This window comes from Cibotium barometz, chromosome 30, assembly GCF_041138505.1.
Source record: "Cibotium barometz isolate CiBa-2024 chromosome 30, ASM4113850v1, whole genome shotgun sequence".
NCBI lineage: Eukaryota > Viridiplantae > Streptophyta > Polypodiopsida > Cyatheales > Cibotiaceae > Cibotium > Cibotium barometz.
The window spans coordinates 34,155,323-34,299,501 of NC_141075.1; the positions used below are offsets into that span (position 1 = coordinate 34,155,323).

The following is a 144,179-nucleotide window of genomic DNA, read 5'->3' on the forward strand; positions in this document are numbered from 1 at the left end:
ATTAACGCTTATAATTTCAAGTCTTAGATTTACTCGTATATACTGTCAATAAAGAGCTGCAGTATACTCTCGGTATATACGGGTAGTCACGGCCCTTGGAATTATAAGGTAAATACTATCATGTCTAGGCCTCAAGCAAGTCAGGGATTCTATATAATTGCGGTACTTCCATCTAAAGACCCAATTACCAAATTACGAATTTCAGTTTGAATATCAAATTGAATGAATTATATCACACAATTATAACCTTTTTGTGTTTCTTGAAAATTTTTTGACATATTTGTCTTCTCAGTTGATCTTTATTAACCTGGCTGTGATACCAACTATAAGATCCCTGTTCCCACCAAGCAACGGATTCAGGATACCGGCAGCGGGAGTAGCACTTCTCGCGCGGGACACAGGTCCCACATTCGGGGCCTCACCCACGGATATCCGGATAACAGACTAATCCGTCGGTTGTTCCAAAACCGAACCCGGAAAAACTTCCTTTACCGGAAAGCACGAGCGATTCCACCAGGATAACTTTCTACTCCAACGCAGTCAAAATCATTTCTGATCGAGATGATCCAATTACATCTATAAGATACTTGGTCAGATCAAGGAAGAACTTGCACTTGGATCATTGGGATCAACGCTTTTTTCCCCATTCAAGAGGCACAGCCGTTGATTCCTATCCATAGAACAGTTACTGTCTGGGATTTATTTTATCTATCGTAAAAACAAAAGTTGAGTCTCGATTTACGGATCCATCAGTCTAGCCTAACCCCATCCGATCCCATGGGTTAGCCAACCGCCCCAACCACTGTAGTGATGGGATCCAATTAAGAATTTGGTTAGGTTTTATCCCGGGTACCAAGGAAAAGAGTTCCTAGGCCCCCTAGCAGGATGTTCATGCAAAAATAAAACTAGTCACACCACTCACACACCCAATATGAAATTGCCTTTTCACAGATTCAACCAGTTTAAAACAATCCTTTAATAAAACCATAGTATCATTGATCACCATCTTCCAATTTATCCGGTTGATTCTTAATTACTGTGAGATCCCTGTTCCCACCGAGCAACACATTCCGGATACTAGCAACGGAAGTAGCACTTCTCGTGCAGGACAGGGGTCCCACATTCGGGGCCTCGTCCCACGGATATCCGAACAAAAGACTAATCCGCCGGTTTTTCCAAAACCGAACCCGGAAAAACTTCCCTTGTCCGGAAAGCACGGGCGATTCTACCAGGATAACTCTTTACTCTAACTAGTCAAGACCATTACTGATCAAGTTAATCCTATTGTACCTATAAAGATACTCGGTGTCAGATCAAGGAAGAAACTTGCACTTGGATCATTGGGATCAGCGCTTTTTTTCCTATCAAAGAGGCACAGCCGTTGATTCTTATCCATAGAACAATTACTATCCGGGATTTATTTTATCTATCCTAAAAACAAAAGTTGAGTCTCGATTTACGGATCCATCAGTCCAGCCTAACCCCATCCAGTCCCATGAGCCAACCACCCAACCACTGTAGTAATGGGATCCAATTAAGAATTTGGTTAGGTTTTATCCCGGGTACCAAGGAAAAGAGTTCCTAGGCCCCCTAGCCAGATGTTCATGCAAAAATAAAACTAGTCACACCACTCACACACCCAATATGAAATTGCCTTTTCACAGATTCAACCAGTTTAAAACAATCCTTTAATAAAACCATAATATCACTGATCACCATCTTCCAATTCATCCGGTTGATTCTTAATTTTCCCATCATTCCTTCATCAGAGTATCTATGGCATCATTGGCAACTAGGACGCTCACCACCTATCCCCGTTTCCTAGTTCCTAGCCCATAATACTCGGTAATATAATCACTTATCAAGATGGACTCTCGTTGAAGATCAGCAAGATCAACCAACAGATCCATATAAAGAGCCATGGACTCATCCATTGAAGAGCAGCAAGGTCAATCAACCAGATCCATGCCCGATTTCAGAAAACAACTCTTACTCCTTGTTCCAATATCTTCCTCGACACACGCGTGGGTATCCTGGGCAGAGCCCGAGCATCGTATGGTCAGCACCCCTTTAGGATCCTTCTCAGGTGACCTAGCGCTTCACTCATAGGCCGCTTCCTTGGCCCCTCATCCACTGTACCAGAAGCTCACCATTTTAATCGCACCGAGGCTGGTCAAGACCTCGGCCGACCTTACTAGGCGAGACGTCCTCCATTGACTCTCCGTCAGCAGTTGCAACTTTATCAGTTAGGTCTCCACGACCTTAATCACAAGACGGTCGAAATGCTTTCCCAGCATTCTTGACAGAGTCATTTACAAACAGCATTTACAAACAGTTTACAAATACAGTTTCTATATTAACTCTCATTTTTCCACCTTATCCCTCATCAATCCACATTACTTATTCCACATTCCATTTATATGTGTACTCATCCCATCACATCATTTTCCATCTCATCACTTCAGATTCCTTCACATCACATATCATATATTCACATCCATACATATATCCACATCCACATGCACATTCACATCCATACATCCACATCTACATGCGTACATTCACATCTACATGCATACATCCACATCTCATCCATGCATCTACATCCACATCCTCATTTACATCAATACATCCACATTCACACTCACATCTACATGCATGTACATCCATACATATATCCACATCCACATGCACATTCACATCCATACATCCACATTTATATGCGTACATTCACATCTACATGCATACATCCACATCCCATCCATGCATCTACATCCACATCCTCATTTACATCCATACATCCACATTCACACTCACATCTACATACATCCATACATACACATCCAAATTTACATCCATGCATCCACATCCACATCCATACATCCACATTCATGCATCCACATCTACATGCATACATCCATACATACCCATCCACATTCACATCCATATTCTCACCCTATCACAACCCATATACATCTTATCCCATCACATACACTTCTTACCTCATCCCATACACATCCTATCACTTCTTAACTCATCTTATCACATCCTAACTCATCTCATATGCATCTTATCACATCTTATCACTTCCCATATCTTTTATGCATACCTCTATGCATGAAATTCTTAAAGTAACACTTTTATAATAAAATAATTATCTTCTATGCATACCTTTATGCATGAAATTCAATTATGCTAAAAGTAACTCTTTTATAATAAAATATTCATCTCTTATGCATACCTCTATGCATGAAATTCAATTATGCTAAAAGTAACACTTTTATAATAAAATATTCATCTCTTTTACATACCTCTATGCATGAAATTCAATTACGATAAAAGTAACTCTTTTATAATAAAATATTCATCTCTTATGCATACCTCTATGCATGAAATTCAATTATGCTAAAAGTAACTCTTTTATAATAAAATATTCATCTCTTATGCATACCTCTATGCATGAAATTCAATTATGCTAAAAGTAACTCTTTTATAATAAAATATTCATCTCTTATGCATACCTCTATGCATGAAATTCAATTATGCTAAAAGTAACACTTTTATAATAAAATATTCATCTTTTATGCATAATATAAAAATCCAATTTTTCCATGATTACTATGAAATTCTTTCAATTAATCTAGGATGATAATTCCTAGAATATAGTAGGAAGTCCTCTTTTCATGATTTGAATGAAATTATTTTATGCGTAATTTTTATAAAAATTTTGCCATAGCTCCGCTGCTATGACTGATAAATCTCAAATTTTCTAAGGGATAAAGCTTATCATTAAAGAAATAATTAGAATGATCTCTAATTGGATCATTAATCCATAATGGATTGAATCATCAATATTCATGAAATACATAAACTAAAAGCATAGGGAAAGCCATTAATTTGGTCTTAAGCATAGAATAATCTTGGATTAAGGAAAAACTTTATGAAAAGATTCATTTGGATTGAGAAAGGGTCATGAGTATGACCATTTCTTGAGTGAGAGAGAGAAATTACATAAAAACCATTTGAATTAAACATAAATGGAAATTTATGTAACTCTTAACTATCATTAATCAATTAACTTCAATAGCATTCATCAAATTATGTAACTATTCACTACCATTCATCAATTAACTTCAATAGCATTCAAAAACCATTGCAATTAAGCTTCTCAAGCATGAGAGGGGTTGAGAAGAGAGAAACATTGAGAAATTATAGAAAAGATCAAAATTCACCACTTACCTTACAAATTGCTTGATTCTTTGTTCACGGTAGAGGCCCCCAACCAATCAATTGGTTTAGTATGTTGATGGAGCCACCAATGGGAATTGAAGAAAGAGAGGTGTCAAAAACTAGTGAATTATTAAAGAATTCACAGTTCTTGGCTTAGGTGGAGTAGAGTAACAATGTGTAAACACTATATTTTTTTCAACAAGGGGAGGCTTCTATTTATAGGAAAAATTGAGCTCCTAACCAAACAAACTGATTCTAGAATTTTCCAAGTCAGTTTGGTTGAATTTGGACTAGATTTGGACCTAGTTTGGTTACTTTTTGATTCGGTTTGGTTCCATTTTGATTTGGTTTGGTTCAAGAGAGATGAGAGATAAAAATATCACATTATTTTTGAGTTTCAAACTCATTCAAGCATGTGAAATATGCACCTCCTTTAAAGAACTCCCCTTCCTTACATATGTGTCAAAATGGAATGATTATACCTAAAATATCTCATATTTTTAATATTGCTCATAGTTTTATACTAATAAACCTTGTACATTTTCAACTCTTCATCTTATGTGAGCATTTAATCATTTTTGGATACTCAATTTATCTCATTTTTTTGATATTACTCATAGTTTTTTACTAATAAACCTTGTACATTTTCAACTCTTCATCTTATGTGAGCATTTACTCATTTTTGGATACTCAATTTATCTAATTTTTTTTATATTACTCATAGTTTTTTACTAATAAACCTTGTACATTTTCAACTCTTCATCTTATGTGAGCATTTACTCATTTTTGGGTACCTTCTTTTACAAATAGGATTTATCTCCTCTCTACACATGGATTGATGCTATTGGCCCATAGAAACCTTAATTGGACCATAATCCAAAAATTTCTGAAAATCTAGACCCTTAGAATAAGGTTCTTTATACCTATTTCCAATTAATTCCAATTGCACATTGAAAAATTCTTTCTGAATTTCTGTTTCAAAGGAATTCATTTTAATAAGGTGAGATATTTTTCTGAATATTCTCTCTCTAGAATATTTTCTCTCTCTAGGTTAAAACAGTTAGAAACAAGGTCTTTATATTTCTAAAGAGGGATTGATTACAGGGGAAGATACTAGACATCAAAAAGGGGTTGGGGGAGGAATCTTACATTCTACCCCACTTAAAAAATGTGAGATGTCCTCATCTCGCAAACTGGGATAATTTCACAAGATGCAGGAATATGAGACTTAGAGAAAAATTTTAATCAAGATTAACCACCAAGAAAAGTCTTATAGAAAGCAAGATAAGAACAAGATTTAAACTTTATTCATTCTCGGAACTTATACAGTAAAGATAGAAGAACTCTTTACACTTCCATAAGCCCGTCCATCATATGGTCACAAAAGTAGCACTCACAAGCTGCACAAGTATAGGGTAACTCATCTATGGGAATGATTCTACTGGTTATTACCGCACCTATCTCAGTGGTATGAGGTGATCTAACAAAAGGACCTTTGAGAGGCAAGCCAAAAACGGGGTAAAGGCATATCTTCTCATCATGAGGAAGAAAACACGCCAGTAAGAAGACCCGCTCAGAAAACCCAAGATGTCTTGATCTCATGATGCAGTAGTATTGGGGACCCAAACCTAAAGCTTCAATAACCATGGCCAAGCGGACATTGTTACGAAAGTGCTGCTGACCCCAGGGTGTTACCCTAGTTATGTTTTGATAGGTCCGCCATTTGGTCTGAGCTACAGAAGTTCCTAGGTGAGGAAAAAGTGAGCGCTCATACTGTTCTATAAAGTCTTTCTTCACAGACTCTCTTGTGTCTTGAAGGTGAGAAATCATCAGGGATAAAACTAATTCCTGTTGCCAAGCCATGAAGGAGATTAAGAAAGAAAGGAGATTGATGGGAGTAAGATTACTGTGAGCGACAAGTAAAAGTTACGACTTATATAAAGGAAGGAGCTAGCGTAACCTAGAAGCCAACGGTAACTTACCACTGAAGTTTTACCGTCTTTCCATGATTTGGGTTTGAAACATTTTTTTATAGAAGCATTAAGAATTTTGAGATGAGGAGATAAAAGAAGCTTGTAGGCTAAGTCACCTACTTTCATTGAATTCAGATATAAGGGTCACAATATCTGGGGGATAACTTCTTATACTCCCCCAAGAGATGAAGAACTCCTTTTGGGCCGTACTCGAATGAAAACGAAAACCTTGGTATCCAAACACCGATTTTCACTTCTGAACTCATTGTTCTGAATCCTTAAAACAGGCGTGACTCCTGAGAAGTATTCTAGGGAAAGGGTCTTCCTTTTTTAAACAGAATCTTTCTTTTATTTTAGAGAGGGAATAATTATAAGATCAAAAAGGGAGATTCTTACTCCTGTATACCTCGAAGGCTGAGGAAAAATCTTACATTCTATCCCACTTAAAAAAATGTGAGATGTCCTCATCTCGCCAAGTAGAGGACAACTCTTTTTCTTAAGATCCAATCTATTCTAGGGTTCCTTGTATTCTGGTCAACCGAACAGAATACGGGGATAATTATCCCTTAAATAGAACTCATCATTAAATAACAATTTATTCAAATCATATCATTCATATCTTTAACACGATAATGGTCCATTAATCATCATTTTTCAATCAAAATTTTCAATCAGAATCCAAATCAATTCATCAATTCTCAAACAGAATTAAAAATCATATCAACCACATTCGAAATCATTATCTGGATAGCATTAACGCTTATAATTTCAAGTCTTAGAATTACTCGTATATACTGTCAGTAAAGAGCTGTACAGTATACTCTCGGTATATACAGGTAGTCACGGCCCTTGGAATTATAAGGTAAATACCATCATGTTTAGGCCTCAAGCAAGTGAGGGTTCTATATAATTGCGGTACTTCCATTTGAAGACCCAATTACCAAATTACGAATTTCAGTTTGAATATCAAATTGTATGAATTATATCACACAATTATAACCTTTTTGTGTTTCTTGATAAATTTTTAACATATTTATCTTCTCAGTTGATCTTTATTAACTAAAGGCTCTGATACCAACTGTGAGATCCCTGTTCCCACCGAGCAACAGATTTGGGATACTAGCAGCGGAAGTAGCACTTCTCGCACGGGACAGGGGTCCCACATTCGGGGCCTCGCCCACGGATATCCGGACAAAAGACTAATCCGTCGGTTTTTCCAAAACCGAACCCGGAAAAACTTCCCTTGTCTGGAAAGCACGGGCGATTCCACCAGGATAAATCTTTACTCTAACGTAGTCATGACCATTACTGATCAAGTTAATCCGATTGTACCTATAAAGATACTCGGTCAGATCAAGGAAGAAACTTGCACTTGGATCATTGGGATCAACTCTTTTTTCCCCATCAAAGAGGCACAGCCGTTGATTCTTATCCATAGAACAATTACTATCCGGGATTTATTTTATCTATCGTAAAAACAAAAGTTGAGTCTCGATTTACGGATCCATCAGTCCAGCCTAACCCCATCCAATCCCATGGGTTAGCCAACCGCCCAACCACTGTAGTGATGGGATCCAATTAAAAATTTGGTTAGGTTTTATCCCGGGTACCAAGAAAAAGAGTTCCTAGGCCCCCTAGCCGGATGTTCATGCAAAAATAAAACTAGTCACACCACTCACACACAATATGAAATTGCCTTTTCACAGATTCAACCAGTTTAAAACAATCCTTTAATAAAACCATAGTATCTAGAAACTGTATTTGTAAACTGTTTGTAAATGCTATTTGTGAATGATTGTTTTATGTCAAGAATGCTGGGGAAGCATTTTGGCCGTCTTGTGATTAAGGTCGTGATGATAAAGTTGCAACTGCTGACGGAGAGTCAATGAAGGACGTCTCGCGTAGCAAGTTCGGTCGAGGTCTTGACCAGCCTCGGTGCGATTAAAATGGTGAGCTTTCGGTACGCTGGATGAGGGGCCAAGGAAGCGGCCTATGAGTGAAGCGCTAGGTCACCTGCGAAGGATCCTAGAGGGTGCTGACCATACGGTGCTCGGGCTCTGGGTCGCCTAGGATACCCACGCGTGCGTCGAGGAAGATATTGGAACAAGAGTAGGAGTTGTTTTCTGAAATCGGGCATGGATCTGGTTAATTGACCTTGCTGGTCTTCAATGGATGCGTCCATGGCTCTTTATATGGATCTGCTGGTTGATCTTGCTGATCTTCAACGAGAGTCCATCTTGATAAGTGATTATATTGCCGAGTATTATGGGCTAGGAACTAGGAGACGGCCCTTGAGTGGATAGGTGGTGAGCATCCTAGTTGCCAATGATGCCATAGATACTCTGATGAAGGAATGATGGAAAAATTAAGAATCAACTGGATAAATTGGAAGATGTTGATCATCGATACTATGGTTTTATTAAAGGATTGTTTTAAACTGGTTGAATCTGTGAAAAGGTAATTTCATATTGGGTGTGTGAGTGGTGTGACTAGTTTTATTTTTGCATGAACATCCGGCTAGGGGGCCTTGGAACTCTTTTCCTTGGTACCCGGGACAAAACCTAACCAAATTCTTAATTGGATCCCATCACTACAGTGGTTGGGCGGTTGGCTAACCCATGGGACCGGATGGGGTTAGGCTGGACTGATGGATCCGTAAATCGAGACTCAAACTTTTGTTTTTACGATAGATAAAATAAATCCCGGACAGTAACTGTTCTATGGATAGGAATCAACAGCTCTGCCTCTTGAATGGGGAAAAAAGCGTTGATCCCAATGATCCAAGTGCAAGTTTCTTCCTTGATCTGACCAAGTATCTTATAGATGTAATTGGATCAGCTCGATCAGAAATTATCTTGACTATGTTAGAGTAAAAAGTTATCCTGGTGGAATCGCCCGTGCTTTTCGGTAAAGGAAGTTTTTTCGGGTTTGGTTTTGGAACAACCGATGGATTAGTCTCTTATCCGGATATCCGTGGGTGAGGCCTCGAATGTGGGACCCCTGTCCCGCGCGAGAAGTGCTACTTCCGCTGCTAGTATCCCGAATCTGTTGCTCAGTGGGAACAGGGATCTTACAGTTGGTATCAGAGCATTTGGTTAATAAAGATCAACTGAGAAGACAAATATATCAAAAATTTATCAAGAAACACAAAAAGGTTATAATTGTGTGAGATAATTCATACAATTTGATATTCAAACTGAAATTCGTAATTTGGTAATTGGGTCTTCAGATGGAAGTACCGCAATTATATAGAATCCTTGACTTGCTTGAGGCCTAGACATGATAGTATTTACCTTATAATTCCAAGGGCCGTGACTACCCGTATATACCGAGAGTATACTGCAGCTCTTTACTGACAGTATATACGAGTAAATCTAAGACTTGAAATTATAAGCGTTAATGCTATCCAGATGATGATTTCGAATGTGATTGATATGATTTTTAATTCTGTTTGAGAATTGATGAATTGATTTGGATTCTGATAGAAAACTTTGATTGAAAAATGATGATTTTTAAAAATTAGTTGAAATATAATGAAACCACAATGAGGGGGAGTGGGACGATTCCCTGTGATGATATTCATAACTAGAATGATGATAATGAATTCAGCAAATCACTATGAGATTAGTGGGTTGTACTGTCAGATTGCTACTATTAATACTTGACCGGTAGATCAAGTTAAGGGATGTCAAATTGAGAATTTGCTTGACTGAAATTTCCGTGGAGGAATGTTCGGAAGGAAACTTTTTGGTCTAATGGACCATTATCATGTTAAAGATATGAATGATATGATCTGAATGAATTATTATTTAATGATGAGTTCTATATAAGGGATATTTATCCCAGTGTTCTGTTGGGTTGACCAGAATATAAGGAACCTCAGAATAAAATTGGATCTTAAGAAAAAGAGCTGTCCTCTACCTTGCGAGATGAGGACATCTCGCACTTTTTAAGTGGGGTAGAATGTAAGATTCCTCCCCAGCCTTCGAGGTATACAGGAGTAAGAATCTCCCTTTCTCATCTTATAATTATTCCCTCTCTAAAATAAAAGAAAGTTTCTTTTAAAAAAGGAAGACTCCTTCCCTAGAATACTTCTCAGGAGTCCCACCTGTTTTAAGGATTTAGAACAATGAGTTCAGAAGTGAGAATCGGTGTTTTGGATACCAAGGTTTTGGTTTTCATTCGCGTACGGCCCAAAAGAAGTTCTTTATCTCTTGGGGAGTATAAGAAGTTATCCCCCAGATATTGTGACCCTTATATCTGAATTCAATGAAGGTAGGTGACTTAGCCTACAAGCTTCTTTTATCTCCTCATCTCAAAATTCTTAATGCCTTCTATAGAAAAATGTGTCAAACACAAATCATGGAAAGACGGTAAAACTTCAGTTTGGCAAGTTACCGTTGGCTTCTAGGTTACGCTAGCTCCTTCCTTTATATAAGTCATAACTTTTACTTCTCGCTCACAGTAATCTTACTCCCATCAATCTCCTTTCTTTCTTAATCTCCTTCATGGCTTGGCAACAGGAATTAGTTTTATCCCTGATGATTTCTCACCTTCAAGACGCAAGAGAGTCTGTGAAGAAAGACTTTATAGAACAGTATGAGCACTCACTTTTTCCTCACCTAGGAACTTCTGTAGCTCAGACCAAATGGCGGACCTATCAAAACATAACTAGGGTAACACCCTGGGGTCAGCAGCACTTTCGTAACAATGTCCGCTTGGCCATGGTTATTGAAGCTTTGGGTTTGGGTCCCCGATACTACTGCGTCATGAGATCAAGGCATCTTGGGTTTTCTGAGCGGGTCTTCTTACTGGCGTGTTTTCTTCCTCATGAGAAGATTTGCCTTTACCCCGTTTTTGGCTTGCCTCTCAGAGGTCCTTTTGTTAGATCACCTCATACCACTGAGATAGGTGCGGCAATAACCAGCAGAATCATTCCCATAGATGAGTTACCCTATACTTGTGCAGCTTGTGAGTGCTGCTTTTGTGACCATATGATGGACGGGCTTATGGAAGTGTAAAGAGTTATTTTATCTTTATTGTATAAGTTTCGAGAATGAATAAAGTTTAAATCTTGTTCTTATCTTGCTTTCTTTAAGACTTTTCTTGGTGGTTAATCTTGATTAAAATTTTTCTCTAAGTCTCATATTCGTGCATCTTGCGAAATTATCCCAATTTGCGAGATGAGGACATCTCACATTTTTTAAGTGGGGTAGAATGTAAGATTCCTCCCCCAACCCCTTTTTGATGTCTAGCATATTCCCCTGTAATCAATCCCTTTTCTGAAATATAAGAGATCTTGTTTGTGGCTGTTTTAACCTAGAGAGAGAAAATATTCCAGAGATAGAATATTTAGATTTTGAATATTTTTGGATAGGAAAATATCTCACCTTATTAAAATGAATCCCCCTGAAACAGAAATTCAAAAAGAATTTTCCAATGTGCAATCGAAATTAATTGGAAATAGGTATAAAGAACCTTAGTCTAAGGGTCTAGATTTTCAGAAATTTTTGGATTATGGTCCAATTAAGGTTCCTATGGGCCAATAGCATCAATCCATGTGTAGGGAGGAGATAAATCCAATTTGTAAAAGAAGATACCCAAAGATGAGTAAAAGCTCACATAAGATGAAGAGTTGAAAATGTACAAGGTTTATTAGTAAAAAACTATGAGCAATAAAATTTTGACACATATGTAAGGAAGGGGAGTTCTTTAAAGAAGGTGCATATTTCACATAAGATGAAGAGTTGAAAATGTACAAGGTTTATTAGTAAAAAACTATGAGCAATAAAATTTTGACACATATGTAAGGAAGGGGAGTTCTTGAAAGAAGGTGCATATTTCACATAAGATGAAGAGTTGAAAATGTACAAGGTTTATTAGTAAAAAACTATGAGCAATAAAATTTTGACACATATGTAAGGAAGGGGAGTTCTTTAAAGAAGGTGCATATTTCACATAAGATGAAGAGTTGAAAATGTACAAGGTTTATTAGTAAAAAAAACTATGAGCAATAAAATTTTGACACATATATAAGGAAGGGGAGTTCTTTAAAGGAGGTGCATATTTCACATGCTTGAATGAGTTTTAAACTCAAAAATAATGTGATATTTTTATCTCTCATCTCTCTTGAACCAAACCAAGTCAAAATGGAACCAAATCGAATCAAAAAGTAACCAAACTAGGTCCAAATCTAGTCCAAATTCAACCAAACTGACTTCGAAAATTCTAGAATCAGTTTGTTTGGTTAGGAGCTCAATTTTTCCTATAAATAGAAGCCTTCCCTTGTTGAAAAAAATATAGTGTCTTATGCATTGTTACTCTACTCCACCTAAGCCAAGAACTGTGAATGCTTTAATAATTCACTAGTTTTTGACACTTCTCTCTTTCTTAAATCCCCATTGGTGGCTCCATCAACATACTAAACCAATTGATTGGTTGGGGGACTCTACCGTGAACAAAGAATCAAGCAAATTATAAGATAAGTATAGTGAATTTTGATCTTTTCTATAATTTCTCAATGATTCTCTCTTCTCAACCCCTCTCAAGCTTGAGAAGCTTAATTGGTATGGTTTTTGAAATGCTATTGAAGCTAATTAATTAATGATAGTAAAGAATTACATAAATTTCCATTTATGTTTAATTCTAATGGTTTTTCTCTCTCTCTCACTTAAGAAATGGTCATACTCATGACCCGTTCTCAATCCAAATGAAGCTTTTCATAAAGCTTTTTCTTAATCCAAGATTAATCTATGCTTGAGAATAAATTAATAGTTTTTTTTATCTATGCTTTTAGTTTATGATTATTTTTATTTAATCCATTAAGGGTTAATGATCCAATTAGGGATCATTCTAATCATTCCCTTAAAGATAAGCCTTATCTTTAAAATAATTGAGATTTATCAGTTATAGTAGCGAAGCTATGGCAAAATTTTATAAAAATTTACACATAAAATAATTTCATTCAAAGCATGAAAAGAGGACTTCCTACCATATTCTAGGAATTATCATCCTAGATTAATTAAAAGAATTTTATTATAATCATGGAGGTGTGGAGGTATGCATGTAGATGTAGATGTATAGATATGAATGTGAATGGAGATGTGGATGTATGCATGCAGATGTAGAGGTATAGATGGGGATGTGAATGGAGATGTGGATGTATGCATGTAGGTGTATAGATGGGGATGTGAATGGAGATGTGGATGTATGCATGCAGATGTATAGATGTGGAGGTGAATGGAGATGTGGATGTATGCATGTAGATGTAGATGTATAGATGTGAATGTGAATGGAGATGTGGATGTATGCATGTAGATGTATAGATGTGGATGTGAATGGAGATGTGGATGTATGCATGTAGATGTATAGATGGGGATGTGAATGGAGATGTGAATGTATGGATGTAGATGTATAGATGTGGATGTGAATGGAGTTGTGGATGTATGGATGTGAATGGAGATGTGGATGTATAGATGTAGATGTATAGATGTGGATGTGAATGGAGTTGTGGATGTATGCATGTAGATGTAGATGTATAGATGTGGATGTGAATGTGGAGATGGATGTATGCATGTAGATGTAAATGTATGGATGTGAATGTGAATGTGGATGTGGATGTATGCATGGAGTTGTGGATGTATGCATGTAGATATGAATGTATGCATGTAGATGTGGATGTATGGATGTGAATGTGGATGTGGATGTGAATATATGATATGTGATGTGAAGGAATCTGAAGTGATGAGATGGAAAATGATGTGATGGGATGAGTACACATATAAATGGAATGTGGAATAAGTAAGGTGGGTTGATGAGGGATAATGTGGAAAAATGAGAGTTAATATAGAAACTGTATTTGTAAACTATTTGTAAATGATTGTTTTATGTCAAGAATGCTGGGGAAGCATTTTGGTCGTCTTGTGATTAAGGTCGTGATGATAAAGTTGCAACTACTGACGGAGAGTCAATGAAGGACGTCTCGCATAGCAAGGTCGGCCTTGTCCAGCCTCGGTGCGATTAAAATGGTGAGCTTCCGGTACGGTGGATGACGGGCCAAGGAAGCGGCCTATGAGTGAAGTGCTAGGTCACTTGCGAAGGATCCTAGAGGGTGCTGACCATACGGTGCTCGGGCTCTGGGTCGCCTAGGATACCCACGCATGCGTCGAGGAAGATATTGGAACAAGAGTAGGAGTTGTTTTCTGAAATCGGGCATGGATCTGGTTGATTGACCTTGCTAGTCTTCAATGGATGAGTCCATGGCTCTTTATATGGATCTGTTGGTTGATCTTGCTGATCTTCAACGAGAGTCCATCTTGATAAGTGATTATATTGCCGAGTATTATGGGCTAGGAACTAGGAAACGGCCGTGAGTGGACAAGTGGTAAGCATCCTAGTTGCCAATGATGCCATAGATACTCTGATGAAGGAATGATGGAAAAATTAAGAATCAACTGGATAAATTGGAAGATGGTGATCAGTGATACTATGGTTTTATTAAAGGATTGTTTTAAACTGGTTGAATCTGTGAAAAGGCAATTTCATATTGGGTGTGTGAGTGGTGTGACTAGTTTTATTTTTGCATGAACATCCAGCTAGGGGGCCTTGGAACTCTTTTCCTTGGTACCCGGGACAAAACCTAACCAAATTCTTAATTGGATCCCATCACTACAGTGGTTGGGCGGTTGGCTAACCCATGGGACCAGATGGGGTTAGGCTGGACTGATGGATCTGTAAATCGAGACTCAAACTTTTATTTTTACGATAGATAAAATAAATCCCAGACAGTAACTGTTCTATGGATAGGAATCAACGGCTGTGCCTCTTGAATGGGAAAAAAAGCGTTGATCCCAATGATCCAAGTGTAAGTTTCTTCCTTGATCTGACCAAGTATCTTATAAATGTAATTGGATCAGCTGGATCAGAAATGATCTTGACTACGTTAGAGTAAAAAGTTATCCTGGTGGAATCGCCCGTGCTTTCCGGTAAAGGAAGTTTTTTCGGGTTTGGTTTTGGAACAACCGACGGATTAGTCTCTTATCTGGATATCCGTGGGTGAGGCCCCGAATGTGGGACCCCTGTCCCGCGCGAGAAGTGCTACTTCCGCTGCTAGTATCCCGAATCTGTTGCTCGGTGGGAACAAGGATCTTACATTGGCGGTTTGCTATGCCGATCTGCTTGGCTGGAGCACAAGTGAAATAGCTATGCATGCCTAGAAGGGCTTGAGCTAATGTTGCTTCTAGAGGGAAATCAACCCCCTCCAGTGGCTGGGGGTATAGTGGGATACTTGAAAATAGCTAAAAAAGTGATTATTTCCTAATCATCTACTAATCCTAATTAGTTAGATAATGGTCTCATAAACTTGATGGATTCTAGGCTAAGCTCTGATACCAAGTTAAAATTACAACAATGTGATGTGCTATAGTGGATCAAATGCTAGAATCAACATCATTAACAAAGAGATTAGATGATAATTAAGACATGATTAGTGAGCAACTAACTGATAGCTTAATGTAGGCATGGATAATCAAAAACCAGCAAATTATCATAATTTAGGCCAATGACTCAATTTATAGAGTTTACATCCAAGTATCCAATTCCACTGATTTCTCCTTGATTCACTCCACCTCTTTTGCTTGATTCTCTCCACCTCTCCCAGAATATCTCCACACCTCCTAAATGTTCTCATGCTACCCTTTATTCTCACCGAGTAGATTCTTCTCACCTTTTCACAAGTTCTCTCACATTTACAGATTCTCTTTTATAGCCTCTAGAGCCAAGGGCTTGTTCCCGCACACATCCTATTCACTTGTATATTTCAACAGTAACCACTTTGGCATTTGGAACACATCCTCATAATCCAACAATTTCTTCATACCTTTATGCATAACTTCACCCTTTTTTTCATTGCCTTTATCTTTGCAAAGTTGTAAAACATATATGCATCTCATCTTCTTTAGCTCTCTCTTGAGTTGTGTGGCATTGATCATCTTGATACTAGGCACATGAGTTCCAATCAATGTAACCTCATGGTTTCTATGCATAAAACTCATATACCCTTGCTGTAAATTCTTGTGAAACAACCCAAGAGTTGCCAACCAATCGTATCTCAAAACAATGTCAATGGGACCCATATCCAATACACTACAAGCAGGGATTTCACTGACGTAAACGAGAACATGTGAACATGTTAATAACATATGTTAATAACACAAAAAATCTTGTGATCACATGTTATATTCACAAAGCTTTCACAAGGGTCTTAAAAATTTATCTTTGTCGGGCATAAAAAATCTTCTTAGGTGGCCACTGACCTGCTATTATGTGAAGATGGTAACATGAGAACATGTGAATAGCTTATTCCCATGTGTAGCCAAGCTTTTAAGGGGTTCCCAAATGGCAGTGACCTGTTATTTTGTGAATGGTAACATGAGAACATGTGAATAACTTGTTCACATGTGTTATTATCACAAAAAATCTTGTGATCACGTGAATATTAAATCCCTGACTACAAGCCATTGGGGGGTCTAGCGAGGGGGTTTAAATTATCTAGCGTCGCTTATACGATGACGAATACGTCGCTTAAGCGACTTCTAAAATTTTTTTTAAAAAAACTCGTCGTCTATATGACATTTTTGGAGCCGTCGTTCAAGCGAACATCTAAAAACGACTGTTTTAGCGACGTTTGCATACTGATATGCGTTGCTTAAGAGATGGCTAAAAAATTTATATCCCCGGCCTAGCCACGGGAGAGAGATTTGTTTATTCGGCCTACCAAAATAGTTATGGCCAAGGATGCGTCCAAGCTTCACAGCCCCCAAAACCAACAAAAAGCGTGTCATCATCTACATCAAGGCAGGTATCTATAGGTGAGTGAATTATATACAATGCATTTGTATATGTGTGATGTGTACGCTCTATATAATACATCCATAGGTGCGTGCAGACAGAGGGTCTCTTGGACTAACATATAGGAGGGGAGCTACTACAAGGCAGCTAGACTTGACAAGGTTTATGTAAATTTCTCTCTGTCTAATTTGTCTTTTGTTTTTGATTGCTCTCTTGACAAGTCTATTCTCATTTCTGATCACTTCCCTCTTGTTGTCAAATTTAACATACTCCTCACTCTCCAGATTTTATTACAATAAATTACATACTCCTCACCAGGGATTTAATATTCACGTGATCACAAGAGTTTTTGTGATAATAACACATGTGAACAAGTTATTCACATGTTCTCATGTTACCGTTCACAAAATAACAGGTCACTTGCCATTTGGGAACCCCTTAAAAGCTTGGCTTCACATGGAAATAAGCTATTCACATGTTCTCATGTTACCATCTTCACATAATAGCAAGTCAGTGGCCACCTAAGAAGATTTTTTATGCCCGACAAAGATAATTTTTTTAGGCCCTTGTGAAAGCTTTGTGAATATAACATGTGATCACAAGATTTTTTGTGTTATTAACATATGTTATTAGCATGTTCACATCTTTTCGTTTACGTCAGTGAAATCCTTGCTCCTCACTCTTTCTCAATGCTTTATATAGAGTCTTAGTTGATCCACTATCCAGTTTAGTCCCATTAAACCATGCCCAGTCCTTTATCCAATAAGACCGATCAACAACTGTAGAGATCCATCCCTTTTACACTTCATCCCCAGTACATGTATAACAAGTCATCCCTCCATGCAAGACAAACCAAGTTCCAGTTCTAGTTTCTCAGGCTCCTTCCACCCAACTGAAACCCCATTCCAACAATCAAAAAACCTTCTCAAGCCTTTGTTGTTTAGGATTTTGGCTATTCTAGCATCTTCCAAAGCTAAAGGGGGATTAAATTTATGAGTCCACCATATCCCTAGACACAACAGATAATTTCCTGAGGCCCTACCAGACCCATCCCAAACCATTAATTCCAAAACCTCTATCCATTTGGTGCAAAGCATTTTGGAAAATAAATACCCTATAGCAGAAGGAAGCCGCAAAGAAGCAAATGTAGAGCATAGGAAGCTCCCCTCTTAGAAGAAGTGGTATTTTTTCTTTCCATCCTAGGCCTTGCCAATTATCTTCAAAATAAATAGTTGAACAATCCACTAACTCTTTTAGTATCCTTGTCCAAATCTCCTTCTACTAAAGTCACTTGGGTAAAAGAAGTGCCAACCTGGCAACTATGTGAGAGGTAGAGATGAGGAATGCCAAGGCCTCCTTCACATCTAGGAAGGCTAAGTCTATCTCAGGAAAGCCAGGCTAAGGCCTTTTTGTTAGAGCCAGCATTTCTCCATACAAAGTCTCTTCCAGGCCTTACAATCCTCTGCTAATGAATTTTTCCTAAATCTAACACTAGGCAAATATATCCCCAACATAATAGCATATATATTGTCATATATATACCTTCCCTTGATAAAGCCATGTTGTTTCTTAGATATGATGACTTGAAGTGCAGGAGTGAACCTGATGGCAATGGTTTTGGCCATAATTTTGTATATAACAGTTATCCTCTAGCGATTAAATCTATCACAAACATTTTGTTTGGGAATGATTTTCACCAACCTTTCCTTCAAGTCCTTATCCAAATTGCTTGTCCTATAGATTTTCAAAACAAATTCCTTTAAGGATGGTCAGAAGGCAATGAAGGATTCTATAGATAAACCATCCCACCCAGATGATTTCTCTCTTCCCATCTTTAAAAGGGCATCCCAACATTCCTCTATCTTAATATTTCTCTCCATCCATCTAGCCCTATCCAATCTATTGCTAATTTGTTGTAGAAATTTGGCTTCATTTTTGAGTAATCCTCTTTGAGACTAAGGGTTATTAACTCAAAAACTCTACCCATTTTTTGGCTATTAACCTAATCCCCGCTATCTCTTAATCATTTTCATCCAAAACCCTCCCCATAATATCCTTACCCCTCTTCCCCTCAGTCAACTTAAATAGATACCCATCTGACTTCCTTTTGTTATTAAAGGTTTTCCACTTGTTTCTAATTTCCTCCCTGCTACTACATTTCTCATCTTCACTCTTCAACCCAGCTTGACATTTGAAATGCCAAGTAGCTTCCTCATCTCAGTAAATTTCCCAATCTCCGTCTTTTTCTATAGAGTTTCTACAAGATCACCCCATCTCCTTCTTTCTTGTCTTTTTTCCTCAACTCTCAATTTCCCAACCCCACTAATTATATCCTGCATTGCATTGGAAAAAATCTTCCATGATTCTTGTATAGTGCCTCTCCTCTTGAGTCTCTCAATTGCGTCTTCAGTTTGTCTAATAAATAGTTCATCCTTGAGTAATAAATTGTTTACCCTTAGTTTCCTAGTAGGAAACTTGTTTAACTCAGCTTCTTCACAACCCATTACGTGTTATCCCCATTTCAGAGGCATATGGTCATACAGTGCAGTACTGGAATCCACATTCAATTTGAGAGTGTGAGGAACCCACACATCTTGTTGACTGAAAAATACCCTATCTAATCTTGAAGATGACCCAAAATATTCAAGACTAAAATAAGTATGCCCAAGATCCGATCCCCATTCACCCATATCCCACCCATCCCTTAAACCCATTCTCCCTCTCAAACCCTCCCACTTGATCTTCTCCTATCCCATCAAAACAATTCTACCCCCACACCTATCAATATGTTTCTCAACCATGTTAAAATACCCCATAAGGATGCAATGACCCTGAATATTTGGGTTAACTATCCATTCCCACATCCCACTTCTAACTTTATGATTATGAGCCCCATAAGCATTTATTACCCAAACTCTCTCCCCTTCTAGAAGTATTTCTACAACCAAAATTCTACCATTAGGATGATTAGCTATGATGTTAGGTTTCAAACTGCTTTTAACAATAGTCATAACTCCACTATACCCTCCATTCACACCCCCATACAACATCACTACCCAATCCTTAAATTTATCTTTCCTCAAAAATTTAGACCCCTATAAATTGTGCACTTGAATAGCCAAAATGGATAGACCCCACTCTTTGACTAAGCCCCAAAAAGCAGTATTTTTCTTTTCATCTTTGATTCCCTTGACGTTCCTCGTGCACCGATTAATTTTTAATGCCTCACTCATGTTAAAGCAGTTTCAAGCACCATTTCTACCTCCTTCCCACTCCACCCATGATCCCCCTCCTTCTGAATTTCTTTCCAAGCTTCATCCCCTTGCCAATTAAATTTTTGAACAGAAGAAGTCCCGTTGTCCTCCTCTCCTAATAGGTTAAAAGGATTCAAATACACCAGAGGACATAAACTGATATGCGTCACTTAAGAGACGGCTAAAAAATTTATATCCCCAGCCCAGCCCGTGGGAGAGAGATTTGTTTATTCGAGGTGCGCGCGGACAGAGGGTCTCTTGGACTAACAAATAGGAGGGGAGCTACTACAAGGCAGCTAGACTTGACAAGGTTTATCTAAATTTATGCATCAATTTGAATGCCTATCAATGGACCTATAGATTCAAATCTATTTGGGTCTTTTCTAGTAGCTCCAAACATGCTTGTTTTCTTAGGCTTATTCTGCACAAAGTAGTTTGTCTGGCTAGAGAGCTACAAGAGTGGGGGTTTATAATGGCATTTGCTCTAGGTGTGGCAAAGGTGTAGAATATTTAATGCATCTGTCGATGAATTGTGAAAGCAATAAGAAATTTCTTAACATCTTGCATGATTGCTATCCCCTTCTCATGGAAAGAGATACTTCTTGGTGAATGTAGGCATATGGATCCTATTCTATGGAATAACATTGGGAGTAGTCTTCTCTACCATATTTGGAAAGATAGGAATTCTACTATCTTTAGGAAAGGGTGTACTAGTCACATTTATGCCTTTGTGACTAACCTAGAGCTATTGGCTCTATAGGCTAAAATGGCTATTAAAGAAGCTCATGATGAAGATTCCAACATCCACTCGATGAAGAAATACAAATGGTAGGAGTGGTAGGTTAAGCTGTCAAAAATTTATGCCTCCACAAGGCTCATTTGTAACACGCGGAAGCTATGGGAGTCTTCTTTCAGCCCTAAACACTCTTGGAAACCATCTGATGAAAAATGCAGATATAGAGAGAGAGAGTACAGAAAGAGAGAAGTGCTGGAAATTCAGTATATTCTATGGTACAAAAAGGTACCTAAATCTGTAGCCATGGACTGCCTTACATAAAAGGTGGTAACACACCAAAAATCTGTCCCCTATGGGACCCCTAAAGATCCAAACCCCCAAAGGGAGTGAATGAGTTCAATGATGAGCACACTAGCTTTTTATATGTCTTAGACACTTGGTATGCTGGCCGATTGCTGGTCAGCCAGCCATAAATGCAATAAATGTGTTTTAATACAGCCGATTGGTTTTTCCTTCTAGCCGACTAGTCGTCCTTTTTGCGCTTGCTGCCCCTGTCCTCCTCTAGTTCAGCCGATCACCTCAGTAGTGTGAGCAGTCGACAGCTTTGTGTGCAGCCAGCAACCCTTTTCCTGTAGCTGATAGCCATCTGACCTTCAGCTTGCTCTCCATGCCTGTCTCCAGTCTACACTGCCTAAAGTGCTCTGTGCTCCATCATCCTGGTTCTACGTGGTTCATACTCTGTATCTGGCTGCCTCTTCTGGATTTAGCCCTGAGAATGTCCATGGCATCTTTGATGCACATGACATCCCCCTCTACTAAACTTGATGACAGGATTTCAACATGCTCTTGGATGACTGTCATCATCCCAATCCTGTCTCGAATTCTGTCCATAAGCCCACATGTTGGTATACATTCGAGCCTAGACCAATAAATAAATTATTAAAAAAAATGAGATTCATTTGTTTAGTTCAGAGTTTTCAAAACCCAACAAGTTACCTGTCTTTCACACTCGATCATACACTCTCTTTGTTCCATTGAGATTGGCTCATGATCACTAACCGCCCGTTGTATACGGGTGTATAACCAATCCATGAAAGTAGGTACGTCCCCGTTGTTATTTACATTGGTTTGACGTTGTGTGAAGTTTTTGGAGAACCTCAAACTCAACTTGTACATGTGTACATGAGTGTTGTTCGTGTTGTGGTAAAGTCATGGGAGCACCCATTGACTCAGTGTGGGCGTCCTGGATGCGGCAATCAAGCATAGGACTTTGATGGAAGTGTATGTGCAAGAAAAAATGATGAAATTCTGGAAGCACAGCTTGTCCGGAACGAGGTCTGCTGGAGATGGTTTTAGCTGTTTGGTCGCCTTGAATTGTGTGCACGTCCAAGAAATAAATGGGCACTAAGTTGCGTTTGAAGATGTGGAAAGCATGGGAAGCAACTATTGATGTGGCCAAGAAATAAATGGGCACTAAGTTGCGTTTGAAGATGTGGAAAGCGTGGGAAGCAACTATTGATGTGGCCAAGATAGCAAAGGACATGAGTGTGAAAGCATTGAGGGTGGCCATCCATTGGATTTTAAGCAAAATGAAAATATAATATAATATAAATATAGCCAACTAAAGCAATGGCCACGTAGCAGCCAACCTTGCTGCCAGCGCAGGCTATAGAAGGTTGGCAAAGCAAGAGAGTCAGCGCGGCTATAGAAAAAAGAAGCCATCGCTTTGTGTGAGAGAGAGCTCTCTGGCGTAGCTGGAGGACAGAGCAAAAGAAGAGCTGGGGCGCAGCTGCAAGAAGGAGACAAGGGAAGCGTTAATGTTCGTGTGTTTGTGGCTACGGGCGACTAGAGGGCCGATGTGAAAGGAAGGCGGCTGTTGGTGTAGCGACGTGAAGTGGGTGGGGCGACTGACAACGTCGACGCCAGGCTAGATGGAGTGGCTAGTCGACTTGGTGATGGGCTGACAGTGTAAGAAGAGAAGCCTGGTAAGCTTGAGTGTTGGCAGCTAGTGAGCGAAGGCAAGACAAGGACTGGTAGCCGCCTTGTAGGAGCCGCCTTGGGCTGATGATAGCAGAGCAGCAGAAGGGCTGGATGCCCGTGTGAAGAGAAGAGTGTCAACGTGTGGGTTTGAAGTAGCTGAAGCACAAGAAGAGAAACGGGTTTGTGGTGAAGCTAAGGGTCGACGGACTCGCAATAGGCGTGGCTGACCAGCACGAGGAGAAAATTGAAGACTGGCGGTTCTTGAGATGGTGGCCGCCTTGTAAAAGGAAAGCAGTGGTTGGCGCAGAGCTACTGGCCACCTTTGAGGTGTTGGCACAACAGCGGGTAGCAGCTGGCGACTTGCAGAGAAGCCGCCTATGGAAACTGGTAGGGCTGGTGGACTGCTGGACGTGAGTGATGTGCTGCAACAGAGAAGAGGCTATGGCTGCGGGTATGGTTTTTGGCTGATGGTGACCGAAGTGCGAGAGGGGGCTGCTTGGAAGAGAAGAACAACTGACGGGCTGGTGAACGTGGAGGGCATGCGTAAGAAGAGGAGCAGAGGGTTGGATGCACGGCAACAAGTGGCGGCTAGCAGTGGCTTCGAAAGCAGAGGGACTGGAGGGTCGATGCTGTGAGGCAGTGTGGCCGCCTTGTATGAAGGCGGAGAGCTTGGTCAGTCTGCGGAGTAAGTGAAGCCAAAAGTGGACAGAGCAGGGTGTCGACTGGAAGAGAGAGACAGGTGTTGCTGCTTGGTGGTGGGCTGATAGCATTGCAGAGCTTGGGTTTGAAGTGTAGCTGACAGAGGATCAGCACAGAGGGCCAGAGGGAGAAGGTGTATGTGTGGTTTTTTGTGGATTTCTATCTTCTGGAGACTCAAGCCGCCAGAGTTGTAAATTCTCTTGATTAGCTGTGGCTGGTGTTTGGTGGTGCTAGAGAGTTCTTTTTGTTTCTTTGTTTGTTTGGGTACAAGTTGTGACAGCCAGATCTGAAATATAAGTCTTGTTCATGCTCTTGGGTCTGGTGTTCTGGTGTGTTTGCATGTGTGTGTGGAAGTGTGGCACCCTATAAAGGCGTAGACAGCTTTACCGCTTCCGTGCCATCAACGTCTATCCAATTTATCTTGGATCTTAAGTCGAAAAGGGACTCCTATACCAGACAATACCTCGTCTGAAATGGTAGAAGACGACTCATTTGTCCATACACGTGGAGCTTCAGAATCGGTTTTCTCAAGGTATTCACGAACGTAATACATGCATTCTTCAAGCATCCACCATCCCTCCGCCATAGAACCCTCTTGCTTTTTGACATACATAACCTTTCAATACTCCCATAAATCTCTCGACCCAAAACATCCATCGAGTGCTCACAACACCAGCGAGCTCTATCTTGTCCACTAGATGGATTAGAAGATGAACCTGGATATCAAAAAAGGAGGTTGGAAATTCCTTTTTCATTAAACAAAGAAGCTCTATACATTCACGCTTCTTTTGTGGAATTGACCCTTTGGCAATCTCTTTAGATGTAATCCATCTATCAGTAAAAGAAAGAAGATATTAGAGATGTTTTTGAATTAAGAAGATATCAAATAAAATTTTATATTAAAAAATAATGACCGATAAATACCTTGCAAGCGATCCAAGGCGATATATTACATCTCGGACTCCTCTTGTAGTACATCCATCAATAACAAGGGGTAGAACATGCTGCATACATGATTAATCCGATCAACAAAACATGCAAGAAAATAAATACTTACAAAGATCTGGATAGATTTACCTTCACAAAATTGTGCCAATCATGTGTTTTTAGACCAGACAAGCTCTTGTCATCTAGAGTGAACATGTTTTGACAAGATGCTCCATATTCTGTAGGCGTATGAATCGACTGAATCTTCCTGTTTGATAGTCTCCAGCTCTTCTGTCTTGAGCACCCATGGGGCAGGCTCGTAGGTTGTCTCACGTCGAGTTTCATCATAAAGTGGCCATAGATTGGGCTTTGAGTTTTGATCCTTTAAGTCATTTCTTGCTGCCCCACTGTGTCTTTCAAGCCAACGAGGTGTTGCCATGACGAATGACCAACGTTCTTGAATATGTGCATAGGATCAAGAAGATGACATATCCTCAAATCCTTCCAATATTCCAAAGTATACCATATTGAAGGACTTGGAGCTAGAGCACGTTTTCCTCTCGCTCGCTTCTTTACAGTGTCATCATCATCGCCGCTTATGATCTCCAACAGTCCACTTTAGATACCAATCCTTTGGTGTCATTGGTATTGGACATCTCCCTTCTTCTAACTTTCCATTAAAATGTATGGCTTGCCTTCTGTCGTCTCTCGTAGATAATGATCTTCAGATAAAAATCGTATATGTCGAAGATATATATTTTTGTTGAGGTTTTTGCTATAAGTCGATCTCAACCAATCACCACAAATTGGACAAGCTTTACCATTTACCTGAGAAAAACCCATAGCCTGGAAAGTCATGGATAGTCCATGCTAAAATTCCACGAACAATGAACTGTCTTTGACCGATGCTTCTAGACATATCCATGACATCAATCCCTCTCCACAAATCTTGAAGATCGTCGATGAGATGGGCCAGATAAACATTTAGATCTTTAACTTGTCGTTTTCCCGGAATTAAGAGTAAGAGCATTAAATGCTCTTTCTTAATGCTGAGATACGGGGGTAGATTATAGTTAATAACTACCACTGGCCATGTAGACTATTTACTTGATCTCATTAAAAATGGATTCACGCCATCTAATGCTACACCCATCTTTAAATTGTGTGGTTCTTTTGCAAAATCTGGCCATCGCAAATCAATATGCTCAAATGCAGGACTATCTGATGGAATTCACATTACTCCATCTTTGCTCTTGTGCTCAGTTCCCCATGTCATAAGCTTAGCTAATTCGGGACTTTGGAACATATGTTTTATACATGGAGCCAGGGGAAAATGTCTCAACTATACCTTTGTAGGGACCTTACCTTCCTCCTCTTTATAACGAGGCGTTTGACATTTTGGACACATCACACCGTCCTCGTACTGACCTCTATATAAAATACAATCGTTGGGACATGCATGTATAGAAGAATAGTCAAGTCCAAGACTACTTATCATCTTCTTCACCTCTGACATGGAAGCGGTATGGCTATATATGCCTTTATAGGGTGTCACACTTCCACACACTGATACAACACACCCAGAACACCAGACCTAAGAGTATGTACAAAACTTTATTTCAATTCAAGTCTTCATCTTTACAGAGTTGTACATCCATCACATCCTCAGAACCATCATCATCTAACACCCATTCATAATCAGCCCACTCCCCCTCAGCGATATGGACTATGACTGACCAATACCCTGCATCACTCTCAGAATAAACAACCTCAAACATAGCACCATCTTCAAAGTACAGTTCTTCGATAGCCGGTCCAAACTCCAGTACAAGATACATATCAGAGGTGGGCTATCCTCGAAGCTTTTCTTCAAATTTACAAAACTGTATTTTCAGGACAGCAAACTATTACAACACAAACAGCCCTGAAAAAGCCCTTACAAACACTGAGAACAACTACTCAGATGTCTACTGGAAAGATCCTTCACATTCTTCGTCAGACATTGTCTCAAGACAAGTACTCCAACTGAGAGCATGTGAGCAAGAAACATTTGGAAGTTCATCCATTGCTCATCTCTGCTATGCAAAATCACAGAGCAAATATGACCATGCACTTCTGAATACACTACTATTGGATTGATTTCATCTCCAAGGTCTATGGAATTAACCCGTGGTCCCAACTCCAAGATCAAATACATTCCTCAGATGTAGATCATTTTCAGCATTAAAGCCTCCACCAAGAAAACTTAGTAAACACTGTGTCTCCTTTGCTACAACTGGGCCAGGCAATTCAGCTCTATATAGTTCACAAAACCTCTTCTGTTCTGGACCTGAAACACCACAAAAACACCTTCCCAACACCGTAGCACTTCCAAATACCCAAAACAGTCCTGAATTTTGCTGTTTTCAACAAGTATATTCACTGAAAACTCTCCCACAGGTCTCCCAAATCAGAAATACAGCATCAACCTTCAAATACTGACAAGAGACAATCCTCAGGCTCAATTCCAGCCCTTAAACCTTCCCAAAATAGTTCGCCCAGCTTTAGCCTCTTTCTCTGGCTCCAAAACACAGTAAAACAGGCCGCTCCTCTTCCTGGCCTCTCCTGGCAGCAGATGCAGTACAAACGCACAGCACACTTACCTTTTTTTCCTATTCCCGAAAACCTCTAGCCTGGCCCCAAAGGTAGTCACCCTACTTCTCCTGGTCTCTTGCCTCTCTGGAATCTTCAAAAATCACCCGTTCCTCGCAATGGAAATGCAGTTCCTGGCTCTCTCTTGCTTCCCGCGACCTCCTCTCAGCAAATTTAGCAACTCTTGCTCACAATCTACTCTCCGGCATCTGTAGCAAACTCCACAGCCAGTCTCCTCTGTATCCACAGCTTCACAGCTCCTCTGGTAGCTCCTCCAAGGTCTTTATCTCCACGCAAAACTGCCAAATGAGCTCTCGCAGGCTCCAAAACTGGGCGAGTTCTTCAGGAGGCTTCTTGAGCCTTCCTGTGCTGACATTTGGCATCCTACATGTCCTCCACGTGTGTGGAACTGACACACACAGGCCTGCATGCTTGCCACCTACACCAAATGAAGCTCCTACTAACACACAAGTGTCCAGTCACACAGCCCACCATCCATGTCATAGGGTACCTTAATTCCTCTTCAAAAACCTTGGGAAATTGTGCCAAAACCTTCTCATTTTCTCCCTTTACTTTCTCTCTCCTGTACATTGAATTTTATCTCAACCAAAACTCAAAATTGACTCAAACTGATTACATATTCCTAAAGCTCTTAGTATTGTGCACAGTATATACACATCATCGGTCTCTGTTTTTGTCCACCACACATATTTAGCAACCCCCTATTTCTGCTGAGACATTCATATCCAACAGTTGTACAAACAAAGATGTGATATTCAGATCTTCCTTTGTACTCTCCACAACCTCTTGACATGCATCATAAGCTTCTCGATCTTTTTCCTTCAAGGCTAACATCAACCGAGCAAAATATTTCTTTAATCGCAGACCATTCACTCTTCTTTTATGCTTCTTTCCATTTAAATCAGTAAGTTGATAGCTTCCATTATCAAACTTTTTCTCAACTTTGTATGGACCTTCCCACTTTGTTCGGAATGCAGTATGAAATGTACTATCCAGCTTGCTATTACACCTAAGAACCAGATCACCTTCTTCGATTTCTTTTTGCTTCACCTCCTTATTCTCTTTCTCTTGTCTTTTCAATTGCATAGTGGCATAATGATCAAAAGCTAGTTCTCTATCTAATTGGACTGTTTGCAAAGCCAACAATCTTTCTGTGTAACAATTGATAGGTTCATATCCATTCTTCTTCAACCAGAAACTTCAAAGCTGGAATTTCTACATCAATAGGAATGAGTGATTTTTTCCCATGAGAATTGTGTGCCAGATTTCACCGCAACTCTGTATGCCCATAATACTCGATTCATCTCTACATCCCAATTTTTGACATGACTTTCTGTCATTTTAGTCATCATCAACTTAAATTCACCATTGAATTTTTCATTCAAACCATTGCATTGAGGGTGATAAGGAGTGACATATTTGTGGTTGATGTTTAGTCTTTTGCATAAGTGGTCAACTACCTCTCCAAATTCAGAACCGTTGTCTGACAATAACTCCAGAGGAATACCAAATCTGCAGCATATATGTTCATACACAGAATCAGCCACTTCCTTACTATCTACTCTCTTCACCGCCTTTACTTCTTCCCATTTTGATAGGTAATCCACCGCAGTAAGCATATAACACTTCCCTCTAGCCGTCCTGGGAAATGGTCCAATTGCATCCACCCCCCACCTCTCAAAAATGTCATATACCAGCATGATATTTCTCGGCTCCATTTTTTAGATTCTTTTCCCCATTCTCTCGCACTCATGACAAGACCTGCACCAGTGTTGAATATCCTTCTGGATGGAAGGCCATACATAACCCTCCAGTAATATCTTCTGCAAAGTGATTTTAAATGCATAATGACCTCCACAAGCTCCCTCATGATTTGAAGATAGAATATGATATATTTCTTCCCTCCATGGAATTCTTCTCAATACTTGATCAGCTCCTAGGAGAGAGATTTGTTTATTCGAGGTGCGCGCGGACAGAGGGACTCTTGGACTAACAAATAGGAGGGGAGCTACTACAAGGCAGCTAGACTTGACAAGGTTTATGTAAATTTATGCATCAATTTGAATGCCTATCGATGGACTTATAGATTCAAATCTATTTGGGTCTTTTCTAGTAGCTCCAAACATGCTTGTTTTCTCGGGCTTATTCTACACAAAGTAGTTTGGTCTGGCTGGCTAGAGAGCTACAAGAGTGGGGGTTTTTAATGGCATTTGCTCTAGGTGTGGCAAAGGTGTAGAATATTTAATGCATCTGTCCATGAATTGTGAAAGCAAAAAGAAATTTCTTAACATCTTGCATGATTGCTATCCCCTTCTCATGGAAAGAGATACTTCTTGCTGAATGTAGGCATATGGATCGTATTCTATGCAATAACATTGGGAGTAGTCTTCTCTACCATATTTGGAAAGAAAGGAATTCTACTGTCTTTGGGAAAGGGTGTACTAGTCACATTTATGCCTTCGTGACTAACCTAGAGCTATTGGCTCTATAGGTTAAAATGGCTATTAAAGAAGCTCGTGGTGAAGATTCCAACATCCACTCGATGATAAAGAAATACAAATGGTAGGAGTGGTAGGTTAAGCTGTCAAAAATTTATGCCTCCACAAGGCTTATTTGTAACACGCGGAAGCTCTGGGAGTCTTCTTTCAGCCCTAAACACTCTTGGAAACCATCTGATGCAAAACGCAAATATAGAGAGAGAGTAGAGAAAGAGAGAAGTGCTGGAAATTCAGTATATTCTATGGTACAAAAAGGTACCTAAATCTGCAGCCATGGGCTGCCTTACATAAAAGGTGGTAACACACCAAAAATCTTTCCCCTAGGGGACCCCTAAAGATCCAAACCCCTAGAGGGAGTGAATGAGTTCAATGATGAGCACACTAGCTTTTTATATGTGTCTTAGACACTTGGTATGCTAGTCGGCCAGCCATAAATGCAATAAATGTGTTTTAATACAGCCGACTGGTTTTTCCTTCTTGTCGATTGGTCCTCCTTTTTGCGCTTGCTATTGCCCCTGTCCTCTTGTTCAGCCGACCACCTCAGTGAGCAGGCGACAGCCTTGTGTGCAGCCAGCAACCCTTTTCCTGTAGAGCAGTCGACATTGAGTTTGCTCTCCACGCCTGTCTCCTTTCTACACTGCCTAAAGTGCTCTGTGCTCCATCATCCTGGTTCATACTCTTTATCTGGCTGCCTCTTTTGGCTTTAGCCCCTGAGAATGTCCATGGCATCTTTGATGCACATGACATCCCCCTCTGCTAAACTTGATGACACGATTCCAACCTGCTCTTGGATGACTGTCATCATCCCAATCCTGTCCCGAAGTCCCTCTGTCATCATCCATCCTTGGCAACCTTTTTTCTCTGAAAACCCAGCCTGTTCTCCAAACCACTTTGTCTCTGACGAAGATCTATGCATCTGTTTTCCTCTAGTCCACAATCCGTTCCTGCCCTGACTCTGAACACCGTCTTGGTCTTCTCTCCTGAGAAATGAGTCTGGCACTCTCACATCACCCTTGGAGGATAAACCTCCCTTGGGACCATTGCCTGAGAACCTATCTAGCTCACGGAACTGCCATCCCCATCTGGCACATGTAACACCACCAACAAACCTCCTGGGAGTTCTTCCGGATTCTGTGCTCCTTGCCTTCGGCTTCGTATCTGTGTACTTTCCTGTACCTTGGACCTGTTCACCATCACCTGGGACTGATTCAGTGTTTAGCTTTGCTGAGCCTGATGCTCTGATACCAATGTAACACGCGGAAGCTTCGGGAGTCTTCTTTTAGCCCTAAACACTCTTAAAAACCATCTGATGCAAAACGTAGGTATAGAGAGAGAGTAGAGAAAGAGAGAAGTGCTGGAAATTCAGTATATTCTATGGTACAAAAAGGTACCTAAATCTGCAGCCATGGGTTGCCTTACATAAAAGGTGGTAACACACCAAAAATCTGTCCCCTATGGGACCCCTAAAGATCCAAACCCCTAGAGGGAGTGAATGAGTTCAATGATGAGCACACTAGCTTTTTATATGTGTCTTAGACACTTGGTATGCTGGTCAGCCAGCCATAAATGCAATAAATGTGTTTTAATATAACCAACTGGTTTTTCCTTCTAGTAGTCGACTGGTCCTCCTTTTTGCGCTTGTTGCTGCCCCTATCCTCTGGTTCAGCCGACCACCTCATTGAGCAGCCGATAGCCTTGTGTGTAGCCAGCAACCCTTTTCCTACAGCCGCCAGCCATCTGACCCCTTCAGCTTGCTCTCCACGCCTGTCTCCACCAGTCTACACTGCCTAAAGTGCTCTGTGCTCTATCATCCTAGTTCTACATGGTTCATACTCTTTATTATCTGGCAGTCTCTTCTGGATTTAGCCCTGAGAATGTCCATGGCATCTATGATGCACAAGACATCATTATGGTGGAGAATATCTTGGAAAGAGCTACTAAGATCCCACCACTAATGTTGATGCACGAATATAGTTTTTTAGGCATGATACATGTTTAATGTCACATTTGAGAATATTGTTGCTAACTCTAGGGGGCACTTGAGAAGGGAGTAGCCAGGTATATAGAGGTAAACTTGGGAAGGCTTGCATCATAGTGGTTGGAGGATGGTTGGTATAACCCTTAATATAGCTTTGTGTGGGACCAAGGTCCAGGCTCATTAATTTTTTTTTTAAAATTCTTGGACCTTTGTTAAAAAAAAGGGATGACCAAATGCCATTAGCCCGTGCACGAACAGTCGCCATGGATGCACGATGGGGAAAGAGGAGGAGTATGTGTGTGTTTTTATACTACAGACCGAGAAAGGAGGAGGAGCTTGTATGGCCTCGAATTAACTTTCATCACCCATGGGCGATTGACAAGGTGCACTACTACAATCACTACAGTGGCAAAGGGTGATAGTGTGAGAGGGAGAGAGGAAGGAGCTCCAAACACTGCTAGCTAACCATCACCATTCTAGAGCATAGGTGGAGAGAGGAAGATCATGGGCTGACAGGGCATAGAGAGATAGAGAGAAAGGGTGCTACTGGCCACATTGCGAGTTAGTAAGATAGAGAGGTTATGATTCATGGAGAAGCTCTAATGCTTGGGTCTTAAGTAATGTCTCTTAATGTTTTGAGGGTTGCAAACTTGGGTAGCTACTAGAGTAGAAATAATGTTCTTGAACAAGAGTTCATCAACATTACAGAGGAGATGGGACCACTAGTGGAAGACAGCTAGTAGGCTAATTTGGTTGGGAAATCAGGAATGTGTAAAAGAGTTATTAAAATCTCGATAAATAAATTGTAATATTTGAACAATTTATTTTTTAGGTTTTAGAGGTCACTCACTCTAGCTTGACAAGGGCTTTCAAAGGAGAGCTTTGGCTTGGATGCACTTCTGAAGCTAAAGGGAGAGTAAACTTATGAGTTCTTCCATGGAAGAAGGTTGCCATGTTAAGGGTTCTCAGGGTGAGAAGTGCTATGTTTTCAAGATGTCCACTATTGGACCCACTTCAGGGTTGGATTTGGTGAATCGAATATCACGGACCGGATCTGGCAACCTATGACATGCGTGGATATAGTTTGACCACACCTAATGAACATCAGATTTGGGTGTCCATGTCTTGTCATGTATATGATCCAAGGTATCAAATTACCAATGTATAGTAGTTAGAGAAAGCTAATTGTAAAACCTCTTAAATGACTATTGTTTTCACATAGCATGCAGGATCTTCTCACCATTGCAACATGTGAAAGAGGAGGATATGGAGGACCAATGTCTATTCTAGGAATACATTAATGAAGTGAAATGAAAGAGGAGGATATGGAGGACCAATGTCTATTCTAGGAATACATTAATGAAGTGATAGCCAACCATGGTTGTGAGAGGGCAGATTTATATGGTTTCATGGCAGACGAGGATGAGGCAAATTGGAATGTAGTTTAACAGGTGTTCAATGGTGCAAAAAATAACTTCTTGTTGATAGATAGCGAGAGGTCTTGCTTATTTCATTGGGAGCAAAGTATGGTTTCACACACAACAAAGTATGTGTGTGTTACGTCTCAAGGAGAGCACAAAGTAATGTGTGAGAAGTGGCACATGGCTCCTACCAGTTAAGCTGCATTAGTGGAGACTCGATTCATACGTCAACGGTGGCGTAATGGTCATGTGATGGATAGGAATTTTTCAGCAAATGGACTCTTGGTTGAGCTGGTGGGAGGTGCACATAGCACATTGGGGTTCAGTCATGAGACAACGATAAAGAGAATTAATGATGGTCCAAATACCCCAAGAGCAAACCTAGCAAAAAGCAAGCATGGAAGTTTGCTGGTAGGGGAAGTATATAGAGGCAAGATTTCTCTTTTTATGATGCATGTACTACACCGATATGGTATATGAAATTTTGCAAAGCACATAGGTAGTCTCGTGCACTCAAGGTAGTCACATAGGGAGAGGCCCAAGCTTGGAGAAACTAAAAGAATGGTTCTCTACAAGCCCTGCCCAAGTGGTCCTAATAGTTAATCAGCAACTAAAGAAGCACCCATGTACAAGGCGCCACCTCCAAATGGTGATGGGAAGCAAGTTTATGCAAAAGCATCTAACAAGAGTAAGGTTTTGGGAGAAGATCATATTAATGACATGAAGGAAAAGGGTTTATGCTTCGAGTGTCATGACAAATTAAACAAGGATCATTGGAAGGTTTGTAAGGCCAAGAAGACGACCCTAAGTATGATTTCTCACCAAACCTTGCAATGAAGACATTAAGGAGGATGTGGATGAGTATAAGGAGTACTTTGAAGATGCCAATGAAATTGAGGATGTAGAGAAGGATGGTGAATTTCGCTTTCATCCAGGTGGATTAAAGGAGGGAGATGTTGACTATGATGGTGGGTTACCAATGCCTATGTGTGCTTATCATGATAAAGACAATATGGCTATTCTATGTAATATCTCAAGTGATGCCTATGCTGGTTGCAAAGGAGCCAATACATTAAGGTTGAAGGAATCCATTAATAGAAGTGTGGCACTTGTTTTTATTGATATTAAAAGCACACATAGCTTTATCAACACCGAATCCATGTGCAGTCTCAAATTACAGCTCGTAGCTTTATCTTTGTAGCATGCGGTTCAAGTGGGTAATGGGGCAAAGATGGATTGCAAAATTGTATGCAAGGATGTAAGGATGATTCTCATAAATGATTATACTTGCAAGGCTGATTTACTCTTTTTTGTTGCTTAAGCGACACTATTTAGAGTCGCTACTAGCGTCGCTGCAGTACGTCGTTTATACGACGCTATTGGGGAATATTATAGCGATTCTTTACGTTGCATAAGTGTTTATTTTTTAAATTTTACTTAATCGTCGCATAAGCAATGATGATTTCGTCGTATAAGCGACGCATCGCTTATGCAACGCCCGTGCAATAGGAAAAAACAGCTAGCCGATAAATTTATACCGACGGGATTATATGTTCTTATTAGCGCCTCTCTCTCTCTCTTTCTCTAGCTCTATCTAGTATTGCTCTCTCTCTTTGCCGCTTTCTTCCTTGCAATTGTGATTGTACTCGGTGCTGTCATTGTTTTTGCGGAGATTAGTCAGACCGGTGCATAAACGAACATGAATTGTGATTGTACTTCGGTGCTGTCATTGTTTTTGCGGAGATTAGTCAGACCGGTGCATAAACAAACATGAATTATGGTAAACAGCGCTATCTAGCTCTCTTTTATTATTGATTTTTGAAATTGAAACTTTAAATTAAATGAAAATTAGACTCTATATACTTGTCACCACACTCTCTCTCCCCGACACACATATAGACATATTATATATATATATATATATATATATATCATACACACACGCACAGTGCACACTCTCTCTCTCTTCGTTATTATAGGAGCTCGTGAGGGGAGGGACCCCCTTGGAAATTTCGAAGGTAGCCTACCATGAGCTCCAGAGTCTGTTGCCTATTCAAATAGCATCTAGTTCTCATGAAGCCCTTCTAGACTCAAGCAGTACTATTTCCTGTTAGAGTTACAGTCCTGGGCACTGCCCATTGTACCACATATGCACACACTTTTTCCCTATCACATTTTTCCTCTCCACACGACTGTCTGGCTAGTCGGCCTACATGCATGCTTTCGTGTATATAAGAAGGGCCATTAAACTCCATAGCTGTAGCTGCCAGGTGATAGCCGGCAGGTAGATCTTGAAGTCCGTGGGTATCAACAACGAGAGAGGGTTAGATTTGGTACTTGGTACTTTGTACTTGATTTGGTATCATGTTGAAACCTCATACTTGCAATTGGTACATGGTACATGGTACATGGTATTGTAATCGTAATAGCTTATGTTGAGCTTGATACTTTGAAATCACGTGCTTTGAAACTTCATAGTTCGGATTTTTAAGTTTGAAAGCTAGCTTGAGTTGATACGTAGCGTAGAATCTGGGACCTCTGTAAAAATTATGAAAATCAAAAGCTTGTTAATATTAGAGACTAACATAGAAAAACAGTCACTCGAACTGCGATAAAGATTCTGATTTGTCTCTATCTAGCTTTCCAAGAGCTTTTGAGAAATTGTTGATGCTTGCCAATCTTTTGCTTCTTTTGATGTGCTACAATGTAGCCTCGCCCCTTTCCTTGTTTAGGGTTTGTTTTTTTTAAACGTAAAGATAAACAAATAACGCTCTCGCAGATACTTAGGCTAATTAACTTACCGACAAATAATTAATTGTTTGACAATAGACAAATTCAGTGATGCACTGAACATATGTCAATATATATCATCAACAAATATATATACATGTCTCTAGAGTGTGTGGTGATCAATCCTCACATATACAAAACAAATCCCTAAGTATGATCACTACATGAGCCATCACTATACGAGTCGCTAGTATCAAACTCGTGATCACCATCACCATCACCACTACCACCACCCGTGCCCCCACCCGCAACACCACCATCACCAGTGCCACCACCCGTACCCCCACCTGCGATCATGCCGCCACTCCTCTCAGCCTCTCGGTGTCGCCCCTCGGCCTCCTGTCAATCCACCTCTGTCATGTCGTCCTCGCCATATTGTTCCTGCATTAGTTAGTGAAATCAAATAAGAACATATTACAATTAACATGAAAATAAACTACAAAACAAAACAGTGATACCCACAAGTGGATTTGGCCTGTCAGAGCAAGTGTCACCTGCAAAGCGCAGTGGCCGTAGTATGTGGCGTACTCCATCTCCTACGCCATAGGTGCACGACCATAGTCTTTGGTCTGCATCAAGACAGAACCAAAGACTTATCGATTTCTTCATTCAATAATATTACCTTTGAAAGTTAAAATTTGAACGGTCTATACTCACAAATGTGGCCATAAATCCATCTCATCCCATCCGGCCTAGTCTAGATGTGTGACCAGCTTGCAGTCTCTTTCGTGCTGCCGTCTATGTAAATTTGATTAAACAAAATAACATAGATTAGAGAATAGTTAGAATCAATCTAGCAAAGTTCATATTAATTCTAATATACGTTAGCAAAGGCACACACCTTCTGCGCTGAGGAAAAGTGATGCGTAGGCGTCTCTCCTTGCAGAAGTATTGCCATGTCTCCATGCACATATCAGCCCTCCTCTTGTTTGTCTCCACCATACAGTAGCGTCTGTTTATTTTTCATATTACAATAAGTGTTTCGGAATATAACATAGAACTTGATAGATTTTAATGTTTTGTTTCTTTTATTGATTTTTTAACTTCGATCATTTGATAAATGACTCATGTTTTTATGGTACTTGAAAATTAGATTCGGACCAATCAGAGGGTACACTGCCACCTGGGGTGCACAGAGTTCCAATATTGCACATGAACCCGTTTACGATGATTTCTACTACGATGAGTCTGTTATATGCTGGTGCGCTCGTTGTCCTGGCACATATCGGAGGCCACGACGAGAGTGATTTTCACATGAGATGACTTATAGTACTTTTAAGCGAGCACCACCACCTGAGGAGCGACATCGACCTATGGTATGTGACTATTCTCTCTTAGTTTTATTATTGGTTATTTTATAAATCAAAGTCTCATATATAATGCAACCATATTATATATGTAGGTATATTCACTTGATGATGACGAGGATGACTTCACTATCAGTGGTGCACATGTCCCTCGCACACGACACGGACAGGTCATTTTGTCAGTTTGCAACTCGAGGTTTCTCGACATCCTCTACCTCCTGCTTTGGAGGCTGAGATGGGTGGAGATCATCCGTTGCCTACTCGTTTGCATTCTCTAGTACAGACGTATGATCGAACAATTACGGAGGATGGCAGAGAGGATCACTTCCTTTAGATGGAGTGGTTTTTAGCTTCTGGGGCAATCGCTACATGATTGCTCCGTCTACAAACAATCAGTGGAGCAGGACGAGGCCTCTTTATTACATAGGATTTGCATGTGCCCCCTCATTCAAAGTTCACCCTTATGTCTTTTTGTGGACCTATATATAGATGGGGTCCATGGCATCAACTTACTTGCTACATTCAGAGCATGAGTACTTATGGGTTATGTCTCAATGCAACCTCTCTTTCTAATAAAGGGGTTACACATGCAGAAGGACAAAGACTCTCTGTTGACGGAAGACCTTACTCTCAAGGAAACATAGCAGGTTTAATCAATAGTAGTCGAGGGATGAGTTCAAGAACCAATTGCACGTTTGTGGAGTGTGAGAATAGTCATGAACCAGGACATATGAGTAGGGATGTAGAAAGATACATAGTTGTCAATGCTATTAGATCATTACGTGCTGGTGATGAGTTGTTGATCAATTATGGATGGCATAGACCTCCACGAGCACCCTTAACAGATGAGGATTGATAGCTTCATTGTATACAATTCCTAATGTTATTTTAACCTCTTGTACCCTATTCTACACTTTAATTTGCACCACGTTCTCCACTATGTCTAATTTAATTTGATAATCGTCTTTTATTAACTTTCTTTGGCTTCAAATATGTAGATTCCGGATTATGACATCGACAATATCACAAATCAACGTTCACATGACGTATCTCACATGTCAATAGAGTGCATGAGGATCCTACGCAGGAGTGATCCTAATGCGTATGCAAGACTAAAGAAACAATATTCTCAGGACTTTAATGGGCGTGATGATATCTTTGATAACGACGATGGCATGTCTGATTTTATTGAGGATTGGTATCAAAATAATAGTGCGAGCGATATTCCTAATATCAACGAGAAGTATCTTCGAGAAGAAGCTCTAAAGCGTATCTATGCAGGAAGCCAACTGACACAACTAAGTGCAAGCTTACTTATTCTTAATCTTCAAAACCATTTTAGATGGAGTAATCTATCAAGCTACTCTCTTAGAAGTTCTTGTCGACAAGCAATTCCCTTCTTGCATCACATGATGAGGTGAAGAAGATGATAAGTAGTCTTGGACTTGACTATTCTTCTATACATGCATGTCTCAACGATTATATTTTATATAGAGGTCAGTACGAGGACGGTGTGATGTGTCTAAAATGTCAAATGCCTCATTATAAAGAGGAGGAAGGTAAGGTCCCTAGAAAGGTATTGAGACATTTTCCCCTGGCTCCACGTATAAAACATATGTTCCAAAGTCCCAAATTAGCTAAGCTTATGACATGGGGAGAGCGGAGCACAAAAGCAAAGATGGAGTAATGCAAATTCCATCAGATAGTCCTGCATTTGAGCATATTGATTTGCGATGGCTAGATTTTGCAAAACAACCACGCAATTTAAAGATGGGTGTAGCATTAGATGGCGTGAATCCATTTTTAATGAGATCAAGTAAATGGTCTACATGGCTAGTGGTAGTTATTAACTTTAATCTACCCCCGTATCTCAGCATTAAGAAAGAGCATTTAATGCTCTCACTCTTAATTTCGAGAAAATGACAAGTTAAAGATCTGAATGTTTATTTGGCCCCTCTCATCGACGATATTCAAGATTTGTGGAGAGGGATTGATGTCATGGATATGTCCAAAAGCATCGGTCAAAGACAGTTCATTGTTCGTGGAATTTTAGCATGGACTATCCACGACTTTCCAGGATATGGGTTTTGCTCAGGTAAATGGTTTAAATATATATATTGTCTCATACGTTTGTACGATGTTCATTGTGCTAATCATCTTTGTTATGTTTTCCATGCAGGGATATGTACCAAGGGTTATAAAGCTTGTCCAATTTGTGGTGATGATTGGTTGAGATCGACTTACAGCAAAAACCTCAACAAAAATATATATCTTCGACATAGACGATTTTTATCTGAAGATCATTATCTACGAGATAGAAGGCAAGCCAAACATTTTAATGGAAAGGTAGAAGAAGGGAGATGTCCAATACCAATGACACCGAAGGATTGGTATCTAAAGTGGACTGTTGGACCCGCTATCGATTCGGAGTTGGAGATCATAAGCGGCGATGATCATGACGCTGTAAAGAAGCGAGCGAGAGGAAAACGTGCTCTAGATCAAAGTCCTTCAATATGGTATACTTTGGAATATTGGAAAGATTTGAGGATATGTCATCTTCTTGATCCTATGCACATATTCAAGAACGTTGGTCATTCATTACGGCAACACCTCGTTGGCTTGAAAGACACAGCGGTAAGAAATGACTTAAAGGATCAAAATGCAAAGCCCAATCTATGGCCACTTTATGATGAAACTCGACGTGAGACAACCTATGAGCCCACCCCATGGGTGCACAAGACAGAAGAGATGGAGACTATCAACAACAGGAAGATTCAGTCAATTCATACGCCTACAGGATATGGAGCATCTTGTCGAAACATGTTCACTCTAGATGACAAGAGCTTGTCTGGTTTAAAAACACATGATTGGCACAATTTTGTGAAGGTAAATCTATCCAAATCTTTGTAAGTATTTATTTTCTTGCATGTTTTGTTAATCAGATTAATCATGTATGCAGCATGTTCTACCCCTTGTTATTGATGTATGTACTACAAGAGGAGTCCGAGATGTAATATATCGCCTTGGATCGCTTGCAAGGTATATATTGGTCATTAATTTTTAGTATAAAATTGTATTTGATATCTTCTTAATTCAAAAACATCTCTAATATCTTCTTTCTTTTACTGATAGATGGATTACATCTAAAGAGATTGCCAAAGGGTCAATTCCACAAAAGAAGCGTGAATGTATAAAGCTTGTTTGTTTAATGGAAAAGGAATTTCCAACCTCCTTTTTTGATATCCAGGTTCATCTTCTAATCTATCTAGTGGACGAGATAGAGCTCGCTGGTGTTGTGAGCACTCGATGGATGTTTTGGGCCGAGAGATTTATGGGAGTATTGAAAGGTTATGTATCGTCAAAAAGCAAGACCAGAGGGTTATATGGCGGAGGGATGAATGCTTGAAGAATGCATGTATTACGTTTGTTAATACCTTGAGAAAACCAATTCTGAAGGTCCACGTGTATGGACAAATGAGTCGTCTTCTACCATTTTAGATGAGGTATTGTCCGGTAAGGGAGTCCCTTTTCGACTTAAGGTCCAAGATAAATTGGATATTTCTACTTTCATTGTCTATAATAGCGAATGCATGCAACAATTCGTTGATGAGTACGAGAAGGAACTTCCAAGCAAACGAGTTGGCAGACGTAAAAAGAGGAGATCCAGACGTCAAACCAATGTAAATAACGATGGGGACGTACCTACTTTCATCGATTGGTTATACACCTATATGCAACGGGCGGTTAGTGATCATCATGAGCCAATCTCAATGGAACAAAGAGAGTTTATGATCGGGTGTGAAAGACAGGTAACTTGTTGGGTTTATAAAACTCTGAACTAAACAAATGAATCTCTTTTTTTTTAATAATTTATTTATTGGTCTAGGCTCGAATGTATACCAATATGTGGGCTTATGGACAACATCTTCCGATAAAATCTATTGACGACTTAAATATAACTCAAGATTCTTACATTGTTGCCTCTTTCAAGCAATTATCACGTGCAAGTTCAAGAGACACAAATCTTATCGTCGACAGTGAACTTGGTTACGTGGGAACCATAGTCCGCATTTATGAAGTATCGTATCGTATCTTCAAGCAAGTAAATGACATCTCTCTTCATGCAACAATGACATCTCTCTTCATGCAACAATGACATGTAGATTTCTTGAAGCTATACATAACTCTAAAGTTTTGATTCGTGTATTTTGACAGGTGGTTTTGAAGGTGGATTGATTTCGTGCTGAGTATAAAGGCAATAATGCCACAATGAAAAGAGAACCGTCTGGATTTTGGTCCGTCGACTCCTCGAAGCTACTGCGTGCAACAAAAGAGGCTTACATTCGGCCAACTCATGTTGAACAAGCGTTCTTTTACAAGAATACAGATGCTCATCTCCATGGTGGCAAGTTGCGTATGTCCAACCTAGAGGTCGACACTTGTTTGATAGCGTTGACTTTGAGAGATGAATTGATTACATCCTCGAATCTAGACACATCGACGTTAGAGAGGTGTAGCATTCTTCTTTCCGATCATGATGACATTGTAGATGATGAGAACGACAACGATCCAGACTCTGACACTCTACAGACACCGAAGAGGAAAATACAATGGATGTCGAGCCTACGGAGGAAATGAACGTCAACACAGATTTAACGATGGAGGAGTTTAAAGAAGTCAACAAGGATAATGAAGATGAAATTTTATTGACGGCAGTTAATCTCAGAGATGACGATGAGGACTATTAGTCTTACGTGTCAACTCACGGATCAACCTATGTTCGGTAAGATTTAATCTCAAAATAATTCATTGTTGTGTGAAGTCATGATTTTTATTCTTTTGAAAACTTACTAACAAGGGTGGGTGGTGGGGAGTCTCGTGGTGATAGCCTCATATGGCTAGTGTCGGGGTTTGATTCCCCTCAGACTCATTTTTCTTGCTCTAGCTGTGTACAGGGTAATTTAAGCTTCAAGTTCACTGAAAGAAAGTTCGTAAATTCCCCTCCTCTACCAAGGCTTCTATCTCGCGTTTCAACCCCAGTATCAGCATCTCAACCTTTAGTACCCGCAATCAAGCATTGTTCCCTGAATCGACTTGGCCTAGTAGCAGTAGACCATCGAAGCCAGCAGTCTTCTAGCATTTCATGGCAGTAGTTCTAGCAGCACCCTCAGTAAGTACCCATAGTACCCTTAGCCGCGGCACCCCCCACGCTGCTCCAGCTGCTCTGCTCTGCTCTCTCTCTATGACACTATGGTCACCCCAGCTTTGATGTATGCAGCAGCAGTATGGGCCCCATGCTTGTCAGCTGCCTCATGAATGCAGATTGAGAGACCACAAATATGTATGATCTCATGCTTGTTCCGCAACAAACCATCAGTACCACTATTCTACCTAACATTGGTATCAGAGCTCTCTGGTGGTAACTTTTTGGTCTCATAGGTCATTTTGGCCTTTTGAAGACGTAAATATAGCATTTCATTTTGTTTCATTTCTCTCTCTCTCTACTTATCGTGCATGGTCACGTCGATAACTCATGAGTTTGCACATTTGCTTCAGCAACCACTTCTGACTCCATCTTGTCCCAAACTCCGTCTCCAGTGTGTTGATGACATATTTCTTCTCATCCTCAAGTTGATCGCTGCATTGCAAAATAAAGTCACTTAGTAATTCAAATAAAAACCGTAATTTGTATTCTTTATGTTAAATAATACTTACTGCCATGGTATATGAACTCACTGTAGATAAGACATGCAAAGGTCTCTCATCCGACGTCTGAAGGCGATGCCGGCTCAGACCTGAAGGATACCCCCGTCAGGCTCTATGGAAATGTGAGGAACCACCTTCTTGCACCAGTGCTACCATTACGATTTCTTTTGCCACACACATTTGTACCTTCCTTGCTATATACAAAATTGCGATCCACCCCTAGCCTCTTGGATACCATTTGCCTTGTCCTACAATTAGTACCTTTGATGTGCCTGCACGTACATTATGTTGATGGGTGCCAATGTGTATCATTAATCTTCTCCTCGTCTCGTCGAGGGCATCACATAATAGATGTATCAATTTAATGTAGCAATGCACATTGCTAGAATTGGGTAGTAATGGCAAAGGAACTTCCCAAAGGCATTGTTGCACTCCTCTCTAATGGTTGGTGCCTTTAGCATGCGCCCAGTAAAATGTGATGTATTTGACACCCTGTGGTTCTTTAAACACGAGCAAAGTTCATTAACATACTTCAAACTACCTAGGCAATGGCTTCGCAACATACTCTAGGGAAAGCAATGTTAGAGGTTTGCGGCTTTGACCACTGGTTGGGATCATACTTATGCTCTATGAATTCCATTCCTGAGTGTGCTCCCATGGTCAGTGGAAACTAAAATGCAATATCACCATTATATTGTCTAGGAATCTCCATAGCCTTTGCACTCACCACAACCTATCCATTCTTGAAACTCAGCTCTTTCTTTGAATATGGGAATGTGATTGTACAACTCATTGTAAAGAGGAGCAAAAATGAAGTACACAAGAACAAAAAAGAATGGTGCAATAGGTAGGGAGTACAAAAGTATTGTGAATGGTGATTAACACCCTTAAAAAAGTTGGCCATTTTTAATTCAACTGTTACAATTTAATTATTATTTTTTAAATTCATTTCAAAAAAATCTAAAAAATATATATAAATATATTTTATATTTAGGTCAAAAATTAGCATCCATACATCTTTCTCTCCTCTCCTTCATCATGGTTTACAAGATGAACATCAAAAAGCACAACCATCATTAAGCTATAAAAAAAAACTAGCAAGATAACACAGTCCGCGGGAGAGAGATTTGTATATTCGAGGTGCGTGCGGATAGAGGGTCTCTTGGACTAACAAATAGGAGGGGAGATACCACAAGGCAGCTAGACTTGACAAGGTTTATGTAAATTTATGCATCAATTTGAATGCCTATCAATGGACCTATAGATTCAAATCTATTTGGGTCTTTTCTAGTAGCTCCAAACATGCTTGTTTTCTTGGGCTTATTCTACACAACGTAGTTTGGTCTGCCTAGAGAGCTACAAGAGTGGGGGTTTATAATGGCATTTGCTCTAGGTGTGGCAAAGGTGTAGAATATTTAATGCATCTGTCCATGAATTGTGAAAGCAATAAGAAATTTCTTAACATCTTGCATGATTGCTATCCCCTTCGCATGGAAAGAGATACTTCTTGGTGAATGTAGGCATATGGATCCTATTCTATGGAATAACATTGGGAGTAGTCTTCTCTGCCATATTTGGAAAGATAGGATTTCTACTGTCTTTGGGAAAGGGTGCACTAGTCGCATTTATGCCTTTGTGACTAACCTAGAGCTATTGGCTCTATAGGCTGAAATGGCTATTAAAGAAGCTCGTGATGAAGATTCCACATCCACTCGATGATAAAGAAATACAAATGGTAGGAGTGGTAGGTTGAGCTGTCAAAAATTTATGCCTCCACAAGGCTGATTTGTAACACGCGGAAGCTTTGGGAGTCTTCTTTCAGCCCTAAACACTCTTGGAAACCATCTAATGCAAAACGCAGATATAGAGAGAGAGTAGAGAAAGAGAGAAGTGCTGGAAATTTAGTATATTCTATGGTACAAAAAGGTACCTAAATCTGCAGCCATGGGCTGCCTTACATAAAAGGTGGTAACACACCAAAAATCTATCCCCTAGGGGACCCCTAAAGATCCAAACCCCTAGAGGGAGTGAATGAGTTCAATGATGACCACACTAGCTTTTTATATGTGTCTTAGACACTTGGTATGCTGGTCGGCCAACCATAAATGCAATAAATGCGTTTTAATACAGGCGACCGGTTTTTCCTTCTAGCCGACTGGTCCTCCTTTTTACGCTTACTACTGCCCCTGTCCTCTAGTTTAGCCGACCACCTCAGTGAGCAGCCGCCGCCGACAGCCTTGTGTGCAGCCAGCAACCCTTTTCTTGCAGCAGCCGACAGCCATTTGACCTTGAGTTTGCTGTCCACGCCTGTCTCCTTTCTACACTACCTAAAGTGCTTTGTGCTCCATCATCCTGGTTCATACTCTTTATCTGGCTGCCTCTTTTGGATTTAGCCCCGAGAATGTCCATGGCATCTTTGATGCACATGACATCCCCCTCTGCTAAACTTGATGACACGATTCCAACCTACTCTTGGATGAATGTCATCATCCCAATCCTGTCCCGAAGTCCCTCTGTCATCATCCATCCTTGGCAACCTTTTCCCTGTGAAAACCCAGCCTGTTCTCCAAACCACTTTATCTCTAAAGAAGATCTATGCATCTGTTTTCCTCTAGTCCACAATCTGTTCCTGCCCTGACTCTGAACACCGTCTTGGTCTTCTTTCTTGAGAAATGAGTTTGGCACTCTCACATCACCCTTGGAGGATAAACCTCCCTTGGGACCATTGCCTAAGAACCTATCTGGCTCACGGAACTGCTATCCCCATCTGGCACGTGTAACACCACCAAAACAAATCTCCTAGGAGTTCTTCCCAATTCTGTGCTCCTTTTGCCTTCGGCTTCGTATCCGTGTACTTTCCTGTACCTTGGACCTGTACACCATCACCTGGGACTGATTCAGTGTTTAGCTTTGCTGAGCCTGATGCTCTGATACCAATGTAACACGCGGAAGCTCTGAGAGTCTTCTTTCAGCCCTAAACACTCTTAAAAACCATCTGATGCAAAATGCACATATAGAGAGAGAGTAGAGAAAGAGAGAAGTGCTAGAAATTCAGTATATTCTATGGTACAAAAAGGTACCTAAATCTGCAGCCATGGGCTGCCTTACATAAAAGGTGGTAACACACCAAAAATCTGTCCCCTATGGGACCCCTAAAGATCCAAAGCCCTAGAGGGAGTGAATGAGTTCAATGATGAGCACACTAGCTTTTTAAATCTTTCTTAGACACTTGGTATGCTGGTTGGCCAGCCATAAATGCAATAAATGTGTTTTAATACAGCCGACTGGTTTTTTCTTCTAGTAGCCGACTGGTCTTCCTTTTTGCGCTTGCTGCTACCCCTGTCCTCTGGTTCAGCCGACCACCTCATTGAGCAGCCGATAGCCTTGTGTGCAGCCAGCAACCTTTTTCCTATAGCTGACAGCCATCTGAACCCTTTAGCTTGCTCTCCACGCCTATCTCCAGTCTACACTGCCTAAAGTGCTCTATGCTCTATCATCCTAGTTCTACCTGGTTCATACTCTTTATCTGGCTGTCTCTTCTGGATTTAGCCCTGAGAATGTCCATGGCATCTATGATGCACATGACATCATTATGGTGGAGAATATCTTGGAAAGAGCTACTAAGATCCCACCACTAATGTTGATGGACATTTGCACGAATATAGTTTTTTAGGCATACATGTTTAATGTCACATTTGAGAATATTATTGCTAGCTGTAGGGGGCACTTGAGAAGGGAGTAGCCAGGTATAAAGAGGAGGAAGGTAAGGTCCCTAGGAAGGTATTGAGACATTTTCCTCTAGCTCCACATATAAAACATATGTTCCAAAGTCCCGAATTAGCTAAGCTGATGACATGGAGAGCGGAGCACAAGAGCAAAGATGGAGTAATGCGAATTCCATCAGATAGTCCTGCATTTGAGCATATTGATTTGTGATGGCCAGATTCTGCAAAACAACCACGCAATTTAAAGATGGGTGTAGCATTAGATCGCGTGAATCCATTTTTAATGAGATCAAGTAAATGGTCTACATGGCTAGTGGTAGTTATTAACTATAATATACCCCGTATCTCAGCATTAAGAAAGAGCATTTAACGCTCTCACTCTTAATTTCGAGAAAATGACAAGTTAAAGATCTGAATGTTTATTTGGCCCCTCTCATCGACGATATTCAAGATTTGTGGTGGAGAGGGATTGATGTCATGGATATGTCTCGAAGCATCGGTCAAAGACAGTTCATTGTTCGTGGAATTTTAGCATGGACTATCCACGACTTTATAGGATATGGATTTTGCTCAGGTAAATGGTTTAAATATATATATTGTCTCATACATTTGTACGATGTTCATTGCGCTAATCATCTTTGTTATGTTTTCCATGCAGGGATATGTACCAAGGGTTATAAAGCTTGTCCAATTTGTGGTGATGATTGGTTGAGATCGACTTATAGCAAAAACTTCAACAAAAATATATATCTTCGACATAGACGTTTTTTATCTGAAGATCATTATCTACGAGACAGAAGGCAAGCCATACATCTTAATGGAAAGGTAGAAGAAGGGAGATGTCCAATACCAATGACACCGAAAGGTATCTAAAGTGGACTGTTGGACCCACTATGGATTCGGAGTTGGAGATCATAAGCGGCGATGATCATGACGCTGTAAAAAGAAGCGAGCGAGAGGAAAACGTGCTCCAGCTCAAAGTCCTTCGATATGGTATACTTTGGAATATTGGAAGGATTTGAGGATATGTCATCTTTTTGATCCTATGCACATATTCAAGAACGTTGGTCATTCGTTACGACAACACCTCGTTGGCTTGAAAGACACAGCGGCAAGAAATGACTTAAAGGATCAAAACGCAAAGCCCAATCTATGGCCACTTTATGATGAAACTCGACGTGACACAACCTACGAGCCTGCCCCATGGGTGCGCAAGACAGAAGAGATGGAGACTATCAACAACAAGAAGATTCAGTCGATTCATACGCCTACAGGATATAGAGCATCTTGTCAAAACATGTTCACTCTAGACGACAAGAGCTTGTCTGGTTTAAAAACACATGATTGGCACAATTCTGTGAAGGTAAATCTATCCAAATCTTTGTAAGTATTTATTTTCTTGCATGTTTTTTTGATCAGATTAATCATGTATGCAGCATGTTCTACCCCTTGTTATTGATGTATGTACTACAAGAGGAGTCCGAGATGTAATATATCGCCTTGGATCGCTTGCAAGGTATTTATCAGTCATTAATTTTTAGTATAAAATTTTATTTGATATCTTCTTAATTCAAAAACATCTCTAATATCTTCTTTCTTTTACTGATAGATGGATTACATCTAAAGAGATTGCCAAAGGGTCAATTCCACAAAAGAAGCGTGAATGTATAAAGCTTGTTTGTTTAATGGAAAAGGAATTTCCAACCTCCTTTTTTGATATCCAGGTTCATCTTCTAATCTATCTAGTGGACGAGATAGAGCTCGCTGGTGTTGTGAGCACTCGATGGATGTTTTGGGCCGAGAGATTTATGGGAGTATTGAAAGGTTATGTACGTCAAAAAGCAAGACCAGAGGGTTCTATGGCGGAGGGATGAATGCTTGAAGAATGCATGTATTACGTTTGTGAATACCTTGAGAAAACCAATTCTAAAGCTCCACGTGTATGGACAAATGAGTCGTCTTCTACCATTTCAGATGAGGTATTGTCCAGTAAGGGAGTCCCTTTTCGACTTAAGGTCCAAGATAAATTGGATATTTCTACTTTCATTGTCTATAATAGCAAATGCATGCAACAATTCGTTGATGAGTACGAGAAGGAGCTTCCAAGCAAACGAGTTGGCAGACGTAAAAAGAGGAGATCCAGACGTCAAACCAATGTAAATAACGACGGGGACGTACCTACTTTCATGGATTGGTTATACACCATCATGAGCCAATCTCAATGGAACAAAGAGAGTTTATGATCGGGTGTGAAAGACAGGTAACTTGTTGGGTTTTGAAAACTCTGAACTAAACAAATGAATCTCTTTTTTTTTTAATAATTTATTTATTGGTCTAGGCTCGAATGTATACTAATATGTGGGCTTATGGACAACATCTTCGGATAAAATCTATTGACGACTTACATCTAACTCAAGATTCTTACATTGTTGCCTCTTTCAAGCAATTATCACGTGCAAGTTCAAGAGACACAAATCTTATCGACAGTGAACTTGGTTACGTGGGAACCATAGTCCGCATTTATGAAGTATCGTATCGTATCTTCAAGCAAGTAAATGACATCTCTCTTCATGCAACAATGACATCTCTCTTCATGCAACAATGACATGTAGATTTCTTGAAGCTATACATAACTCTAAAGTTTTGATTTGTGTATTTTGACAGGTGGTTTTGAAGGTGGATTGATTTCGTGCCGAGTATAAAGGCAATAATGCCACAATGAAAAGAGAACCGTCTGGATTTTGGTCCGTCGACTCCTCGAAGTTATTGCGTGCAACAAAAGAGGCTTACATTCTGCCAACTCATGTTGAACAAGCATTCTTTTACAAGAATACAGATGCTCATCCATGGTGGCAAGTTGCGTATGTCCAACCTAGAGGTCGACACTTGTTTGATAGCATTGACTCTGAGAAAGTGGATCAGGATGAATTGATTACGTCCTCGAATCTAGACACATCGACGTCAGAGAGGTGTAGCATTCTTCTTTCTGATCATGATGACATTGTAGATGATGAGAACGACAACGATCCAGACTCTTGACACTACAAACACGGAAGAGGAAAATACAATGGATGTCGAGCCTATGGAGGAAACGAACGTCAACACAGATTTAACGATGGAGGAGTTCGAAGAAGTCAACAAGGATAATGAAGATGAAACTTTATTGACGGCCGTTAATCTCAGAGATGACGATGAGGACTATTAGTCTTACATGTCAACTCATGGATCAACCTATGTTTGATAAGATTTAATCTCAAAATAATTCATTGTTGTGTGAAGTCATGATTTTTATTCTTTTGAAAACTTACTAACAAGGGTGGGTGGTGGGGAGTCTCGTGGTGATAGCCTCATATGGCTAGTGTCGGGGTTTGATTCCCCTCAGACTCATTTTTCTTGCTCTAGCTGTGTACAAGGTAATTTAAGCTTCAAGTTCACTGAAAGAAAGTTCGTATCGGGATTCGATTCCCCTCCTCTACCAAGGCTTCTATCTCGCGTTTCAACCCCAGTATCAGCATCTCAACCTTCAGTACCCGCAATCAAGCATTGTTCCCTGAATCGACTTGGCCTAGCAGTAGACCATCGAAGCCAGCAGTCTTCTAGCATTTCATGGCAGTAGTTCCAGCAGCACCCTCAATGAGTACCCGCAGTACCCTTAGCCGCAGCACCCCCCACGCTGCTCCAGCTCTGCTCTCTCTCTCTATGACACTATGGTCACCCCAGCTTTGATGTATGCGGCAGCAGTATGGGCCCCATGCTTGTCAGCCGCCTCATGAACGCAGATTGAGAAACCACAGATATGTATGATCTCATGCTTGTTCCGTAGCAAACCATCAGTACCCCTGTTCTACCTGACATTGGTATCAGATCTCTCTGGTGGTAACTTTTTGGTCTCATAGGTCATTTTGGCCTTTTGAAGATGTAAATATAGCATTTCATTTTGTTTCATTTCTCTCTCTCTCTACTTATCGTGCATGGTCACGTCGATGACTCATGAGTTTGCACATTTGCTTCAGCAACCACTTTCGACTCCATCTTGTCCCAAACTCCGTCTCCAGTGTGTTGATGACATATTTCTTCTCATCCTCAAGTTGATCGCTGCATTGCAAAATAAAGTCACTTAGTAATTCAAATAAAAACTGTAATTCATATTCTTTATGTTAAATAATACTTACTGCCATGGTATATGAACTCACTGTAGATAAGACATGCAAAGGTCTGTCATCCGACGTCTGAAGGCGATGCCGGCTCCGACCTGAAGGATACCCCCGTCAGGCTCTATGGAAATGTGAGGAACCACCTTCTTGCACCAGTGCTACCATTACGATTTCTTTTGCCACACACATTTGTACCTTCCTTGCTATATACAAAATTGTGATCCCCCCCTAGCCTCTTGGATACCATTTGCCTTGTCCTACAATTAGTACCTTTGATGTGCCTGCACGTACATTATGTTGATGGGTGCCAATGTGTATCATTAATCTGCTCCTCGTCTCGTCGAGGGCATCACATAATAGATGTATCAATTTAATGTAGCAATGCACATTGCTAGAATTGGGTAGTAATGGCAAAGGAACTTCCCAAAGGCATTGTTGCACTCCTCTCTAATGGTTGGTGCCTTTAGCATGCGCCCAGTAAAATGTGATGTATTTGACACCCTGTGGTTCTTTAAACACGAGCAAAGTTCATTAACATACTTCAAACTACCTAGGCAATGGCTTCGCAACATACTCCAGGGAAAGCAATGTTAGAGGTTTGCGGCTTTGACCACTGGTGGGGATCATACTTATGCTCTATGAATTCCATTCCTGAGTGTGTTCTCATGGTCAGTGGAAACTAAAATGCAATATCACCATTATATTGTCTAGGAATCTCCATAGCCTTTGCACTCACCACAACCTATCCATTCTTGAAACTCAGCTCTTTCTTCGAATATGGAAATGTGATTGTATAACTCATTGTAAAGAGGAGCAAAAATGAAGTACACAAGAACAAAAAAGAATGGTGCAATAGGTAGGGAGTACACAAGTATTGAATGGTGATTAACACCCTTAAAAAAGTTGGCCATTCTTAATTCAACTGTTACAATTTAATTATTATTTTTTAAATTCATTTCAAAAAATCTAAAAAAATATAAATATATTTTATACTTTGTTCAAAAATTAGCATCCATACATCTCTCTCTCCTCTCCTTCATCATGGTTTACAAGATGAACATCAAAAAGCATAACCATCATTAAGCTATAAAAAAAACTAGCAAGATAACACAGTCCATGGTAAGCTCCTCTAATGATGGCATGGTCATGACATGTAAAAAAAGCACATAAGTGAGTGTTTGTACGTTGATGGAGAATAAAGAGAAATTTGACCCTAATTACTTGTGATAGGAGAGGGGGCGCTTGGGGAGGGCGATAGGAAGTGGGCATCTACACACTAATGGAGAATATGTCAGAATGCACAGCGGAGATGATGACCAGTTTTGCGAACACAAGAGCAAAACGCAATGTAGAAAATAAGAGAGCAAGAGAGAGAGAGAGAGAGAGAGAGAGAGAGAGAGAGAGAGAGAGAGAGAGAGATAGAGGTGTGTAACTCTGCTCTATATACACAAGGAAGATCTCGGATATGATACAAATTGGAGTGGGGCCATGGGGCCATTTTATATGGCCCCAAATACCCACTCGGCCTAAAGAAGGCAGCCGCGACTGCCTCACAACTGGTGTCATCCAGTTGGCCATCATCAGAGAGATCCATGACCTGTATAATCTAGTCGGCCTGCTTTAGAAGGTGAACACATGCACACTAGTGCAGTCGGCCACTGGGTCATCCTACCATCATAAGGCAGCCACCCAGACCATGGAAAAATAGGAAAAAATGGGGGAAAAATATGGAGAGTGGGGAAAAATGAGAACAACACCTACAAGGGCGAGCACACCCACAACAAAGGCCTTGGTGTCTACAAAAAGAGAGGATGAAACCAACGCCACAGGGAGCCGAGGTGTCGCCTAAGCAAATCCTGAGAAAGCAACTTCATGAAGAGGTCCACCGTACTGTCCTTTGTCGAACAGAACTCTTGCAAGATGTCATCAACACGATCTGTTCATGAACAAAGTGCCTCTCGTGGATGACCATGGGTTCTTCTAGTGGAAGCCCAATCGTGCAATGCAATCTCTGTAGCCTCACCACCTCACAAGCAGCATTACAAGCAGCCTGGCACTCTGCCTCTGTCGTCAACAAGGCAAAAGATGACTGCCTCTTACTGCTCCCTAAAATTGCTTATGGGCCTGAAGTAGATCTCCTCATGTCCGAATCTCCTCCCCAAACACTGAGTCACTCCAACTGTGGAGTCGGACTCCATCCATTAATCCCCCTCCTATGTAAAAGAGTCCATGATCCTTCGCATGTTGCACAAACCACAGGATATGCAATCCTGCCTCCTCCCAAAGAGTCATCTGCAACCATGAGCTCAACTGCCTCATCAGGAAGCTCCCGTCCAATCTAGTGTCCATCAACCAGATCAATGAACCATTCTACTTCTGAGTCAAAGAGACATTACACTGCTCACAAGGATCAACGCTACAAAGCCTACTCCTGGAAACCTGCTGAAGACCATGCAAGGCCTTCTGAAACCTATCAACCACCCCCTCTAAATCCGGAACCACAAAGACTGGAGTATGCACCTCCTTCTGCAAGTAATCAACTACCACCTGCTTGTCTTTCTGAGAGGTCCCCTACAGAAAGAACATCCTCATCTATAGGAGTCTCTTTGTCCCAAATACTACGAGACATCAGAGCATAAGTTACCTATTCAGTTTCCTTTGACTGAACGAACACAAGAACCACCAACATTAGTACTAGAAAGTTCGTGTGCCAACTGCTGTCATCAACTCGCAAGCTCCATCTAGTCCCAGAAAGCCTGCACCTGCAACGTACCCACACTTAAGTGGCCATTACCAGACTGCCACTCATCACAAACCCGAGGACCCGGGAGAGAGAGTGCTGAAAGCTTGTAAACTCCATTCTCCACTCTGCCTTCCCAAACCACCTAGCCTATTTCTTTGTCCTGGAGAGAAACAAAATGCTCATCAAACTCCATCCGAATGCCAGTCTTGCAAACCCGATGCACTTACAACAGATGAAAACCAAGGGATAGAACATACAACACCTGGGAGGAATGCTTCCCCCCTCTGCCATCGGGAACTATCTCCAACCTACCCTCACTGTGTGAACTGGGATAGTGGATGTATCCCCAATAAGAATGTGACCAAAAACTTGCAGAGATCTTGTAAATCTAAACGGGAAGGAGTCATGTGCCTGGAAGCACCACTGTCTAGAATCCACTCCTGAGTATCCGTTAACGAAGAATCCTCCAACCTCCTCCCTGCCTGAAGAAAATGAAACATTGGTGTCCATCATTTCCAAGTGCACAAAAGTCGGAGTCTTCATGATTGCTACTGAGGAATCTTCACCCTTCTCGGTCTTCCACTTGGGACACTGCCTCCAATAGTGGCCTTTCTCGCCACAGTCATTACAGGTCCTCTCTGCCTTTAGTTTCTCACGGTCAGTAATAGACTTCTTCTCATAAGACTTCTCCGATGAAGCCTTCCCTTTGCTCGTGTTATGACCTTTTGACCATTGGTGGCCAATTAAGGCCTTCGAATCTCTACTGTGATGAGGAGGGTTCGTGAATCGTTCCTCCTGGTCCAAGACCATGGGCACAAGCTCCTCCCACACGTGATGGTGGTGAGCCTCCCACTGGTAGACAAAGAGGAGTAAAATGCTTAATATTGAGAGGGAAAATGTGACAGCAGCGTTATAACCATGTCCTCTAACGATATCTCCTTCCCAGCCTGAAGAACTTCCTGCTGAAGGGCCTGCAGCTTGTTAATATGCTCCTGCATCGTCAAACGACTTTGCAGGTCTCATAACCCACATCTATACTTCCAAGGAAATCCTCTTCATGGGTGATACCCTATTGTAAAGAGAAGTCAAATGCTGCCATATACCTCTGGCGAGTGTCATATGCTTTACATGATTGATTACCTGCGGTGTGTAGTTGAGGAAGATAAACAAACGAACCCTGGCATTGAACACGATCCCACATCTATGCATGTGCCTCCCGGTCCTTTTGGATTGACGGTAACTCCCCTTCCTCTACTTCCGGCCATGGAACCCCTACAATGATGAAATCAGCGAGGTCATAAAATTCCAAAATAGATTCCACCATAACCTTCCATATGCCGTAGTTGTTCCCATCCAACTGACCATCCACCAGGAATGTGGGGAGTGTCGGGATCTTCGCATACCTCTCGACCATCTCTAATAGATCTACCATTGTGGGGATGTACTCTGAAAAAGGGTGGGTGGGTGGAAACAAAGAAGGACTTACACTTGCAAGTGGCTGTCTAGCTAATTAGCCCACCGTCCTCTTGCTTCTCCTCTTCACGAACAATCCCGAATAGTCCACCAATCAGCAACACAATAGTCCCCCTCTTGCTCACACAAATCCCAAGAACTTTCTAGAGCCTAGGCTCTGATACCATGTCACAATGCGTAGCAAAGATGATGACCAGATCTCGGAACACAAGAGTAAAACACAATGTAGAAAATAACAGCACAAGAGAGAGAGATAGAGGCATGTAACTATGTTGCTCTATATACACAAGGAAGATCTCAGATATGATACAAAATGGAATGGGGGCCATGGGGCCATTTTGTATGGCCCCAAATACCCAGTCCGCCTGTGCTGAAGGCAGCCGAATGCCTCACGACTGGTGTCATCCAGTCGGCCATTAGCAGAGAGGTCCACGACCTGTATAATCTAGTCGGCCTACACCCGAGAAGGTGAACACGTTGATGACATGGAAGCGGTATAGCTGTATATGCCTTTATAGGGTGTCACACTTCCACACACTGATACAACACACCCAGAACACCAGACCCAAGAGTATATACAAAACTTTATTTCAATTCAAGTCTTTGTCTTTACAGAGTTTTACATCCATCACATCCTCAGAACCATCATCATCTAACACCCATTCATAATCAGCCCACTCCCCCTCAGCGATATGAACTATGACTGACCAAGTACCCTGCATCACTCTCAAAATAAATGACCTCAAACATAGCACCATCTTCAAAGTACAGTTCTTCGATATCCGGACCAAACTCCAGGACAAGATACATATCAGAGGTGGGCTATCCTCAAAGCTTTTCTTCAAATTTACAAAACTGTATTTTCAGGACAGCAAACTATTACAACACAAACAGCCCCAAAAAAAACCCTTACAAACGCTGAGAACAACTACTCAGATGTCTACTGGAAAGATCCTTCACATTCTTCATCAGAACTTGTCTCAAAGACAAGTACTCCAGCTCACAGCATGTGAGCAGGAAACATTTGGAAGTTCATCCATTGCTCATCTCTGATATGCAAAATCACAGAGCAAATATGACCATGCACTTCTGAAAACACTACTATTGGATTGATTTCATGTCCAAGGTCTATGGAATTAACCCGTGGTCCCAACTCCAAGATCAAATACATTCCTCAGATGTAGATCATTTTCAGCATTAAAGCCAAGAAAACTCAGCAAACACTGTGTCTCCTTTGCTACAACTGGGCCAGGCAATTCAGCTCTATATAGTTCACAAAACCTCTCCTATTCTGGACCTGAAACACCACAAAAACACCTTCCCAGGGCCGTAGCACTTCCAAATACCCAAAACAGTCTTGAATTTTGCTGTTTTCAACAAGTATATTCACTGAAAACTCTCCCACAAGTCTCCCAAATCAGAAATACAGCATCAACCTTCAAATACTGACAAGAGACAGTCCTCATCAGGCTCAATTCCAGCCCTTGAACCTTCCCAAAATAGTTCGCCTAGCTTTAGCCTCTTTGTTTGGCTCCAAAACACAGTAAAACAGGCCGCTCCTCCTCTTGGCCTCTCTTGGCAACAAATGCAGCATAGAAAAACAACACACTTACCTTTTTTTCCTGTTCTCGAAAACCTCCAGCCTGGCCCCAAAGGTAGTCGCCCTGCTTCTCCTAGTCTCTTGCCTTTGGAATCTTCAAAAATCACCTGTTCCTTGTGATGGAAATGCAGTTCCTGGCTCTCTCTTGCTTCGCGCGGCCTCCTCTCAGCAAGTTCAGCAACTCTTGCTCACAATCTGCTCTCCGGCATCCGTAGCAAACTCCATAGCTAGTCTCCTCTACATCCACAGTTTCACAACTCCTCTGGCAGCTCCTTCAAGCTCTCCATCTCCATGCAAAAGTGCCAAATGAGCTCTCGTAGGCTCCAAAACTGGGCGAGTTCTCCACGAGGCTTCTTGAGCCTTCTTGTGCTGACATTTGGCATCCTACATGTCCTCCACGTGTGTGGAACTGACACACACAGGCCTGCATGCCTGCCACCTACACCAAATCAAGCTCCTACTAACACACAGGTGTCCAGTCACACAGCCCACCATCCATGTCATAGGGTACCTTAATTCCTCTTCAAAAACCTTGGGAAATTGTGCCAAAACCTTTTCATTTTCTCCCTTTACTTTCTCTCTCCTGTACATTGAATTTTATCTCAACCAAAACTCAAAACTAACTCAAACTGATTACATATTCCTGAAGCTCTTAGTATTCTACACAGTATATACACATCATCAATCTCTATTTTTGTCCACCACACATATTTAGCAACCCCCTATTTTTGCTGAGACATTCATGTCCAACAGTTGTACAAACAAAGATGTGATATTCAGATCTTCCTTTGTACTCTCCACAGCCTCCTGACATGCATCATAAGTTTCCCGATCTTTTTCCTTCAAGACTAACATCAACCGAGTAAAATATTTCTTTAATCGCATACCATTCACTCTTCTTTTATGCTTCTTTCCATTTAAATCAGTAAGTTGATAGCTTCCATTATCAAACTTTTTCTCAACTTTGTATGGACCTTCCCACTTTGTCCAGAATGCAGTATGAAATGTACTATCCAGCTTGTATTATACCTAAGAACCGGATCACCTTCTTCGATTTCTTTTTGCTTCAAACACCATATTAGTGAATTTGGGAATTCTCCAATTCCCATTTTTGAATACTTAAAAAAGGGGACATGGATAACATGTTTGTAAGTTTCTCAAAACCCTATCATATGACCTATCGTTGGAAAGCGCTTGAAAAATAGAATCTAAAGAGCTATAAAGCGCTCATTTTGGATTAGTGGTGTTCAAGTTATGGTTAATCCAAACTTTTGACCACGTGTCCCAAACTTGTGGGAAATTCCCATATTCCCCAATATGGTGTTTTCACCTCCTTATTCTCTTTCTCTTGTCTTTTCAATTGCATAGTGGCATAGCGATCAAAAGCTAGTTCTCTGTCTAATTGGATTGCAAAGCTAACAATCTTTCTCTGTAACAATTGATAGGTTCATATCCTTCTTCAACCAAAAACTTCAAAGCTGGAATTTCTACATCAATAGGCATGAGTGCTTTTTTCCCATAAACTAAATGAAATGGTGAGAATTGTGTGCCAGATTTCACCGCAACTCTGTATGCCCATAATACTCGATTCATCTCTACATCCCAATTTTTGACATGACTTTCTGTCATTTTAGTCATCATCAACTTAAATTCACCATTGAATTTTTCATTCAAACCATTGCATTGAGGGTGATAAGGAGTGACATATTTGTGGTTGATGTTTAGTCTTCTGCATAAGTGGTCAACTACCTCTCCTCAAAATTCAGGACTGTTGTCTGACAATAACTCCAGAGGAATACCAAATCTGCAGCGTATATGTTCATACACAAAATCAACCACTTCCTTACTATCTACTCTCTTCACCGCCTTTACTTCTGCCCATTTTGATAGGTAATCCACCGCAGTAAGCATATAACACTTCCCTCTGACCGTGCTGGGAAATGGTCCAATTGCATCCACCCCCCACCTCTCAAAAATGTCATATACCAGCATGATATTTCTCGGCTCCATTTTTAAGATTCTTTTCCCCATTCTCTGGCACTCATGGCAAGACCTGCACCAGTGTTGAATATCCTTCTCGATGGAAGGCCATACATAACCCTCCAGTAATATCTTCTGCAAAGTGTATTTAAATGCATAATGACCTCCACAATCTCCCTCATGATTTGAAGATAGAATATGATATATTTCTTCCCTCCATGAAATTCTTCTCAATACTTGATCAGCTCCTTGCATGTATAATTCATCCCCAATCATGACATAATGCTTACTCTTCCTAATAAAATGATACTTTTGGCCTTTTTTGAGCTCCTCAGGCAAGCGACCTGAGAGTAAGTAATCCACCACTTTAGACAGGTATTTTCTCCCACTGTATAATGGCTCTTCAATTTTTGCAATTACTGGGTTTTGATCAATTACCTCCTTGGCGAACTCATGTGCAATATGATTGTCCTCTCGCTGCACATGTTGAATACTCCATGTTGTAAATTGACGCAGCAACCTTCTAACATCGGCCAAACATCCTTTTAATCTCGGATTCTTTGCCTGCCAACTACCCAAGACCTGCTTTACTACTAACAAGGAATCTCCTTTTATAATTAGCTTCTGAATTTTCTGTTTTAGAGTAGCCTCCTACAGCCCCTTAAACAACGCTGTGTATTTAGCCTCATTATTACTTTCGGGAACCATCAAAGAACAAGACATGAGCTCCGGGAATGATAATTTGTTTCTCTTTTTCATAACTCCACTATACCCTCCATTCACACCCCCATACAACATCACTACCCAATCCTTAAATTTATCTTTCCTCAAAAATTTAGACCCGTATAAATTATGCACTTGAATAGCCAAAATGGATAGACCCCACTCTTTGACTAAGCCCCAAAAAGTAGTGTTTTTCTTTTTATCTTTGATTCCCTTGACGTTCCTCGTGCACCGATTAATTTTTAATGCCTCACTCATGTTAAAGCAGTTTCAAGCACCATTTCTATCTCCTTCCCACTCCACCCATGATCCCCCTCCTTCTGAATTTCTTTCCAAGCTTCATCCCCTTGCCAATTAAATTTTTGAATAGAAGAAGTCCTGTTGTCCTCCTCTCCTAACAGGTTAAAAGGATTCAAATACAAGAGAGGACTTAAACTGATATGCATTGCTTATTAAGAGACGGCTAAAAATTTATATCCCCAGCCTAGTCACGGGAGAGAGATTTGTTTATTCGAGGTGCGCGCGGATAGAGGGTCCCTTGGACTAACAAATAGGAGGGGAGATACTACAAGGCAGCTAGACTTGACAAGGTTTATGTAAATTTATGCATCAATTTGAATGCCTATCAATGGACCTATAGATTCAAATCTATTTGGGTCTTTTCTAGTAGCTCCAAGCATGCTTGTTTTCTCGGGCTTATTCTGCACAAAGTAGTTTGGTCTGGCTCTACAGAGCTACAAGAGTGGGGGTTTATAATGGCGTTTGCTCTAGGTGTGGCAAAGGTGTAGAATATTTAATGCATCTGTCCATGAATTGTGAAAGCAATAAGAAATTTCTTAACATCTTGCATGATTGCTATCCCCTTCGCATGGAAAGAGATACTTCTTGGTGAATGTAGGCATATGGATCCTACTCTATGGAATAACATTGGGAGTAGTCTTCTCTGCCATATTTGGAAAGATAGGAGTTCTACTGTCTTTGGGAAAGGGTGCACTAGTCGCATTTATGCCTTTGTGACTAACCTAGAGCTATTGGCTCTATATGCTGAAATGGCTATTAAAGAAGCTCGTGATGAAGATTCCAACATCCACTCGATGATAAAGAAATACAAATGGTAGGAGTGGTAGGTTGAGCTGTCAAAAATTTATGCCTCCACAAGGTGATTTGTAACACGCGGAAGCTCTGGGAGTCTTCTTTAAGCCCTAAACACTCTTGGAAACCATCTGATGCAAAACGCAGATAGAGAGAGTAGAGAAAGAGAGAAGTGCTGGAAATTCAATATATTCTATGGTACAAAAAGGTACCTAAATCTGCAGCCATGGGTTGCCTTACATAAAAGGTGGTAACACATCAAAAATCTATCCCCTAGGGGATCCAAACAACTAGAGGGAGTGAATGAGTTCAATGATGAGCACACTAGCTTTTTATATGTGTCTTAGACACTTGGTATGTTGGTCGGCCAGCCATAAATGCAATAAATGCATTTTAATACAGCCGACTGGTTTTTCCTTCTAGCCGATTGGTCCTCCTTTTTGTGCGCTAATGCCCCTGTCCTCTGGTTCAGCCGACCACCTCCAGTGAGCAGCCGACAGCCTTGTGTGCAGCCAGCAACCCTTTTCCTGCAGAAGCCGACAGCCATCTAACCTTGAGCTTGCTCTCCATGCCTGTCTCCAGTCTACACTCCCTAAAGTGCTATGTGCTCCATCATCGTGGTTCATACTCTTTATCTGGCTGCCTCTTTTGGATTTAGCCCTGAGAATGTGCATGGCATCTTTGATGCACATGACATCCCCCTCTGCTAAACTTGATGACGTGATTCCAACCTGCTCTTGGATGACTGTCATCATCCCAATCCTATCCCGAAGTCCCTCTGTCATCATCCATCCTTGGCAACCTTTTTTCTCTGAAAACCCAGCCTGTTCTCCAAACCACTCTGTCTCTGACGAAGATCTATGCATCTGTTTTCCTCTAGTCCACAATCCGTTCCTGCCCTAACTCTGAACACCGTCTTGGTCTTCTTTCCTGAGAAATGAGTCTGGCACTCTCACATCACCCTTGGAGGATAAACCTCCCTTGGGACCATTGCCTGAGAACCTATCTGGCTCATGGAACTGCCATCCCCATCTGGCACGTGTAACACCACCAACAAAACCTCCTGGGAGTTCTTCCCGATTCTATGCTCCTTGCCTTCGGCTTTGTATCTGTGTACTTTCATGTACCTTGGACCTGTACACCATCACCTGGGACTGATTCAGTGTTTAGCTTTGCTGAGCCTGATGCTCTGATACCAATGTAACACACGGAAGCTCTGGGAGTCTTCTTTCAGCCCTAAACACTCTTAAAAATGATGCAAAATGCAGATATAGAGAGAGAGTAGAGAAAGAGAGAAGTGCTGGAAATTCAGTATATTCTATGGTACAAAAAGGTTCATAAATCTGCAGCCATGGGCTACCTTACATAAAAGGTGGTAACACACCAAAAATCTATCCCCTATGGGACCCCTAATAAAGATCCAAACCCCTACAGGGAGTGAATGAGTTCAATGATGAGCACACTAGCTTTTTATATGTGTCTTAGACACTTGGTATGCTGGCCGACTGCTGCTGGTCGGCCAGCCATAAATGCAATAAATGTGTTTTAATACAGCCGACTGGTTTTTCCTTCTAGTCGACCGGTCCTCCTTTTTGCGCTTGCTACTGCCCTTGTCCTCTGGTTCAGCCGACCACCTCATTGAGCAGCCGATAGCCTTGTGTGCAGCGAGCAACCCTTTTCCTGCAGAGCCAACAACCATCTGACCTTCAGCTTGCTCTCCATGCATGTCTCCAGTCTACACTGCCTAAAATGCTCTGTGCTCTATCATCCTAGTTCTACCTGGTTCATACTCTTTATCTGGCTGTCTCTTCTGGATTTAGCCCTGAGAATGTCCATGGCATCTATGATGCACATGACATCATTATGGTAGAGAATATCTTGGAAAGAGCTACTAAGATCCCACCACTAATGTTGATGGACATTTGCAAGAATATAGTTTTTTAGGCATACATGTTTAATGTCACATTTGAGAATATTGTTGCTAACTATAGGGGGATGCACACTTGAGAAGGGAGTAGCCAGGTATATAGAGGTAAACTTGGGAAGGCTTGCATCATAGTGCTTGGAGGATGGTTGGTATAACCCTTAATATAGCTTTGTGTGGGACCAAGGTCGAAGCTCATTAAATTTTTTTTAAAAAATTCTTGGACCTTTGATAAAAAAAAAGGGATGACCAAATGCCATCAGCCCGTGCACGAACAGTCGCCACACACGCATGATGGGGAAAGAGGAGGAGTATGTGTGTGTTTTTATACTACAGACCGAGAAAGGAGGAGCTTGTATGGCCTCGAATTAACTTTCGTCACCCATGGGCGATCGACAAGGTGCACTACTACAATCACTACAGTGGCAAAGGGTGATAGTGTGAGAGGGAGAGAGGAAGGAACTCCAAACACTGCTAGCTAACCATCACCATTCTAGAGCATAGGTGGAGAGAGGAAGATCATGGGCTGATAGGGCATAGAGAGATAGAGAGAAATGGTGCTACTGGCCACATTGCGAGTTAGTAAGATAGAGAGGTTATGATCCATGGAGAAGCTCTAATGCTTGGGTCTTAAGTAATGTCTCTTAATGTTTTGAGGGTTGCAAACTTGGGTAGCTACTAGTAGAAAAAATGTTCTTGAACATAGATGCCATTACTATGGGCCAAATTATGGGATCCTATATATGACTCTTCAACGTTCTTTGCAACACTCCATATATGACTCTTGCAGACTTCGAGATGTGGACGCATCTTGCTTGGAGTTATTTGGTCAATGTTTCTGATTAGATAGATTGATCTCTCCTCTAACAATGTATCTCTAGTCTGCCACATAGTTGTTTTAAATATATAGATACGATGAGTGACCAAACCCGTAAAGTGAAGCTGGCGATCATCAAGACTTTGCTACGAGGCACTGGACTTTCTGGAGATACACTGTCAGAGGCCATGGCAGATTATGTGGAGATGGATGATGCGGGTTTAGACGGCACCATCGAGATTCTTGGGAGATTCAGTATGCCCGTACGACTATGCTCGTACGACCTGGAGAGGGTACATCCTCCCAGCCACATGTAGGAGTGGAGACTTCTTCTCATGCACACACTACAGCGCATCGCTAAGCTTCTCGATTGATAAAATAGTAATGTCATCCTTTTTTTACATATAGAATTCTTAATATATATATCCTTTTGATGTCGTTGTTTGCTTAGGACTCCTATCCTAGGTACATCACATCACGAGAGTCAGCGGCTTACTCCTGATGTACCTCCTGGCACTCAGGTGACACCTGATTCACAGGCTAGTGGCCGTTCATCCCGTAGGTATATCTTTTATGGCGGATTAAATATCAAGTACTTTTTAAGAACTTACATCTCAATATATCGTATGTTTGTATTGCACGTAGGCGTCAACGGGCAGAGTAGCACACCACCAATGGCCCCACGAGTGCCCCCACCAGTGCCGATGCGCACGTGCACTGGCACTTTGGGTGTCACATGCGACATCACACCTGATGGGGGTATCCTTCAAGTCGGAGCCGGCATTGCCTTCAAAACACGGATGAGAGACCTTTGCATGTCTTATCTACAGTGAGTTCATATACCATGGCAGCCAGTATTATTTAACATAAAGAATATGAATTACAGTTTTTTATTTGAATTACTAACTGACTTTATTTTGCAATGCAGCGATCAACTTGAGGATGACAAGAAATATGTCATCAACACACTGGAGACGGAGTTTGGGATAGGATGGAGTCGGAAGTGGTTGTTGCAGATGTGCAAACTCATGAGTCATCGACGCGACAATGCACGATAAGTAGAGAGAGAGAGAAATGAAACAAAATGAAATGCTATATTTACGTCTTCAAAAGGCTAAAATGACCTATGAGACCAAAAAGTTACCACCAGAGAGCTCTGATACCAATGTCAGGTAGAACAGCGGTACTGATGGTTTGTTGTAGAGACGAACAAGCATGAGATCATACATATCTGTGGTCTCTCAATCTGCGTTCATGAGGCGGCTGACAAGCATGGGGCCCATACTACTGCCACATACATCAAAGCTCGGGCGACCATTCATCAAAGCTAGGGTGACCATAGTGTCATAGAGAGAGAGCAGAGCTGGAGCAGTAAATGGGCAGTGTGGGGGGTGCTGCAGCTAAGGGTACTGCGGGTACTCACTGAGGGTGCTGCTGGAACTACTGCCACAAAATGCTAGAAGACTCCTGGCTTCGATGGTCTTCTGCTAGGCCAAGTCGATCCAGGGAACAATGCTTGATTGCGGGTAGTACTGAAGGTTGAGATACTGATACTGGGGTTGAAACGCAAGATAGAAGCCTTGGTAGAGGAGGGGAATTGAATCCCGATACGAACTTTCTTTCAGTGAACTTGAAGCTGAAATTACACAGCTAGAGCAAGAAAAACGAGTCTAAGGGGAATCGAACCCTGACACTAGCCATATGAGGCTATCACCACCACGAGACTCCCCACCACCCACCCTTGTTAGTAAGTTTTCAAAAGAATAAAAATCATGACTTCACAATGAATTATTTTGAGATTAAATCTTACCGAACATAGGTTGATCTGTGAGTTGACACGTAAGACTAATAGTCCTCATCGTCATCTCTGAGATTAACCGCCGCCGTCAATAAAATTTCATCTTCATTATCCTTGTTGACTTCTTTGAACTCCTCCATCGTTAAATCTGTGTTGACGTTTATTTCCTCCGTAGGCTCAACATCCATTGTTTCTTCCTCTTCGGTGTCTCTAGTGTCAGAGTCTGGATCGTTGTCGTTCTCATCATCTACAATGTCATCATGATCGGAAAGAAGAATGCTACACCTCTCTGACGTCGATGTGTCTAGATTCGAGGACGTAATCAATTCATCCTGATCCGCTTTCTCAGAGTCAATGCTATCAAACAAGTGTCGACATCTAGGTTGGACATGCACAACTTGCCACCATGGATGAGCATCTGTATTCTTGTAAAAGAACGCTTGTTCAACATGAGTTGGCAGAATGTAAGGCTCTTTTGTTGCACACAATAACTTCAAGGAGTCAACGGACCAAAATCCAGACGGTTCTCTTTTCATTGTGGCATTATTTCCTTTATACTCGGCACGAAACCAATCCACCTTCAAAACCACCTGTCAAAATACACGAATCAAAACTTTAGAGTTATGTATAGCTTCAAGAAATCTACATGTCATTGTTGCATGAAGAGAGATGTCATTTACTTGCTTGAAGATACGATACGATACTTCATAAATGCCGACTATGGTTCCCACGTAACCAAGTTCACTGTCAACGATAAGATTCGTGTCTCTTGAACTTGCACGACGTGATAATTGCTTGAAAGAGGCAACAACACAAGAATCTTGAGTTAGACGTAAGTCGTCAATAGATTTTATCCGAAGATGTTGTCCATAAGCCCACATGCTGGTATACATTCGAGCCTAGACCAATAAATAAATTATTTTAAAAAAATGAGATTCATTTGTTTAGTTCAGAGTTTTCAAAACCCAACAAGTTACCTGTCTTTCACACCCGATCATAAACTCTCTTTGTTCCATTGAGATTGGCTCATGATCACTAACCGATACGGGTGTATAACCAAACCATGAAAGTAGGTACGTCCCCGTCGTTATTTACATTGGTTTGAGGTCTAGATCTCCTCTTTTTACGTCTGCCAACTCGTTTGCTTGGAAGTTCCTTCTCGTACTCATCAACGAATTGTTGCATGTATTCGCTATTATAGACAATGAAAGCAGAAATATCCAATTTATCTTGGATCTTAAGTCGAAAAGGGACTCCCTTACCGAACAATACCTCATCTGAAATGGTAGAAGACGACTCATCCATACGTGTGGAGCTTCAGAATCGGTTTTCTCAAGGTATTCACAAACGTAATACATGCATTCTTCAAGCATCCATCCCTCCACCATAGAACCCTCTGGTCTTGCTTTTTGACGTACATAACCTTTCAATACTCCCATAAATCTCTCGACCCAAAACATCCATCGAGTGCTCACAACACCAGCTCTTGTCCACTAGATGGATTAGAAGATGAACCTGGATATCAAAAAAGGAGGTTGGAAATTCCTTTTCCATTAAACAAAGAAGCTCTATACATTCATGCTTCTTTTGTGGAATTGACCCTTTGGCAATCTCTTTAGATGTAATCCATCTATCAGTAAAAGAAAGAAGATATTAGAGATGTTTTTGAATTAAGAAGATATCAAATAAAATTTTATACTAAAAATTAATGACCGATAAATACCTTGCAAGCGATCCAAGGCGATATATTACATCTCGGACTCCTCTTGTAGTACATCCATCAACAAGGGGTAGAACATGCTGCATACATGATTAATCCGATCAACAAAACATGCAAGAAAATAAATACTTACAAAGATCTGGATAGATTTACCTTCACAAAATTGTGCCAATCATGTGTTTTTAAACCAGACAAGCTCTTGTCATCTAGAGTGAACATGTTTCGACAAGATGCTCCAGATCCTGTAGGCGTATAAATCGACTGAATCTTCATGTTCATAGTCTCCAGCTCTTCTGTCTTGAGCACCCATGGGGCAGGCTCGTAGGTTGTCTCACGTCGAGTTTCATCATAAAGTGGCGATAGATTGGGCTTTGAGTTTTGATCCTTTAAGTCATTTCTTGCTGTTGCTGTGTCTTTCAAGCCAACGAGGTGTTGCCATAATGAATGACCAACGTTCTTGAATATGTGCATAGGATCAAAAAGATGACATATCCTCGAATCCTTCCAATATTCCAAAGTATACCATATCGAAGGACTTTGAGCTAGAGCACGTTTTTCTCTCGCTCGCTTCTTTATAGCGTCATCATTATCGCCGCTTATGATCTCCGACTCCGGATCGATAGCGGGTCCAACAGTCCACTTTAGATACCAATCCTTCGGTGTCATTGGTATTGGACGTCTCCCTTCTTCTACCTTTCCATTACAATGTATGGCTTGCCTTCTGTCTCGTAGATAATGATCTTCAGATAAATATTGTCTATGTCGAAGATATATATTTTTGTTGAGGTTTTTGCTATAAGTCGATCTCAACCAATCACCACAAATTGGACAAGCTTTATAACCCTTGGTACATATCCCTGCATGGAAAACATAACAAAGATGATTAGCGCAATGAACATCGTACAAACGTATGAGACAATATATATATTTAAACCATTTACCTGAGCAAAACCCATATCCTGGAAAGTCGTGGATAGTGCATGCTAAAATTTCACGAACAATGAACTGTCTTTGACCGATGCTTCTCGACATATCCATGACATCAATCCCTCTCCACAAATCTTGAAGATCGTCAATGAGAGGGGGCAAATAAATATTCAGATCTTTAACTTTTCGTTTTCCCAGAATTAAGAGAGAGCATTAAATTCTCTTTCTTAATGCTAAGATACGGGGGTAGAATATAGTTTAATAACTACCACTGGCCATGTAGACCATTTACTTGATCTCATTAAAAATGGATTCGCGCCATCTAATGCTACACCCATCTTTAAACTGCGTGGTTCTTTTGCAAAATCTGGCCATCGCAAATCAATATGCTCAAATGCAGGACTATCTGATGGAATTCGCATTACTCCATCTTTGCTCTTGTGCTCCGCTCCCCATGTCATAAGCTTAGCTGATTCGGGACTTTGGAACATATGTTTTATACGTGGAGCCAGGGGAAAATGTCTCAATACCTTTCTAGGGACCTTACCTTCCTCCTCTTTATAACAAGGCATTTGACATTTTGGACACATCACACCATCCTCGTACTGACCTCTATATAAAATACAATCATTGGGACATGCATGTATAGAAGAATAGTCAAGTCCAAGACTACTTATCATCTTCTTCACCTCATCATGTGATGCAAGAAGGGAATTGCTTGTCGGCAAGAACTTCTGAGAGAGTAGCCTGATAGATTACTCCATCCACAATGGTTTTAAAGATTAAGAATAAGTAAGCTTACACTTAGTTGTGTCAGTTGGCTTCCTGCGTAGATACGCTTTAGAGCTTCTTCTCGAAGATACTTCTCGTTGTTATTAGGAATATCGCTCGCACTATTATTTTGATACCAATCCTCAGTAAAATCATACATGCCATCGTCGTTATCAAAGATATCATCACGCCCATTAAAGTCCTGAGAATAGTGTTTCTTTAGTCTTGCATACGCATTAGGATCACTCCTGCATAGGATCCTCATGCACTCTATTGACATGTGAGATACGTCATGTGAACGTTGATTTGTGATATTGTCGATGTCATAATCCGGAATCTACATATTTGAAGCCAAATAAAGTTGTATCAATAGCATGCTTCTATATAAAAGAAAAGAGAGATGTGCATGGAAATCAATAATTATCACAGATACAAAATAGTTAGAGACAATAAAAGATGATTATCAAATTAAATTAGAGATAGTAGAGAACGTGGTGCAAATTAAAATGTAGAATTAGGGTACAAGAGGTCAAAATAACATTAGGAATTGTATACAATGAAGCTCTTAACCCTCATATATTAAGGGTGCTTGTGGAGGTCTACGCCATCCATAATTGATCAGCAATTCATCACCAGCACGTAATGATCTGATAGCATTGACAACTATGTATCTTTCTACATCCCTACTCATATGTCCTGGTTCATAACTATTCTCACACTCCACAAACGTGCAATTGGTTCTTGAACTCATCCCTCGACTACTTTTGATTAAACCTGCTATGTTTCCTTGAGAGTAAGGTCTTGCGTCAACATAGAGTCTTTGTAGAATTAGGGTACAAGAGGTCAAAATAACATTAGGAATTGTATACAATGAAGCTCTCAACCATCATATGTTAAGGGTGCTTGTGGAGGTCTACGCCATCCATAATTGATCAGCAATTCATCACCAGCACGTAATGATTTGATAGCATTGACAACTATGTATCTTTCTACATCCCTACTCATATGTCCTGGTTCATGACTATTCTCACACTCCACAAACGTGCAATTGGTTCTTGAACTCATCCCTCGACTACTTTTGATTAAACCTGCTATGTTTCCTTGAGAGTAAGGTCTTCCGTCAACATAGAGTCTTTGTCCTTCTGCATGTGTAATCCCTTTATTAGAAAGAGAGGCTGCATTGAGACATAACCCATAAGTACTCATGCTCTGAATGTAGCGAGTAAACTGATGCCATGGACCCCATCTATATATAGGTCCACAAAAAGACATAAGGGTGACCTTTGAACGAGGGGGCACATGCAAATCCTATGCAATAAAGAGGCCTCATCCTGCCTGATGGTAGAAGGAGCAATCATGTCGCGATTGCCCCAGAAGCTAAAAACCACTCCATCTAAAGGACGTGATCCTCTTTGCCAGCCTCCGTATCGTCTTCGATTATACGTCTATACTAGAGAATGCAAACGAGTAGGCAACGGATGATCTCCACCCGTCTCAACTTCCAAAGCAAGAGGTCGAGGATGTCGAGAAACCTCGAGCTGTCAAAAACTAACAAATGACCTGTCTGTGCCGTGTGCGAGGGACATGTGCACCACTGATAGTAGTGAAGTCATCCTCGTCATCAAGTGAATATACCTACATATATAATATGGTTGCATTATATATGAGCCTTTGATTTATAAAATAACCAATAATAAAACTAAGAGAGAACAGTCACATACCATAGGTCGATGTCACTCCTCAGGTGGTGGTGCTCGCTCAAAAGTACCATGAGTCATCTCATGTGAAAAGCACTCCCGTCGTGGCCTCCGATATGTGCCACGACAACGAGCACACCAGCATATAATAGACTCATCGTAGTAGAAATCATCGTAACCGGGTTCATGTGCAGTATTGGAACTCTGTGCACCCCAACCACCACCAGTAGGAGGTGGCGGTGTACCCTCTGATTGGTCCGAATATGATTTTCAAGTATCGTAAAAACATGAGTCATTTATCAAATGATCGAAGTTAAAAAATCAATAAAAGAAACAAAACATTGAAATCTAACAAGTTCTATGGTATATTCTAACGCTTATTGTAATATGAAAAATAAACAGACGCTACTGTATGGTGGAGACAAACAAGAGGAGGGCTGATATGTGCATGGAGACATGGCAATACTTCCGCAAGGAGAGATGCCTACGCATCACTTTTCCTCAGCAGAAGGTGTGTGCCTTTGCTAACATATATTAGAATTAATATGAACTTTGCTAGATTGATTCTAACTATTCTCTAATCTATGTTATTTTGTTTAATCAAATTTACATAGACAGCAACACAAAAGAGACTGCAAGCTGGTCACACATCTAGACTAGACCGGATGGGATGAGATGGATTTGTGGCCACATTTGTGAGTATAGACCGTTCAAATTTTAACTTTCAAAGGTAATATTATTGAATGAAGAAATCAATAAGTCTTTGGTTCTGTTTTGATGCAGACCAAAGACTATGATCGTGCACCTATGGTGCAGGAGATGGAGTATGCCACATACTATGGCTACCACGCTTTGCAGGCGACACTTACTCTGACAGGCCAAATCCACTTGTGGGTATCACTGTTTTGTTTTGTAGTTTATTTTCATGTTAACTATAATATGTTCTTATTTGATTTCACTAACTAATGCAGGAGCAATATGGCAAGGACGACATGATAGAGGTGGCTCGACAGGAGGCCGAGGGGTGACGCCGAGAGGCTGAGAGGAGCGGCGGCGTGATCGCGGGTGGGGGCACGGGTGGTGGCGCTGGTGATGGTGGTGTTGCAGGTGGGGGCACGGGTGGTGGCAGCGGTGATGGGTGGTGATGGTGATCACGAGTCCGATACTAGCTAGTAGCGACGACTCGTATAGTGATGGCTCATGTAGTGATCATACTTAGGGATTTGTTTTGTATATGTGAGGATTGATCACCACACACTCTAGACACATGTACATATATTTGTTGATGATATATATTGACGTATGTTCGTTGCATCACTAAGTTTGTCTATTGTCAAACAATTAATTATTTGTCGGTAAGTTAATTAGCCTAAGTATCTGCGAGAACGTTATTTATTTATCTTTATGTTTAAAAACAAAACAGACCCTAAACAAGGAAAGAGGCGAGGCCACGTTGTAACACATCAAAAGAAGCAAAAGATTAGCAAGCATCAACAATTTCTCAAAAGCTCTTAGAAAGCTAGATAGAGACAAATCAGAATCTTTATCGTAGTTCCAGTGACTATTTTTCTATGTTAGGCTCTAATATTAACAAGGTTTTGATTTTCATAATTTTTGCAGAGGTCCCAGATTCTACACTACGTATCAACTCAAGCTAACTTTCAAGCTTAAAGATCTGAACTATGAAGTTTCAAAGCACGTGATTTCAAAGTATCAAGCTCAACATAAGCTATTACGATTACAATACCATGTACCATGTACCAATTTATGTACCATGTACCATGTACCAATTTATGTACCATGTACCATACCATGTACCATGTACTAATTGCAAGTATGAGGTTTCAACATGATACCAAATCAAGTACCAAGTACCAAAGTACCGAGTACCAAGTACCAAATCTAACCCTCTCCTTGTTGATACCCACGGGCTTCAAGCTCTACCTGCCAGCTATCACCTGGCAGCTACAGCTATGGAGTTTGATGGCCCTCCTTATATACAAGAAAGCATACATGTAGGCCGACGAGCCAGACAGTCGTGTGGAGAGGAAAAATGTGACAGGGAAAAAATGTGTGCATATGTGGTACAATGGGCAGTGCCCAGGACTGTAACTCTAAGAGGAAATAGTACTGCTTGAGTCTAGAAGGGCTTCATGAGGACTAGACGCTATTTGAACAGGTAACAGACTCTGGAGCTCATGGTAGGCTACCTTCAAAATTTCCAAGGGGGTCCCTCCCCTCATCATGAGCTCCTAATAATGAAGAGAGAGAGTGTGCACTGTGTGTGTGTATATGATATATATATATATATATATATATATATATATATATATATATATATATATATATATATAATATGTTTATATGTGTGTCGGGGAGAGAGAGTGTGAGTGACAAGTATAAAGAGTCTAATTTTCATTTAATTTAAAGTTTCAATTTTAAAAATTAACAATAAAAGAGAGCTAGATAGCACTGTTTACCATAATTCATGTTCGTTTATGCACCGGTCTGACTAATCTCTGCAAAAACAATGACAGCACCAAGTACAATCACAATTGCAAGGAAGCAAGCGGCAAGAGAGAGAGCAATACTAGATAGAGCTAGAGAAAGAGAGAGAGAGAGAGGCGCTAATAAGAACATATAATCCTGTCGGTATAAATTTATCGACGACTAGCTGTTTTTTCCCGTTATGCGGGTGTCGCATAAGCAGCACGTCGCTTATACAACAAAATCATCATCGCTTATGCGACGATTAAGTAAAATTTAAAAAATAAACGCTTATGCAACGTAAAGCATCACTACAATATTTGCTAACAGCATCGTATAAACGACGTACTGCAGCGACGCCAGTAGTAGCGACTCTAAATAGCGTCGCTTAAGCGACAAAAAAGAGTCACTACAAGAGTCATTGTACACCCAATGGCTAGTAGTGATACAAGTAAATCAGCCTTGCAAGTATAATCATTTATGAGAATCATCCTTACATCCTTGTATACAATTGTGTACTCCATCTTTGCCCCATTACCCACTTGAACCGCATGCTACAAAGATAAAGCTATGAGCTGCAATTTGAGACTGCACATGGATTCGGTGTTGATAAAGCTATGTGTGCTTTCAATATCAATAAAAACAAGTGCCACCCTTCCATTAATGGATTCCTTCAACCTTAATGTATTGGCTCCTTTGCAACCAGCATAGGCATCACTTGAGATATTACATAGAATAGCCATATTGTCTTTATCATGATAAGCACACATAGGCATTGGTAACCCACCATCATAGTCAACATCTCCCTCCTTTAATCCACCTGGATGAAAGGAAAATTCACCACCCTTCTCTACATCCTCAACTTCATTGGCATCTTCAAAGTACTCCTTATACTCATCCACATCCTCCTTAATGTCTTCATGGCAAGGTTTGGTGAAAAATCATTCTTAGGGTCGTCTTCTTGGCCTTACAAACCTTCCAATGATCCTTGTTTAATTTGTCACGACACTTGAAGCATAAACCCTTTTCCTTCATGTCATTAATATGATCTTCTCCCAAAACCTTACTCTTGCTAGATGCTTTTGCATAAACTTGCTTCCCATCACCATTTGGAGGTGGCGCCTTATACATGGGTGTTTCTTTAGTTACTGATTAACTATTAGGACCACTTGGGCAGGGCTTGTAGAGAACCATTCTTTTAGTTTCTCCAAGCTTGGGCCTCTCCCTATGTGACTACCTTGAGTGCACAAGACTACCTATGTGCTTTGCAAAATTTCATATACCATATCGGTAGTACATGCATCGTAAAAAGAGAAATCTTGCCTCTATATCCTTCCCCTACCAGCGAACTTCCATGCTTGCTTTCTCCTAGGTTTATTCTTGGGGTATTTGGAACATCATTAATTCTCTTTATCGTTGTCATGACTGAACCCCAATGTGCTATGTGCACCTCCCACCAGCTCAACCAAGAGTCCATTTGCTGAAAAATTCCTATCCATCACATGACCATTACACCACCATTGACGTATGAATCGAGCCTCCACTAGTGCAGCTTAACTGGTAGGAGCCATGTGCCACTTCTCACACATTGCTTTGTGCTCTCCTTGAGATGTAACACACACATACTTTGTTGTGTGTGAAACCATATTTTGCTCCCAATGAAATAGGCAAGACCTCTCGCTATATATCAAAAAGTTATTTTTTACACCATTGAACACCTGTTAAACTACATTCCAATTTGCCTCATCCTCGTCTGCCATGAAACCATATAAATCTTCCCTCTCACAACCATGGTTGGCTATCACTTCATTAATGTATTCCTAGAATAGACATTGGTCCTCCATATCCTCCTCTTTCATTTCACATGTTGCAATGGTGAGAAGATCCTGCATGCTATGTGAAAATAATAGTTCCTTGCTATATACAGCATTGCGATCCACCCCTAGCCTCTTGGATACCATTTGCCTTGTCCTATCAATTAGTACCTTTGATGTGCCTGCACGTACATTATGTTGATGGGTGCCAATTTGTATCATTAATCTGCTCCTCGTCTCGTCGAGGGCATCACATAATAGATGTATCAATTTAATGTAGCAATGCACATTGCTAGATTTGGGTAGTAATGGCAAAGGAACTTCCCAAAGGCATTGTTGCACTCCTCTCTAATGGTTGGTGCCTTTAGCATGCGCCCAGTAAAATGTGATGTATTTGACACCGTGTGGTTCTTTAAACACGAGCAAAGTTCATTAACATACTTCAAACTACCTAGGCAATGGCTTCGCAACATACTCCAGGGAAAGCAATGTTAGAGGTTCGCGGCTTTGACCACTGGTGGGGATCATACTTATGCTCTATGAATTCCATTCCTGAGTGTGTTCCCATGGTCAGTGGAAACTAAAATGCAATATCACCATTATATTGTCTAGGAATCTCCATAGCCTTTCCACCCAACACACAACCTATCCATTCTTGAAACTTAGCTCTTTCTTTGAATATGGGAATGTGATTGTACAACTCATTATAAAGAGGAGCAAAAATGAAGTACACAAGAACAAAAAAGAATGGTTCAATAGGTAGGGAGTGCACAAGTATTGAATGGTGATTATTAACACCCTTAAAAAAGTTGGCCATTTTTAATTCAACTCTTACAATTTAATTATTTTTTTTTATTTCATTTCAAAAAAATCTAAAAAAAAATATAAATATATTTTATATTTTGTTCAAAAATTAGCATCCATACATCTCTCTCCCCTCTCCTTCATCATGGTTTACAAGATGAACATCAAAAAGCATAACCATCATTAAGCTATAAAAAAAACTAGCAAGATAATACAGTCCATGGTAAGCTCCTCTAATGATGGCGTGGTCATCATGACATGTAAAAAAACACATAAGTGAGTGTTTGTATGCTGATGGAGAATAAAGAGAAATTTGACCTTAATTACTTGTAGTGATAGGAGAGGGGGCGCTTGGAGAGGGCGATAGGAAGTGGGAATCTACACACTAATGGAGAATATGTCGGAATGCACAGCGGAGATGATGACCAGTTTTGGGAACACAAGAGCAAAATGCAATGCAAAAAATAACAGCACAAGAGAGAGAGAGAGAGAGAGAGAGAGAGAGAGAGGTGTAACTCTGCTCTATATACACAAGGAAGATCCCGGATATGATACAAAATGGAGTGGGGCCCATGGGGCCATTTTATATGGCCCCAAATACCCACTCGGCCTGTGCTAAAGAAGGTAGCTACGACTGCCTCACGACTGGTGTCATCCAGGATGCCATCATCCTCTAGAGAGATCCACGACCTGTATAATCCAGTCGGCCTGCTCTAGAAGGTGAACACGTGCACACTAGTGCACTCAGTCAACCACAGGGTCATCCTGCCATCATAAGGCAGCCACCCAGACCATGGAAAAATAGAAAAAAATGGAGAAAAATGAGAATAACACCTACAAGGGAGAGCATACCCACAACAAAGGCCCTGGTGTCTACAAAAAGACAGGAGATGACTTCTAACACCCCCTCTCAACTCCTAGCTCTGTGAAACCAACCACCACAGGGAGTCAGGGTGTCGCCTGAGCAAATCCTGAGATAGCAACTTCATGAAGAGGTCCACTGTACTGTCCTTCGTCGAACAGAACTCTAGCAAGATGTCATCAACACGACCTGTTCATCATGAACAAAGTGCCTCTGTGGATGACCATGGGTTCTTTGAGTGCAAGCCTAATCCTGCAATGCAACCTCTGTAGCCTCACCACCTCACAAGCAGCATTACAAGCAGCCTGGTACTCTGTCTCTGTCGTCAACAAGGCAAAAGATGATTGCCTCTTATTGCTCCGTAAAATTGCTTCTGGGCCTGAAGTAGATCTCCTCATGTTCGGATCTCCTCCCCAAACACTGAGTCACTCCAACCATGGAGTCGAACTCCATCCATTAATCCACCTCCTATGTAAAAGAGTCCATGATCCTTCGCATGTTGCACAAACCACAGGATATGCAATCCTCTCCCAAAGAGTCATCTCCAACCATGAGCTCAACTGCCTCATCAGGAAGCTCCCATCCAATCTAGTGTCCATCAACCAGATCAATGAACCATTCTACTTATGAGTCAAAGAGACATCACACTGCTCACAAGGATCAACGCTGCAAAGCCTACTCTTGGAAACCTGCTGAAGACCATGCAAGGCCTTCTAAAACCTATCAACAACCACCCCCTCTGAATCCACAGAACCACAAAGCTTGGAGTATGCACCTCCTTCTGCAAGTAATCAACTGCCACCTGCCTAGCTTTCTGAGAGGTCCCTTGCGGAAAGAACATCCTCATCTATAGGAGTTTCTTTGTCCCGAATACTATGAGACATCAGAGCATAAGTTACCTATTCAGTGTCCTCTGACTGACGAACACAAGAACCACCAACATTTGTACTAGAAAGTTCCTACCAACTGCTGTCATCAACTGGCAAGCTCCATCTGGTCCCAGAAAGCCTGCACCTGAAACGTATCCACACTTAAGTGGCCATTACCAGACTGCCACTCCACAAACCTGAGGACCCGGGAGAGAGAGTGCTGAAAGCTTGTAAACTCCATTCTCCACTATGCCTTCCCAAACCACCTAGCCTATTTCTTTGTCCCAAAGAGAAACAAAATGCTCATCAAACTCCACCCGTATGCCAGTCTTGCAAACCTGATGCACTGACAACCAAGTGACGGAACATACAACACCTGGGAGGAATGCTTCCCCCCTCTGCCATCGGGAACTATCTCCAACCTGCCCTCACTGTGTGAACTAGGATAGTGGATGTATCCCCAATAAGAATGTGACCAAAAACTTGCAGAGATCTTGTAAATCTAAATGGGAAGGAGTCATGTTTCTGGAAGCACCACTGTCTAGAATCCACTCCTAAGTTAACGAAGAATCCTCCAACCTCCTCCCTACCTGAAGAAAATGAAACATTGGTGTCCATCATTTCCAAGTGCACAAAAGTCGGAGTCTTCATGATTGCTACTGAGGAATCTTCACCCTTCTCAGTCTTCCACTTGGGACACTGCCTCCAATAGTGGCCTTTCTCGCCATAGTCATTACAGGTCCTCTCTGCTTTTAGTTTCTCACGGTCAGTAATGGACTTCTTCTTGTAAGACTTCTCCGATGGAGTTCTCTGATGAAGCCTTCCCTTTGCTCATGTTACGGCCTTTTGACCGCTGGCCAGTTAAGGCCTTCGAACCTCCACTATGAGGAGGGTTCGTGATTCGTTCCTCCTCCAAGACCATGGGCACAAGCTCCTCCCACACGTGATGGTGCTGAGCCTGCCATGGTAGTCAACGAGTAAAATGCTTAATATTGAGAGGGCAAATGTGACAGCAACGTTATGGCCATGTCCTCTAATGATATCTCCTTCCCAGCCTAAAGAACTTCCTACTGAAGGGACTGCAGCTTGTTAATATGCTCTCGCATCGTCAACGACTTTGCAGGTCTCATAACCCGCATCTGTACTTCCAAGGAAATCCTCTGCATGGGTGATACCCTATTGTAAAAAGAAGTTAAATGCTGCCATATACCTCTGGCCAGTGTCATATGCTTTACATGATTGATTACCTGTGGTGTGTAGTTGAGGAAGATAAACAAACGGACCTTGGCATTGAACACGATCCCACATCTATGCCTACGCCTCCCGGTCCTCTACTCCCCTTCCTCTACTTCCGACCATGGAACCCCAACAATGATGAAATCAGCGAGGTCGTAAAATTCCAAAATAGATTCCATCATAACCTTCCATATGCCGTAGTTGTTCCTGTCCAACTAACGATCCACCGGGAACGTGGGGAGTGTCGAGATCTTCACATGCCTCTCGACCATCTCTAACAGATCTGCCATTGTGGGGATGTACTCTGAAAAAGGATGGGTGGGTGGAAACGAAGAAGGACTTACACTTGCAAGTGACTGTCTAGCTAATTAGCCTGCCGTCCTCTTGCTTCTCCTCTTTAGGAACAGTCCCGAATAGTCCACCAATCCGCAACACAACAGTCCCCCTCTTGCTCACACAAATCCCAAGAACTATCTAGAGCCTAGGCTCTGATACCATGTCACAATGTGCAGCAGAGATGATGACGAGATCTCGGAACACAAGAGTAAAACACAATGTAGAAAAAAACAACACAAGAGAGAGAGATAGAGGCGTGTAACTATGCTACTCTATATACACAAGGAAGATCTCGGATATGATATAAAATGGAATGGGGGCCATGGGGCCATTTTATATGGCCCCAAATACCCAGTCCGCTTGTGCTAAAGGCAGTCGAGTGCCTCAGGAGACTGGTGTCATCCAGTCGGCCATCATCAGAGAGGTCCACGACCTATATAATCCAGTCGGCCTACTCCCGAGAAGGTGACCACATTGATGGCCGACTGGTGTCATCCAATCGGCCATCATCAGAGAGGTCCACGACCTGTATAATCCAATCGGCCTACTCCCGAGAAGGTGACCACATTGATGACATGGAAGCGGTATAGCTATATATGCCTTTATAAGGTGTCACACTTCCACACACTACTGATACAACACACCCCGAACACCAGACCCAAGAGTATGTACAAAACTTTATTTCAATTCAAGTCTTCATCTTTACAGAGTTGTACATCCATCACATCCTCAGAACCATCATCATCTAACACCCATTCATAATCATCCCACTCCCCCTCAGCGATATGAACTATGACTGACCACTACCCTGCATCACTCTCAGAATAAACGACCTCATAGAACCATCTTCAAAGTATAGTTCTTCGATATCCAGACCAAACTCCAGGACAAGATACATATCAGAGGTGGGCTATCCTTAAAGCTTTTCTTCAAATTTACAAAACTGTATTTTCAGGACAGCAAACTATTACAACACAAACAGCCCCAAAAAAAAAACCATTACAAACACTAAGAACAACTACTCAGATGTCTACTGGAAAGATCCTTCACATTCTTCATCAGACATTGTCTCAAAGACAAGTACTCTAGCTCATAGCATGTGAGCAGGAAACATTTGGAAGTTCATCCATTGCTCATCTCTGATATGCAAAATCACAGAGCAAATATGACCGCACTTCTGAAAACACTACTATTGGATTGATTTCATCTCCAAGGTCTATGGAATTAACCCGTGGTCCCAACTCCAAGATCAAATACATTCCTCAAATGTAGATCATTTTTGGCATTAAAGCCTCCCAAGAAAACTCAACAAAACACTGTGTCTCCTTTGCTACAACTAGGCCAGGCAATTCAGCTCTATAAAGTTCACAAAACCTCTCCTGTTCTGGACCTGAAACACCACAAAAACACCTTCCCAGGGCTGTAGCACTTCCAAATACCCAAAACAGTCCTGAATTTTGCTATTTTCAACAAGTACATTCACTGAAAACTCTCCCACAGGTCTCCCAAATCAGAAATACAGCATCAACCTTCAAATACTGACAAGAGACAGTCCTCAGGCTCAATTCTAGCCCTTGAACCTTCCCAAAATAGTTCGCCCAGCTTTAGTCTCTTTCTCTAGCTCCAAAACACAGTAAAGCAGGCCGCTTCTCCTCCTGGCCTCTCCTGGCAGTGTAAGATCCCTGTTCCCACCGAGCAACGGATTCGGGGTACTGGCAGCGGAAGTAGCGCTTCTCGCGCGGGACAGGGGTCCCACACTCGGGGCCTCGCCCACGGATATCCGGATAAGAGACTAATCCGTCGGTTGTTCCAAAACCGAACCCGAAAAAACTTCCTTTACCGGAAAGCACGGGCGATTCCACCAGGATAACTTTTTACTCTAACGTAGTCAAGATCATTTCTGATCGAGATGATCCGATTACATCTATAAGATACTTAGTCAGTTCAAGGAAGAAACTTGCACTTGGATCATTGGGATCAACGCTTTTTTCCCCATTCAAGAGGCACAGCCGTTGATTCCTATCCATAGAACAGTTTCTGTCCGAGATTTATTTTTTTTTTCTATCGTAAAAACAAAAGTTTGAGTCTCGATTTACGGATCCATCAGTCCATCCTAACCCCATCCAATCCCATGGGTTAGCCAACCGCCCAACCACTGTAGTGATGGGATCCAATTAAAAATTTGGTTAGGTTTTGTCCCGGGTACCAAGGAAAAGAGTTCCAAGGCCCCCTAGCCGGATGTTCATGCAAAATAAAACTAGTCACACCACTCACACACCCAATATGAAATTGCCTTTTTCAACCAGATTCAACCAATTTAAAACAATCCTTTAATAAAACCATAGTATCATTGATCACCATCTTCCAATTTATCCAATTGATTCTTAATTTCCCATCATTCCTTCATCAGAGTATCTATGGCATCATTGGTAACTAGAACGCTCAGTAGCCGTTTCGATAGTTCCTAGCCCATAATACTTGGCAATATAATCACTTAACAAGATGGACTCTCGTTGAAGATCAGCAAGATCAACCAACAGATCCATATAAGGAGCCATGGACTCATCCATTGAAGACCAGCAAGGTCAATCAACCAGATCCATGCTCGATTTCAGAAAACAACTCCAACTCTGTTCCAATATCTTCCTCGACGCACGCGTGGGTATCCTAGGCAACCCAGAGCCCGAGCACCGTATGGTCAGCACCCTCTAGGATCCTTCGCAGGTAACCTAGCGCTTCACGCATAGGCCGCTTCCTTGGCCCCTCATCCACCGTACCGGAAGCTCACCATTTTAATCGCACCGAGGCTGGTCAAGACCTCGGCCGACCTTGCTACGCAAGACGTCCTTCATTGACTCCCCGTCAGCAGTTGCAACTTTACCATCACGACTTTAATCACAAGACGGTCAAAATGCTCCCCCCAACATTCTTGACATAAAACAATCATTTACAAACAGCATTTACAAACAGTATTTACAAACAGTTTACAACACAATTTCTATTTCAACTTTCATTTTTCCACATTATCCTTCATCAATCTACATTACTTATTCCATATTCCATTTATATGTATACTCATCCCATCACATCATTTCTATCTCATCACTTCAGATTCCCTCACATCGCATATCGTATATTCACATCCATACATCCACATCTATATGCGTACATTCACATCTACATGCATACATCTACATCTCTATGCATACATCCACATCCACATTCACATTCACCTCCATACATCTACATCTACATGCATACATCCACATCTCCATTCACATCTACATCTACATGCATCCATCCACCTCCACATCCACATCTACATCTATACATCTACATCTACATGCATACATCCATATCTCCATTCCCATCTACATCTATACATCTACATCTACATGCATCCATCTACCTCCACATCCACATCTACATCTATACATCTACATCTACATGTATACATCCACCTCCACATCCACATCCGTATCTATACATCTACATCTACATGTATACATCCACATCCACATCTATACATCTACATCTACATGCATACATCCATATCTCCATTCACATCTACATCTATACATCTACATCTACATGCATCCATCCACCTTCACATCCACATCTACATCTATACATCTACATCTACATGCAAACATCCACATCTCCATGCATAATAAAATTCTTTTAATTAATCTAGGATGATAGTTCCTAGAATATGGTAGGAGTCCTCTTTTTATGCTTTGAATGAATTTATTTTATGCGTAATTTCTATAAAAATTTTGCCATAGCTCCGCTACTATGACTGATAAATCTGAATTTTTTTCTAAGGGATAAAGCTCATTATTAAAGAAACAATTAGAATGGTCTCTAATTGGATCATCAATCCATAATGGTCTCTAATTGGATCATTAAGAAAACAATTAGAATGGTCTCTAATTGGATCATCAATCCATAATGGTCTCTAATTGGATCATTAAGAAAACAATTAGAATGGTCTCTAATTGGATCATCAATCCATAATGGTCTCTAATTGGATCATTAAGAAAACAATTAGAATGGTCTCTAATTGGGTCATCAATCCATAATGGATTGAATCATCAATGTGCATAAACTAAAAGCATAGCAAAAGCCATTAATTTGGCCTCAAGCATAGCTTAATCTTGGATTAAGGAAAAGCTTTATGAAAAGCTTCATTTGGATTGAGAATGGGTCATGAGTATGACCATTTCTTGAGTGAGAGAGAGAAATTATAAAAACCATTAGAATTTAAATATAAGTGAAAATTAACTTTTATAGCATTTATTAAATTATGTAACTCTTCACTACTATTCACCAATTAACTTCAATAGCATTTAAAAAAACCATACCAATTAAACTTCTCAAGCTTGAGAGGGGTTGAGAAGAGAGAATCATTGAGAAATCATAGAAAAGATCAAAATTCAATATACTTACCTTATGATTTGCTTGATTCTTTATTCACGGTAGAGGCCCCCAACCAATCAATTGGTTTAGTATGTTGATGGAGCCACCAATGGGGATTGAAGAAAGAGAGAAGTGTCAAAAACTAGTGAATTATTAAAGAATTCACAGTTCTTGGCTTAGGTGGAGTAACATAGCATAAGACACTATATATTTTGGCTTAGATGGAGTAGAGTAACAAAGCATAAGACACTATCTAATTTGGCTTAGGTGGAGTAGAGTAACAAAGCATAAGAGACTATCTAATTTGGCTTAGGTGGAGTAGAGTAACAAGGCATAAGACTCTATACTTTTTTTTCAACAAGGGAAGGCTTCTATTTATAGGAAAATTTGAGCTCCTAACCAAACAAACTGATTCTAGAATTTTCCAAGTCAGTTTGGTCACTTTTTGACCATTTTTAGGTCAGTTAAGCTAACTTTTTGGAACTAGACTTGAATTAGGAGAGAGGAGAGATAAAATATCTCAATTTTTATGAGTTTAAAACTCATTCAAGCATGTGAAATATGCACCTCCTTTAAAGAGCTCTCCTTCCTTACATATGTGTCATAGTTTTTTTTTTTACTAATAAACCTTGTACATTTTCAACTCTTCATCTTATGTGAAATATGCACCTCCTTTAAAGAACTCCCCTTCCTTACATATGTGTTTTTTAAACTAATAAACCTTGTACATTTTTAACTCTTCATCTTATGTGAGCATTTAAGGGACTCCCCTTCCTTACATATGTGTCATAATAAAATCATTTAAGGGAAATATGCACCTCCTTTAAAGAACTCCCCTTCCTTACATATGTGTCATAATGGAATCATTTTAATATTGCTCATAGTTTTTTTACTAATAAACCTTGTACATTTTCAACTCTTCATCTTATGTGAAATATGCACCTCCTTTAAAGAACTCCCCCTTCCTTACATAGGTGTCATAATGGAATCATTTTAATATTGCTCATAGTTTTTTTACTAATAAACCTTGTACATTTTCAACTCTTCACCTCATGTGAGCATTTACTCATTTTTGGGTATTTTCTTTTTACAATTTGGATTTATCTCCTCCCTACACATGGATTGATGCTATTGGCCCATAGGAACCTTAATTGGACCATAGTCTAAAGATTTCTGAAAATCTAGACCCTTAGGCTAAGGTTCTTTATACCTATTTCCAATTAATTCCAATTGCACATTGGAAAATTCTTTTTAAATTTCTGTTTCAGGGAAACTCATCTGAATTATAAGAGATATTTTTCTATCCAAAAATATTTAAAATCTGAATATTCTCTCTCTAGAATATTTTCTCTCTCTAGGTTAAAACAGCCACAAACAAGATCTCTTATATTTCAGAAAAGGAATTGATTACAGGGGAATATACTAGACATCAAAAAGGGGGTTGGGGGAGGAATCTTACATTCTACCCCACTTAAAAAACGCGAGATGTCCTCATCTCGCAACTTGGAATAATTTTGCAAGATGCACGAATATGAGACTTAGAGAAAAATTTTAATCACGATTAACCACCAAGAAAAGTCTTAAAGAGAGCAAGATTCAAAATAAGAACAAGATTTAAACTTTATTCATTCTCGGAACTTATACAGTAAAGATAGAGAAACTCTTTACACTTCCATAAGCCCGTCCATCATATGGTCACAAAAGCAGTCCTCACAAGCTGCACAAGTATAGGGTAACTCATCTATGGGAATGATTCTGCTGGTTATTGCCGCACCTATCTCAGTGGTATGAGGTGATCTAACAAAAGGACCTCTGAGAGGCAAGCCAAAAACGGGATAAAGGCATATCTTCTCATGAGGAAGAAAACACGTCAGTAAGAAGACCCGCTCAGAAAACCCAAGATGCCTTGATCTCATGACGCAGTAGTATCGGGGACCCAAACCCAAAGCTTCAATAACCATGGCCAAGCGGACATTGTTACGAAAGTGCTGCTGACCCCAGGGTGTTACCCTAGTTATGTTTTGATAGGTCCGCCATTTGGTCTGCGCTACAGAAGTTCCTAGGTGAGGAAAAAGTGAGCGCTCATACTGTTCTATAAAGTCTTTCTTCACAGACTCTCTTGCGTCTTGAAGGTGAGAAATCATCAGGGATAAAACTAATTCCTGTTGCCAGGCCGCCATGAAGGAGATTACGAAAGAAAGGAGATTGATGGGAGTAAGATTACTGTGAGCGGCAAGTAAAAGTTACGACTTATATAAAGGAAGGAGCTAGCGTAACCTAGAAGCCAACGGTAACTTACCACTGAAGTTTTACCGTCTTTCCATGATTTGTGTTTGACACATTTTTCTATAGAAGGCATTAAGAATTTTGAGATGAGGAGATAAAAGAAACTTGTAGGCTAAGTCACCTACTTCCATTGAATTCAGATATAAGGATCACAATATCTGGGGGATAACTTCTTATACTCCCCAAGAGATAAAGAACTTCTTTTGGCCCGTACTCGAATGAAAACCAAAACCTTGGTATCCAAAACACCGATTCTCACTTCTAAACTCATTGTTCTAAATCCTTAAAATAGGCGTGACTCCTGAGAAGTATTTTAGGAAAAGGGTATTCCTTTTTTAAATAGAAACTTTCTTTTATTTTAGAGAGGGAATAATTATAAGATCCGAAAGGGAGATTCTTACTCCTATATACCTCGAAGGCTGGGGAGGAATCTTACATCCTACCCCACTTAAAAAGTGCGAGATGTCCTCATCTCGCAAGGTAGAGGACAGCTCTTATTCTTAAGATCCAATTTTATTCTGGGGTTCCTTATATTCTGGGTGGTCAACCCAACAGAACACTGGGATAAGTATCCCTTATATAGAACTCATCATTAAATAACAATTCATTCAGGTTATATCATTCATATCTTTAACATGATACTAGTCCATTAGACCGAAAAGTTTCCTTCGGAACATTCCTCCACACGGAAATTTCAGTCAAGCAAGTTCTCAATTTGACATCCCTTAACTTGATCTACCGGTCAAGTATTAACAGTAGCAATCTGACCGCACAACCCACTAATCTCATAGTGATTTGCTGAATTCGTTATCATCATTCTAGTTATGAATATCATCACAGGGACTCGTCCCATTCCCCCTCATTGTGGTTTTATTATATTTCAACTAATTTTTAAAAATCAACATTTTTTTTTCAATCAGCATTTTCAATCAGAATCCCAATCAATTCATCAATTCTCAAACAGAATTAAAAATCATATCAATCACATTCGAAATCATCATCTGGATAGCATTAACGCTTATAATTTCAAGTCTTAGATTTACTCGTATATACTGTCAGTAAAGAGCTGCAGTATACTCTCGGTATATACGGGTAGTCACGGCCCTTGGGATTATAAGGTAACTACTATCATGTCTAGGCCTCAAGCAAGTCAAGGATTCTCTATAATTGCGGTACTTCCATCTGAAGACCCAACTACCAAATTACGAATTTCAGTTTGAATATCAAATTGTATGAATTATCTCACACAATTATAACCTTTTTGTGTTTCTTGATAAATTTTTGATATATTTATCTTCTCAGTCGATCTTTATTAACCAAATGCTCTGATACCAACTGTAAGATCCCTGTTCCCACCGAGCAACGGATTCGGGGTACTGGCAGCGGAAGTAGCGCTTCTCGCGCGGGACAGGGGTCCCACACTCGGGGCCTCGCCCACGGATATCCGGATAAGAGACTAATCCGTCGGTTGTTCCAAAACCGAACCCGAAAAAACTTCCTTTACCGGAAAGCACGGGCGATTCCACCAGGATAACTTTTTACTCTAACGTAGTCAAGATCATTTCTGATCGAGATGATCCGATTACATCTATAAGATACTTAGTCAGTTCAAGGAAGAAACTTGCACTTGGATCATTGGGATCAACGCTTTTTTCCCCATTCAAGAGGCACAGCCGTTGATTCCTATCCATAGAACAGTTTCTGTCCGAGATTTATTTTTTTTTTCTATCGTAAAAACAAAAGTTTGAGTCTCGATTTACGGATCCATCAGTCCATCCTAACCCCATCCAATCCCATGGGTTAGCCAACCGCCCAACCACTGTAGTGATGGGATCCAATTAAAAATTTGGTTAGGTTTTGTCCCGGGTACCAAGGAAAAGAGTTCCAAGGCCCCCTAGCCGGATGTTCATGCAAAATAAAACTAGTCACACCACTCACACACCCAATATGAAATTGCCTTTTTCAACCAGATTCAACCAATTTAAAACAATCCTTTAATAAAACCATAGTATCATTGATCACCATCTTCCAATTTATCCAATTGATTCTTAATTTCCCATCATTCCTTCATCAGAGTATCTATGGCATCATTGGTAACTAGAACGCTCAGTAGCCGTTTCGATAGTTCCTAGCCCATAATACTTGGCAATATAATCACTTAACAAGATGGACTCTCGTTGAAGATCAGCAAGATCAACCAACAGATCCATATAAGGAGCCATGGACTCATCCATTGAAGACCAGCAAGGTCAATCAACCAGATCCATGCTCGATTTCAGAAAACAACTCCAACTCTGTTCCAATATCTTCCTCGACGCACGCGTGGGTATCCTAGGCAACCCAGAGCCCGAGCACCGTATGGTCAGCACCCTCTAGGATCCTTCGCAGGTAACCTAGCGCTTCACGCATAGGCCGCTTCCTTGGCCCCTCATCCACCGTACCGGAAGCTCACCATTTTAATCGCACCGAGGCTGGTCAAGACCTCGGCCGACCTTGCTACGCAAGACGTCCTTCATTGACTCCCCGTCAGCAGTTGCAACTTTACCATCACGACTTTAATCACAAGACGGTCAAAATGCTCCCCCCAACATTCTTGACATAAAACAATCATTTACAAACAGCATTTACAAACAGTATTTACAAACAGTTTACAACACAATTTCTATTTTAACTTTCATTTTTCCACATTATCCTTCATCAATCTACATTACTTATTCCATATTCCATTTATATGTATACTCATCCCATCACATCATTTCTATCTCATCACTTCAGATTCCCTCACATCGCATATCGTATATTCACATCCATACATCCACATCTATATGCGTACATTCACATCTACATGCATACATCTACATCTCTATGCATACATCCACATCCACATTCACATTCACCTCCATACATCTACATCTACATGCATACATCCACATCTCCATTCACATCTACATCTACATGCATCCATCCACCTCCACATCCACATCTACATCTATACATCTACATCTACATGCATACATCCATATCTCCATTCCCATCTACATCTATACATCTACATCTACATGCATCCATCTACCTCCACATCCACATCTACATCTATACATCTACATCTACATGTATACATCCACCTCCACATCCACATCCGTATCTATACATCTACATCTACATATATACATCCACATCCACATCTATACATCTACATCTACATGCATACATCCATATCTCCATTCACATCTACATCTATACATCTACATCTACATGCATCCATCCACCTTCACATCCACATCTACATCTATACATCTACATCTACATGCAAACATCCACATCTCCATGCATAATAAAATTCTTTTAATTAATCTAGGATGATAGTTCCTAGAATATGGTAGGAGTCCTCTTTTTATGCTTTGAATGAATTTATTTTATGCGTAATTTCTATAAAAATTTTGCCATAGCTCCGCTACTATGACTGATAAATCTGAATTTTTTTCTAAGGGATAAAGCTCATTATTAAAGAAACAATTAGAATGGTCTCTAATTGGATCATCAATCCATAATGGTCTCTAATTGGATCATTAAGAAAACAATTAGAATGGTCTCTAATTGGATCATCAATCCATAATGGTCTCTAATTGGATCATTAAGAAAACAATTAGAATGGTCTCTAATTGGATCATCAATCCATAATGGTCTCTAATTGGATCATTAAGAAAACAATTAGAATGGTCTCTAATTGGGTCATCAATCCATAATGGATTGAATCATCAATGTGCATAAACTAAAAGCATAGCAAAAGCCATTAATTTGGCCTCAAGCATAGCTTAATCTTGGATTAAGGAAAAGCTTTATGAAAAGCTTCATTTGGATTGAGAATGGGTCATGAGTATGACCATTTCTTGAGTGAGAGAGAGAAATTATAAAAACCATTAGAATTTAAATATAAGTGGAAATTAACTTTTATAGCATTTATTAAATTATGTAACTCTTCACTACTATTCACCAATTAACTTCAATAGCATTTAAAAAAACCATACCAATTAAACTTCTCAAGCTTGAGAGGGGTTGAGAAGAGAGAATCATTGAGAAATCATAGAAAAGATCAAAATTCAATATACTTACCTTATGATTTGCTTGATTCTTTATTCACGGTAGAGGCCCCCAACCAATCAATTGGTTTAGTATGTTGATGGAGCCACCAATGGGGATTGAAGAAAGAGAGAAGTGTCAAAAACTAGTGAATTATTAAAGAATTCACAGTTCTTGGCTTAGGTGGAGTAACATAGCATAAGACACTATATATTTTGGCTTAGATGGAGTAGAGTAACAAAGCATAAGACACTATCTAATTTGGCTTAGGTGGAGTAGAGTAACAAAGCATAAGAGACTATCTAATTTGGCTTAGGTGGAGTAGAGTAACAAGGCATAAGACTCTATACTTTTTTTTCAACAAGGGAAGGCTTCTATTTATAGGAAAATTTGAGCTCCTAACCAAACAAACTGATTCTAGAATTTTCCAAGTCAGTTTGGTCACTTTTTGACCATTTTTAGGTCAGTTAAGCTAACTTTTTGGAACTAGACTTGAATTAGGAGAGAGGAGAGATAAAATATCTCAATTTTTATGAGTTTAAAACTCATTCAAGCATGTGAAATATGCACCTCCTTTAAAGAGCTCTCCTTCCTTACATATGTGTCATAGTTTTTTTTTTTACTAATAAACCTTGTACATTTTCAACTCTTCATCTTATGTGAAATATGCACCTCCTTTAAAGAACTCCCCTTCCTTACATATGTGTTTTTTAAACTAATAAACCTTGTACATTTTTAACTCTTCATCTTATGTGAGCATTTAAGGGACTCCCCTTCCTTACATATGTGTCATAATAAAATCATTTAAGGGAAATATGCACCTCCTTTAAAGAACTCCCCTTCCTTACATATGTGTCATAATGGAATCATTTTAATATTGCTCATAGTTTTTTTACTAATAAACCTTGTACATTTTCAACTCTTCATCTTATGTGAAATATGCACCTCCTTTAAAGAACTCCCCCTTCCTTACATAGGTGTCATAATGGAATCATTTTAATATTGCTCATAGTTTTTTTACTAATAAACCTTGTACATTTTCAACTCTTCACCTCATGTGAGCATTTACTCATTTTTGGGTATTTTCTTTTTACAATTTGGATTTATCTCCTCCCTACACATGGATTGATGCTATTGGCCCATAGGAACCTTAATTGGACCATAGTCTAAAGATTTCTGAAAATCTAGACCCTTAGGCTAAGGTTCTTTATACCTATTTCCAATTAATTCCAATTGCACATTGGAAAATTCTTTTTAAATTTCTGTTTCAGGGAAACTCATCTGAATTATAAGAGATATTTTTCTATCCAAAAATATTTAAAATCTGAATATTCTCTCTCTAGAATATTTTCTCTCTCTAGGTTAAAACAGCCACAAACAAGATCTCTTATATTTCAGAAAAGGAATTGATTACAGGGGAATATACTAGACATCAAAAAGGGGGTTGGGGGAGGAATCTTACAGGCAGAGCAGATGCAGAACAGAAAAACAGCACACTTACCTTTTTTTCCTGTTCCCAAAAACCTCTAGCTTGGCCGCAAAGGTAGTCACCCTACTTCTCCTAGTCTCTTGCCTCTGGAATCTTCGAAAATCACCTGTTCCTCGTGATGGAAATGCAGTTCCTGGCTCTCTCTTGCTTCTCGCGGCCTCCTCTCAGCAAATTTAGTAACTCTTGCTCACAATCTACTCTCCGGCATCCGTAGCAAACTTCACAGCTGGTCTCCTCTGCATCCACAGCTTCACAACTCCTCTGGCAGCTCCTCCAAGCTCCTCCATCTCCATGCAAAACTGCCAAATGAGCTCTCGCAGGCTCCAAAACTAGGCGAGTTCTCCAGGAGGCTTCTTGAGCCTTCCTGTGCTGACATTTGGCATCCTACATGTCCTCCACGTGTGTGGAACTGACACACACAGGCCTGCATGCCTGCCACCTACTCCAAATCAAGCTCCTACTGACACACAGGTGTCCAGTCAGATAGCCCACCATCCATGTCACACGGTACCTTAATTCCTCTTCAAAAACCTTGGGAAATTGTGCCAAAACCTTTTCATTTTCTCCCGTTACTTTCTCTCTCCTGTACATTGAATTTTATCTCAACCAAAACTCAAAACTGACTCAAACTGATTACATATTCCTGAAGCTCTTAGTATTCTGCACAGTATATACACATCATCGGTTTCTGTTTTTGTCCACCACACATATTTAGCAACCCCCTATTTCTAGTGAGACATTCATGTCCAACAGCTGTACAAACAAAGATGTGATATTCAGATCTTCCTTTGTACCCTCCACAACCTCCTGACATACATCATAAGCTTGCCGATCTTTTTCCTTCAAGGCTAACATCAACCGAGTGAAATATTTCTTTAATCGCATACCATTCACTCTTCTTTTATGCTTCTTTCCATTTAAATCAGTAAGTTGATAGCTTCCATTATCAAACTTTTTCTCAACTTTGTATGGACCTTCCCACTTTGTCCGGAATGCAGTATGAAATGTACTATCGAGCTTGCTATTATACCTAAGAACCGGATCACCTTCTTTGATTTCTTTTTTCTTCACCTCCTTATTCTCTTTCTCTTGTCTTTTCAATTGCATAGTGGCATAATGATCAAAAGCTAGTTCTCTGTCTAATTGGACTGTTTGCAACTTTCTTTGTAACAATTGATAGGTTCATATCCTTCTTCAACCAGAAACTTCAAAGCTGGAATTTCTACATCAATAGGCATGAGTGCTTTTTTCCCATAAACTAAATGAAATGGTGAGAATTGTGTGCCAAATTTCACCGCAATTCTATATGCCCATAATACTCGATTCATCTCTACATCCCAATTTTTGACATGACTTTCTGTCATTTTAGTCATCATCAACTTAAATTTACCATTGAATTTTTCATTCAAACAATTGCATTGAGGGTGATAAGGAGTGACATATTTGTGGTTGATGTTTAGTCTTCTGCATAAGTGGTCAACTACCTCTCCTCAAAATTCAGAACCGTTGTCTGACAATAACTCCAGAGGAATACCAAATCTGCAGCATATATGTTCATACACAAAATCAGCCACTTCCTTACTATCTACTCTCTTCACCGCCTTTACTTCTGCCCATTTTGATAGGTAATCCACTGCAGTAAGCATTCTTCCCTCTGGCCATCCTGGGAAATGGTCCAATTGCATCCACCCCCCACCTCTCAAAAATGTCATATACCAACATGATATTTCTCGGCTCCATTTTTAAAATTCCTTTCCCCATTCTCTGGCACTCATGGTGGCAAGACCTGCACCAGTGTTGAATATCCTCTCGGGGGGGTCACTATATGTAAATCCTCTATATCACGTGCGTTCAAGGCCTATTTAAAAAGTCCCTTATCTGTGAATTTTTTACTGAATATAATGTATCCTTTCCTATTCAAATCTGTAAATTTTTTTAAAAATACAATAAATAAATCCCCTCTGTAAATATATTTCTGTAAGTTTTAAATATTTAAAATGTCCTTCTGTTGAACCCACGTGATACTTACATATTTATACGAGTGACCCTCCCGAGAATATCCTTCTGGATGGAAGGCCATACATAACCCTCCAGTAATATCTTCTGCAAAGTGATTTTAAATGCATAATGACCTCCACAAGCTCCCTCGTGATTTGAAGATAGAATATGATATATTTCTTCCCTCCAGGGAATTCTTCTCAATACTTGATCAACTCCTTGCATGTATAATTCATCCCCAATCATGACATAATGCTTACTCTTCCTGATAAAATGATACTTTTGGCCTTTTTTGAGCTCCTCAGGCAAGCGACCTGAGAATAAGTAATCCACCACTTTAGACATGTATTCTCTCCCCCTGTAGAATGGCAGATCTTCTAGAGAGTGGGAAAAAATGAGAGGGGAAAAATGAGAACAACACCCAAGGGCGGGCACACCCACAACAAAGGCCCTGGTGTCTACAGAAAGACAAGAGATGAGTTCTAACATAATAAAGAGAAATTTGGCCTAAATTACTTGCAGTGATAAGAGAGGGGGCACTTGGAGAGGGCAAGAAAGTGGAGCTAGTAGACATGATATCAATGTCATAGAGGAAAATCTTGAGTATTGTGGAACTATTTAAGATATTCTTGAGGTTAGGTTTATAGCATTTAGCATATTCATCTTTGATGTCAAATGGTTCAAGGTGATATATAGAGGTGCCAAAACAATTGTGGAAGAAAAATCCAAATGGGTTTTTTCAAAATGATTCTACCAAGTTTTGGAATGATGAGAAAGATACTTTCATACTACCTCAACACTGCAACAGGTTAATAACCCAGCCAAATCTCACCAGAAAACCTTGATGTAGTATAAAGAAAGTGTAACCCACTTGCTTTATGACTTTAGATTGTTTTCATGGCCAATCGAATTGATCCAAAGTGGTGGTACATTATACAAGTTTCACCTTGTTCAAAAAATATCTTTCAAGATCAAGATGAGGCCAAATCTCTGGATGACGTGCAAGTACTACCTCAAAATGACTTATTGAAAGAAGAGGATGATGAAAATGAAGAAACAATTTGGATGAGGCCACTCAAGAGCATGAGGAACATCAATCCAAAGAAGATGATGAGTCACCTATCAATCATGACAACACTTTATTGGATCATGATAGTGATATTAATATGGAACCCCATCTTTTCATTGAGATTTCATTAGATATAGACATTGATTAAGCAACACAAAGATGGGATAGATTCATGATCTTGACATTGTTTTTATAATTATTTTCCTTCAAAAGATTTCAACTATCTTTATTATTTTTTGAACATAGCTTTAAGGATTTTGATGGATGTTTTTTTTAAACTAACATCATTTTCTATATGTATGTATGTATGTCACATGTATAAGGTAATTTCAATCTTAACAACTCTCTGGCAGAGCAACATTTCACTGATATGCTCGCTGCTCAGCATCAAAATTATAATATAGTAGTAAAATTTTGATGCTATAGTCACTGCTCTGCAATAAAATAGTGCTAAATAGCAACAAAATTTTGCTATTGAGCAGCAACAAAATGCCCCCACATCCCAAAGGCCTAAACGTTGATATGTGCATGCTGACGTGTGGTAGTGAAAAGAAAAATAAGTTTTCAAAAGAGAAAATCACCTTCTTACCCAGTAGCACACCACTAGTGTGTAAAGTTGATGTAATTGCCTAAGATGTATAATTTTCATAAGATTGAGTTATGTTACTTGAGATCTAAATTTTGCACTTGATTTATAAATGGTGATCATTAATAACCTATCTTGGATCTTCTTGTGATTCATCAGAAGTAGACTTTAACACCTTCTGCTCAAAACTAATTTTTCTTCTTTTGTACCACCACTAAACACTTGTTTCCTTGTTGGATTGACATCATGTATTCCACCTCTCCATGTGATGTTACCTTTTGAAAACCACATCAATCTTGCCAATGAGATCATTCCATGCCTTGAGTCGACCATATTGCTAAGCTTCCCTCTTTGGTAAACCAATTTCTACTCTATGTAACCCAATATCTGATAAAATATATTCTACTTTCTTGCATGTCTCTTGGCCATCTCTCTAGTTGCATCCTATATGCAAAGCACACATACTCATATACCAACTTTTTAAGCATCTTTATAATGGCATGTAAAGTGTGAAAGTGAACCCTTTAGAGGTATCTATAGAATAGAATCCCAATTGGGATCCAAGTAGGCCATTTTTCCCTCAAATATTATAACTTGGTCAGAAGTTGGGGCACCCTCCATTCCTATCTTTGCAATCGAATTCTTATTTTCATCCTTCGATATTTTTCTAGATTTCATGCAATATAGGCATGAAAATTCTACATTAGATCAACATGACACACTAAACATGTATTTTAAAGTTTTTAAATCTTTGGCGAGATGCCACTTTACATTTTATTCACCAAATTCATCTACTTTTAGGACTTCTCTCCTTGTCTGATGTTCAACCACATCTGGTATACTTGTCAAGTATGTCAAACCACAATGAGACATTGATCCAAATTGTATAATATGCATACTTATACGATAAATGTTTATACAAAAAAGTCACCATATATGCAAGGGACCTATACATTCCCAAAAGGGGTGTAAAAACGATTTGTACAATTTCAAAACCAAAAAGATCTATACAATTCTAAAACTATGCCAGCTAAAGTAGGTATCCAATCTGTGAGCTAGAGGCTCAGGTACTGCTCTCTACAAAAACAATGCAATACCCACGAATTAGTATATACAAACTTACCAATAACCTCAAATTGGCATATGGTATAACGTACTTACCGAAACCACAGCTATCTAATCTATATTTTTGTCGTCGTGCTCAATGCGCTCAAGCAAGGAATAAGTGCCATGCTTGAATGTGTAACGTTCCTCCAACTCGATAGCTTGGCATCCAACCACCCTCTTCTGCATACATGAAAACAAAACATAAATACAAACATACAACTATACACTAGTTGACTTACAAATGAGAGGCTACAAAAATCATGGATACTTACAATACTCATAAAATCAGTCCTATCCACCGCTCTCGAGGTGCGAGATCCCCACACTCTCTAGTCACTTTGCTGGCTGCTTCCTCTTGCTACAAGTATCAATGAATATTTTCAATGTGCTTCCTCACCTCCTCATCCCATCTCTCTTGGTCCATAAACCAAGGCTTTTCTCCCCCCATTTTCACCGCTCGAGTGACATCGGACCTCCTGTGTTTCATTACAATCTCTCATGAGATCGTAGATCCACTTTCTAGGTACTTCCTTGCTCGCTACCTATGGAAGGCTTGAACACGCTCTTGAGTGATTTTACAAATTCTTGTTTTCTTCTCTCTGATGTAAGGTGGAGGAATTTGGTTGAAGTCTCATGGGCAAATACTATTTTACATAGTTCCCTCACACAACTCCGCATCTCCTGACCAATTTCATCAAGAATGAACTTCCCTTCTCGCACCACGTAAAGATGTTAATTTGCATTAGGGAGAGGCCTACTACCAAAATGTTGACTAGATCTATGCGATGACATGGGGGTGTCAGCCACACTCTGTATGGGTGGATGCTCTCATAGAGGGGTAAATGCATCTGTGGCACTACCGCCGCCACAACAACCACCACCACCCCTACGATGCATACCGCGAAAATGACTGCGCTTGAAGGAACGGCCCAAGGGTGGGGGGTTTAAGTAGAGGATGGTATGGGTGTGACTGTGGTCATGGTTGATGATGAGTTTACACTCGGCTCGCCATGGGTAATAGGCTCTAGCCATGGCTGCTTGCTCGAGGATGGCTTGTGCAATGAAAGTAAAAAATTGGTTAGGGCTCATGACACATGGAGTAGGTGGGAGTTGGTTGGGGGGTAATGTCGAGGGTATTTTCGGGCTATATGTATGGTCCTACATCTACATATGTGCATGGATATGGTTATACATGTGGATATGCAAGTTATGAGCAGGAGCATATGAACATGTGACATGTAACAAATATATATAATTATATAGATATATTTAAGAATAAGACCAGAGGGCTTACCTCTGAGATTAGTTTTCAGAGTTCCTATATCACAAAAACATAAAACCCACACTAATCATCACATCTGTTACATTTTTAAAGCACAAAATCAAAATAATATGGAAAGATTAGGGAGAGAAAACAGGGGCTTACCTCTGAGAGATTAGGGATAGATAGTAGAGATATACAACCTGCAAAAAAAACCAAAAAAATAAAAAATATAACACTGCGGGTGTAAGAAAACATGAAAGCAAGAAAGATGGAAACATAGAAGAGTGCAGAGATGCAGGAGAGAGAGAGATAGAGAGAGAGAGAGAGAGGACAACCAAAAGGTCATCGAGGAGAAGGGGGGTTGAAGATATGCAACCTACATAAAAAAAACCCCAAAAAAGAGATTATAGCATTAAATCTTAAGAAATCATGAAGGAAGCAAGATGCTAGTGTAGGAGAGTGTAGGGATGTAGGAGAGAGAGAGAGAGAGAGAGAGAGAGAGAGAGAGAGAGAGAGAGAGAGGATATGCAAATAGAGGGGGGGAAATAAACTTACCACGCACAAAAGAAGAGAACCCAAAATGAGAAAAATAGAGTCCACGCTTTGGCTCTCTAATTTTTCTATTGTTGGAATATGAGTCGATTAAAGCACCGCTAAAAATGTTTCTAAACACATCACTAGATTCATCGAAATGTGTGTCTAGACTATTATCGACGTTATTTACGACATATATTTCAAGACGAAAGATATTATACTGTGAAAATGTATACAAGCTTTGAAATTTCTTGCCCGCCCGCGACACCTTTCCCATTAGAATTCGAACTTTGGCCGACTAGACTATGGCCTTATATATAAAGGGCCATTCCTCCCCTCCCAAAAACACAAATTTACAGTCATGGATGGTGTGAACACTACAAACACATCGGGACACCTGAACGTAGAGGAGAAATGCTTGTGCACTTGCAATTGGTGCAAGTACCAAATCTCTCAACAACGAAGAATTTGCAATGACCATGTAACGAAAAATGATATATTTCCAGTTGAGCATCTAAATGCATTTCTTGGTGTTGAAAATGTGTGTCCTCAAAATGAGCAACAGATCGATTACTTGGACCTTCAACCCAAGCGGAGTACTAGATGGATAACGACACAAGCAAGTACTCATCAAAAAAATGTTGAAGAAGAAACTATGGTGGACTCTCTGACGTATTTAGAACAAGGCATGGATGACATGATAGACACCCTACATGACACAGGCCCATATCGAGCAAGAAATAACATAGGAGATGGGCCGTGTCCATCGATGTACGGAGCAAGCAAGAGTTGCGCAAGCTAGCTTGTACACCTCTGTATCATGGTGCACATATATCTGTTTTTCTTACATGCCTCGCAATGCTAAACTTGCAAATCAATATTTGGATGGTCTGATGCTAGAGTATCAAAACTTTTTACGCATTTAATCTCTTTCTTTTACCTTTTTTAAATCATCGTTGTCAATATGATAGGTCATTGAGAGATCAAATATTGCAAGAAGGCAACAAGATGCCTGTGGACTAGACGTGTGCAAAATCCATATTAGAATCAATTAGTATGGACTACAATTCCTACCACACTTGTTGAAATGATTTTGTTCTTTATCAAGCACGCGTATACAGGCATTGCACAATGTCCACAATGTGGAGAATACAAATATAGGAAATATGTCCAAGGAGAAAGGGTTCCTGCAAAAGTACTCATGAATTTTCCTATCATTCCTTGAATTCTAACCATGTTCAAGTGTAAATCCATGGCGTCTATGATGTCTTGGCATTGAACCACTAGATCCACGTATGATGTTATGTGTGTGTGGTGCTGCCTACATGGAAACACATTAAAGATAACTGGCCAGACTTTAATGAGGAACCTTGTAATATTTTCCTCGGGCTAGCTATGGATGGTGTGAACCCGTTTGGTCTTAAACTTTCAACATGAAGCACATGGCCAGTTTGTCTTGTGAACTACACTCTTCTACGATGGTTAGCAATAAAGAAGAGACATCTTTTTCGCTCATTAATAGTCTATGGGAAGTACAAGGTAGCCAACATGGATGTGTACTTAGCCCCATTAATAGAGGAGCTACAATGTATGTGGGAAGGAATTGATGTTCATGACATGTCAAACAATGAGGTTTGTACAAAGGGACTTCTCATTACAAGGAATACTAATGTGGACTATGCATAATTGGCCAGGCTACAAAGAATGCAGTAGTAAGCTATTTTGCTATTATGTAGTAGCTATTGATATATATGTGGATGGTTGTGTAATTTTTGTTTTTTAATATAGGACTATCAATCTCTGGACAAATGCATGCCCTTTGTGTGGACCTAGACTAGATTCTCAACATTCAAGAGGCTTGAGAAAGATAGTGTATGAGGGTCACAAGAAGCATACCGGATGACCATGAGCCACGTGAGGGCTATTTGGGTCACTCTTCTCCTACACTAAAGGGAAGTGATTAGAAGAGAGCATGGGAGGACAACGAATGGTCTCCACCCTCTAGAAAAAAGGGGTTGTCCATATTTTACCAACTACCATATTAGAAAGGTCTTCTAATTAACCATGTACTTGACCCTATGCATACTTTTAAAAATATCACCGTAGTGCTTTGGAAGACACAGAGAGAAAGGGCCAAAGGGAGGATTTGCAAATAAGTGATCATATGTGACACTTATGGCCACCAACGAGAGGTGATGGTAAGTTGCTATTACCTAAAGCTCCTTGGGTATATACAAAAGAAGATAAAGCTCCAGTTAAGAAGTGCATTTCGGAGTTTCATACTCCAACTATATGCATGCACTACCTAAAGGGGGGGCATTTACAAGGGATAACGAGCTCTCTGACGTAAAATCACATGATTGGCACAAGTTCTTGCAATTTGTCTTGTCTATGGCCATAAAAGGTTACCTCATCGCGCCGACAACATAAGGGATACAATATACAAGATTGGCATTGTGGTCCATTGGCTTTCATTGATGGAGATAAGAAAAGACACTTTGGAAGTAGCCCACTTAAATCTCCCATAGAAGAAATTACATTGGTGGAGAAGTTTCACCCAACCAACATCTTAACCATACAAATGCATCTCCTAGTTTATATTGTCAATGAGGTGGTTATGATAAGGGTCGTCCATTTAGGTTTAATGTTCTTTTTGGAAAGGTTCAATGAAGACGCTAAAAGGGTTTGTTCATCAAAGAGCTCGCCCAGAGGGAAGTATGGCAATGGGATGGCTTTTTCAAGAATCCCTCGTATACATCATAGAGTTTCTTAGTACCGTAGAGCCTGAAATGCCTAAGTTGTGGTCAATGGTAGGGGGTGATAGGGTAGTTGGAGAATAGCACCACAAGGATGAGGGATTGAGAGAAGCATGGATGTGGCCTTATAAGATAAGATCAATAAATTTTGCATCTTAAACTCAAAGAGTATGCAAAAGTGGATTGAGCGGTATGGAGAGGCCAAGAACAAAAGGACTCGAGCTCGTCAAGCTTTTCAAAGGAGTCAGTGACTATGGCTCACCAATGGTACCCTTCATTGCGCTATACTTCTAGACTTTCCATCAAGTATATGGCTCCAAACAAACCTTACAAGAGGCAAAACTTTGTGATGACATTATTAACGAATGAGGAAGAGGAGCTTGCATACGGTTGAAACTACCGTGTAGGTGATTTCATTCATTCTAAGCCTCGATATGTTCACATGTTTTCCAAATATTGTTTACAACTACTCCATAATCTAACAATGTGTTATTTTCTTTTAGTATCAAAAATTTGCAGCATTGCGATCATATGGACTCCATTTTTGAGTGGAGCGGATCAATAAGAAGAGAACAACATTCGATTGTGGTGTTAAAGTAACTTTCATGCAAGAAAGCAGGACTAGTGCAAGTGATTCAAATACGGATGTGAACATGCTCGATTATTTTGGAACCATCCAAGATATCATGAAGGTTGTCTTTAGAAAGTTTCATATGTTTATCTTTGATGTTAAGTGGTTCCAGGTAGTTACAACAACATGAGCACATGCAACCGTACGAAGAGACAAATCCGGATTAGTTCAAGTGGACTCCACAAAGATATGGACAAACCAAAAAGACACATTTATACTACCAGAGCATTGTGACCAAATAATCCCTAAATTGGCACTACCCCTAAACCAAATCCCGTTGAGTCAAAGTGGAAGTATTCTCTGCTTTGACTTTTGTGAAAAAGTCAACTATGTGTGTTGAGCAAGCATGCGGTACCCAATTCCAAACTTTTTTGTGCCAGTTTGGTAGGTCTTAGAAAGTACTATAAGCATATCCAATCACTTTTTTGAACCTCCAAAGCCCCTTGGACTGAATTAGGGTTTTATGAATTTTATGAAACCCTAAATTAGGCCAACTTCCGGTATCCCATTAGGGCCAATTTGGACAAGAAAAGGGCTGTCTAAGGATCTAAAAAGGGGCAAATTAAAGAAGACCATGAAGATCTTACCAAAACTATTCAACATGGGTACTCATTGGATAGAGCTCATCAAGCGCCACCTGTAGACCATTTGAGCGCTAAATTTGGAAGTCATATGTAAAAGTTATGGCTAAAATAGTGCAAAATGTTCCAAAAGTAAGTGAAGGAGATCTTGACATGTGTACAAAAATGCCATACTTCTTGACACGTGGCTCCTCCTTGACCCTTAGATCAAGAATAGAGAAGCCCTAAACAGCCCTTTTTTCATCCAAATTGGCCCTAATGAATTTGTGCAATTAATAGCTAGTTTCAAAGATTTAGAGAAGTAATTTGCAATGAGGTAGAGACCTTGTCACTTGCCCAAAACCCTATTGCCTGAATTAGGGTTTTTGTTACAGCCATACATGAATTTTTGAGCAAAATCGGACAGCATCTTCTTTGAAATCGAGGCAAAATCTCAATTTAATGAAGTGTTACAACACTCATGCAATCATTGCCAAATTGCCCTAATGTCCAATGAAATCCAATTGCATGTGCATTTAACCATTGCAAGCTGCTTTTGCATGCCAAAATCACTGCATAAGTGTCCCAATACCTCACCCGTGCATCATTTTGCCATAAGCTTTATCTTGATGTTGTCTTGAGGATGTATGTCTTGATGTTGTCTTGAGGATGTATGTCAGTGGAGCGCATTGAAGCTTGCCGATTTCCTGGCCAAGCTCTTCCAACCACTTTACCCAAGTTTAAAATCCAAGGCCATTTCTTCACCACCATGTACCTAATCCCTCACCATACTGCTTTCCCACAGCATTCACAACACAGTGAGTTCAAGACATGCTCCCCCACAACACTCTCCCCTTATATCGTTATATTGCAATAGAGTCCTTTTGAACTCCTTTGATATGGCTTCATCTAGTAATCCCTCTAATAATACTACATTTGAAACCATCTTAAGTAAAGCTCTTCAATATTTCATGCAACTCAAAGAAAAGGAACCCAGATCAGATGCCATTTTAGAAGCATGGATAACAACGTTTGAAGTATATAAGCTCTAGAAGAAGCTCAAAACATGCCAAGTGGTAGACCTTGCAGACAAGAACATGCTAGATGTGAAAGAAGCTTCAGCCATTGGCATATGGAGAACTTTCAGCATCATTGAAGAGGCAAAGGAGGATCCTCTTAGAGTTGAAGTTGCCACCTTCATTCGCAAGTTAGGGTAGATGGAAAAGCTAAAGATAATATCTGAGGTGGCCCAAAATGCTTTCATATGGTGTCTTTGTAAAGAATTACAAATGATTGTGTCACGTCGTAGGTTTTTGTCATATGTAATGCTATGGCCTTGTAAGTTTGCTAGGGAATATAATGGAAGTTTAAGATCATAATATGGTGACTTTGTAAACGAGTTGCAATGGTATTTGTAAACGAGTTGCAATGTGTATAGTGCTCTTGTATCCATCTACTCCTCTCCTCTAAAGTCACCCTATGAGTCACAATGAGCAAGACAGTAGAGGGAAGGAAGTGTAGAGAGAGAAAAGGCTCGAACACCAAAAAGCACTCACTTAAAAATTCTCACAAAAACAATATACCCAGCTTTATGCAAGCCTATGTACAAAGCTCTAAGTCTATGCATAGAGCTTACAAGCCTATGCATAAATCTCTAAGCCTATGCATAAATCTCTAAGCCTATGCATAAACAACTAAGCATGTGCATAGAGCTTGTAAGCCTATGCATAAAATCTCTCAGCCTATACATAGAGCTAGCAAGCCTATGCATTAAGCTCTAAGCCTATGCATAGATATTTCAAACCTAAAGCTCTAAGCCTATGCATAGAGTTTGCAAAAATCTTTATGCATAAGATTTATGCAAGCCTATGCCTAGAGTGTTGAGAAATCGTGGTGCTCATGCTAGATCAAGTGTGTGGAGAGGAGAGACTCACAAAATACAAGAACAATATCTTGCTTATTAAGTTGTTTATGAATACAACTAGGCCTTGCTCAATACAAAATGCCTCATGGCTCCACCTTTAAATAGGTGAGCTAGTGTACCTCAAGTCCATTCACACTCACACCCTTCTCTTCCCCTTTTACATAACCTTAGTCCCTTAATACCCCCCTCAATACCAACTATGAAAGGATGGAATAGGTGGTATTGGAAATAGGACGCCTTTATAACACTAGGCGTACAAGGTTTGGAATATAGGTGTGATTACACTGAGAATTAAAACAATTTCTCAGCAGAGGTAGAGGCTGATACAAAGTTGGCCTCTGACTCTTTGTTAGGACATTTAGAAGTGATATGCCCCGTTTGTTTACATTTTTTACATTTCATTTTGTTGGGATATTTGATCCAACAATTATTTACCAAGTGACCCATCTTTTTGCAACGGGCACATCTTACTTTGACCACTTGATGTGACAAAGCTTGTTCGATAGTCGATGAAGTGGTTGCATTTGAAGATTCAGTTGCTCCCTTTGGCCTCTTTTCTTCATCAAGACATGATTGAATGACTAGGGATAGATAGTAGAGATATACAACCTGCAAAAAAACCCAAAAAAATAAAAATTAGAACACTATGCGGGTGTAAGAAAGCATGAAAGCAAGAAAGATGGAAAATAGGAGAGTGCAGAGATGTAGGAGAGAGAGAGAGAGAGAGAGAGAGAGAGAGAGAGGGCAACCAAAAGGTCACTAGGGAGAAGGGGGGTTGAAGATATGCAACCTCCAAAAAAAAGGAGATTAGAACATTAAATCTTAAGAAATCATGAAGGAAGCAAGATGCTAGTGTAGGAAAGTGTAGGGATGTAGGAGAGGGAGAGAGAGAGTAAGGACATGCAAATAGGGGGTGGGGGGGAGATAAACTTACTGTGCACAAAATAAGAGAACCCAAAATGAGAAAACAGATTCCACACTTTGGCTCTATAATTTCTTCCAGTGTTGGAATATGAGTCGGTTAAAGTGTCGCTAAAAGCGTTTCTAAACACATCGGTATATGCGTTCGAATGTGTGTCTAGACTATTATCCACGTTATTTTTGACAAGTTTTTGCGATATATATTTTGACGACAAAAGATATTATATTATGAAAATGTATTCAAGCTTTGAAATTTCTCACACCGACACCTTTCCCATTAGAATTTAAACTTTGGCCGACTAGACTATGGCCTAATATATAAAGGGCCATTCCTCCCCTCCCAAAAAACACAAATTTACAGTCATGGAATGTGTGAGCACTGCAAACATGTCGGGACACCAAACATAGAGGAGAAATGATTGTCCCCTTGCAATTGGTGGAAGTACCAAATCTCACGAGACGACAAAGAATTTGCAACGACCATGTAAAGAAAAACGGTATATTTCCAGTTGAGCATCTAAATTCATTACTTGGTGTTGCAAATGTGTGTCCTCAAAATGAGAAACAGATTGATTATTTGGACCTTCAACCTAAGTAGAGCACTAGATGGATAACGATACAAGCAAGAACTAATCAACCAAATGTTGAAGAAGAAACTATGGTGGATTCTCTAACGTATTAGGGCAAAGCATGGATGACACAGGGGATATCAATAAGTGAGAAATAACATAGGAGATGGGCAGTGTCCATCGACCTAGTAGGCCTCAAGAGAAGAGCAAGTGAGAAATAACATAGGAGATGGGCAGTGTCCATCGACCTAGTAGGCCTCAAGAGAAGAGCAAGAGTTGTGCAGGATGGCTCGTATGCCTCTATATCATGGTGCATGTATATCTATTTTTCTTACATGCCTCGTAATGCTAAACTTGCAATCAATATTTGGATGGTCTGATACTAGCATATTAAAACTTTTTGCGACCTGTGCCTGCTCATTGATGTGATTGCTTATGCATGCAACCTCCATCCTTTCCAGAAAATCTGCCACATCTTCATTTAGGACCACCAAAAAACTCTGGATACGACATCATTTTGATCCCCAAGCTTCACCACAAATCCCAAGAAAAAACTGAAAACATTTTCCTTCAATCTCTTACTCTGGGGCATACACCCTCGTAAGAGAAATACCTGAGCTCTCCTCAGTCGAACAATCCCTGAGCTATCCTCTGTGGGGGTGCCTCAAGAATGTGAGGTGAAAAAAAGAAAAAAGAACCTACCTCTATAGCCCTTCACCTCCCAAACTTGGAATACAACATTCGAACGAGGGCACCACCAGCCACCGGCTGGAACACTTTCCACAATTCTCCACCCACCCACACCAGAAAGATAGCTCAAAACCACGATAGACAACTGATCATTCAAATAAACATACAGAGCACCAAACACCATGTACAAACTCAGCAATTACACCAAAAACCAGGACTCTGGCTAGGATTTACTGCCAAGGGAATTCACCCTTGCGTCTGACAACCAAGCCTCTGTCTCCCGGTCTCTGCACTCTCCAGAGGGCGCCCCACCAGCAACCCTCACTTCACTTCCTCTCCCATCAGCCCTTCACCCTTATGGTACCATCCCTTCTCACCTGTCTGCGCACTACCAGCCACCTCTGCAGCTGCTTTACGTGCCCGTGACACTTGAGACGGCTTCCAACTCTGCATTGCGCTTGTAAGATTCCTCCCCAGCCTTCGAGGTATACAGGAGTAAGAATCTCCCTTTCTGATCTTATAATTATTCCCTCTCTAAAATAAAAGAAAGTTCTGTTTAAAAAAGGAAGACCCTTTTCCTAGAATACTTCTCAGGAGTCACGCCTATTTTAAGGATTCAGAACAATGAGTTCAGAAGTGAAAATCGGTGTTTTGGATACCAAGGTTTTGGTTTTCATTCGCGTACAGCCCAAAAGAAGTTCTTTATCTCTTGGGGAGTATAAGAAGTTATCCCCCAGATATTGTGACCCTTATATCTGAATTCAATGAAAGTAGGTGACAGCCTACAAGCTTCTTTTATCTCCTCATCTCAAAATTCTTAATGCCTTCTATAGAAAAATGTGTCAAACACGAATCATGGAAAGACGGTAAAACTTCAGTGGCAAGTTACCGTTGGCTTCTAGGTTACGCTAGCTCCTTCCTTTATATAAGTCGTAACTTTTACTTGTCGCTCACAATAATCTTACTCCCATCAATCTCCTTTCTTTCTTAATCTCCTTCATGGCTTAGCAACAAGAACTAGTTTTATCCATGATGATTTCTCACCTTCAAGACGCAAGAGAGTCTGTGAAGAAAGACTTTATAGAATAGTATGAGCGCTCACTTTTTCCTCACCTAGGAACTTCTGTAGCGCAGACCAAATGGCGGACCTATCAAAACATAACTAGGGTAACACCCTGGGGTCAGCAGCACTTTCGTAACAATGTCTACTTGGCCATGGTTATTGAAGCTTTGGGTCTAGGTCCCCGATACTACTGCGTCATGAGATCAAGGCATCTTGGGTTTTCTGAGCGGGTCTTCTTACTGGCGTGTTTTCTTCCTCATGAGAAGATATGCCTTTATCCCATTTTTGGCTTGCCTCTCAGAGGTCCTTTTGTTAGATCACCTCATACCACTGAGATAGGTGCGGCAATAACCAGCAGAATCATTCCCATAGATGAGTTACCCTATACTTGCGCAGCTTGTGAGGACTGCTTTTGTGACCATATGATGGACGGGCTTATGGAAGTGTAAAGAGTTCTTTTATCTTTACTGTATAAGTTCCGAGAACGAAAAAAGTTTAAATCTTGTTCTTATTTTGAATCTTGCTCTCTTTAAGACTTTTCTTGGTGGTTAATCTTGATTAAAATTTTCCTCTAAGTCTCATATTCGTTCACCTTGCGAAATTATCCCAAGTTGCGAGATGAGGACATCTCGCGTTTTTTAAGTGGGGTAGAATGTAAGATTCCTCCCCCCAACCACCTTTCTTGATGTCTAGTATCTTCCCCTGTAATCAATCACTCTTTAGAAATATAAAGACCTTGTTTCTAACTGTTTTAACCTAGAGAGAGAAAATATTCTAGAGAGAGAATATTCAGATTTTGAATATTTTTGGATAGAAAAATGTCTCATATAATTAAGATGAATTCCCCTAAAACAGAAATTCAAAAAGAATTTTCAAATGTGCAATTAGAATTAATTGGAAATAGGTATAAAGAACCTTAGTCTAAGGGTCTAGATTTTCAGAAATCTTTAGACTATGGTCCAATTAAGGTTCCTATGGGCCAATAGCATCAATACATGTGTAGGGAGGAGATAAATCCAATTTGTAAAAAGAAGATACCCAAAAATGAGTAAATGCTCACATAAGGTGAAGAGTTGAAAATGTACAAGGTTTATTAGTAAAAAGCTATAAGCAATATTAAAAATATGAGATATTTTGGGTATCCAAAAATGAGTAAATGCTCACATAAGATGAAGAGTTGAAAATGTACAAGGTTTATTAGTTTTAAAAAAAAAACTATGACACATATGTAAGGAAGAGGAGTTCCTTAAAGGAGGTGCATATTTCACATAAGATGAAGAGTTGAAAATGTACAAGGTTTATTAGTAAAAAAACTATGAGCAATATTAAAAATATGAGATATTTTGGGTATCCAAAAAGGAGTAAATGCTCACATAAGATGAAGAGTTGAAAATGTACAAGGTTTATTAGTTTTAAAAAAAACACATATGTAAGGAAGGGGAGTTTTTTAAAGGAGGTGCATATTTCACATAAGATGAAGAGTTGAAAATGTACAAGGTTTATTAATAAAAAAACTATGACACATATGTAAGGAAGGAGAGTTCTTTAAAGGAGGTGCATATTTCACATGCTTGAATGAGTTTTAAACTCATAAAAATTGAGATATTTCATCTCTCCTCTCTCCTCATTCAAGTCTAGTTCCAGAAAGTTAGCTAAACTGACCTAAAAATGGTCAAAAAGTGACCTAACTGACTTGGAAAATTCTAGAATCAGTTTGTTTGGTTAGGAGCTCAATTTTTCCTATAAATAGAAGCCTCCCCTTGTTGAAAAAAATATAGTGTCTTATGCTTTGTTACTCTACTCCACCTAAGCCAAAATATATAGTGTCTTATGCTTTGTTACTCTACTCCACCTAAGCCAAAATATATAGTGTCTTATGCTTTGTTACTCTACTCTACCTAAGCCAAGAACTGTGAATTCTTTAATAATTCACTAGTTTTGATACTTCTGTCTTTCTTCAATCCCCATTGGTGGCTCCATCAACATACTAAACCAATTGATTGGTTGGGGGCCTCTACCGTGAACAAAGAATCAAGAAAATTATAAGTATAGTGAATTATGATCTTTTCTATAATTTCTCAATGATTCTCTCTTCTCAACCCCTCTCAAGCTTGAGAAGCTTAATTGGTATGGTTTTTGAAATGCTATTGAAGTTAATTAGTTAATGATAGTAAAGAATTACATAAAATTCTATTTATATTTAATTCTAATGGTTTTTCTCTCTTTCTCACTTAAGAAATGGTCATACTCATGACCCTTTTCAATCCAAATGAAGCTTTTCATAAGGCTTTTCCTTAATCCAAGATTAAGCTATGCTTGAGGCCAAATTAATGGCTTTTTTCTATGCTTTTAGTTTATGTATATTGATGATTCAATCCATTATGGATTGATGATCCAATTAGAGACCATTCTAATTATTTCCTTAATGGTAAGCCTTATCTCTTAGAAAAAATTGAGATTTATCAGTCATAGTAGCGGAGCTATGGCAAAATTTTTATAGAAATTACGCATAAAATAATTTCATTTAAAGCATAAAAAGAGGACTTCCTACCGTATTCTAGGAACTATCATTCTAGATTAATTAAAAGAATATTATTATGCATGGAGATATGGATGTTTGCATATAGATGTAGAGGTATGGATGTGAGTGTGAATGTGGAGGTGGATGTATACATGTAGATGTAGATGTGGATGTATATGTGGAGGTGGATGTATGCATGTAGATGTAGATGTATATATGTAGATGTGAATGGAGATGTGGATGTATACATGTAGATGTAGATGTATAGATGTAGATGTGAATGGAGATGTGAATGGAGATGTGGATGTATACATGTAGATGTAGATGTGAATGGAGATGTGGAAGTATGCATGTAGATGTAGATGTATGGAGGTGAATGTGAATGTGGATGTGGAAGTATGCATAGAGATGTGGATGTATGCATGTAGATGTGAATGTACACATATAGATGTGGATGTATGGATGTGAATGTGCATGTAGATGCGGATGTATGGATGTGGATGCATGAATGTGCATGTAGATGTGAAAATAGATGTATGGATGTAGATATGGATGTATGGATGTGAATATATGATATGTGATGTGAAGGAATCTGAAATGATGAGATGGAAAATGATGTGATGGGATGAGTATACATATAAATGGAATATGGAATAAGTAACGTAGATTGATGAGGGATAATGTGGAAAAATGAGAGTTAATATAGAAACTGTATTTGTAAACTGTTTGTAAATGCTGTTTGTGCAACTGCTGACGGAGAGTCAATGAAGGACGTCTCGCGTAGCAAGGTCGGCCGAGGTCTTGACCAGCCTCGGTGCGATTAAAATGGTGAGCTTTCGGAACGGTAGATGAGGGGCCAAGGAAGCGGCCTATGAGTGAAGCGCTAGGTCACCTACGAAGGATCCTAGAGGGTGTTGACCATACAGTGCTCGGGCTCTGGGTCGCCTAGGATACCCACGCGTGCGTCGAGGAAGATATTGGAACAGAGTTGGAGTTGTTTTCTGAAATCGGGCATGGATCTGGTTGATTGACCTTGCTCGTCTTCAATGGATGAGTCCATGGCTCTTTATATGGATCTGTTGGTTGATCTTGCTGATCTTCAACGAGAGTCCATCTTGATAAGTGATTATATTGCCGAGTATTATGGGCTAGGAACTATCGAAACGGCTCATGAGCGTTCTAGTTGCCAATGATGCCATAGATACTCTGATGAAGGAATGATGGGAAATTAAGAATCAATTGGATAAATTGGAAGATGGTGATCAATGATACTATGGTTTTATTAAAGGATTGTTTTAAACTGGTTGAATCTGTGAAAAGGCAATTTCATATTGGGTGTGTGAGTGGTGTGACTAGTTTTATCTTTGCATGAACATCCGGCTAGGGGGCCTTGGAACTCTTTTCCTTGGTACCCGGGACAAAACCTAACCAAATTCTTAATTGGATCCCATCACTACAGTGGTTGGGCGGTTGGCTAACCCATGGGATCGGATGGGGTTAGGCTGGACTGATGGATCCGTAAATCGAGACTCAAACTTTTGTTTTTACGATAGATAAAATAAATCCCGGACAGTAACTGTTCTATGGATAGGAATCAACGGCTGTGCCTCTTGAATGGGGAAAAAAGCGTTGATCCCAATGATCCAAGTGCAAGTTTCTTCCTTGACCTGACCAAGTATCTTATAGATGTAATTAGATCAGCTCGATCAGAAATGATCTTGACTACGTTAGAGTAAAAAGTTATCCTAGTGGAATCGCCCGTGCTTTCCGGTAAAGGAAGTTTTTTTGGGTTCGGTTTTGGAACAACCGACGGATTAGTCTCTTATCCGGATATCCGTGGGCGAGGCCCCGAGTGTGGGACCCCTGTCCCGCGCGAGAAGCGCTACTTCCGCTGCCGGTACCCCGAATCCGTTGCTCGGTGGGAACAGGGATCTTACAGTTGGTATCAGAGACAAACTGTCCCCAGTCTTCGAGGTATACAGGAGTAAGAATCTCCCTTTCTGATCTTATAATTATTCCCTCTCTAAAATAAAAGAAAGTTTCTGTTTAAAAAAGGAAGACCCTTTCCCTAGAATACTTCTCAGGAGTCCCACCTATTTTAAAGATTCAGAACAATGAGTTCAGAAGTGAAAATCGGTGTTTTGGATACCAAGGTTTTGGTTTTCATTCGAGTACGGCCCAAAAGGAGTTCTTTATCTCTTGGGGAGTATAAGAAGTTATCCCCCAGATATTGTGACCCTTATATCTGAATTCAATAAAAATAGGTGACTTAGCCTACAAGCTTCTTTTATCTCCTCATCTCAAAGTTCTTAATACCTTCTATAGAAAAATGTGTCAAACACAAATCATGGAAAGACGGTAAAACTTCAGTGGCAAGTTACCGTTGGCTTCTAGGTTACGCTAGCTCCTTCCTTTATATAAGTCCTAACTTTTACTTGTCGCTCACAGTAATCTTACTCCCATCAATTTCCTTTCTTTCTTAATCTCCTTCATGGCTTGGCAACAGGAATTAGTTTTATCCGTGATGATTTCTCACCTTCAAGACGCAAGAGAGTTTGTGAAGAAAGACTTTATAGAACAGTATGAGCGCTCACTTTTTCCTCACCCAGGAACTTCTGTAGCACAGACCAAATGGCGGACCTATCAAAACATAACTAGGGTAACACCCTGGGGTCAGCAGCACTTTCGTAACAATGTCCGCTTGGCCATGGTTATTGAAGCTTTAAGTTTGGGTCCCCGATACTACTGCGTCATGAGATCAAGACATCTTGGGTTTTTTGAGCGGGTCTTCTTACTGGCGTGTTTTCTTGCTCATGAGAAGATATGCCTTTATCCCGTTTTTGGCTTGCCTCCTCAGAGGTCCTTTTGTTTGATCACCTCATACCACTGAGATAGGTGCGGCAATAACCAGCAGAATCATTCCCATAGATGAGTTACCCTATACTTGTGCAGCTTGTGAGGACTGCTTTTGTGACCATATGATGGACGGGCTTATGGAAGTGTAAAGAGTTCTTCTATCTTTACTGTATAAGTTCCGTGAATGAATAAAGTTTAAATCTTGTTCTTATCTTGCTCTCTTTAAGACTTTTCTTGGTGGTTAATCTTGATTAAAATTTTTCTCTAAGTCTCATATTCGTGCATCTTGCGAAATTATCCCAGTTTGCGAGATGAGGACATCTCGCGTTTTTTAAGTGGGGTAGAATGTAAGATTTCTCTCCCAACCCCTTTTTGATGTCTAGTATCTTCCCCTATAATCAATCTCTCTTCAGAAATATAAAGACCTTGTTTCTAACTGTTTTAGCTTAGAGAGAGAAAATTATTCTAGAGAGAGAATATTCAGATTATGAATATTTTTGGATAGAAAAATAACTCATCTTATTAAAATAAGTTTCCCTAAAACAGAAATTCAAAAAGATTTTTCCAATGTGCAATTAGAATTAATTAGAAATAGGTATAAAGAACCTTAGTCTAAGGGTCTAGATTTTCAGAAATCTTTAGACTATGGTCCAATTAAGGTTCCTATGGGCCAATAGCATCAATACATGTGTAGGGAGGAGATAAATCCAATTTGTAAAAAGAAGATACCCAAAAATGAGTAAATGCTCACATAAGGTGAAGAGTTGAAAATGTACAAGGTTTATTAGTAAAAAACTATGAGCAATATTAAAAATATGAGATATTTTGGGAATAATGATTTTATTATGACACATATGTAAGGAAGGGGAGTCCCTTAAATGCTCACATAAGATGAAGAGTTGAAAATGTACAAGGTTTATTAGTAAAAAAACTATGAGATATTTTGGGAATAATGATTTTATTATGGCATATATGTAAGGAAGGGGAGTCCCTTAAATGCTCACATAAGATGAAGAGTTGAAAATGTACAAGGTTTATTAGTAAAAGACTATGAGCAATATTAAAATGATTCCATTATGACACATATGTAAGGAAGGGGAGTTCTTTAAAGGAGGTGCATATTTCACATAAGATGAAGAGTTGAAAATGTACAAGGTTTATTAATAAAAAACTATGAGCAATATTAAAATGATTCCATTATGACACATATGTAAGGAAGGGGAGTTCTTTAAAGGAGGTGCATATTTCACATGCTTGAATAAGTTTTAAACTCATAAAAATTGAGATATTTTATCTCTCCTCTCTCCTCATTCAAGTCTAGTCCCAAAAAGTTAGCTTAACTGACCTAAAAATGGTCAAAAAGTGACCAAACTGACTTGGAAAATTCTAGAATCAGTTTGTTTGGTTAGGAGCTCAATTTTTCCTATAAATAGAAGCCTCCCCCTTGTTGCAAAATATATAGTGTCTTATGCTTTGTTACTCTACTCCACCTAAGCCAAAATATATAGTGTCTTATGCTTTGTTACTCTACTCCACCTAAGCCAAAATATATAGAGTCTTATGCTTTGTTACTCTACTCCACCTAAGCCAAAATATATAATGTCATGCATTGTTACTCTACTCTACCTAAGCCAAGAACTGTGAATTCTTTAATAATTCACTAGTTTTTGATACTTCTCTCCTTCTTCAGTCCCCATTGGTGGCTCCATCAACATACTAAACCAATTGATTGGTTGGGGGCCTCTACCGTGATCAAAGAATCAAGCAAATTATAAGATAAGTATAGTAAATTTTGATCTTTTCTATAATTTCTCAATGATTCTCTCTTCTCAACCCCTCTCAAGCTTGAGAAGCTTAATTGGTATGGTTTTTGAAATGCTATTGAAGTTAATTAATTAATGATAGTAAAGAATTACATAGAATTCTATTTATATTTAATTCTAATGGTTTTCTCTCTCTCACTTAAGAAATGATCATACTCATGACCCTTTTTCAATCCAAATGAAGCTTTTCATAAGGCTTCTCCTTAATCCAATATTAAACTATGCTTGAGGCCAAATTAATGGCTTTTTTCTATGCTTTAGTTTATATATATCGATGATTCAATCCATTATGGATTGATGATCCAATTAGAGACCATTCTAATTATTTCTTTAATGATGAGCCTTATCCCTTAGAAAAAAAAATTGAGATTTATCGGTCATAGTAGCGGAGCTATGGCAAAATTTTTATAGAAATTATGCATAAAATAATTTCATTTCAAAGCTTAAAAAGAGGACTTCTTACCATATTCTAGGAACTATCATCCTAGATTAATTAAAAGAATTTTATTATGCATGGAGATCTGGATGTTTGCATGTATATGTAGATGTATGGATGTGAGTGTGAATGTGGAGGTGGATGTATGCATGGAGATGTGGATGTATGCATGTAGATGTAGATGTGGATGTGGATGTGGAGGTGGATGTATGCATGTAGATGTAGATGTATAGATGTGGATGTGAATGTGGAGGTGGATGTATGCATGTAGATGTAGATGTATGAGGAGAATGTGAATGTGGATGTGGATGTATGCATAGAGATGTGGATGTATGCATGTAGATGAGAATGTACGCATATAGATGTGGATGTATGGATGTGAATGTGCATGTAGATGTGGATGTGAAAATAGATGTATGGATGTAGATGTGGATGTGAAAACAGATGTATGGATGTAGATGTGGAAGTATGGATGTTGATGTGGATGTGGATGTGGATATATGTATGGATGTGAATATACGATATGTGATGTGAAGGAATATGAAGTGTTGAGATGGAAAATGATGTGATAGGATGAGTATACATATAAATGGAATATGGAATAAGTAATGTGGATTGATGAGGGATAATGTGGAAAAATGAAAGTAAAAATAGAAACTGTATTGTAAATTGTTTGTAAATGCTGTTTGTAAATGACTGTTTTATGTCAAGATTGCTGGAGGAGCATTGTGACCATCTTGTGATTAAGGTCGTGGAGACCTAACTGATAATGTTGCAACTGCTGTGACGGAGAGTCAATGAAGGACGTCTCACGTAGCAAGGTCGGCCGAGGTCTTGACCAGCCTCGGTGCGATTAAAATGGTGAGCTTCCGGTACGGTGGATGAGGGGCCAAGGAAGCGGCCTATGAGTGAAGCGCTAGGTCACCTGCGAAGGATCCTAGAGGGTGCTGACCATACGGTGCTCGGGCTCTGGGTCGCCTAGGATACCCACGCGTGCGTCGAGGAAGATATTGGAACAAGAGGAGGAGTTGTTTTCTGAAATCGGGCATGGATCTGGTTGATTGACCTTGCTGGTCTTCAATGGATGAGTCCATCTTGATAAGAGATTATATTGCCGAGTATTATGGGCTAGGGATTAGGAAACGGCCCATGTGTGTGGACAGGTGGTGAGCGTCCTAGTTGCCAATGATGCCATAGATACTCTGATGAAGGAATGATGGGAAAATTTAAGAATCAACTGGATAAATTGGAAGATTGTGATCAGTGATACTATGGTTTTATTAAAGGATTGTTTAAAACTGGTTGGATCTGTGAAAAGGCAAATTCATATTGGGTGTGTGAGTGGTGTGACTAGTTTTATTTTGCATGAACATCCGGCTAGGGGGCCTTGGAACTCTTTTCCTTGGTACCCGGGACAAAACCTAAATTCTTAATTGGATCCCATCACTACAGTGGTTGGGAAGTTGGCTAACCCATGGGACTGGATGGGATTAGGCTGGACTGATGGATCCGTAAATCGAGACTCAAACTTTTGTTTTTACGATAGATAAAATAAATCCCGGACAATAACTGTTCTATGGATAGGAATCAACGGCTGTGCCTCTTGAATGGGAAAAAAAGCGTTGATCCCAATGATCCAAGTGCAAGTTTCTCCCTTGATCTGACCAAGTATCTTATAGATGTAATTGGATCAGCTCGATCAGAAATGATCTTGACTACGTTTCTAAGTAAAAAGTTATCCTGGTGGAATCGCCCGTGCTTTCCGGTAAAGGAAGTTTTTCCGGGTTCGGTTTTGGAACAAGCGACGGATTAGTCTCTTATCCGGATATCCGTGGGTGAGGCCCCGAATGTGGGACCCCTGTCCCGCGCGAGAAGTGCTACTTCCGCTGCTAGTATCCCGAATCTGTTGCTCGGTGGGAACAGGGATCTTACAGTTGGTATCAGAGCCAAACTGAAGGCTAATATTTGTCTTCTCAGTTGATCTTTATTAACCAAAGGCTCTGATACCAACTGTAAGATCCCTGTTCCCACCGAGTAACAGATTCGGGATACTAGCAGCGGAAGTAGCACTTCTCGCGCGGGACAGGGGTCCCACATTCGGGGCCTCGCCCACGGATATCCAGATAAGAGACTAATCCGTCGGTTGTTCCAAGATGAGGAGTTTTTAAAGGAAGTTTTTCCGGGTTCGGTTTTGGAACAACCGACGGATTAGTCTCTTATCCGGATATCCATGGGCGAGGCCCCGAATGTGGGACCCCTGTCCCGCGCGAGAAGTGCTACTTCCGCTGCTAGTATCCCGAATCTGTTACTTGGTGGGAACAGGGATCTTACAGTTGGTATCAGAGCCTTTGGTTAATAAAGATCAACTGAGAAGACAAATATGTCAAAAATTTATCAAGAAACACAAAAAGGTTATAATTGTGTGATATAATTCATACAATTTGATATTCAAACTGAAAGTCGTAATTTGGTAATTGGGTCTTCAAATGGAAGTTTCGCAATTATATAGAACCCTGACTTGCTTGAGGCCTAGACATGATGGTATTTACCTTATAATTCCAAGGGCCGTGACTACCTGTATATACCGAGAGTATACTGCAGCTCTTTAGTGACAGTATATACGAGTAAATCTAAGACTTAAAATTATAAGCGTTAATGCTATCTAGATGATGATTTCGAATGTGATTGATATGATTTTTAATTCTGTTTGAGAATGGATGAATTGATTTGGATTCTGATTGAAAAATGATGATTTTTAAAAATTAGTTGAAATATAATGAAACCACAATGAGGGGGAATGGGACGAGTCCCTATGATGATATTCATAACTAGAATGATGATAATGAATTCAGCAAATCACTATGAGATTAGTGGGTTGTGCTGTCAGATTGCTGCTGTTAATACTTGATCGGTAGATCAAGTTAAGGGATGTCAAATTGAGGACTTGCTTGACTGAAATTTCCATGGAGGAATGTTCCGAAGGAAACTTTTCAGTCTAATGGACCATTATCATGTTAAAGATATGAATGATATGATCTGAATGAATTCTTATTTAATGATGAGTTCTATATAAGGGATATTTATCCCACTATTATGTTGGGTTGACCAGAATATAAGGAACCCCAGAATAAAATTGGATCTTAAGAAAAAGAGCTGTCCTCTACCTTGCGAGATGAGGACATCTCGCACTTTTTAAGTGGGATAGAATGTAAGATTCCTCCCCAACCTTCGAGGTATACAGGAGTAAGAATCTCCCTTTCTGATCTTATAATTATTTCCTCTCTAAAATAAAAGAAAGTTTTTGTTTAAAAAAGGAAGACCCTTTTCCTAGAATACTTCTCAGGAGTCACGCCTATTTTAAGGATTCAGAACAATGAGTTCAGAAGTGAAAATCGGTGTTTTGGATACCAAGGTTTTGGTTTTCATTCGGGTATGGCCCAAAAGAAGTTCTTTATCTCTTGGGGAGTATAAGAAGTTATCCCCTAGATATTGTGATCCTTATATCTGAATTCAATGAAAGTAGGTGACTTAGCCTACAAGTTTTTTTTATCTCCTCATCTCAAAATTCTTAATGCCTTCTATAGAAAAATGTGTCAAACTCAAATCATGGAAAGACGGTAAAACTTCAGTGGCAAGTTACCGTTGGCTTCTAGGTTACGCTAGCTCCTTCCTTTATATAAGTCGTAACTTTTACTTGTCGCTCACAGTAATCTTACTCCCATCAATCTCCTTTCTTTCTTAATCTCCTTCATGGCTTGGCAACAAGAACTAGTTTTATCCATGATGATTTCTCACCTTCAAGATGCAAGAGAGTCTGTGAAGAAAGACTTTATAGAACAGTATGAGCGCTCACTTTTTCCTCACCTAGGAACTTCTGTAGCGCAGACCAAATGGCGGACCTATCAAAACATAACTAGGGTAACACCCTGGGGTCAGCAGCACTTTCGTAACAATGTCTGCTTGGCCATGGTTATCGAAGCCTTGGGTCTAGGTCCCCGATACTACTGCATCATGAGATCAAGGCATCTTGGGTTTTCTGAGCGGGTCTTCTTACTGGCGTGTTTTCTTCCTCATGAGAAGATATGCCTTTACCCCATTTTTGGCTTGCCTCTCAGAGGTCCTTTTGTTGGATCACCTCATACCACTGAGATAGGTGCGGCAATAACCAGCAGAATCATTCCCCTAGATGAGTTACCCTATACTTGTACAGCTTGTGAGTGTTGGAGCTCTATATATGGCTCACTCTACCTAACTTGGTCTCACCTATATATATGTATCTTGTCCTCAATATGAATCAGTCTTTGGGAGCGTACATGATGTGTCTCTTGTCTCGTCTCTTTCTCTCTACATTTCAACATGGTATCAGAGCGTACATCTATGAGGGAAGCATCTATGTCTTCTTGTTAAATTCATGATTATAATTTCATGTCTTACAAGATTGTTCTTTGATTATGTGTTGTCTACATGATTTTATAGCTTAACTTGTTGTAATTAGAGTTGTTTCTTAATTGCGTAGATTGTATTGTGCTGGTGAATCCTATCAAAAAAGTTTGTCAAACGGAGTTGTGAGTCAAAAGTTATGACAGTTCAGGCAAACTGCATCTGTAAAATAGCAAAACAGGTTCTTTGTGTGAGCACACAGGTTTCGTCTTCATCAAGTGTCTTTGTGAGCACACAGGTTTCGTCTTCGTCAAGCGTTTTTAGCAACCCGCCCAAATCTAGCTTCTTCGTCAAGCGTTTTTAGCAAACCGCCAAATCTAGCTTTTTCTTCAAGCGTCTACCAATGAATCTTGCGTCCCACGTCTCGGATTTTGCTATTTTTAGCAAAGCGACCAATCTAGCTTTTTCATCCCCAATGAATCTTGCGTCCCACGTCTCGCTATTTTGAGGACTCTTTTCTTATTGACGTCTCTTATCTCTTGCAGTCGTCCTTGTCTATGGTGTGCAGATTTTGTGATTTTATCTTATACGTCTTCTCACAGATAGATATGGCTATGACTGTTCTCGTCAATGGTTTTCCTTCTGGCCAACGTTCTATTCCTTCTTTTCAAGGCCAAGGGTTTCCCGGTTGGAAAGCAAAGATGCTGTTAATTCTTGAAGGCGATGAGCTCTCAGATGTTGTTATTGGAAATTCTCTATGTCCGTCTCAGCCTATTATTCCGAATTCTGACAACGTTCTTATCACGGAAGGCCCTGTTTTTGATGCATGGCGTCTTGCTTATATGGATTGGCAGAGGCGTGATAAAGCAGCTCGTCGGTATATTCTTTCTGCTCTTAGTGATTCTCTCATGCTTGATGTGTATGACTTTCCTACTTCCCATGACGTATGGGAGTATCTTATAGCAAATTTTCAGAAAAAGTCTGTTTACAGAAACACTTTATTTGAGAGGTTTGCTTTCAAAGTTATAGTATGAAGTTGGTACTGCTATGACGGGACATATTGATTCTTTCAAATCTATTATTAATCAACTTGCTGCTGCGGGTGATCCTGTTCCACGAAAGCAACTTATTACAATTTTTCTTGATACGATAAAGGATCCGTCTTATGACAACATTGTTACCATTCTTTCTAACAAGGAGCGTCTTGATTTTGACCAAACTTGCATATCTTTGATTGAGTATTCTCAACGTCAACAACGACGTAGTGTTGGTCATGATGCAGTTATGTTTTCACAACAAGAGGAGCCTGAGTCACAACAGTTGGAACGGGCCTTTAATGTGCGAAGGCGTTCTTTTCAACGAGGCAACCGTAGAGGTGGTCGTCGTGGTGGTAGTTTCTCTCGTCTCAAATTTCCTAACAAGCATTGTTCTTACTGCAATAGGAATGGTCATACTGAAGATGACTGTTGGGCACGTCAATATGATGAAGAACACAACATTACCACAAAACAACCACGTTTATCTAGAGATTCTTCTTCTTGTGATTATTGTGGAAAATCTGATCATCCCTCTTCCATGTGCTTTAAGCGTCGATTTGATGTAGATCGAAATCGAGCATATGCAGCCGAGCATCATGATAATGTTATGCCTGAAACAAGTTGTGTTTTATGTTCAGTTCCCCCAGACAGAATACTTCATGTTCGTGATGGTTCACTTTTCATTATTGATTCTGGTGCTACAGGAAATATGACATATGAATCTAAGTGGCTACATAACTATCATTCTTTACCTGTTAAGCGTGTTGTTTATCTTGCTGATGATACAACTTGCCAAGTCAAGGGCATTGGAGATTTATATCTTGGCACCTTATCTTCTTCAACTCGAGTTTTACGAGGGGTTTTACATGTCCCAGAACTTCAACGTAATCTTCTTTCAGTTGCAAGACTTGTTGATCTTGGTTTGTTTGTTGGATTCGACCACACCAAATGCTGCATTGAGAAAGATGGACAAATTATTGCAACTGCTTCTCGTAATGGCAATTTGTTTGAGCTCTCTCTTAATGATGCTGTAGCAAATGTTGTCACTGCTCCAGGGGATCATGATTGCAAGATATGGCATCATCGCTTTGTTCATGCTGATTTCTCAAAGCTTCTTAATCTTCATCGTCAAGGTCTTGTACGTGGAATGGATCTTAAAGCTCATCCTCATATGGGAATCTGTGAGTTTTGTGCTCTTGGCAAACACAATCGTAAACCCTTTCCTCTCTCGAATTCAGTTCATTCTCATGATTTGTTGGATCTTGTTCATACCGACATTTGTGGACCTTTGCCTCCATCAAGAACACAACATCGTTATTTCATTACGTTTATTGATGATTACTCACGGTATACAGTTGTTTTCTTGCTTCAACAAAAATCTGAGGCGTTATCTGTTTTTAAGCAATTTCACAAGGCTGCCGAACTTCAAACTGGACGTCGCCTCAAGAAACTTCACAGCGATAATGGTGGAGAATATGTGTCTCGTGGGTTTGAGAGTTATTGTACGGACCATGGTATTCATCATGAACATACAATTCCATATTCACCTCAACAGAACGGTGTTGCTGAACGTAAGAATCGCACTATTATCAATGCTATACGATGTATTCTGATTCATTCTGGGTTATCTCGTGTCTTCTGGAGTGAAGCTCTCTTGACAGTAGTCTTTGTTCAGAATCATCTTCCTACTACTGCTCCTTCTGGTAAGATACCTATCACAGCATGGACAGGTGAAATTCCTTCTGTATCTCATTTTCGAACCTTTGGATGTATTGCTTACATTCATGTTCCTAAAGAAACACGAGCAAAGCTTGATGCTCCTGGCCTTAAAGTTATTTTTATTGGGTATTCTGACACTTCCAAAGGCTACAAATTCTATGACCCGTCCTCCAAGAAAGTGCTTGTGAATCGTGATGCTATTTTCAATGAACAGCTTATGGGCGGTACATGGTCCATGGATGATTCTGATGATACTAAATCTTTGCTTCAAGCTTTTCCATTCTTGTGTGATGATGAATCTTCTTCTATAGAGCAAATTTCCTCTTCACAACCATCTAAAGAGCAACTTTCCTCTTCACAACCATTGATTCCGAATGCTGTCATTGATGATGTTGACATTTTTATTAAGCTGCCTATTGATTTTGAGCATGGTTCTTGTCATGTTTATGATGAAGATTTTGAGGCTAATGTTTTCTCTACTTCTGAAGATCCAGCCACGTACAGTGATGCTATATGTTCTTCACAAAAGGATCAATGGCAAGAGGCTATGGAAGCAGAGTATGATTCTCTTATCTCTAAAGGTACATGGATACTCACTGAGCTACCTCCTGGCCGTACTGCCATTAAGTGTAAGTGGGTATATAAGACAAAATTTAAAGCAGATGGATCCTTTGACAAATTCAAGGCACGTTTAGTTGCCAAAGGTTATTCTCAAGTTGCTGGCGTTGATTATCATGAAACATTTTCACCAGTTGTTCGCATTACTAGTATTCGGGTTTTATTGGCATTTGCTGTTCAATTTGACTTAGAAATTCATCAGATGGACGTGCGCACAGCTTTCTTGAATGGAGATTTGAATGAAGAAATTTACATGGAGCAGCCAGAAGGATTTGTTATTGCAGGGAAGGAAGATCTTGTTGCTCGTCTTCATAGGGCTTTATATGGTCTTAAACAAGCTTCACGGGCCTGGTACATCAAGTTTGATCTTTTTCTTACCTCCCATGGTTTTCTCTCTTGCTCTTCTGATCCCAACTTATTTACCAAACACCAAAATGGTAGTTTTGTAATCCTTGCCCTTTATGTGGATGATACAATCCTTGTTTCCAATGATTTGGGATTTCTACACCAAAGTAAGCAGTTGTTATCTTCGGCATTTGATATGGTGGATCTTGGAGAGCTTCACTCGTGTCTTGGCATTCAGATTCAAAGGGATCGCAGTAAAGGTATTTTGTTACTTCGACAGTCAAAGTTTATTGAAGATACTATTAAGAAGTTTGGTTTGGAATCTGCACATTCAGCAACTACTCCTTGTCTTGCGAGTTCCATGAAAAACACTTCTGATGGTGGTGGCCAGCTTGTTACAAATCAACCATATGCTAATTTGGTTGGATGTCTTCAAGTTGTTGGTTTGAACACTCGTCCTGACATTTTGTTTATTGCTAACTATCTCGGGCAACACCTTGCATGTCCTTCTCTTAAGCATTGGTCTTCAGCAAAGCGCGTGTTGAAATACTTGAAAGGCACTATAGATTATGGTTTGGTTTATCAACGACAATTCACATCCGACTCCATTCCATCTCTTTCTCTTTTGGGTTACACAGATGCAGATTGGGCCAGCTCACATTTATCTATGCGATCTACTAGTGGCAATTGTTTCTTCATTAATGGTTGTCTTATTTCTTGGACCAGCAAGAAACAACGTTGTGTTGCAGTTTCTACAACCGAATCTGAATATGTTGTGGCATCACTTGCAGCTCGTGAACTCATTTGGCTTCGACAAGTGTTGACAGATATCGGCCATTCTCCTCTTTCTAGTACACCCTTGCGGTGTGATAATCAGAGTGCTATTAGTCTTGCAAAAGACTATGTCTAACATAACAAGTCAAAACATATTGCTGTGCATTACCATTATGTTCGATACGAAGTACGCAAAGGCACTATCATGATTGAACATTGTCCAAGTGACCAGATGATTGCAGATATTCCTACCAAAGGTCTCAATGAGTCACGCTTCATTCTCTTGCGCTCAGAGCTTGGAGTTGCCTCGGGCTCACTCTTTCTAGATTAGGCTCTTTACTCTTATGGTAGCTTTGTACATATATCGTTGTAATCTTCTAGACACCATGCACTTTGCACATTCCACAATTGCTCACTATGACCTCTTGGTCCTTTTGTATATTTGTACATAGATGCACAATGCACTTTCACATCATTACTTCTGGTTCATATTTTCACATTTGTATAGGGGCTTGGGTTTTTCCCTTGTACTCCCCAAGGGTTTTTTTCATCCATAGCTAGAGACCCTTGTTTGAGTGGGGGTGTTGGAGCTCTATATATGGCTCACTCTACCTAACTTGGTCTCACCTATATATATGTATCTTGTCCTCAATATGAATCAGTCTTTGGGAGCATACATGATGTGTCTCTTGTCTCGTCTCTTTCTCTCTACATTTCAACAGTGAGGACTGCTTTTGTGACCATATGATGGACGGGCTTATGGAAGTGTAAAGAGTTCTTCTATCTTTACTGTATAAGTTTCGAGAATGAATAAAGTTTAAATCTTGTTCTTATCTTGCCCTCTTTAAGACTTTTCTTGGTGGTTAATCTTGATTAAAATTTTTCTCTAAGTCTCATATTCGTGTATCTTGCGAAATTATCCCAAGTTGCGAGATGAGGACATCTCGCATTTTTCAAGTGGGGTAGAATGTAAGATTCCTTCCCCAACCCCTTTTTTTGATGTCTAGTATCTTCCCCTGTAATCAATCACTCTTCAAAAATATAAAGACCTTGTTTCTAACTGTTTTAACCTAGAGAGAGAAAATATTCTAGAGAGAGAATATTCAGATTTTGAATATTTTTGGATAGAAAAATATCTCATATAATTAAGATGAATTTCCCTGAAACAGAAATTCAAAAAGAATTTTCAAATGTGCAATTGGAATTAATTGGAAATAGGTATAAAGAACCTTAGTCTAAGGGTCTAGATTTTCAGAAATCTTTAGACTATGGTCCAATTAAGGTTCCTATGGGCCAATAGCATCAATACATGTGTAGGGAGGAGATAAATCCAATTTGTAAAAAAGAAGATACCCAAAAATGAGTAAATGCTCACATAAGGTGAAGAGTTGAAAATGTACAAGGTCTATTAGTAAAAAAAAACTATGAGCAATATTAAAAAAATGAGATATTTTGGGTATCCAAAAAGGAGTAAATGCTCACATAAGATGAAGAGTTGAAAATGTACAAGGTTTATTAGTATAAAAAAAACTATGACACATATGTAAGGAAGAGGAGTTCTTTAAAGGAGGTGCATATTTCACATAAGATGAAGAGTTGAAAATGTACAAGGTTTATTAGTAAAAAAACTATGAGCAATATTAAAAATATGAGATATTTTGGGTATCCAAAAAGGAGTAAATGCTCACATAAGATGAAGAGTTGAAAATGTACAAGGTTTATTAGTAAAAAAACACATATATAAGGAAGGGGAGTTCTTTAAAGGAGGTGCATATTTCACATAAGATGAAGAGTTGAAAATGTACAAGGTTTATTAATAAAAAAACTATGACACATATGTAAGGAAGGAGAGTTCTTTAAAGGAGGTGCATATTTCACATGCTTGAATGAGTTTTAAACTCATAAAAATTGAGATATTTCATCTCTCCTCTCTCCTCATTCAAGTCTAGTTCCAAAAAGTTAGCTTAACTGACCTAAAAATGGTCAAAAAGTGACCAAACTGACTTGGAAAATTCTAGAATCAGTTTGTTTGGTTAGGAGCTCAAAATTTCCTATAAATAGAAGCCTCCCCTTGTTGAAAAAAAGGAGAGTGTCTTATGCCTTGTTACTCTACTCCAACTAAGCCAAAATATAGAGTGTCTTATGCCTTGTTACTCTACTCCAACTAATCCAAAATATATAGTATCTTATGCCTTGTTACTCTACTCCAACTAAGCCAAAATATATAGTGTCTTATGCTTGTTACTCTACTCCACCTAAGCCAAAATATATAGTGTCTTATGCTTGTTACTCTACTCCACCTAAGCCAAAATATATAGTGCCTTATGCTTTGTTACTTAACTCTACCTAAGCCAAAATATATAGTGTCTTATGCTTTGTTACTCTACTCCACCTAAGCCAAAATATAGAGTGTCTTATGCTTGTTACTCTACTCTACCTAAGCCAAGAACTGTGAATTCTTTAATAATTCACTAGTTTTTGATACTTCTCTCTTTCTTCAATCCCCATTGGTGGCTCCATCAACATACTAAACCAATTGATTGGTTGGGGGCCTCTACTGTGAATAAAGAATCAAGCAAATTATAAGGTAAGTATATTGAATTTTGATCTTTTCTATAATTTCTCAATGATTCTCTCTTCTCAACCCCTCTCAAGCTTGAGAAGCTTAATTGGTATGGTTTTTTAAATGCTATTGAAGTTAAGTGGTGAATAGTAGTGAAGAGTTACATAATTTAATAAATGTTATTGAAGTTAATTTCCATTTATGTTTAAATTCTAATGGTTTTTATGTAATTTCTCTCTCTCACTCAAGAAATGGTCATACTCATGACCCATTCTCAATCCAAATGAAGCTTTTCATAAAGCTTTTCCTTAATCCAAGATTAAGCTATGCTTGAGGCCAAATTAATAGCTTTTTTCTATGCTTTTAGTTTATGTATAATGATGATTCAATCCATTATGGATTGATGATCCAATTAGAGACCATTCTAATTATTTCCTTAATGATAAGCTTTATCCCTTAGAAAAAATTGAGATTTATCCACATCCATACATTCACATCCATACATCCACATCCACATCCACATCCACATTCATACATATATCCACATCCACATCCACATCCACATTCACATCCATACATCCACATCTACATCCATACATCTATTTTCACATCCACATCTACATATACATTCATGCATCCACATCCATATATCCACATCTACATGCACATTCACATCCGTACATCCACATCTATATGCGTACATTCACATCTACATGCATACATCCACATCTCTATGTATACATCCACATCCACATTCACATTCTCCTCCATACATCTACATCTACATGCATACATCCACCTCCACATTCACATCTACATCTATACATCTACATCTACATGCATACATCCACCTCCACATCCACATCTACATTTACATGCATACATCCACCTCCACATCCACATCTACATCTACATGCATACATCCACCTCCACATCCACATCCACATCTATACATCTACATCTACATGCATACATCCACATCCACATCTATACATCTACATCTACATGCATACATCTACATCTCCATTCACATCCACATCTATACATCTACATCTACATGCATCCATCCACATCTCTATTTACATCTTCATCTATACATCTACTTCTACATGCATACATCCACATCTCCATGCATACATCCACCTCCACATTCACACTCACATCCATACATCTACATCTACATGCAAACATCCACATCTCCATGCATAATAAAATTCTTTTAATTAATCTAGGATGATAGTTCCTAGAATATGGTAGGAAGTCCTCTTTTTATGCTTTGAATGAATTTATTTTATGCGTAATTTCTATAAAAATTTTGCCATAGCTCCGCTACTATGACTGATAAATCTCAATTTTTTCTAAGGGATAAAGCTTATCATTAAGGAAATAATTAGAATGGTCTCTAATTGGATCATCAATCCATAATGGATTGAATCATCATTATACATAAACTAAAAGCATAGAAAAAAGCCATTAATTTGGTCTCAAGCATAGCTTAATCTTGGATTAAGGAAAAGCTTTATGAAAAGCTTCATTTGAATTGAGAATGGGTCATGAGTATGACCATTTCTTGAGTGAGAGAGAGAAATTACATAAAAACCATTAGAATTTAAACATAAATGGAAATTAACTTCAATAGCATTTATTAAATTATGTAGACCCTTTCCCTAGAATACTTCTCAGGAGTCCCACCTATTTTAAAGATTTAGAACAATGAGTTCAGAAGTGAGAATCGGTGTTTTGGATACCAAGGTTTTGGTTTTCATTCGAGTACGACCCAAAAGAAGTTCTTTATCTCTTGGGGAGTATAAGAAGTTATCCCCCAGATATTGTAACCCTTATATCTGAATTCAATGAAAGTAGATGACTTAGCCTACAAGCTTCTTTTATTCCCTTATCTCAAAGTTCTTAATGTATTTCATAGAAATATGTGCCAAACCCAAATCATGGAAAGACGGTAAAACTTCAGTGGCAAGTTACCGTTGACTTCTAAGTTACGCTAGCTCCTTCCTTTATATAAGTCGTAACCTTTACTTATCACTCACAGTAATCTTACTCCCATCAATCTCCTTTCTTTCTTAATCTCCTTCATGGCTTAGCAACAAGAACTAGTTTTATCCATGATGATTTCTCACCTTCAAGACACAAGAGAGTCTGTGAAGAAAGACTTTATAGAACAGTATGAGCGCTCACTTTTTCCTCACCTAGGAACTTCTGTAGCGCAGACCAAATGGCGGACCTATCAAAACATAACTAGGGTAACACCCTGGGGTCAGCAGCACTTTCGTAACAATGTCCGCTTGGCCATGGTTATTGAAGCTTTGGGTCTAGGTCCCGATACTACTGCGTCATGAGATCAAGGCATCTTGGGTTTTCTGAGCGGGTCTTCTTACTGGCGTGTTTTCTTCCTCATGAGAAGATATGCCTTTATCCCGTTTTTGGCTTGCCTCTCAGAGGTCCTTTTGTTAGATCACCTCATACCACTGAGATAGGTGCGGCAATAACCAGCAGAATCATTCCCATTGATGAGTTACCCTATACTTGCGCAGCTTGTGAGGACTGCTTTTGTGACCATATGATGGACGGGCTTATGGAAGTGTAAAGAGTTCTTTTATCTTTACTGTATAAGTTCCGAGAATGAATAAAGTTCGAATCTTGCTCTCTTTAAGACTTCTCTTGGTGGTTAATCTTGATTAAAATTTTCCGCTAAGTCTCATATTCGTTCACCTTGCGAAATTATCCCAAGTTGCGAGATGAGGACATCTCGCGTTTTTTAAGTGGGGTAGAATGTAAGATTCCTCTCCCAACCCCTTTTTTTATGTCTAGTATCTTCCCCTGTAATCAATCACTCTTCAGAAATATAAAGACCTTGTTTCTAACTGTTTTAACCTAGAGAGAGAAAATATTCTAGAGAGAGAATATTCAGATTTTGAATATTTTTGGATAGAAAAATATCTCATATAATTAAGATGAATTTCCCTGAAACAGAAATTCAAAAAGAATTTTCAAATGTGCATTTAGAATTAATTGGAAATAGGTATAAAGAACCTTAGTCTAAGGGTCTAGATTTTCAGAAATCTTTAGACTATGGTCCAATTAAGGTTCCTATGGGCCAATAGCATCATTACATGTGTAGGGAGGAGATAAATCCAATTTGTAAAAAGAAGATACCCAAAAATGAGTAAATCCTCACATAAGGTGAAGAGTTGAAAATGTACAAGGTTTATTAGTAAAAAAACTATGAGCAATATTTAAAAAAATGAGATATTTTGGGTATCCAAAAAGGAGTAAATGCTCACATAAGATGAAGAGTTTAAAATGTACAAGGTTTATTAGTAAAAAAAAAACTATGACACATATGTAAGGAAGAGTAGTTCTTTAAAGGAGGTGTATATTTCACATAAGATGAAGAGTTGAAAATGTACAAGGTTTATAAGTAAAAAAAACTATGAGCAATATTTAAAAAATGAGATATTTTGGGTATCCAAAAAGGAGTAAATGGAGGTGGATGTATGCATGTAGATGTGGATGTATGGAGGAGAATGTGAATGTGGATGTGGATGTATACATGGAGATGTGGATGTATGCATGTAGATGTGGATGTACGCATATAGATGTGGATGTATGGATGTGAATGTGCATGTAGATGCGGATGTATGGATGTGGATGCATGAATGTGCATGTAGATGTGAAAATAGATGTATGGATGTAGATATGGATGTATGGATGTGAATATATGATATGTGATGTGAAGGAATCTGAAATGATGAGATGGAAAATGATGTGATGGGATGAGTATACATATAAATGGAATATGGAATAAGTAATGTAGATTGATGAGGGATAATGTGGAAAAATGAGAGTTAATATAGAAACTGTATTTGTAAACTGTTTGTAAATGCTGCTTGTAAATGATTGTTTTATGTCAAGAATGCTGGGGGGAGCATTTTGGCCGTCTTGTGATTAAGGTCGTGATGATAAAGTTGCAACTGCTGACGGAGAGTCAATGAAGGACGTCTCGCGTAGCAAGGTCGGCCGAGGTCTTGACCAGCCTCGGTGCGATTAAAATGGTGAGCTTCCGGTACGGTGGATGAGGGGCCAAGGAAGCGGCCTATGAGTGAAGCGCTAGGTCACCTGCGAAGGATCCTAGAGGGTGCTGACCATACGGTGCTCGGGCTCTGGGTCACCTAGGATACCCACGCGTGCGTAGAGGAAGATATTGGAACAGAGTTGGAGTTGTTTTCTGAAATCGGGCATGGATCTGGTTGATTGACCTTGCTGGTCTTCAATGGATGAGTCCATGGCTCTTTATATGGATCTGTTGGTTGATCTTGCTGATCTTCAACGAGAGTCCATCTTGATAAGTGATTATATTACCGAGTATTATGGGCTAGGAACTATCGAAACGGCTCATGAACGTTCTAGTTGCCAATGATGCCATAGATACTCTGATGAAGGAATGATGGGAAATTAAGAATCAATTGGATAAATTGGAAGATGGTGATCAATGATACTATGGTTTTATTAAAGGATTGTTTTAAACTGGTTGAATCTGTGAAAAGGCAATTTCATATTGGGTGTGTGAGTGGTGTGACTAGTTTTATCTTTGCATGAACATCCGGCTAGGGGGCCTTGGAACTCTTTTCCTTGGTACCCGGGACAAAACCTAACCAAATTCTTAATTGGATCCCATCACTACAGTGGTTGGGCGGTTGGCTAACCCATGGGATCGGATGGGGTTAGGCTAGACTGATGGATCCGTAAATCGAGACTCAAACTTTTGTTTTTACGATAGATAAAATAAATCCCAGACAGTAACTGTTCTATGGATAGGAATCAACGGTTGTGCCTCTTGAATGGGGAAAAAAGCGTTGATCCCAATGATCCAAGTGCAAGTTCTTCCTTAATCTGACCATGTATCTTATAGATGCAATTGGATCAGCTCGATCAGAAATGTTATTGACTACGTTAGAGTAAAAAAATTATCCTGGTGGAATCGCCCGTGCTTTCCGGTAAAGGAAGTTTTTCCGGGTTCGGTTTTGGAACAACCGACGGATTAGTCTCTTATCCGGATATCCGTGGGTGAGGCCCCGAATGTGGGACCCCTGTCCCACGCGAGAAGTGCTACTTCCGTTGCTAGTATCCCGAATCTATTACTCGGTGGGAACAGGGATCTTACAGTTGGTATCAGAGCATTTGGTTAATAAAGATCAACTGAGAAGACAAATATATCAAAAATTTATCAAGAAACACAAAAAGGTAATAATTATGTGAGATAACTCATACAATTTGATATTCAAACTGAAATTCGTAATTTGGTAATTGGGTCTTCAGATGGAAGTACCGCAATTATATAGAATCCCTGACTTGCTTGAGGCCTAGACATGATAGTATTTACCTTATAATTCCAAGGGCCGTGACTACCCGTATATACCGAGAGTATACTGCACCTCTTTACTGACAGTATATACGAGTAAATCTAAGACTTGAAATTATAAGCGTTAATGCTATCCAGATGATGATTTCGAATGTGATTGATATGATTTTTAATTCTATTTAAGAATTGATGAATTGATTTGGATTCTGATTGAAAATGCTGATTGAAAAATGTTGATTTTTAAAAATTAGTTGAAATATAATGAAACCGCAATGAGGGGGAATGGGACGAGTCCCTGTGATGATATTCATAACTAGAATGATGATAATGAATTCAGCAAATCACTATGAGATTAGTGGGTTGTGCTGTGAGATTGCTACTGTTAATACTTGATCGGTAGATCAAGTTAAGGGATGTCAAATTGAGGACTAGCTTAACTGAAATTCTTGTGAAGGAATGTTCAGAAGGAAATTTTTCGGTCTAATGGACCATTATCATGTTAAAGATATGAATGATAAGATCTGAATGAATTGTTATTTAATTATGAGTTCTATATAAGGGATATTTATCCCAGTATTCTGTTGGGTTGACCAGAATATAATGAACCCCAAAATAAAATTGGATCTTAAGAAAAAGAGTTGTCCTCTACCTTGCGAGATGAGGACATCTCGCACTTTTTAAGTGGGGTAGGATGTAAGATTCCTTCCCAGCCCTCAAGGTATACAGGAGTAAGAATCTCCCTTTCTGATCTTATAATTATTTCCTCTCTAAAAATAAAGAAAGTTTCTGTTTAAAAAAAAGGAAGACCCTTTCTCTAGAATACTTCTCAGGAGTCCCACCTATTTTAAAGATTTAGAACAATGAGTTCAGAAGTGAGAATCGGTGTTTTGGATACCAAGGTTTTGGTTTTCATTCGAGTACGACCCAAAAGAAGTTCTTTATCTCTTGGGGAGTATAAGAAGTTATCCCCCAGATATTGTAACCCTTATATCTGAATTCAATGAAAGTAGGTGACTTAGCCTACAAGCTTCTTTTATTCCCTTATCTCAAAGTTCTTAATGTATTTCATAGAAATATGTGCCAAACCTAAATCATGGAAAGACGGTAAAACTTCAGTGGCAAGTTACCGTTGGCTTTTAAGTTATGCTAGCTCCTTCCTTTATATAAGTCGTAACCTTTACTTATCGCTCACAGTAATCTTACTCCCATCAATCTCCTTTCTTTCTTAATCTCCTTCATGGCTTAGCAACAAGAACTAGTTTTATCCATGATGATTTCTCACCTTCAAGACGCAAGAGAGTCTGTGAAGAAAGACTTTATAGAACAGTATGAGCGCTCACTTTTTCCTCACCTAGGAACTTCTGTAGCGCAGACCAAATGGCGGACCTATCAAAGCATAACTAGGGTAACACCCTGGGGTCAGCAGCACTTTCGTAACAATGTCCGCTTGGCCATGGTTATTGAAGCTTTGGGTCTAGGTCCCCGATACTACTGCGTCATGAGATCAAGGCATCTTGGGTTTTCTGAGCGGGTCTTCTTACTGGCGTGTTTTCTTCCTCATGAGAAGATATGCCTTTATCCCGTTTTTGGCTTGCCTCTCAGAGGTCCTTTTGTTAGATCACCTCATACCACTGAGATAGGTGCGGCAATAACCAGCAGAATCATTCCCATAGATGAGTTACCCTATACTTGCGCAGCTTGTGAGGACTCCTTTTGTGACCATATGATGGACGGGCTTATGGAAGTGTAAAGAGTTCTTCTATCTTTACTGTATAAGTTCCGAGAATGAAAAAAGTTTAAATCTTGTTCTTATTTTGAATCTTGCTCTCTTTAAGACTTTTCTTGGTGGTTAATCTTGATTAAAATTTTCCTCTAAGTCTCATATTCGTTCACCTTGCGAAATTATCCCAAGTTGCGAGATGAGGACATCTCGTGTTTTTTCAGTGGGGTAGAATGTAAGATTCCTCCCCCAACCCCTTTTTTGATGTCTAGTATCTTCCCTGTAATCAATCACTCTTCAGAAATATAAAGACCTTGTCTCTAACTGTTTTAACCTAGAGAGAGAAAATATTCTAGAGAGAGAATATTCAGATTTTGAATATTCTTGGATAGAAAAATATCTCATATAATTAAGATAAATTTTCCTGAAACAGAAATTCAAAAAGAATTTTCAAATGTGCAATTAGAATTAATTGGAAATAGGTATAAAGAACCTTAGTCTAACGGTCTAGATTTTCAGAAATCTTTAGACTATGGTCCAATTAAGGTTCCTATGGGCCAATAGCATCATTACATGTGTAGGGAGGAGATAAATCCAATTTGTAAAAAGAAGATACCCAAAAATGAGTAAATGCTCACATAAGGTGAAGAGTTGAAAATGTACAAGGTTTATTAGTAAAAAAACTATGAGCAATATTTAAAAAAATGAGATATTTTGGGTATCCAAAAAGGAGTAAATGCTCACATAAGATGAAGAGTTGAAAATGTACAAGGTTTATTAGTAAAAAAAAAACTATGACACATATGTAAGGAAGAGGAGTTCTTTAAAGGAGGTGCATATTTCACATAAGATGAAGAGTTGAAAATGTACAAGGTTTATTAGTAAAAAAAACTATGAGCAATATTAAAAAAATGAGATATTTTGGGTATCCAAAAAGGAGTAAATGCTCACATAAGATGAAGAGTTGAAAATGTACAAGGTTTATTAATAAAAAAACTATGACACATATGTAAGGAAGGAGAGTTCTTTAAAGGAGGTGCATATTTCACATGCTTGAATGAGTTTTAAACTCATAAAAATTGAGATATTTCATCTCTCCTCTCTCCTCATTCAAGTCTAGTTCCAAAAAGTTAGCTTAACTGACCTAAAAATGGTCAAAAAGTGACCAAACTAACTTGGAAAATTCTAGAATCGGTTTGTTTGGTTAGGAGCTCAAATTTTCCTATAAATAGAAGCCTCCCCTTGTTGAAAAAAATATAGTGTCTTATGCTTTGTTACTCTACTCCACCTAAGCCAAAATATATAGTGTCTTATGCTTTGTTACTCTACTCCACCTAAGCCAAAATATATAGTGTCTTATGCTTTGTTACACCTAAGCCAAAATATATAGTGTCTTATGCTTTGTTACTCTACTCCACCTAAGCGAAAATATAGAGTGTCTTATGCATTGTTACTCTACTCTACCTAAGCCAAGAACTGTGAATTCTTTAATAATTCACTAGTTTTTGATACTTCTCTCTTTCTTCAATCCCCATTGGTGGCTCCATCAACATACTAAATGAATTGATTGGTTGGGAGCCTCTACCGTGAATAAAGAATCAAGCAAATTATAAGGTAAGTATATTGAATTTTGATCTTTTCTATAATTTCTCAATGATTCTCTGTTCTCAACCCCTCTCAAGCTTGAGAAGCTTAATTGGTGTGGTTTTTTAAATGCTATTGAAGTTAATTGGTGAATAGTAGTGAAGAGTTACATAATTTAATAAATGCTATTGAAGTTAATTTCCATTTATGTTTAAATTCTAATGGTTTTTATGTAATTTCTCTCTCTCACTCAAGAAATGGTCATACTCATGACCCATTCTCAATCCAAATGAAGCTTTTCATAAAGCTTTTCCTTAATCCAAGATTAAGCTATGCTTGAGGCCAACTTAATGACTTTTTTCTATACTTTTAGTTTATGCATATTGATGATTTAATCCATTTTATGGATTGATGATCCAATTAGAAACCATTCTAATTATTTCCTTAATGATAAGCTTTATCCCTTAGAAAAAATTAAGATTTATCAGTCATAGTAGCGGAGCTATGGCAAAACTTTTATAGAAATTACGCATAAAATAATTTCATTCAAAGCATAAAAAGAGGACTTCCTACCATATTCTAGGAACTATCATCCTAGATTAATTAAAAGAATTTTATTATGCATGGAGATGTGAATGTATGCATGTAGATGTAGATGTATGGATGTGAGTGTGAATGTGGAGGTGGATGTATGCATGGAGATAAGGATGTATGCATGTAGATGTAGATGTATAGATGTGGATGTGGATGTATGCATGTAGATGTAGATGTATAGATGTGGATGTATACATGTAGATGTAGATGTATAGATGTGGATGTGGATGTGGAGGTGGATGTATGCATGTAGATGTAGATGTATAGATGCAGATGTGAATGTGGAGGTGGATGTATGCATGTAGATGTAGATGTATGGAGGAGAATGTGAATGTGGATGTGGATGTATACATAGAGATGGGGATGTATGCATGTAGATGTGAATGTACGCATATAGATGTGGATGTATGGATGTGAATGTGCATGTAGATGCGGATGTATGGATGTGGATGCATGAATGTGCATGTAGATGTGAAAATAGATGTATGGATGTAGATATGGATGTATGGATGTGAATATATGATATGTGATGTGAAGGAATCTGAAATGATGAGATGGAAAATGATGTGATGGGATGAGTATACATATAAATGGAATATGGAATAAGTAATGTAGATTGATGAGGGATAATGTGGAAAAATGAGAGTTAATATAGAAACTGTATTTGTAAACTGTTTGTAAATGCTGTTTGTAAATGATTGTTTTATGTCAAGAATGCTGGGGGGAGCATTTTGGCCGTCTTGTGATTAAGATCGTGATGATAAAGTTCCAACTGCTAACGGAGAGTCAATGAAGGACATCTCGCGTAGCAAGGTCGGCCGAGGTCTTGACCAGCCTCGGTGCGATTAAAATGGTGAGCTTTCGGTACGGTGGATGAGGGGCCAAGGAAGCGGCCTATGAGTGAAGCACTAGGTCACCTGCGAAGGATCCTAGAGGGTGCTGACCATACGGTGCTCGGGCTCTGGGTCACCTAGGATACCCACGCGTGCGTCGAGGAAGATATTGGAACAGAGTTGGAGTTGTTTTCTGAAATCGGGCATGGATCTGGTTGATTGACCTTGCTGGTCTTCAATGGATAAGTCCATGGCTCTTTATATGGATCTGTTGGTTGATCTTGCTGATCTTCAACGAGAGTCCATCTTGATAAGTGATTATATTTCCGAGTATTATGGGCTAGGAACTATCGAAACGGCTCATGAGCGTTCTAGTTGCCAATGATGCCATAGATACTCTGATGAAGGAATGATAGGAAATTAAGAATCAATTGGATAAATTGGAAGATGGTGATCAATGATACGATGGTTTTATTAAAGGATTGTTTTAAACTGGTTGAATCTGTGAAAAGGCAATTTCATATTGGGTGTGTGAGTGGTGTGACTAGTTTTATCTTTGCATGAACATCCGGCTAGGGGGCCTTGGAACTCTTTTCCTTGGTACCCGGGACAAAACCTAACCAAATTCTTAATTGGATCCCATCACTACAGTGGTTGGGCGGTTGGCTAACCCATGGGATCGGATGGGGTTAGGCTGGACTGATGGATCCGTAAATCGAGACTCAAACTTTTGTTTTTACAATAGATAAAATAAATCCCGGACAGTAACTATTCTATGGATAGGAATCAACGGCTGTGCCTCTTGAATGGGGAAAAAAGCGTTGATCCCAATGATCCAAGTGCAAGTTCTTCCTTAATCTGACCATGTATCTTATAGATGCAATTGGATCAGCTCGATCAGAAATGTTATTGACTACGTTAGAGTAAAAAAATTATCCTAGTGGAATCGCCCGTGCTTTCCGGTAAAGGAAGTTTTTCCGGGTTCGGTTTTGGAACAACCGACGGATTAGTCTCTTATCCGGATATCCGTGGGGGTGAGGCCCCGAGTGTGGGACCCCTGTCCCGCGCGAGAAGCGCTACTTCCGCTGCCAGTACCCCGAATCCGTTGCTCGATGGGAACAGGGATCTTACAGTTGGTACTGTAAGATCCCTGTTCCACCAACTGTAAGATCCCTGTTCCCATCGAGCAACGGATTCGGGGTACTGGCAGCGGAAGTAGCGCTTCTCGCGCGGGACAGGGGTCCCACACTCGGGGCCTCACCCCCACGGATATCCGGATAAGAGACTAATCCGTCGGTTGTTCCAAAACCGAACCCAGAAAAACTTCCTTTACCGGAAAGCACGGGCGATTCCACCAGGATAACTTTTTACTCTAACGTAGTCAAGATCATTTCTGATCGAGATGATCCAATTACATCTATAAGATACTTAGTAAGTTCAAGGAAGAAACTTGCACTTGGATCATTGGGATCAACGCTTTTTTCCCCATTCAAGAGGCACAGCCGTTGATTCCTATCCATAGAACAGTTACTGTCCGGGATTTATTTTATCTATCGTAAAAACAAAAGTTTGAGTCTCGATTTACGGATCCATCAGTCCAGCCTAACCCCATCCAGTCCCATGGGTTAGCCAACCGCCCAACCACTGTAGTGATGGGATCCAATTAAGAGTTTAGGTTTTGTCCCGGGTACCAAGGAAAAAAGTTCCAAGGCCCCCTAGCCGGATGTTCATGCAAAATAAAACTAGTCACACCACTCACACACCCAATATGAAATTGCCTTTTCACATATTCAACCAGTTTAAAACACTCCTTTAATAAAACCATAGTATCACTGATCACCATCTTCCAATTTATCCAGTTGATTCTCAATTTTCCCATCATTCCTTCATCAGAGTATCTATGGCATCATTGGTAACTAGGACGCTCACCACCTGTCCACTCAGGGGCCGTTTCCTAATCCCTAGCCCATAATACTCGGCAATATAATCACTTATCAAGATGGACTCTCGTTGAAGATCAGCAAGATCAACCAACAGATCCATATAAAGAGCCATGGACTCATCCATTGAAGACCAGCAAGGTCAATCAACCAGATCCATGCCCGATTTCAGAAAACAACTCCAACTCTGTTCCAATATCTTCCTCGACGCACGCGTGGGTATCCTAGGCGACCCAGAGCCCGAGCACCGTATGGTCAGCACCCTCTAGGATCCTTCGCAGGTGACCTAGCGCTTCACTCATAGGCCGCTTTCTTGGCCCCTCATCCACCGTACCGGAAGCTCACCATTTTAATCGCACCGAGGCTGGTCAAGACCTCGACCGACCTTGCTACGCAAGACGTCCTTCATTGACTCTCCGTCAGCAGTTGCAACATTATCAGTTAGGGCTCCACGACCTTAATCACAAGATGGTCACAATGCTCCCCTAGCAATCTTGACATAAAACAGTCATTTACAAACAGCATTTACAAACAGTTTACAATACAGTTTCTATTTTTACTTTCATTTTTCCACATTATCCCTCATCAATCCACATTACTTATTCCATATTCCATTTATATGTATACTCATCCCATCACATCATTTTCCATCTCAACACTTCATATTCCTTCACATCACATATCGTATATTCACATCCATACATATGTCCACATCCACATCCACATTCACATCCATACATCCACATCTACATCCATACATCATTTTCCATCTCAACACTTCATATTCCTTCACATCACATATCGTATATTCACATCCATACATATATCCACATCCACATCCACATTCACATCCACACATCCACATCTACATCCATACATCTATTTTCACATCCACATCTACATGCACATTCATGCATCCACATCCATACATCCACATCTACATGCACATTCACATCCATACATCCACATCTATATGCGTACATTCTCATCTACATGCATACATCCACATCTTTATGCATACATCCACATCCACATTCACATTCTCCTCATACATCTACATCTACATGCATACATCCACCTCCACATTCACATCCACATCTATACATCTACATCTACATGCATACATCCACATCCACATCTATACATCTACATCTACATGCATCTACATCCACATCCACATCTATACATCTACATCTACATGCATACATCTACATCTCCATTCACATCCACATCTATACATCTACATCTACATGCATCCATCCACATCTCTATTTACATCCTCATCTATACATCTACTTCTACATGCATACATCCACATCTCCATGCATACATCCACCTCCACATTCACACTCACATCCATACATCTACATCTACATGCAAACATCCACATCTCCATACATAATAAAATTCTTTTAATTAATCTAGGATTATAGTTCCTAGAATATGGTAGGAAGTCCTCTTTTTATGCTTTGAATGAATTTATTTTATGCGTAATTTCTATAAAAATTTTGCCATAGCTCCGCTACTATGACTGATAAATCTCAGTTTTTTTCTAAGGGATAAAGCTTATCATTAAGGAAATAATTAGAATGGTCTCTAATTGGATCATCAATCCATAATGGATTGAATCATCATTATACATAAACTAAAAGCATAGAAAAAAAGCCATTAATTTGGCCTCAAGCATAGCTTAATCTTGGATTAAGGAAAAGCCTTATGAAAAGCTTCATTTGGATTGAAAAGGGTCATGAGTATGACCATTTCTTAAGTGAGAGAGAGAAAAACCATTAGAATTAAATATAAATAGAATTTTATGTAATTCTTTACTATCATTAATTAATTAACTTCAATAGCATTTCAAAAACCATACCAATTAAGCTTCTCAAGCTTGAGAGGGGTTGAGAAGAGAGAATCATTGAGAAATTATAGAAAAGATCATAATTCACTATACTTATCTTATAATTTGCTTGATTCTTTGTTCACGGTAGAGGCCCCCAACCAATCAATTGGTTTAGTATGTTGATGGAGCCACCAATGGGGATTGAAGAAAGAGAGAAGTATCAAAAACTAGTGAATTATTAAAGAATTCACAGTTCTTGGCTTAGGTGGAGTAGAGTAACAATGCATAAGACACTATATCTACATAAAGAATTCATAGTTCTTGGCTTAGGTGGAGTAGAGTAACAATGCATAAGACACTATATCTACATAAAGAATTCATAGTTCTTGGCTTAGGTGGAGTAGAGTAACAATGCATAAGACACTATCTCTACATAAAGAATTCATAGTTCTTGGCTTAGGTGGAGTAGAGTAACAATGCATAAGACACTATGTTTTTTTCAACAAGGGAAGGCTTCTATTTATAGGAAAATTTGAGCTCCTAACCAAACAAACCGATTCTAGAATTTTTCAAGTCAGTTTGGTCACTTTTTGACCATTTTTAGGTCAGTTAAGCTAACTTTTTGGAACTAGACTTGAATGAGAAGAGAGGAGAGATAAAATATCTCAATTTTTATGAGTTTAAAACTTATTCAAGCATGTGAAATATGCACCTTCTTTAAAGAACTCCCCTTCCTTACATATGTGTCATAATGGAATCATTTTAATATTGCTCATAGTTTTTCATTAATAAACCTTGTACATTTTCAACTCTTCATCTTATGTGAAATATGCACCTCCTTTAAAGAACTCCCCTTCCTTACATATGTGTCATAATGGAATCATTTTAATATTGCTCATAGTTTTTTACTAATAAACGTTGTACATTTTCAACTCTTCATCTTATGTGAGCATTTAAGGGACTCCCCTTCCTTACATATGTGTCATAATAAAATCATTATTCCCAAAATATCTCATATTTTTAATATTGCTCATAGTTTTTTTTACTAATAAACCTTGTACATTTTCAACTCTTCATCTTATGTAAGCATTTAAGGGACTCCCCTTCCTTACATATGTGTCATAATAAAATCATTATTCCCAAAATATCTCATATTTTTAATATTGCTCATAGTTTTTTACTAATAAACCTTGTACATTTTCAACTCTTCATCTTATGTGAGCATTTAAGGGACTCCCCTTCCTTACATATGTGTCATAATAAAATCATTATTCCCAAAATATCTCATATTTTTAATATTGCTCATAGTTTTTTACTAATAAACCTTGTACATTTTCAACTCTTCATCTTATGTGAGCATTTACTCATTTTTTGGTATCTTCTTTTCACAATTTGGATTTATCTCCTCCCCACACATGGATTGATGCTATTGGCCCATAGGAACCTTAATTGGACCATAATCTAAAAATTTCTGAAAATCTAGACCCTTAGACTAAGGTTCTTTATACCTATTTCCAATTAATTCCAATTGCACATTGGAAAATTCTTTCTGAATTTCTATTTCAGGGGGATTCATTTTAATAAGGTGAGATATTTTTCTATCCAAAAATATTCAAAATCTGAATATTCTCTCTCTAAAATATTTTCTCTCTCTAGGTTAAAACAGTTATAAACAAGGTCTTTATATTTCTGAAGGGGGATTGATTACAGGGGAAGATACTAGACATCAAAAGGGGTTGGGGGAGGAATCTTACATTCTACCCCACTTAAAAAACGCGAGATGTCCTCATCTCGCAAACTGGGATAATTTCACAAGATGCACGAATATGAGACTTAGAGAAAATTTTTTGTCAAGATTAACCACCAAGAAAAGTCTTAAAGAGAGCAGGATTCAAAATAAGAACAAGATTTAAACTTTATTCATTCTCGGAACTTATACAGTAAAGATAGAAGAACTCTTTACACTTCCATAAGCCCGTCCATCATATGGTCACAAAAGCAGTCCTCACAAGCTGCACAAGTATAGGGTAACTCATCTATGGGAATGATTCTGCTGGTTATTGCCGCACCTATCTCAGTGGTATGAGGTGATCCAACAAAAGGACCTCTGAGAGGCAAGCCAAAAACGGGGTAAAGGCATATCTTCTCATGAGGAAGAAAACACGCCAGTAAGAAGACCCGCTCAGAAAACCCAAGATGCCTTGATCTCATGACGCAGTAGTATCGGGGACCCAAACCCAAGGCTTCGATAACCATGGCCAAGTAGACATTGTTACGAAAGTGCTGCTGACCCCAGGGTGTTACCCTAGTTATGTTTTGATAGGTCCGCCATTTGGTCTGCGCTACAGAAGTTCCTAGGTGAGGAAAAAGTGAGCGCTCATACTGTTCTATAAAGTCTTTCTTCATAGACTCTCTTGCCTCTTGAAGGTGAGGAATCATTATGGATAAAACTAGTTCTTGTTGTTGCCAAGCCATGAAGGAGATTAAGAAAGAAAGGAGATCGATGGAAGTAAGATTACTGTGAGCGACAAGTAAAAGTTACGACTTATATAAAGGAAGGAGCTAGCGTAACTTAGAAGCCAACGGTAACTTGCCACTGAAGTTTTACCGTCTTTCCATGATTTGGGTTTGGCACATATTTCTATAGAAGGCATTAAGAATTTTGAGATGAGGAGATAAAAGAATCTTGTAGGCTAAGTCACCTACTTTCATTGAATTCAGATATAAGGCTCACAATATCTAGGGGATAACTTCTTATACTTCCCAAGAGATAAAGAACTTCTTTTGGGCCGTACTCGAATGAAAACCAAAACCTTGGTATCCAAAACACCGATTCTCACTTCTAAACTCATTGTTCTAAATCCTTAAAACAGGTGGGACTCCTGAGAGTATTCTAGGGAAAGGGTCTTCCTTTTTTTAAACAGAAACTTTCTTTTATTTTAGAGAGGGAATAATTATAAGATCAGAAAGGGAGATTCTTACTCCTGTATACCTCGAAGGCTAGGGAGAATCTTACATTCTACCCCACTTAAAAAGTGCGAGATGTCCTCATCTCGCAAGGTAGAGGACAGCTCTTTTTCTTAAGATCCAATTTTATTCTGGGGTTCCTTATATTCTGGTCAACCTAACAGAACACTGGGATAAATATCCCTTATATAGAACTCATCATAAATAACAATTCATTCAGATCATATCATTCATGATAATGGTCCATTAGACCGAAAAGTTTCCTTCGGAACATTCCTCCACGAAAATTTCGGTCAAGCAAGTTCTCAATTTGACATCCCTTAACTTGATCTACCGGTCAAGTATTAATAGCAGCAATCTGACAGCACAACCCACTAATCTCATAGTGATTTGCTGAATTCATTATCATCATTCTAGTTATGAATATCATCACAGGGACTCGTCCCATTCCCCCTCATTGTGGTTTCATTATATTTCAACTAATTTTTAAAAATCAACATTTTTCAATCAGCATTTTCAATCAGAATCCCAATCAATTCATCAATTCTCAAACAGAATTAAAAATCATATCAATCACATTCGAAATTATCATCTGGATAGCATTATTGCTTATAATTTCAAGTCTTAGATTTACTCGTATATACTGTCAGTAAAGAGCTGCAGTATACTCTCGGTATATACGGGTAGTCACGGCCCTTGGAATTATAAGGTAAATACTATCATGTCTAGGCCTCAAGCAAGTCAGGGATTCTATATAATTGCGGCACTTCCATCTGAAGACCCAATTACCAAATTACGAATTTCAGTTTGAATATCAAACTGTATGAATTATCTCACACAATTATAACCTTTTTGTGTTTCTTGATAAATTTTTGATATATTTGTCTTCTCAGTTGATCTTTATTAACCAAATGCTCTGATACCAACTGTAAGATCCCTATTCCCACCGAGCAACAGATTCAGGATACTAGCAGCGGAAGTAGCACTTCTCGCGCAAGACAGGGGTCCCACATTCGGGGCCTCACCCACACGGATATCCGGATAAGAGACTAATTCGTCGGTTGTTCCAAAACCGAACCCGGAAAAACTTCCTTTACCGGAAAGCACGGGTGATTCCACCAGGAAAACTTTTACTCTAACGTAGTCAAAACCATTAATAGTGATCAAACTGATCCGACTGCACCTATAAAGATACTTGGTCAGATCAAGAAAGAAACTTGCACTTGGATCATTGGGATCAACGCTTTTTTCCCCATCAAGAGGCACAGCCGTTGATTCCTATCCATAGAATAATTACTATCCGGGACTTACTTCATCTATCGTAATAACGAAAATTGAGTCTCGATTTACGGATCCATCAGTCCAGCCTAACCCCATCCAGTCCCATGGGTTAGCCAACCGCCCAACCACTGTAGTGATGGGATCCAATTAAGAATTTGGTTAGGTTTTGTCTCGGGTAACAAGGAAAAGAGTTCCAAGGCCCCCTAGCCGGATGTTCATGCAAAAATAAAACTAGTCACACCACTCACACACCCAATATGAAATTGCCTTTTCACAGATTCAACCAGTTTAAAACAATCCTTTAATAAAACCATAGTATCACTGATCACCATCTTCTAATTTATCCAGTTGATTCTTAATTTTCCCATCATTCCTTCATCAGAGTATCTATGGCATCATTGGCAACTAGGACGCTCACCACCTGTCCACACAGGGGCCGTTTCCTAAACCCTAGCCCATAATACTCGGCAATAT

The 144,179-nt window shown here is 39.7% G+C and overlaps 1 pseudogene; it reads left to right on the forward strand.

Moving 5' to 3' along the window:
- The first annotated feature begins 63,328 nt into the window (after positions 1–63,328).
- LOC147621409 (uncharacterized) lies at positions 63,329–64,288 on the forward strand (annotated as a pseudogene).
- The last annotated feature ends 79,891 nt before the right edge of the window (positions 64,289–144,179 follow it).